This window comes from Oncorhynchus kisutch, linkage group LG8, assembly GCF_002021735.2.
Source record: "Oncorhynchus kisutch isolate 150728-3 linkage group LG8, Okis_V2, whole genome shotgun sequence".
In the NCBI taxonomy this organism is placed as follows: Eukaryota; Metazoa; Chordata; class Actinopteri; order Salmoniformes; family Salmonidae; genus Oncorhynchus; species Oncorhynchus kisutch.
In genome coordinates, this window is record NC_034181.2 from 31,589,043 (window position 1) to 31,707,686 (window position 118,644).

At 42.8% G+C, this 118,644-nt stretch overlaps 2 protein-coding genes, 1 long non-coding RNA gene and 1 pseudogene across 11 annotated transcripts; 1 reads left to right on the plus strand and 3 right to left on the minus strand.

Annotated features, from left to right (window-relative positions):
• Positions 1-654: 654 nt before the first annotated feature.
• On the minus strand, positions 655-76,451 carry LOC116374828 (calcineurin-binding protein cabin-1-like). 9 transcript variants are annotated; one of them, XM_031830122.1, is made up of 13 exons: positions 76,267-76,451; positions 75,729-76,075; positions 73,530-73,643; positions 65,575-65,675; positions 57,769-57,869; positions 29,057-29,220; positions 28,842-28,938; positions 28,018-28,731; positions 20,636-20,710; positions 5,631-5,901; positions 4,316-4,501; positions 2,570-2,772; positions 655-2,464 (listed from the first exon to the last, which is right to left on the minus strand). In XM_031830122.1, exons 5-13 carry the CDS (start codon positions 57,784-57,786, stop codon positions 2,315-2,317), a joined length of 1,878 nt encoding a protein of 625 aa, XP_031685982.1. In that variant the 5' UTR covers positions 57,787-57,869; positions 65,575-65,675; positions 73,530-73,643; positions 75,729-76,075; positions 76,267-76,451; the 3' UTR covers positions 655-2,314. The 9 variants fall into 9 exon arrangements, with proteins under 9 accessions (XP_031685982.1, XP_031685983.1, XP_031685981.1 ...); XM_031830123.1 differs by lacking the exons at positions 75,729-76,075; positions 76,267-76,451 and adding an exon at positions 74,960-75,246; XM_031830121.1 differs by lacking the exons at positions 75,729-76,075; positions 76,267-76,451 and adding an exon at positions 74,943-75,246.
• Positions 76,452-81,028: 4,577 nt separating this feature from the next.
• LOC116374829 (uncharacterized) lies at positions 81,029-84,057 on the minus strand. Its single transcript, XR_004210782.1, has 6 exons — positions 83,701-84,057; positions 83,268-83,498; positions 83,048-83,124; positions 82,711-82,787; positions 82,420-82,575; positions 81,029-82,280 (listed from the first exon to the last, which is right to left on the minus strand). It is a non-coding gene; the product is annotated as an uncharacterized LOC116374829 (long non-coding RNA).
• Positions 84,058-86,370: 2,313 nt separating this feature from the next.
• LOC109894900 (calcineurin-binding protein cabin-1-like) lies at positions 86,371-100,271 on the minus strand (annotated as a pseudogene).
• A 6,133-nt stretch (positions 100,272-106,404) lies between these two features.
• Positions 106,405-109,397, plus strand: LOC109895862 (neurofilament light polypeptide). The gene is made up of 4 exons (XM_020489905.2): positions 106,405-107,688; positions 107,974-108,098; positions 108,289-108,590; positions 108,704-109,397. Exons 1-4 carry the CDS (start codon positions 106,621-106,623, stop codon positions 108,901-108,903), a joined length of 1,695 nt encoding a protein of 564 aa, XP_020345494.1. The 5' UTR covers positions 106,405-106,620; the 3' UTR covers positions 108,904-109,397.
• The last annotated feature ends 9,247 nt before the right edge of the window (positions 109,398-118,644 follow it).

The window sequence follows — 118,644 nt, forward strand, 5'->3', positions numbered from 1 at the left end:
GGTGGCTAAGGTGTATGTAAACTTCCGACTTCAACTGTAGTTAACTTCTTCCTGTTGACAGACAGATAAAACTGAACAAATCACTTACCAACCCCCTCTGCCCTATCAAGGCTTGGAGAAGAGAGATCTCAAAACTACAACCTAGTGGATGGGGGATCACACATTTGGTCCACCTCATAAGAAAACAAACCTCAAATGTAGCTTTCCTGACAAAGGGGCAAATGACAAACTCACAGCACTTCATAAGAAACTTCTGGAAGTTGCTAATGAAGGCTAATGACTTCCCTCGTGTCAGAGACTTCACACTGAAGTGTACGAGCCCTTTGACTAAAATGTCAGAGAGACAGGGTGGTCTCAGCTAGAGGAGATTATGGAGATAGAAAACATGATTGATACACAGGGGACATGTTGGTGGAAAGAGTGACACTTTGCCACAGGTTGTTTTGTTTAGGTCAAACTTCACTGGAATTGTAGTCTGTAGAACTAAATGACATTGAGGTTGTCTTGCCAATTGGTCTAAACTACTGTATACATACAGCTTTTGCAACCAATACATAACCATTACAGCTGCCAGAGGTTGGAAGTTCAAACTAAATATGAAAACAAACAGAAAATGTAGGTAATTGAAATAAGAGTTAAAGAGCAAAGACCAGGTATGAGTGTATCAAGTATATTTTTGTTGTGACATCTTTAATGTGGCAAGTCAATATGTAGAGAACAACAACTCCCCAGCCTGAGCTAAGGTTGAAGAGCAGAAGAAAAGCCTTGAACCCAAAGTCACCTTTCAGCCATTCTATATTCCCATAAGAAGTTCAGCAGTAGAAATACAAAACAGTATTTTACACCAAAAAATACAAACATCCATTTACAGGTAGTCAAGCAAGACTTGTATGGGCGGTGTCCTTTACAATTATTAATTCATAATTCCCTCCTTTTTAAAAAGTCTTGTTTTTGACAATAAACATACAGTACATATCCTTTTTATAGAAAACAATCTGTAAAAAAACATTATATTGTCTTCTGTACAACTGACTAGCTATCCCCATTCCGAGTTTACTTTGAATTTAAACCTATTTACCAAAACTGATCCATCGGGAAAGGCATTTTGCCTGAATTAGGAACATCCACACCTTTCCTTACAATGCCAGTGAATTCAGGTAATAAACTGAAGCACAACTGATTAAGTTAAATTGAATTTGTTTCCTAAATTGACTAGAATGGAGATGTACTTGACCCCAATGCTAAATAAAAACACCCAAACCCTGTAAGAGTTGCCTCATTGGAAAATATGTTTTAAGTGTGATGTACAAAAGCTAATTCAGGCTAATCCAAAACATCTTTCTGTCTATTATCCTGAGCAATGCTGGTGACAAGACCTCTTCCTGGTAAAGACTCCTCCAAGCTACAAATCCACACAGAAACAAAGGACAAAATCAAACGAGACTTGAAATAATACAGTGGAGTACAAAAATAGAACAAACAAAAGACAAATCAAAGACATCACACGTGGAAGTGTAAACATATCCAATCTGCTACAGGTTATTAACTTTGGAGAAGTAGGTTCCTCAACATTGCGTTAGGAGGCCCATATAAAAGCCTGGTTTGCAGCTGATGGTCCTCAGTAAATCGTAGTGTCCATGAAAATACAGGTTACATACAACTGTGGGTTTTTTGCAGTTTAGGTTCTTATATCAATGTGTATGGACAAAAGTTGGCTGGCAACAGTTGTATGTTGCCATGGCACATATATTGAAGTACCTCAGTGTGGGATGTTGCATCCCACCAACAAGGATGTAGCTGCAGGTGAAATATAGTAAAAGCAGGCTGAATTTTTGACCCCATTACTTGTGAAAGATGCATAAATCACAGCCAAGGATGCCAATTGCATTGAAGGCTAAGAATTTGTCTGCATAGCAACAATCCACAAATTCTGACCATTTAACTTACAGTAAGTGTTGATCATCATTCTACACCCTTTCCCATTTTCATGTGAAAGACTATGGAGACCTTGGCTACCTGGCAGGTGTGATGAGTGTAAAATGGCACTTTTCTAAATTGTTGTTGAACTAAAAACATCCCCAGTCATCCAGTTTGACTTTCTAGAGCCTTTCCCCATTCAATACAAGATAGACCAACTGCATCAACACAGAGACACTAGCTGCAGTGACATGTACCATTCCATTGTTTCAAGACAAGGTGGAAGGGTTGGCGGTAGTCAGGTCTAGCTCAAATGAGTAGCCTGGGTTTGTTCACTCTTGTAGCTGTGAGAAGGGGACAATGGGGTGGGGGTGGGGGGGCACAGCTGGTCAGTAGCTCAGATGTCCATGTAATCATCCTCCTCATCCTCATCGTCTGATTCACTTTCCAGAGAGGACTCCTGGCTGGAGGTCTCCTGCACCTCCAGGGCTGGCTGGCTCAGCGTCTCCTTCACTGTGGCCGCCGACTGGGAGGACAGGATCACGTTCTGGACAGGAACAGGGGACAAAGAACAGGAGGGGTTTAGTCTGACTGAAAGACAGTTTGACAGGGTGAAAAGATAGAACGATAGAATGGGAAAGAGGGAAAGTACCTTGAGTCTCTGCTTGGTTTCCTCAGAGATACATCCTTTGGGGGAGAGCAGGGTGGGTGTAGGCGGGGTGACGGTAATTTCCGGGGGGAACTTGGTGACGGTGGAGGGGATGAAGAGCTTTGGCATGTTGGGGGGGATACGGGAGCGCACACGACTGGGGTCCAACATCTTAGACTGCTCACTGCTGCCATACAGCTGCTGGTCTGAACATTAGAGATATAGATGTTTTATTTATTTGACCTTTATTTAACCAGGTAGGCCAGTTGAGAACAAGTTCTCATTTCCAACTGCGACCTGGCCAAGATAAAGCATAGCAGTGTGAACAGACAACAACACAGAGTTACACATGGAGTAAACAATAAAGTCAATAACACAGTAGAGAAATAAAATAGTCTATATACAGTGTGCAAAAGGCATGTGGAGGTAGGCAATAAATAGGCCATAGGAGCGAATAATTAAAATTTAGCAGATTAACACTGGAGTGATAAATGATCAGATGATCATGTGCAAGTAGAGATACCGGTGTGCAAAAGAGCAGAAAAGTAAATAAATAAAAGCAGTATGGGGATGAGGTAGGTAAATTGGGTGGGCTATTTACAGATGGACTATGTACAGCTGCAGCAATCGGTTAGCTGCTCAGATAGCAGATGTTTAAAGTTGGTGAGGAAAATAAAAGTCTCCAACTCCAGCGATTTTTGCAATGCGTTCCAGTCACAGGCAGTAGAGAACTGGAAGGAAAGGCGGCCAAATGAGGTGTTGGCTTTAGGGATGATCAGTGAGATACACCTGCTGGAGCGTGTGCTAAGGGTGGGTGTTGCCATCGTGACCAGTGAACTGAGATAAGGCGGAGCTTTACCTAGCATGGACTTGTAGATGACCTGGAGCCAGTGGGTCTGGCGACAAATATGTAGTGAGGGCCAGCCGACTAGAGCATACAGGTCGCAGTGGTGGGTGGTATAAGGTGCTTTAGTAACAAAACGGATGGCACTGTGATAAACTGCATCTAGTTTGCTGAGTATTGGAAGCTATTTTGTAGATGACATCGCCGAAGTCGAGGATAGGTAGGATAGTCAGTTTTACTAGGGTAAGTTTGGCAGCGTGAGTGAAAGAGGTTTTGTTGCAAAATAGAATGCCGACTCTAGATTTGATTTTGGATTGGAGATGTTTGATATGAGTCTGGAAGGAGAATTTACAGTCTAGCCAGACACCTAGGTACTTATAGATGTCCACATATTCTAGGTAGGAACCATCCAGGGTGGTGATGCTGGTCGGGCGTGCGGGTGCAGACAGCGAACGGTTGAAAAGCAAGCATTTGGTTTTACTAGCGTTTAAGAGCAGTTGGAGGCCACGGAAGGAGTGTTGTATGGCATTGAAGCTCGTTTGGTTGGCCGAGGTTGAAGTAGCCAGGAGGAAGGCAAGGCCAGCTGTTGAGAAATGCTTGTTGAAGTTTCGATTATCATGGATTTATCGGTGGTGACCGTGTTACCTAGCCTCAGTGCAGTGGGCAGCTGGGAGGAGGTGCTCTTGTTCTCCATGGACTTTACAGTGTCCCAGAACTTTTTGGAGTTAGAGCTACAGGATGCAAATTTCTGCTTGAAGAAGCTGGCCTTTGCTTTCCTGACTGACTGCGTGTATTGGTTCCTGACTTCCCTGAACATTATGAGAACTTCTAACAAGGATCCTGTCCTCCACTTACTAGAATTCTTACTTTCCCTCTTGGTATTTCCTGGTTGTAAATGTTCTTACCTAAGCAGGTTTGTGTGGTACTACAGGAAGCAGGCTCGTCATGGGGCCAGCCTGCAGCCTCCTGCCCTGGGGACACAGTGGCCAGCTTCATCTGTTGGCACAGATGAGACTCCTGCTGTTTGTAGGACAGTCCTTCTGCAGGCTCCTCAAGTTCATCTGGAGAAACAACCACGTCACATGACCTGGCTGGGTCACAATCCGTACATCATCCAAACACACCAGCATAGAGAAGAAAGACAAGATGACAGGCTCTCACTCATACTTCTGAGGTTAGCAGAATAATCAATTTCAGACTGATTTAATATGCAGTGCACTATACTATAACAACAATGTTTGTAATGACCAACATTAACATGAGCTTACTGGAACATAAATGTAATTTCTATACACAGACACTGGTTTCAAATATTGTTCCAGGCTGCCATAACAGACCCCGCAATGAAAGCTTTAGGCAGATAGGATATATGAGGGAGGGTAATGCCTCAGCCTGCCTGCCTGTGAGAATAACATCCCCATGTAGCAACGTACAATAGCGCTAGCAGCACTGACAACAAATACAATAATCCCACTCCCTCTCTACCCAACCTCTTCATTCAGGTTGCCTGGGAAACCATTGGTAGATTGCAGTGCCAAGCTGCCCGATGCTGAGCACTGATCTCCTTAACCTCATGTATGTGTGTGCATGTGTGTGTGGATGATATCCTCCTTGAATCCTTAAAGATTTCATGTACTCAACAATCAGGATTGTAAACTAAATAGGCTTGACACAGTTGTGTCATACAGAAACAATGCATCATCAGGAGAACAGTGTTCCAAGTTAAAGACAGATCATTATTTTATACACTTCCATCTGTAAGTGTCAACAGATGTACTATTACCAGGGAGACATAAGTGACTTACTAAAACAGAAACCATTCAACCAGTTCATAGTGTACAGTAGTTACGTAACACAGCTCTGAGTGGGCAAGTGTGCCCCCTGCTGGCTGTCTATATAATTACAGCGAGAGAGCAGGTTTGACAGTCATTTATCCTTCTCCCCTAGAGCAGCAGGTACCACGCAGGGAATCAAACTGCAGATACAGCACAGTGAACACAACCAGTTTGCAGCGAAAATACTGCGGGTGTTACAAATCAATTCACATTACACTATATTCTCCAAAGAGGAACTACGCAATTGTAATTAAAATGTTTGATGACCATGTCCTCTTTGTAGCAGCATACTTTAAACTGCTTTAGAGTCTGTTTTCAAACAGAACAGACAGTTTCACTGCTGTGCATTGTGAAATGTACTGAGATGAGGAGGGATGAAACCGACCTGTTTGGGGGTTGAAGGCCATAGTTGAAGCAGGGTGGATGGGCAGGGGGGCTCTCCTGTGCTGGGGCTGCTCGTGGGAGCCGCTGGCTGGAGGTCTGGGCACCTTGCCCAGGGGCTCGTACTGGAGTTTGGCTTGGCTGTCCTGGATCTGGATGGACAGAGGGTGGCAGGCAGTGTGGCTGAGCAAGACCGGGGTTGGCAGAGAGGCAGGGAAGAAGATGTCGCGGTTATCCTTAGTGTACTTGGGTGTTGTCGGGGCATCACCGGCAGACTGAGAAAGATAAAGACAGAGTGTGGTAATAAGGAGGAGCGCCTGACCTTGAGTGCCCATCTGCAGTAGAATCTTCTTTCCTCTGTACAGATACTGTAGATAGAACACTGAGAACTGCATATCTGCATCCCTGGAGGGAAAAATGTCCCAGACAGAACCACCGTAGAAATCGGTTGAGTCAACATAGCTGATACAATCTCACTGTTTACAGAGTTAGATGATACTATTACGCTGGCTTTATGCTAGAGCAGTGTCCTGTGGAGGTCTTACTTCTCTGTGTTGCCAGAAGACACCGACCCTACCGGGTCTGAACACAATCATGGTTACTTTAAGACACAGTGGAGCCGGTGCGAGATATGGGTCTGAAAACGTACCTCAATGCAGGGATGGGATATGCCACTTTACTCCAAATTGTACCTTCGAGGCATCAATGTAGATCAAGGTAACATTTGGAGTACAGTGGCATATCCCATCCCTGCACTGAAGTACGTTTTCCGACCCATATCTCATGCCGGCTCTAAGGTGTCTTAAAGTAACCATGATTGCGTTCTGTCCCCAGTGCAGCTCAGTGTAAATGGTCGGTATCTTCTGGCATGTTTTGAGGACCAATCAAACACAAGAGCTGCACAAACAACTGCTGTCATGGCAACCAGGAAGAACACAGCCAATGGTAAACGGTATGAATACAGATTCTGTTCAGTTTCCCCTCTGAAAGAGGAGAGCATTGGACTGAATACCATCTCTTCTTTTAAAAGTACCCGAATAGGAGGGAGACATTGGATAACTGGGAAGGAGGAATTAGAGGCAGGGCACTGATAATGATATACAGAAGTATATAATAGTATCATGACTTATTTCCAAGTTATGGCAATGTGACTACCAAGCACGGCCATAGCTACATATCAAGTTGAAGGCCGACCGGACTAAATGATCCTTATCACTGCGATTTTAAAATAATCAGTTCAAGGACATACGAGTGTACAAAACATTAGGAACACCTGCACTTTCTATGACATACAGTTTCCCATGTGTATCAAGAATGGTCAATCACCCAAAGGACGTCCAGCCAATTTGACAACTGTGGGAAACATGGGAGTCAACATGGGCCAGCACCCTGTTGAGCGAGTCCATGCCCCAATGAATTGAGGCTGTTCTGAGGGAAAAATGGGGGTACAACAACGCAATATTAGGTGGGTGTTCCTAATGTTTTGTACAGTCAGTGTACATCCGGTGTATTTTTTAAAATTATTATATATACATATTTTTTTTACACATTGGTGTATTAAAAGCAAATAAATTGTTTATGACACAATACATACATACAAACGACAGCATCCAGACGCATTCAAACATCCACATCACCACCACTGCCCAGACCTGCCTGCTCCACACCCACATCTCCAGTGCCCGCATCACTCTCTGCCACATGGCCACAAACTGCACCATTTAGTGTCTCTCCATCGCCCACGCATTTTCAACATTTAGATAATAAAGCATTTGACGATGGCTGATTGGTTGATTTCCAGGTATCTACATGTTTTTTTCAAGATGATTGACGAGAAAAGTATCATCCAACCCATCGGGTATCTCACTGCACCCTCATATTACATGTCTTGAAATACACAGACAGACTGATTAAAAAGGTACATTTACATTGTAATACTTCTGACAGCCAACTTTCTAGCTCCGCCCATAACTTTTGGACTTTATAACATTCCCAGCAGACATGGATTATTGAGTCATTGCCAGTTTTACACTTAAGACATGGCTGCCATTGTGCTCTAGAATTTGTGAATTTGTATAATATAACTTGTATAATCAATTATATACATGAGTTTATACTGGATTAAGTGTGAATTTTCAATAACTGTAGTTTGTAAGTTATGTTCCAACATTCCCTCCATCTTGTGCCAATATCAGTTATTTTTTGTCTTAGTTCCAATAGTTTATCTTTTTTTTCGAAGAGATTGTCAGTTGGATAGGCTCTCTGCAAGGTTTTGTATATCTTTCCTATTACATGAATATCCTTTTTCTGACTCAAATATGATTCCCTTAAGATTGCTCTGATGTCGAAAAGATTTCACATCGAAGTTGTGATATAAAACGTTTAAGTTGCATGTACTTGAAAATATGTACATTGGTCAGTCCAAAATGGATTTTTAATTCTGTAATTGAAATAAATGTATTTCCTATTACCAAGTAATTTACTGTTTCTATGCCTTTAGTTTAATTTATCAGTCAATTCTGAAAAGCTATCCAAAGATTGTTCCATAGGGTTGTGCTTTTAGGGAGTAATATTGGTTCCTGTAGAATAATGTGTCATTTTCTTCCATATTGTTATAGTGTTGTTAACTTATTAAGCTGTTAATGTTTTTAGCTTTATCCTTTGAAAACCGACATGTGAAAAAATTCTGGGGATGAGCATTCACATGTTGCTGCTCTCTTTAGTGCAAGTAAAAGCCTGAGCGAGCTGATACAATTCCAAGTCTGGAAGGTTAAAACCACCCTCAGACTTAGGAAGATGTAAAACTTTCCTTTTTATTTTATGAGTTTTATTTGCCAATATTAAGTCTTATGACGAGTCAAATTTTTTAAGTCTTCGGTGAGGTAATTGGTAATACCAAGAACAAATATAAAAACTTTGCGATCCAAGCCATTCTGAAGAGCTTTATTTGTACCTCTAAGATTTATGGGAAGATTGTTCCATTTAATTAGATCTGCTTTCATATTGTTGAGTAATGGGATAAAATTATCTTTATATATTTGTTGTCACTTATTAAGCATCCAAAGTATTTAATATTTTTGTGGTCCATTTAAAGGATTGCTGTAGATGAGCTATTATTTTTCTTATTACCATTATTTAGTTTTATTCCACGTAAATGTAATATCTTTTTGTATTCAGATGTATGTTTTTAGCAAGGGGGGCATCGGGTTTTCAATATTGGTCAGGTATATCAGGAGATCATGTGCAAATAAGTTTAGTTAAAATTCATGTTTACCAATACCTGTTACATTTGGATCCTCTCTAATTCTTTCTGCAAGCGGTTAAATTGCCAGTGCAAACAGGAGGGGTCAGAGAGGACAACCCTGTCTCGTATCCCTTTTTCAGTTGTATTATTTGTGTATATTTCTTCTTTAGGACATGTATATAATATGTTTTATTTATTTATTATTTCAGCTGGAAAGTTGAAAGCTTCATAATTTTTGAATAGAAAAGGCCATTCAAGCCTTTTCGGCATCAACAGCCATTATTGATAAATCTATATCTCGTTTCTTAGCGTATTGTATTAAGCTGAAACATGTTCTTGTATTCATTTGGCTCCATTTTTAAAATACACTTTTTGAACTATATGCATCAGTTTTTTTTATTTATTTTAAATTTCTCCTTTATTTAACCAGGTTGGCCAGTTGAGAACAAGTTCTCATTTACAACTGCCACTTGGCCAAGATAAAGCAACGTGGTGCGACAAAAACAATACAGAGTTACACAAAAACAAACGTACAGTCAAAAACACAAAACAAAAGAAAAATAGAAACATCTATGTAGTGTGTGCAAATGTAGAAGAGGCAGGTTGCAGGAGAGTATGTTCAGTCCATAGATGGAAAATGAGATAAAAAATATATACGATGAAAATGATATATACGATGAAAATGATATATACAAGGGATGGACAAGACAATCAAATCAGACATCCCACTGCTACGCCATCTTGGAGGTCTGGTAAGACTTTTGCCATTGTATTGCTTATCAGCTTTTCATTGTGACAATTTATGAAACTGGGTCTGTAAGCAGCAGGGGACTCTCCAGATGTTCCTGGTTTTATTATAACTGAAATAACTGTTTGATACATGGAACTAGGAAGCACTGAACTGAGTGACATGTGTGCTGTCATTTGTGTAAATAGGGGCACTACTTTGTCCCAAAATATTAAATAGAATTCTATGAGAAAGCCGTCCAATTCCTGGGGCTTTTTTCCCACGCAAATCTTTTAATAGTGTCTAATATTTGTCTTTGGGTGATTTCCGTTATTCTTTTTTGTCAGCTGATCATTTCTTCAGGGTTGTTGAGTCTAAGGCGGCTGTAGGATCAGTCAAACGGTTGTTTAATTCTGATTTATATAGATTTTCATAGAACCTTTTAAAATGGTCAATACTCATGTATACTGTGTGAATAACTAATTACAGGTGCAAACTACTAGACGATGGAAACTGCATAAAGCAAGCTCAGCCTTATTTGTTCTATTGTCCAATTGCAGTTGTTCCCCCCTTTTAGTCTGAAATTCATATGAACAAGTACAGTACAGGGTTTCTGTAATTCGACGGGTCATTCATCCTCCATAGGGTCTCAGGTTGGAAAAACTCATAGCCCACTGAGTGTTTTACAATGTTATGGTTTGTCAACTGTCCAATAGACATCTAAATGTCCTTTCACTATTTACAGGAGATCAGCCATTTATCTTATTTTACCAGGTAAGTTGACTGAGAACATTCTCATTTACAGCAGGGGGATGAATGAGCCAATTGGAAGCTGGGGATGATTAGGTGGCCATGGTGGTATGAGGGCCAGATTGGGAATTTAGGTCGGACACCCCAACTCTTACGATAAGTGCCATGGGATCTGTAGTCACCAGAGACAGGACACCCATTTACCGTCCCATCCAAAAGACAACACCTTACACAGGGAAATGTCCCCAATCACCGCCCTGGGATATATATTTTTTGATCAGAGGAAAGAGTGCCTCCTACTGGCCCTCCAACAGCACTTCCATGCAGCATCTGGTCTCCCATCCAAGGACCAACCAGGAGCTACCCTGCTTCGCTTCATAGGCAAGCCAGCAGTGGGATGCAGGGTGAATCAGAACCATGCTACTATCCAGAATCAGAACCATGCTACGAGGCTGAACAAGAATTGTTCCACTACACCAGGGTACAGAGGGATGAGACACCTTCACTGAGTTTACACCGTCACAGTCATTCCCTATTTTCTTCACGCATTATATATCATCCTGTAAAATAAAAGTAAATTTTGTACATGCTCTCTTTTCTTTATCTTTACATTAGTAAATGTTGCATTAGATATACATTTTAGGTTGACTTGATGAAAGATAATTCATATCCCTTTTGGTTTTGTTGTTCATACTTGCTGTAGTCTGATATTTTGGGGCCAGACTATGATCTATTAATGTTTAGGGTACTTCATGTTCATGCATTGCCAAAAATTAGGGGGAAGGGAGGAAACTTATCAGAATTGAACATACAGTTCAATACAGTTTATTTTGCCTTCATTTAAGTAGACAAGTCAGTTAAGAACAAATTCTTATTTACAATGACGGCCTAGGAACAGTGGGTTAACTGCCTTGTTCTGGGAAGGACGACAGATTTTTACCTTATCAGCTCGGGGATTCGATCTTACAACCTTTCGGTTACTAGTCTAACCACTAGGCTACCTGCCGCCCCAGTTCACATCATTGCCCTACTATGTAAACAGAGGACATTCTGAAAATGAATAACTTAAGTGGGGTAAGGAAATGTTCAGCCTATAACTAGTTGGTTATAAATTAAACACATACATTTGATTAGCTAGATGATTTCGAGTTGATAGCAAGCTAGCTGGTAATTAGCTGGCTGGCTTTCTATGGGCTGAACAATGCTAGGTAACATTAGTTGCTACTTTTTTATTTTCTTTAGTTGCCACTTGCTAGCCGCAAGATCGTATTGTTTAACAGTATGCAGTTGTCTAATATGTCACTCGTTTTAGTATAGACAGGTTGTTATGTTTTGAAAATGTGTGTGATGATTTGTGTGCTCTATTCATGTTAGCAGCAAACGATGCCCAAACTCCGAAGGTTTGTGCTAGCTACTGTGTGTTTACTGCTAGCTACTGTGTGCTGGCTTGAAGCGGAAGGGCTGGAGCAGTCCTATGTAAAACAATAGATCCTGATTCATTCAGTCTTGAAGTCTGAGGACACAGTCTCTTCATTATCGTCACTTCGTGCCGACACATCAAAGCAGCCGTTCCAGAACTCAAGTCAAGGACGTAGAGAGGCTAGTGTTAACAAGACTATGCAGTACCGCGGTCGACCTTGAACTGCCGTGGCTTCAATGATAGGGGACAGGGGTCCTTTTATTTATTTCATTTCACCTTTATTTAAGGCCCTGACCTCAAGGGGGCCCCCATTGATTTTGTTAGTCACTCTCACTCAGATATCATATTAACATGGCATAAGTCATGGCAAAATGTGTAGAATTGCAGAAAATTAGCTGTAAAACTTCAACAAAAAGTTTTGTAAAGCAAACTTGTTTACCTTTTGTTAATAAAATGCCTTTTCTGCAAACAGATCCCTCTGTACTTATTAATAGTTTTTAATCCCAGTGCAGAGTTAATGTGTAGCAGATAATTGTAGAGCTAACAGGCTGTGTTTGTTGATCAACTGTGGTGAATGAAGCAACCAATGTGATAATGGCTGCAGTACTTATTGCTTTTTTCCCTGTTTTCCAAATAGAATTTTATAGATTTGAAACTGTTTAGAAATGCAGTAAATGAGCATTCAACTTTCCTAAAAGCCCAGAACTCAGTAAAACTCAGACCCTGGCTACAGGTTGCCACAAAACAACAGAAGGTTAGTCTGGATAAGTCAGCTGATCTACTGATAACATAGCTCACCACAATGGTATTTTCTTCTCAGGATCCCACCTCAGGGATTTCTAGTCAAATCCTGCTCTGAGTCATTAATAACGAGGCTCCCTGGGGGATTCACACAGGCTTCAACAAACAAACCAACCAACCCCCCCAAACTCCAACTGCAATAGACCCACCACACAGCACAGCTCAACACAGACCAACAGCAGCAGCTCCTACAGGTTTCCACCGCTAGCTGTGAAGCTTCTTATATCAGGAATTATACATAAAAGCATTGGTACACAATAAAGACCCTTTGCTCTGAGAAAAAGTACCTGAGAGCACTGCAGCAGACTCCGTGTAGCCTAGTTCGTATCCACCATTCGTTGTGTATCATATGAAGACTGCTTACAGCCAGACTGGTCTCAAAGTCAGATTCAGACCATGGATGGTCCCTTCTGCAATTACTGAGATGGGGTTTGAAAGCAGCTTATCAGTTCTGTGTAGGTCATCTCCTGTTCTGATCATCTTTTTATTATTATCACATTTTAATGAAATTGCCTCTAAATAAGTTCAAGGCTGTCATTGTTTCTTTGAGAGCCGAAGCTCCATATTGTTCCTTGACTTAGTCTGTGAATGCGGCAGGTGGCACTGAAGTGTTTGAGATGTGACCGGACTTTTTGGTAAGGAGGGCGTAACTCTGAGCAGAGTACCAATGAGACAATGGTCAGAGGTACAGGTGAGGGAAAACAATGGACGGACACAAAATAGCCCCTCACAAAATAGTGCAAATAAGTCTAAAGTAAATTAATGGGGGAAACAGCAAGATATTATGATGAATCCTCTCAAAACACGACTAGCAGATCCTCCCACCCACACGAGTAACGCCCAGGTCCCTGCAGAGGAGTTACTTAGCCTTATGCCAACCTCTCCCCAGGTGTGAACTCTGACTCAACAAAGAGCCTAGATGTACAATAACAACTTCTGTACTTTAAAGGTGCTATACATATATTATTTTTATTGTAATTTCATAAAATGTCAATATATCTGCAGTTAACTTGGGCTCTCGAGTGGCGCAGTGGTGTCAGACACTGCATCTCAGTGCAAGAGGTGTCACTTTAGTCCCTGGTTTGAATCCAGGCTGTATCGTATCTGGCCGTGATTGGGAGTCCCATAGGTGGGCGCACAACTGGTCCAGTGTTGGCCGGGATAGGCCATCATTGTAAATAATCATTTGTTCTCAACTGACTTGCCTAGTTAAATCAATGAAATAAAAATTGTGGAATGATTGTGTGTCACAGTATTACTTACCCGCCAGGGTTGTGATATTCGCCAGTTGATTTCTCTGGCCGGAGCGGCATTTGAAAAACCTATTCAGTGTAGGGAATCATTGAACCATCTAAATTGCTGTGAAATATTTAGCAATAGGTTGCATTCCAACCAAATCTTATCCTATTTCCCCGTATCATGTCGGAGACTGGCGCCCTTTATTTTCGGTTTTGGTCCATCAGCTTCATTTATTGGTTATTGAAAATATATTTCACAGAGATGTAGATGGTACAAGGATTCCCTACATTATTCAGCGCTTGTTTTCTCACAAACTAAAATTGAGCGAACAGCGTAGCATTTTAGCAACCAGGAAAAGACCAAGCGAATGCTTTTTGACAAGAGATGACACTCCAGCGGGAGAAATCAATAGGCAAATATCACAGCCAATCACAACACTGGGGGGTAAGTAATACTGTGAAATATCATTCCACTATTACTGCAGATAGATATTTTATGAAATTACAATGCAGAAATAAAAATAAATCCTGTGTAGCACCTTTAGAAATGACCAAATGAACACCCCCACCTGCCAAATGTGGGGAGATTTTGGCATTGGCGGGTAAAATATTTTACCAGCCACGTTGGCGGTTGGTCAGGGCTCCACACTTAGAGCATTTGTGAATAAAAATAGTCAAGTATGATCACATTTATAGTAAAATAAATGGAGAAGCTGTTCTCAAAAGTATGACGTTTTGTTTTATAGCTGGTGAATTAATCGCACAGTCAAAGAACTACGAATCCTATATAGCCCAGTATCCCCCTTTCCCTTCCCCCTTGCACTGCAACACTGCCTGGATGGGGTCTATACTCAGGTGAAGAAATAAGTGAAAGATACAATTTTAGAAGTGCACAAGCATAAAAGTTGGTCTAATTTACTTGAAACGGAAGTCTACTAAAGTGAGACTTTGTCCTTGTGTTTCTTGGCTATTTACACTGTTTTGTTTACCAGCTAGGTTGTTTTTCTATGTTTGAGTTTCAACTGCTAGGGAAGAGAAGACAACGCTTCTACCAGTCCTGTGGTCACCAACCTAGTCGATCACCAAACATTTATGTAAAAACGATAATGCCTTGTGTCCTATATTTTTTTATTCGTCTCGAGCTGTTGGCATTAGGTACACCCGATTCATGCGCCGGATAGCAAACTGTTGCCATTTTGAACCATTTCAAGTGTCTGAAGGTACAAACTCTGCCTTCCCTGCGTGCCCAGAGAGCAAATCAAGTGCACTATAGGTTTACCGCTGGCCAATCGGATGGTTCAGATCACAGTGTCTGCAGTAATTTAGAAGGCATAAAAGAAAGCAACAGAAAAATTGATACTGTGAGATTTCAAAACGTTTAAAACCATCACTAGAGAGAAATTGTCAAGGAATCCAGAAGATATCTGCTGTTTTTATTTATTTATTTAACAATGCATCTGCAGGGCAACTCAAGCAAAGCCAATATGCGGTGATAATGTATTGGATCTATTGCTTACTGGACAATCTTCATTGCTACAGTACTGTTTTTAAATGGTTAATGTTGCATAGTCTTGTGTTTAAAACAAATCTGAGTGGTAGATCTTGGCTTGCAATTTGACTCAGAAAAGGTTGGTGACAGGCACAAACATGACTAGTCACGCTACCACAGTAACTTCCCGCCCTTTTTTTTAATGTATTTTTTTATTTAACAAGGCAAGTCAGTTAAGAACAAATTCTTATTTACAATGACGGCCTAGGAACAGAGGGTTAACTGCCTTGTTCAGGGGCAGAACAACAGATTTTTACCTTGTCAGCTCGAGGATTCGCTCTAGCAACCTTAGGGTTAATAGTCCAAAGCTCTAATCTCGAGGCTACCTACCGCCCCTAAACAGGCAGGTGAACATTTTTGGCTCATCTGTGATATTTTGGACACTAGTTACTTCTTACTAGTAATACATTTAATTGTTTTAGAAACATGTTGATCAGTTTGTGTATTTTGGCTGGTACAAAATCTGTGTCTGGTAGATATTGAAATCTATTGGGTTTTCCTTTGAATTAAGACCTAGACAGCCAGGTGAGGGGAGTTATTTACTAATTCATTACTTAATTAATCAATCAAGTACAAGGGAGGAGCGAAAACCTGCAGACACTCGGCCCTCCGTGGAATGGGTTTGACACGTGATCTAGGGCAAGTTTTCCCAAACTCGGTCCTGGGGACCCCCCCTGGGTGCACGTTTTGTTTTTTGCCCTAGCACTACACAGCTGATTCAAATAGTCAAAGCTTGATACTGAGTTGGTTAATTGAATCAGCTGTGTAGTGCTAGGGAATAAGAAAAAAAGTACACCCAGCAGGGGCCCCCAGGACTGAGTTTGGGAAACCCTGACCTAGGGGATGCTAGGCTACGTTGTAGGAATCTTCCGTCTCAGGTGTGAACAGGTGACAGGGAGTAGGTTGCAGTGAGCAGAGGATCACCCAGAAGTCATCTTCTGCTCTTCTGTATTATCCCTTCCAAATCATAACCACTAGAATAGTGACTAGACCTTGAATACAAACGATAATGTCAATCAGGTCATAACATGGAGAAGTGAGAAGAAACCCATGGGTAACCTGGATGTGGTGTGATAAATGGGACAAACTGATTACAGCGGACCTCATGCACACTTATGAAACCCTCCTGCTTGGATCCAGCATCAAAATCTGATCTACATCATGACTTGTAATGCACACGCATACACTGAGCTTTTATAAGGCCATGAGTCATGACCACAATCCTCATCTGTATAAATTATGCTAAATAACTGTCAATTGCGAGCTATGGTAGCCTACCCATCGTTTTCTCCCTCCAGTATAGTGTACTGTGGTTTAAGTCACCACGACAACAGGATGAGATGCCGGATGCGGAGGCAGGGCTGTGGGGGGGCATAAATCAGTCACAGACAACAAAATAACTGATGATTTTATAAAGAATGTGAGAGATGAACACAAAGCTCAGCTGTGATGATTATAGGTTAGGGTAAGCATCACACTCACACAAAGCTATTATAATGGCCTTTTTTCTAGTTTCACGTTGGATATAACTTGCATTTTAATGAATTGAAAATCACTGTTGTGTCTAGAGTTTCTGCATCTGGCGACAGAAGAAACTTGTGTTAAACTTTCCCCATAGAATGTAGCATTGCCTTTCATGTGCAAATAAGCAATGCTGTGCATGCCAATGAAATACACAGTTCAAACCAATACAAAGTGTGAAGACGAAGAGGACAAAAGGGAATATTCCTAATGCACAGGTACAGAGAAGACTTCAAAAGCCCTGGGATCTACCCAGCTAGTCCTGTGGCTAAGAACACTGATCATCTTACTACAGACAGAGACTGCATGTTAATGGGCCACACGGTCTCACGTTGTGAAAAGGGAGAAGAATGTCAGTGAGTCCATTAGGAAACTCAATACTCTGATCTAGTTGACTTCTTCTGCAGTCAGTCACTGCTGCGCTGCTCACCCATGTAGCTCTGCAGGCATCAAAATCAAACAGCACAGCACCCAAATAATAAGGGCAAACAGAACTAGCACAACTCCCCAGCTAGGTATCTCCCTCAGTTAGGCTACAGTGGTAAACAAGGTTACAGTGAAAGGGTCCAAACAACTGTCGCCTTGTGTCATCAAATCATCTTTGTTATTACCAAGTCACTAGCAGTCAGACATTCCCAGGAGTGCATTATTAGGTTTGGCTAAAGTTTGGCTAAAGTAATTGAAACTCAACTGACACATATGCAAACGGGTGCTTTGAAAACAACGGAAAGTGGTCAAAAGATAAGTTACAGCAGGCTTAGGGGAAAAGAGTGAAATGGCATGGAATGTGCAATGCAAACAGAGGAGAGGAACATACATGTGTTAACATCTAGAAATAAACAAACATGCATCAAAATGATTAAGTATCTCTTTAAAAACGGTTTGTTTCCAGGTAGCAAAGAGGTGATAGAACAGAATATGTCATGATTAACAATCACTGAATCAATGCTGTTCCAATATTTATTGAGTAGCGTACTGTATCATTCCCCCAGGGCATCTATCCATGGCTGGCAATTAGAGCTGCACAATTCATCAAATTCACATCAAAATTGCAGTATTCACAACTGCAATATTTAAGGTTGAGTGGTATCCAGATGTTCATCTTAGACATGAGGCTGTAATCTCTGCCAAAGGTGCTTCAACAAAGTACTGAGTGAAGGGTCTGAATACTTGTGTAAAAGTTACATTTCAGTTTATGAGGTACTGTATGTAGATTGATGAGGAAAACCTTTTTTTTTTAAATCAATTTTAGAATAAGGCTGTAACATAACAAAATGTGGAAAAATTCAAGGGGTCTGAATACTTTCCGAACGCACCGTATATGCAGGTCAGGAAGAACTGGGACATTTTCAGCTTCCAGGAATTGTGTACAGATCCTTGCAACATGGGGCCGTGCATGATCACGCTGAAACATGAGTTGATGACGGCGGATAAATGGCACGACAATGGGCTTCAGGATCTATTCCAGGTATCTTTGTGGATTCAAATCACCATCGATAAAACTCAAATATGTTCGTTGTCCTTAGCTTGCGCCTGCACATACCATAACACCACCATAAGGAACTTTGTTCACAACGTTGACATCAGCAAACTACTCGCCCACAATACACCATACACACGGTCTGCGGTTGTGAGGCCGGTTGGATGTACTGCCAAATTCTCTTAAACGATTTGAGGCGGCTTATGGTAGAGAAATGAATATTACATTATTTGGCAACAGCTCTGGTGGAAGTTCCTGCAGTCAACATGCCAATTGCACGCTCCCTCAAAACTTGAGACATCTGTGGCAGTGTGTTGCGTGACAAAACTGCACATCCCTATTAGTGAGCATTTCTCCTTTGTCAAGAAAATCCATCCAACTGACAGGTTTTGGCATATCAATACGCTGATTGAACAGCATGAGTATCACACAGGTGCACCTTGTGCTGGGGACAACAAAATGCCACAGGATGTCTCATGTTTTGATGGAGCGTGCAACTGGCTGCAAGAATGTCAACCAGAGCTCTTGCCAGAGAATTGAATGTTCATTTCTCTCCAATAAGTCACCCCCTGGCTCCCCAGTTGGTGGGGCTAGCACCCAAGTGGGTAGGCTGCGTCCCTGCCCAGTCATGTGGAATCCATAGATTAGGGCCTAATGCATGCATTTCTATTGACTGATTTCCTTAAATGAACTGTAACTCAGTAAAATCTTAGAAAATTGTTGCATGTTGCGTATATTTTTGTTCAGTGTAGTTTTACAGACAAAAAATACCTTTGTGTGGTGTGGGCGTACCCCAACAACAGATAGGTGTGAGCGTATACTGGTCATAAAAAAATATGAATGCGAGTAGACCACTGAATGGCCAGATCATTTAGATCTTAACATCTCGTGGATGGGAAAGACAAGAGGCAATGAACCTGAAGTTTAATTTGAATTGTGTGACTTCTCCACACATCCCTCGAATAGCTTCAATCAAAGCCCAGATGTATAAATGAGAGGTCCTGGCTTTGGAAGACGTCTCCAGTCAGATGAACAGATGAGAATACGATATCTGGGGCAGATCTATTTGTGCAAAGTGCTTTGATTCAACTCCTGGGATGTGATATACACTCAGTGGCTAGTTTATTAGGTACACCCATCTAGTACCGGGTCGTACCCCTCTTTGCCTCCAGAACAGCCTGCATTCTTTGTAGCATGAATTCTACAATGTGTGGCGTTCAAATGCTGCTCAATTGGTATCAAGGGACCTAACGTGTGCCAGGAAAACACTCACCACAGCATTCCACTACAGCCACCAGCCTGTACCATTGACACCATGCAGGATGGGTCCATGGACTCTTGCTGCTTACACTAGATCTGGACTCTGCCATCAGCATGACGCAACAGGATCCGGGAATTTGTTGAACCAGGCAATGTTTTTCCACTCCTCAAATTGTCCAGTGTTTTTGTAATTGTGTGCCCACTAGAGCCGCTACTTCTTGTTTTTAGTTGATAGGAGTGGAACCTGTTGTGGTCGTCTGCTGCAATCACCCATCCGTGACAAGGACCGACGAGTTGTGTGTTCCGAAATGCTGTTCTGAACACCATTGTTGTACTGCTCAGTTTTTGGCCCGCCTATTAGCATGCACGATTCTTGCCATTCTCCTTCAACCTCTCTCATCATCAAACTGTTTTCACCCACAGGACTGCCACTGACTGGATTATTTTTGTCCGTCACACCATTCTCAGTAAACCCTAGACACTGTTGTGCGTGAAAAGCCCAGAAGGCCGGCTGTTCCTGAGATCCTAGAACTGGCGCGCCTGGCACTGACAATCATACCATGCTCAAAGTTGCTTAGGTCACTCGTTTTGTCCATTCTAATGTTCAATCGAACAGTAACTGAATGCCTCAATGCCTGTCTGCCTGCTTTATATAGCAAGCCACGGCCACACAGTCTGTTGGAGCAAACCATTTGTGTGAACGGGGTGGTATACCTAATAAACTGGCCACTGAGTGTATGTACCACAGGAGGTTGGTGGCACCTTAATTGGGGAGGACAGGCATCAAACACATAGTTTGCAAGTGTTTTGATGCCATTCCATTTGCTCCGTTCCAGCCAATATTATGAGCCGTGCTCCCCTCGGCAGTCTCCACTGGTATGTACATATTGAATGTTTACATTTGTGAGTGTTGTATTTGTATGGGGTCCATGTATGTGTAGGGTATATGCATGAAATGTAATCTACTTTGTGTTGATGTGTATGTGCACTGTGTTTGTGGACCAGGTCATCCCCCATACCTGTCGTTGTGTTGACGTGGCCATCTGTATCTGGCAGAACTTCACGGCTTGGTCCAGCGCCACGTCCTCATCCACCTGTCCACACCATGCGGGAAGAGAAGAGAACAGAGACAATCAGAGCAGAGCAACACACCGCTTACACAGCCACCTTAGCACCGCTGATGCTGCTCTGGGTAGCTAACAGATATGGAAAAAGGCCTTTCTCAGAGTGAATGTGGCCGTGGCAACAGGAGACGGCGGCCCTCATTAGGCCTCTCTCTGTGAAGGCTGGCTGCTCTCTATCTGCCAAACTGTAGATGTCTGTGTGAGAGTCAGGAAGCTGATGCTGCACAGGAGAAGCACACATGAAAGCTAGTCTCCATGTTCACCTCTCCCTCAGACACGCTACACTATTATGTGGTGGTGTGGTGGTAAACGCTGTTTGGTTCTGCATTGACCACACGCTGTAGGTGGAACCCTCTAGATTGTAACATGCTGCTGCCACAGGAAATGGCCTGTGGAATGAGTCTAGGGCTGTGACAGTCATGACATTTTGTCAGGCGGTAACTGTCATGCAAATAACTGCCAGTCTCACGGTCATTGACGTTAATTAACATAAACCAGTTTAGCGTTGCTGGGCGTCCACCCTTAGCCTACAAGCCACTGATGCAGACCTTTGGAACATCTACAATTTAAGAAGTCGAAAAAAATCTATAATTAATACAGCCTACAAAATCAATAAATCCATTGTTTCCTTTAGGCAGGTCTAAAGAAACAACCTATGACATGAAGAACATTTGACCTATTTCAGAAGAACAGAACAGCATATTCTGAGTAATCCTTACGTTAAGCCCTGATCTGGCTATGCCATATGGCTGTGGGCTACACTAGTTAATTTACACTAGTTAATTACAATATTTGCTTATAATTCCTGTGGCATTTTATAGTACGAAGACTACAATTGAAGATAGCTGAATAAAATAGAAAGGATATTTTTCCCAAAAATGATTTCTGAGGGACACATGCGGCAATTGTGTTGAGCAGTTAACAAATATATATGCTATATGCTTAATTTAGTTATTTATGCAACTTCAGTTGTGATACAAACCTTAGGATATATTAGAAATTAAAACATGTAGCCTAAGGCTGCATGATGTGACTAATGACAATTTGAAAAAAAGTTGCATGAAAGGAATGCGCTCGCTCTGCTCTGTTTCTTGCAGAGGCTGCATACACTTCATCAGTCTCTCATTCACAATTTGACAAGTACATCAGACTCATCTGAATTAATTCTGGCCTTTACATATAGCCTACTAATATGTGTGGAATTGTTTTTGATTGATGTCATCCATAGCCTCCACTTAAATAGTGAATGGAGGTTACGTTTTTTAATATGCCAGGCTACACCGGTTGTAAAGTGGATGAATGTGCTTCATTTTAAGAATTGAGAAATAAATATGGCAGCACGCGAAACCTGGAATCCTCTTTTAAATCATGTCCAGTCAAAACTCTTTTTTTTATAAGCCCAGCGCAATGGCTGGGCTTATAAGAACAGTGTCACTGGGCTCTGTGCTCTCCAACCCTGTTCCAGGGACCCTGGGCCTATAGGCTATGCTTAGAGTTATTTGGCCACTTTAGTTATCATAAGAAAAACCTATCAACATATATTAGGCCTTTGCTACATGATGCATGAGAGTTTTAAAAAATGCATTGATATAGTGATGATATTCTTACCCATCAGACTATTCTCGATTTAATCGTGTCTTTACAAACAGTGCATTAGGAAAGTTCTCAGACCTCAACTTTATCCACATTTTGTTACGTTACATTACAGCCTTATTCAGAAATGGATTAAATAGTTTATTATTCCCTTAATCTACACACAATACCCCATAATGACAATGTAAAACAGGTTTAGACATTTGTATTAAAAATAAACTTAAGTACTCAGACCCTTTACGCAGTACTTTGTTGAAGTATGTTTGGCAGCGATTTCAGCCTCGTGTCTTTTTGAGTATGATGCTACAAGCTTGGCACACCTGTATTTGGGGAGTTTCTTCAATTCTTCTCTCCAGATCCTCTCAAGCCCTGTCAGGTTGGATGGGGAGTATTGCTGCACAGCAATTTTCAGGTCTTTCCAGAGATGTTCAATTGGGTTCAAGTCCAGGCTCTGGCTGGGCCACTCAAGGGCATTCAGAAACTTGTCCAGAAGCCACTCCTGTGTTGTCTTGGCTGTGTGCTTAGGGTCGTTGTCCTGTTGGAAGGTGAACCTTCGCCCCAGTCTGAGGTCCTGAGCGCTCTGGAGCAGGTTTCCATCAAGGATCTCTGTACTTTGCTCTGTTCAGCTTTCCCTCAATCCTGACTAGCCTCCCAGTCCCTGCCGCCGAAAAACATCACAGGATGATGCTGCCACCACCATGCTTCACTGTAGAGATGGTGGCAGATTTCCTCCAGACGTGATGCTTGGCATTCAGGCCAAAGAGTTCAATCTTGGTTTCATCAGACCAGATAATATGGTGTTTGTTTGGAAATGTTTCTCATGGTCAGAGTCCTTTAGGTGCCTTTTGGGACACTCCAAGTGGGCTGTCATGTTCCTTTAACTGAGGAGTGGCTTCCGTCTGGCCACTCTACCATAAAGACATGATTTGGTGGAGTGCTGCAGAGACGGTTGTCCGACTGGAAGTTTCTCCCATCTCCACACAGGACCTCTGGAGCTCTGTCAGAGTGACCATCGGGTTCTTGGTCACCTCCCTGACCAAGGCCCTTCTTCCCCGATTGCTCAGTTTGGTCGGGCGGCCAACTCTAGAAAGAGTCTTGGTGGTTCAAGGGTTCTTCCATTTACGAATGATGGAGGCCACTGTGTTCTTGGGGATCTTCAATGCTGCAGAACTGTTTTGGTACCCTTCCCCAGATCTGTGCCACAACACAATCCTGTCTCAGAGCTCTAAGGACAATTCCTTGGAGCTCATGGCTTGGTTTTTGCTCTGACATGCACTGTCGACTGTGGGACCTTATATAGACAGATGTGTGACTTTCAAAATCATGTCCAATCAACTGAATTTACCACAGGTGGACTCCAATCAAGTTGTAGAAACATCAAGGATGATCAATGGAAACAGGATGCTCAATTTAAAGTATCATAGCCAAGGGTCTGAATACATACGTAAATAAGGTACAGTTGAAGTCTACATACACGTATGTTTTAGTCATTAAAACTAGTTTTTCAGCCACTCCACAAATTTCCTGTCAACAAAAACTATAGTTTTGGCAAGTCGGTTAGGACATTTATTTTGTGCAATGACACAAGTCATTTTTCCATAAATTGTTTACAGACAGATTATTTCACCACTCCAGTTGGTCAGAAGTTTGCATACACTAAGTTGACTGTGCCTTTAAACTGCTTGAAAAAATTATGTAATGGCTTCAGAAGCTTCTGTTAGGCTAATTGACATAATTTGAGTCAATCGGAGGTATACCTGTGGATGTATTTCAAGGCCTACCTTCAAATTCAGTGCCTCTTTGCTTGACATCATGTGAAAATCTAAAGAAATCAGCCAAGACCTCAGAAAAACAATTGTAGACCTCCACAAGTCTGGTTCATCCTTGGGAGCAATTTCCAAGCGCTTGAAGGTACCACGTTCATCTGTACAAGTATAAACACAATGGGAACACGCAGCCGTCATACCACTCAGGAAGGTGACACGTTCTGTCTCCTAGAGATTAACGTTCTTAGGTGCGAAAAGTGCAAATCAATCCCAGAACAACAGCAAAGGACCTTGTGAAGATACTGGAGGAAACTGGTACAAAAGTACCTATTTCCACAGTAAAACGAGTCCTATATCAACATAACCTGAAAGGCCGCTCAGCAAGGAAGAAGCCACTGCTCCAAAACCGCCATAAAAAAGCCAGACTACGGTTTGCAACTGCACATGGGGACAAAGATAGTACTTTGTGGAGAAATGTCCTCTGGTCTGATGAAACAAAAATAGAACTGTTGGCCATAATGACCATCATTATGTTTGGAGGAAAAAGGGGGAGTCTTGCAAGCCGAAGAACACCATCCCAACCGTGAAGCACGGGGGTGGCAGCATCATGTTGTGGGGGTGCTTTGCTGCAGAAGGGACTGGTGCACTTCACAAAATAGATGGCTTCATGAGTGAGGAAAATTATGTGGATATATTCTCAAGACATCAGTCAGGAAGTTGAAGCTTGGTTGCAAATGAGTCTTCCAAATGGACAATGACCCCAAGCATACTTCCAAAGTTGTGGAAAAATGGCTTAAGGACAACAAAGTCAAGGTATTGGAGTGTCCATCACAAAGCCCTGACCGCAATCCTATAGAAAAGCTGTGGGCAGAACTGAAAAAGTGTGTGCGAGCAAGGAGGCCTACAAACCTGACTCAGTTACACCAGCTCTGTCAGGAGGAATGGGCCAAAATTCCCCCAACTTACTGTGGGAAGCTTGTGGAAGACTACCCTTAAACGTTTGACCCAAGTTAAACAATTTAAAGTCAATGCTTCCAAATGCTAATTGAGTATGTAAAACCTTAGACCCACTGTGTACGTGATGAAATAAATAAATCATTCTCTACTATTTTGACATTTCACATTCTGAAAATAAATTGGTGATCCTAACTGACCTAAGACAGGGAATTTTTACTAGGATTTAATGTCAGGAATTGTTAAAAACTGAGTTTAAATGTATTTGGCGAAGGCGTATGTAAACGTCCAACTTCAGCTGTATCTGTAAAAAAAAAAAAAGTATAAATTAGCAACATTTAAAAAAGAAAAATGTTTTGCTTTGCCATTGTGGGGTACAGTGCATAGATTGACGAGGAAAAATGTATTTAATCCATTTTAGAATCGGCTGTAACGTAACAAAATTTTGAAAAATGTAGCACGCTATTCCCGCGGTTCATTTTCATGCCAGCCAAGTAGGCTACTCAGGTTGTGAACCAATGTTCTTAATATTAGGAAAGTTGAGAAATAAATATACTAGACCTAGCCTATAGAAAGCTCATGGGATCCTCTTTTTAATAGAGGCCATCAAAACTTGCGCAATTGCATAGGCTATAAAAATGTTACGCAATATGGGCTTATAGGAACACTTATTTAATTCCATGCATCAATGACTTGGCAGACCTGGGGGCCAAAGACTGGGAGGACTGCAAGAGGCAGCACTCTGAGACAGAGGTTGGTTACACTGGAGAGCTGTCATTTTGGATACGTTTTAGAGGAAGTCCCCCCCCCCCCAGCGTGGTAGAGTGGAGGAGTGGGCTATTCGAGAACTTTCCTTCTTCTGAAGTAGCATAACAGACCTATGAGGGCTTCGCAGTTTCACTGTACCGGCCGTGTGTACTTGGGCACAAACATGTCGGATTAAAGCTGAGCCAAAGCTAACTAAAACTTTTGACACAGCCTGCCAACTGCTCTTGCTCTGTACTTTATATTCATGGCTATTGGCTACATCACTGAACTGTAAAACAGATCCAATGGCATGAAACAAAACTGCTGTGCTGCGCAAAAGCCTTGTGGAAATGGGTTAGAAGCTAACTTTTAAGAGATGGCTTGTATTTGGAAAGTGAGAAGCAAGGTGAAGAATTTGGCACTAATACTGTAATTTCGCTTCACTAAAAACATGTTAGGGACAAGCATGTAGTGTCACTGACTCAACTGTACTAAGAAAGTTGTGTCAAGGCTTGCTCACTTTGTTCAGGAGATATGTAAGCCCTATTAGAGAGTGTGTCAGAACACTGTCATGTTACCCCTTTCCAGCCACAGGGGGAAAAAAGTAATTTCCCTTGATCGCAAAACATGGGAAGCAAATCTCAGCCAAAGTCTCAGCACACTTTCCAATGGTTTCAATATTATTAACTTGCAAAATAGCATCCGTCAGTGTGCGTGTGAGAGAGAAGAGAGAGAAGTGACACTGAAAGAAGCTAAACAGAGCGAGGGTTGTAGTAGCTAGCCATCTCCCTCTCGTCAGCTCAGTCGTAGCCCCTCCATCCTCTGTTGCCTCCCACAGCAGCTCCATCTCTGTGGCTTGACACATAGCCAATGTCATACCAGGTTCCCCATGGTCAGCATTGATCACTAGCTATGCGTCTAGAGGCTGATGAGAGCTGTGCTCAAACAACACCCTCAATGCCAGCCAACAGAAAAGGAGAAGTTGGCTCAGATGCAATACACAAAGTAACTAATCCCTCTATTATTTGATCAGTTCTGCTATGCAAGTGGAAGAAATTATTAAATTAAATCAACTCAACATTCCGGTTACAGTGCTGCAATAGAAATTTCCCTTTTTGCTCAGTCTATCAAACGGAATCTCAAGAACTAGTAGGGTACCTACTTAATACAACAGTGTCAGTTCTTGGTAACAGAAGTCCAAACTGAATCAGAAGTTTACGTTTAGCTTCAGAGTCAGTGAGCAGGCAAGACCAAGACTGGTTCTACACAAGCAGTGCCAGTGCATTAGAAAGGGTCCCAATCACAAAGCACAAAATAATTTTGCCAAAGTAAATAAAATGCACAACCTTCACCTTTCAAACAGGTAACGGTTGTCTCAGAAAAACAGGAAACCAGTCATTTAGTCAGTGAGCAATAAATCTGTGTTGTCTGCTTGTAAGACAGAAATAATAAATGGGTCATTCTCTCTGTCTGAATCTACAGAAGCCATTACTGGGCCTTGTAATACATAAGACCTTTCATCAGAAATGATCAATTCCATCACTGTTGGAAAATAAGACATTTAGAATAATTGACATTTAGAATAATAAACACTTTGTACAGTTCCCTATTAGCTAGGTCAGGATTTACAAAATGTAATGAAAACACCAATTCAATTTAGGGTGAGATGTCCTAATGCTTATAATGACTTATTTGACATTTTTTGTCACTTCGCAAACGAGAGAGCAAATACAGAGCAATTATGGTTAAGTGCCTTGCTCAAGGGCACAGGCAGATTCTTTCAACTAGTCGGCTTGGGGATTCAAACCAGCGACCTTTCAGTTGCAGGCCCAATGCTCTTAACCGCTAGGCTGCCTGCTGCCCTTTTATTATGAGCTGTAAATATTAATAGTGCTATTTCTGTTAATATCTTAGTTAATACATGTAGCACTGGGAAGATGATTGGGCTAAAAGTGGTCTCGTGTGCTATTTGGTTCCTTATGAAAGTATTTTATAGCAGTTGTATGAGTAGGGAAAGTCCCCTCTGTGTTTCAGGTCTCTTTGCAAAATCAATATCAAAAGGGATTTCCCAAACCCATTTCCCTTTTCAGTGAGTATATATTATGTGTGCATGACATGGCACAGTTATAAATCAATTGTTGATGGGAGAGAGAAATGTGGCTGTAAACGTGACGTAAACAGGGGAGTTTGCGACAATAACACAAAAGTACAGCATACCTGCTTGATGAGCATGTATGTCTCTGACATGATCTTCTCAATGCGCCCCAGGTCGTAGGTCATGACGTTCTGGCCCTGCTGCCACACCCGGTAGGCATCCAGCAGAAGAGTTTCGCCTGACTCCACGTCATCCAGGAGCTTCCTCTTCCTGCTGGGCCTGCATAGCGCCCCCTGGGCTAGTCCCTGCTCTGCTCCGCTGGCTAACACTGGGCCCTTAGCTACCGGGCACTGGAGCTGCTGCTGTTGCTGCTGTCTGGAGCTGATGCTCAGGTCCTCCAGAGAAAGCTCCGGTGTGCGGCTGCTCTCAACCACTTTCTCCCCAGGCACCAGGACAGTTCTGGGAGAATCAGTCTCTGGTTGTCTGCCCTGAGAGTCTGTGGTCTTGGGACGCCCCCAGTGGCCAGCATCCAGCTCCATGGGCTCCTCTGGCCCTGCTCTGGCCCACTCGCCCACAGCAGCCTCCACCTTCCCAGATGGAGTTCTCTGCTGCTGATCCCCCCTGTTTCTGTCTGTGGCCAGCAGGGCTGGCTGTGTCTGAGGGGTCTCCCGGGACCCAGAGTCAGGGCCTGGGGCAGTGACCTGGGGTTCCTCAGTGAGCTCAGGCTTCTTATGCAGTGCATGACTGCTGTCCTCTGCACTGGGCCTGTTGGACGTGTCCGTGGTTGTCATTTCCCCCATGGAGGGCGCAGGCACTTTGGAATGCTGCTCTGACACCTGAGAAAGAACAGAGCCCGTCACAACACAAGTAAGAGCATGCTGAAACTATAAACTACGGAGCTGCTTTCAGCTCCTCTCCAAGTGTGTAGAGTGCTTTGGTTGCAAACCCCTGTGAGTTTGTTCAGATTGTCCTCCAGGAATTTTACAGCTAGGAAAAATGCTTTCTGGGCCAAAACCTGACGATCCACATCCCGCAAATACTTCCTTTAAGACATGAGAGAGAGAAAGGAAAGAGAAGAGTAACAAATTCACACAAAAACACTAGAAAAAATGGTTGCCATGAAAAACAGAGAAACATGGTTGAGTCATGAGAGATCCTTACTTTCCCTGGTCAGGGGTTCTCTGGAGCATGAAAGAGAATTTTATCAGTGTGTCGTGGTCCTTCAGCTGAGACAGCACCTCCAGCAAGAGGACGATGGATCGGTTCATATGAGATGCAAAACTGCCAGGGCGATCAATCTCATCCACTGGAATATGCCAGATGCCCTGAAGCAGGAAGGAGGGGAAGAAGAGGGGGAGGAGGAAAAGGAGGAGTCGAAGAGGCAACAGTTCACTAACACTGTTTGGTAGCGTGTCATGGAGACCGGCTTATGTATGACCTCACCTGTCAGGCTAACTAGAGTTCTGTTTCAAAACATATTTTCCACTAACACACTCACAAGGCCAACAGATCCCTGACATGAGCTTTTCAATGTGCCCCACTGGTGGGTTTTCAGTTTAATTAAAAGCTCAACTGAAAAGTGGATGTACCTGATATTTATTTTTACATACATGGGGATTTATTTTACACAGACTGATAGTGAAGGAGGGCAAGAGAAAAGGAGAGAGGGAGAGAAGTGTGACAGTATATTGTTTTAGGAAATATATTAACCACCATACCTCTCCATGTATGAGCATATTACCCAAGATCTGCAGTGCCAGTTTCAAGATAATGATTTTATTTTATTTCACCTTTATTTAACCAGGTAGGCCAGTTGAGAACAAGTTCTCATTTACAACTGCGACCTGGCTAAGATAAAGCAAAGCGACACAAACAACAGAGTTACACAAACAAAGGTACAGTCAATAACACAATAGACAAATCTATGTACAGTGTGTGCAAATGTAGAAGAGTAGGGAGGTAAAGGCAATAAATAGGTCATAGAGGCGAAATAATTACAATTTAGCATTAACACTGGAGTGATACATGTGCAGATGAGGATGTGCAAGTAGAGATACTGGGGGTGCAAAAGAGCAAGAGGATAAATAACAATATGGGGATGAGGTAGTTGGGTGTGCTATTTACAGACTGGCTGTGTACAGGTACAGTGATCGGTAAGCTGCTCTGACAGCTGATGCTTAAAGTTAGAGAGGGAGATATACGACTTTTTGCAATTTGTTCCAGTCATTGACAGCAGTGAACTGTAAGGAAAGGTGGCCAAAGTAAGTGTTAGCTTTGGGGGTGACCAGTGAAATATACCTGCTGGAGTGCGTGCTACTGGTGGATGTTGCTATGGTGACCAGAGTTAATGCAGCTGAGATCAGACGGGGTTTTACCTAGCAGAGACTTATAGATGACCTGGAACCAGTGAGTTTGGTGACGAATATGTAGTGAGGGCCAGCCAACAAGAGCATACAGGTCGCAGTGGTGGGTAGTATATGAGGCTTTGGTGACAAAACGGACGGCACTTCTGGGAATTAGTGCTACAGGATGCAAATTTCTGTTTAAAAAAAGCTAGCCTTAGCTTTCCTAACTGACTGAGTATATTGGTTCCTGACTTCCCTGAAAAGTTGCATATCGCAGAGGCTATTTGATGCTAATGCAGAACACCACATGATGTTTTTGTGCTGGTCAAGGGCAGTCAGGTCTGGGGTGAACCAAGGGCTATATCTGTTCTTAGTTCTACATTTTTTGAATGGGGCATGCTTATTTAAGATTGCGAGGAAAGCACTTTTGAATTAGTGCTGGTGAGAGGAAAGTAATGGCAACAGCAAAATGCGTGCTCATTTTACTCACGCAACACAGAGAACACTGATCATGTGCATGGGTCCTTCAATAAACACATTTTTTAACATACAGAATTATGAAGCAAACATTCTGGTCAGCTGGTAGAGGACCATGTTTAAATATCCTTTAGGACCAGGGGTGAAAATAATGCGGTCTGGTGTCCCGGAAAAATAAATAGTGGGGGTACACAGTACTGGTAAAACATGAGCCTACTACAATAACGAAAACAGAATGTCAATAAAAATTAATAAAAATTAAACTCTAGGCTACTACACCACTATTTATAATTACCTCATGAAAAAAAGGTGGTATAGCCTACACCCCAAAATGCGATGTGGTTTGACAAGAACACGTACATTTTACCAAGGCAGAGCTGAGTGGCCGAGACGTTGTGGACTAATGACAATCGGCAAATGTCATTACACTTTTTGGTATGTTGTGTAACAGAGGTCTCTTTCCATTCATTACTGTTTGGAGGCTGGAAATGTTGTGAGCAGATGAACCTGCATGGGTAGCCTAGTAAAGGAGCCCTTTGAAATGACTGTTTGACAAGCATACATAGGAGGTCCCGTACCGGGAAGAAATTCATTCCACTTTCACCCCTGCTAAGATCTAGAGGTAACGGCATGCACAAACCTGAATAAACTCTGGGTTTAGGTGTTATTACAGAGAAACAACAGGTTCTTTCATGTATTCATTGGACACGGGCTGGAGGACAGGGTAAATGAAATATTTTGTGCTGCACATCGACCTGAGACGTACACCACACCAGTGTGTCGCCAGGGGTTTATGTTAATGTAAGCCCTAGTGTAATAATTATGTTTCCACGTCAGGAGTGCGACACTAGACTTGGAGCGAGCAGAATCTACAACCTCTGCATCATCAAGACAGTTGCTTCGTGAGAAGGTGTTAAAGATCACAGTTATCCATTGTTATGTAAATGAAAGCTGAAAAGTACCAAGTGCCTTGATCCGCCGGAGCCATGGCCCAGTGAGACACGGCTGCCAGCAGTGTAAATCTCAAATGGAAACTCGCCACAGTATTTCTTTGTGTGTATGTAGCATGTGTACAGCTTAATGCTACTGTAGACTCCTTCAGGCACTGGGCTGCTAATAGGGCTGACACCAGCAAACAATTAACAGGGGAAAAATGGGCAAACCCACAGGAAAGAAAGAGAAAAAGGAGGTGAAAAGGCAACTGTGGAATTGGAAGATGGGAGCCCTAATGAGAAAACGGAAAGAGTTGCTGTAGGGAGAGACAGTGCCTGAAGAGTGGAGGTGGGGGTGGACTGGGGACTGACCTCAGGCAGGCATAACAGATCCCGCCCCAGGCAAGCAGCCTCATTAGCGGTGTGTTCTGTCTGGGTTCAGGTTGGTTCAGGGAACCAGAGAGCAGCAGCACATCAAACACACATTGACTTTTTCATTTCAATATCTCTGAAGGATTGGTAAGTCTTCAGAGCACGAGGAGTATCACAGGTAACGATCAATCAGATCTGAACACACGTTATCATTTGACAGCATATGTGACGACCAAAAAACCCAGTGCACACGTCATCCCAGCAGGTGTGTACAGGCAAGGTTCGGTGCTCCACAGCAGAGCTAACTATGTGAGCTGAGCGCAGATTATGGTCTATGTGCATTTAAAAAAAAAAAACGTTGTAATGAGCAGCTTAGAGGTGTATACGAAAGGGAGGAGAAGCTGGGCATATCATGATGAAACAAAAACACATGACATGCCTCCACAGAAGCAACTGGCCCGCCCCTACACCTGGGAGCCTCTTCCTCATCCTACCAAACAGGTCCACATTGTCTGTTGACATTTTCACAGCCTTTGGTGAGAAGCCAGGCAGGAAAGAAATGCTAAACATAACAGACTTAAGATATTAAATTGCATTCCTGAGTCAGTCTGCCTCGTGCAGTCAAGAGACAAAAGCCATTTATCAATATTAATGAACATCCTTCAATAATGATCAGGACAATCTGGAAGAAATAGGACAGGCGATGTGATACTTTTGTAGATCAGAGCTCTGCTGGATGGATGTATGTGGACACCTCTTCAAATTAGCGGATTCGACTAATTCAGTCACACCCGTTGCTAACAGGTGCATGAAATTGAGCACAGACATAACATCTCCATTTACAAACATTGGCAGTAGAATGGCCCGTACGGAAAAGCTCAGTGACTTTCAACGTGGCACCGTCATAGGATGCTCCCGAGTGGCGCAGCAGTCTAAGGTACTGCATCTCGGTGCTAGAGGCGTCACTACAGACCCTGGTTCGATTTCAGGCTGTATCACAACCGGCCGTGATTGGGAGTCCCATAGGGCGACACACAATTGGCCCAGCATCGTCCGGGTTAGGGCTTGGCCTTCATTGTAAATAAGAATTTGTTCTTAATTGACTGGCCTAATTAAAGGTTAAATAAAAATAAAAATGACACCTTTCCAACAAGTCAGTTTGTAAAATTTCTGCCTGGCTAGAGCTTCCCCGGTCAACTGCAGGTGCTGTTATTGCGAAGTGGAAGCGTCTAGGAGCAACAATAGCTCAGCCGCAAAATGGTAGGCCACACAAGCTCACAGAACAGGTGCTGAAGTGCATAGCGCATAAAAATTGTCTGTCCTTGATTGCAACACTCACTACTGAGTTCCAAACTGTCTCTGGAAGCAACGTCAGCACAAGAACTGTTCGTCGGGAGCTTCATGAAATGAGTTTCCATTGCCAAGCAGCCATACACAAGCCTAAGATCACCGTGTGCAATATCAAGCATCGGCTAGAGTGGTGTAAAGCTCGCCGCCATTGGACTCTGTGGAGCAGTGGAAATGTGTTCTCTGGAGTGATAAATTATGCTTCACCATCTGGCAGTTCGATGAACGAATCTGGGTTTGGCGGATGCCAGGAGAACCCCACCTGCCCGAATGCATAGTGCCAACTATAAAGTTTGGTGGAGAAGGAATAATGGTCTGGTGCCATTTTTCATGGTTAGGGCTATGCCCCTTAGTTCCAGTGAAGGGAAATCTAAACGCTACAGCATACAATGACATTCTAGACAATTCTGTGCTTCCAACAGCTTGGGGAAGGCCCTTTCTTGTTTCAGCATGACAGTGCCCCCGTGCACAAAGCAAGGTTCATACACAAATGGTTTTGAGCCCGGTGTTGAAGAACTTAACTGGCCTGCACAGAGTCCTGACCTCAACCCCATCGAACACCATTGGGATGAATTGGAACGCCGACTGTGAGCCAGGCCTAATCTCCTGACATCCATGCACAACCTCATTAATGATTGTGGCTGAATAGAAGCAAGTCCCCGCAGCAATGTTCCAACATCTAGTGGAAATCCTCCCCAGAAGAATGGAGGCTGATCTAGCAGCAAAGGAGGGTAAGAACTCCATATTTTTGATTTTGGAATGAGACAAGTGTCCACATACACTACATGGCCAAAAGTATGTTATTTGGGCTGGGAATTGCCAGGGACCTCACGATACGATATCACAATACTTAGGTGGCGATACGATATGCATTGTGATTCTCACGATACCATATGTATTGCTATATACAAGAGACAATGGAAAATCAAGTTTTGATTAGTCAGGGGGAACAAAAGCACTGAAAACATGTTGGCTCACTATTTAAAAAGATGAGAATGAAAAATACCAGAGTTTTGGCGCAGGTACAGCCAACTAGCAGTAGCTAACGCTACAAAACGCTACAAATCGATACTTGGGAGTCAAATACCCATATAATACATGTTACTGTATTGATTTCCCCTCCATCACTATATGGTATGTAGTTCAATCATGTAGAGCTTTAAAAGGGGATGTTGCACAATATATTTCCACAAATCTAAAAACATATTAATGATATTCAATATAAATGGTCTTTATGCAAAAGTTTATATAAAACAATATATTCTACACTTCTATTTTCACAATTTGAATTACATTTATCAAAAACTCATACCAACAATACATTGCTGCTTTGATGTCAAAGAGGGAACGGCCTGGTGGTAGTGGGTGTGACTGCAATACTGTTTGCCGGCATGCATGTTTGGGAACCATGGCGTTTCAGTTATATGCAGGGTTCACTTTGTCCCAAACGATTAAGATGGCTACTAACAGTGGAAGTGGCTCCAACATGGCTATGGTCCAAACGTGAAGTAGACAGCCCTCTGCCCTCAACCCTTGAAGGACGTTTTACATCGTCACATCAGAGTGTACCTTAAATGTCCCTTGCCAAATTGAGGGAGAGTGATGATCGGAGAGGCAATGTCCTTGGTGGAAATCTTGAAGTTGAGCCTAAAAACAACCAACCTAAAACTATTGCTGTACCTAGCAAGCTAACGTAGTCATCACTCCTGTCAGGTATCTAGCTACAGCCATAGCTGCCTAGCTAGTTTCATAGTTCAGTCATTTATTCCAATACATTTTCCAAATCCCCCAAAATGTGTTTATGAAGCTACCTAGCTACGTTTTAGAGGCTCCTCACCATCAGTCTGAGCCACTGAGTGTCATATTCCCATTTGCCACTGCTAAAATCATTGTCATTTAAAAAAAGAATTGCTAGCATGTTGATAAAATGTTATACTTTGTGGCCACCGGAGTTGGACACGTGACTAGTTTGCATTGAATTGTGGGTCTTACCAAACCCGCAAGTGATCAAAGTTTCTCTTTCGCTCCCTTGAGCTAAATCAAGGGCAGAGGGGGCAAAATTTGTGAATTTGACTGCCAATTAAGATGGCAATCAAACTGCATCCGGTTTCGACTGGGATTCCCCCAAGGGAAAGTGGAGGGAGAGAGCTGATGGGGTAAAAATAACGAGATTGAATCACAGCCCATGAATCGGAGGTTAAAAACCTGTTCTGTTCCCACAGTCAATGTAGGCTCCAAGTCCAGTGACAGCACTGGTGTTACTACAGCACGAGGGCGGGCGGCTTCGGAGAATCAGGCAGGTAGGTACTAGTGCCCAAAGACTTTTGTCATGTTGCTAGTAGATGATAAAAACATTTTAAAAACATAGCCAGCTATCTAAGTTCACCTGGCCATGCAAATCCAACTGGCGCACTCACACAGAGCTAGCATGGTGTTTGGGGATGGAATAAGCTAGCTAGATGGCAAGCTACAAAAACTCCAACAGAATACTAAACCAAATAAAATGGTCAAATACCAATTATATTAAATGTCATTGTTTAATTCAAGTTACATTTTTATTTTGGCTGAACTGCCTGATCTTTATTGGCCGATATAACTTGCAGAATATCATAATAGCCCATGTTTGTGTTAACCATTATAACTGGATTTACTGCTGCAAGTAGTAGCACTAGCGGTTAGCATGTGGCTAGCTCTAAATACCATCGGCCAACAACAGAGTTTTAGCCAGTTTGGTTATAGACATTCAATTTCTTACTATGGATGGCAACGGTTTATCTTGATTTTGTTTAACAGTACGAGAAATGCTCATGTGCTGAACTGCTAATAAGTAATGTGTTCCAACGCTGATACACCTGCATTGCTTGCTGTTTGGGGTTTTAGGCTGGGTTTCTGTACAGCACTTTGAGATATCAGCTGATGTACGAAGGGCTATATAAGTAAATTTGATTTGATTTGATAAGGGTTAGCTAGTAGAGGTAAGCCAGGGGTGTGAAAGCGGCTATGCTAATACAGAATAAATAAATCACAGGATATGGTCAGATGATAGTTTTTTTTATTTTTACCAAAAAAAACTCGGACTTAATATGTGGGTTTTCACCATCTTGTAGACATTGTCTTCACTCCTGCTCGTGTAGTGCTCCTCTTTACATCACATTTACAAACACTTTTCAAAATTCAGATAAAATATACCTGACCACACATGACTTCCGGGGCCGACAGAGATGGCCGCTTCGCGTTCTTAGGAAACTATGAAGTATTTTGTTTTTTCCCCCGTGTTATTTCTTACATTGGTACCCCAGGTAATCTTAGGTATTATTACATACAGTCAGGAGGAACTACTGGATATAAGAGCAACGTCAACTCACCATCATTATGACCAGGAATACGACTTTCCCAAAGCGGATACTGTGTTTTGCACACCACCCAGGAAAACAACGACGCCGTAAAAGGGGCAGACGAAGCGGTCTTCTGGTCAGGCTCCGGAGATAGGCACATTGCAAACCGCTCCCGAGCATAGTACTCGCCAATGTCCAGTCTCTTGACAACAAGGTTGATGAAATCCGAGCAAGGGTTGCATTCCATTGAGACCTAAGAGACTAACGTTCTTTGCTTCACGGAAACATGGCTCACTCGAGACAAGCTATCGGAGTCGGTACAGCCAGCTGGTTTCTTCACGCACGCACCGACAGAAACAAGCATCTTTCCGGTAAGAAGAGGGGCGGGGGGTATGCCTTATGATTAACGAGACGTGGTGTGATCATAACAACATACAGGAATTCAAGTCCTTCTGTTCACCTGACTTAGAATTCCTCACAATCAAATGTCGACCGCATAATCTACCAAGAGAATTCTCTTTGATTATAATCACAGCCGCATATATTCCCCCCCAAGCAGACAAATCGATGACCCTGAACAAACTTTATTTGACTCTATGTAAACTGGAAACCACATATCCTAAGGCTGCTTTCATTGTAGCTGGGGATTTTAACAAGGCTAATCTGAAAACATGACTCCCTAAATTCTATCAGCATATCGATTGTGCTACCAGGGCTGGTAAAACCCTGGATCATTGTTATTCTAACTTCCACGACACATATAATTCCTCTCCAGCCCTCCTTTCGGAAAAGCTGACCACGACTCCATTTTGTTGCTCCCTGCCTATAGACAGAGACTAAAACAGGAAGCTCCCGCGCTCAGGTCTGTTCAACGCTGGTCCGACCAATCTGATTCCACGCTTCAAGATTGCTTCGATAACGTGGATTGGGATATGTTCCGCATTGCGTCAAACAACATTGATGAATACGCTGATTTGGTGAGCGAGTTTATTAGCAAGTGCATCGGTGATGTTGTACCCACAGCAACTATTAAAACATTCCCAAACCAGAAACCGTGGATTGATGGCAGCATTAGCGCGAACCACTGCTTTTTACCAGGGCAAGGTGACGGGAAACATGACCGAATACAAACAGTGTAGATATTCCCTCCGCAAGGCAATCAAACAAGCTAAGTGTCAGTATAGAGACAAAGTAGAGTCACAATTCAAAGGCTCAGACACAAGAGGTATGTGGCAGGGTCTACAGCCAATCACAGATTACAAAAAGAAAACCAACCCCGTCGTGGATGAGGATGTCTTGCTCCCAGACAGACTAAACAACTTCTTTGCTCGCTTTGAGGACAATACAGTGCCACTGACACGGCCCGCTACCAAAACCTGCGGACTCTCCTTCACTGCAGCAGATGTGAGTAAAACATTTAAACGTGTTAACCCTTGCAGGGCTGCAGGCCCAGACGGCATCCACAGCTGCGTCCTCAGAGCATGCGCAGACCAGCTGGCTGGTGTGTTTACGGACATAATCCATCCTTATCCCAGTCTGCTGTTCCCACATGCTTCAAGAGGGCCACCATTTTTCCTGTTCCCAAGAAAGCTAAGCTAAGGTAACTGAGCTAAACGACACCGCCACGTAGCACTCACGTCATCATGAAGTGCTTTGAGAGACTCGTCAAGGACCATTTCACCTCCACCCTACCTGACACCCTAGACCCACTCCAATTTGCTTACCGCCCCAATAGGTCCACAGACGACACAATCACAACCACATTGCCCTAACCCATCTGGACAAGAGGAATACCTGTGAGAATGCTGTTCATCGACTACAGCTCAGCATTTAACACCATAGTACCCTCCAAACTCGTCATCAAGCTCGAGACCCTGTAGAGCTGGGTACTGGACTTCCTGACGGGCCGCCCCCAGGTGGTGAGGGTAGGTAACAACATCTCCACCCCGCTGATCCTAAACACTGGGGCCCAACAAGGGTGCGTTCTGACCCCTCTCCTGTACTCCCTGTTCACCCACAACTGCGTGGCCATGCATGCCTCCAACTCAATCATCAAGTTTGCAGACGACACAACAGTGGTAGGCTTGATTACCAACAACGACGAGACGGCTTACAGGGAGGAGGTGAGGGCCCACGGAGAGTGGTGTCAGGAAAATAACCTCACACTCAACGTCAACAAAACAAAGGAGATGATCGTGGACTTCAGGAAACAGCAGAGGGAGCACCCCCCTATCCACATTGACGGGACAGTAGTGGAGAGGGTAGTAAGTTTTAAGTTCCTCGGCGTACACATCACGGACAAACTGAATTGGTACACCCACACAGACAACGTGGTGAAGGAGCAGCAGTGCCTCTTCAACCTCAGGAGGCTGAAGAAATTTGGCGGGCTGTATCACCGCCTGGTACGGCAACTGCTCCACCCACAACCGTAAGGCTATCCAGAGGGTAGTGAGGTCTGCACAGCGCATCACCGGGGGCAAACTACCTGCCCTCCAGGACACCTACACCACCCGATGTCACAGGAAGGCCATACAGATCATCAAGGACAACAACCACCCGAGCCACTGCCTGTTCACCCCGCTATCATCCAGAAGGCGAGGTCAGTAAAAGGTGCATCAAAGCAGGGGCCGAGACTGAAAAACAGCTTCTATCTCAAGGCCATCAGACTGTTAAACAGCCACCACTAACATTGAGTGGCTGCTGCCAACATACTGACTCAATCCCAGACACTTTAATATTGGAAAAATTGATGTAAAGAATGTATCACTAGCCACTTTAAACAATGCCACTTAATATAATGTTTACATACCCTACATTACTCATCTCATACAGTGCCTTGCGAAAGTATTCGGCCCCCTTGAACTTTGTGACCTTTTGCCACATTTCAGGCTTCAAACATAAAGATATAAAACTGTATTTTTTTGTGACGAATCCACAACAAGTGGGACACAATCATGAAGTGGAATGACATTTATTGGATATTTCAAACTTTTTTAACAAATCAAAAACGGAAAAATTGGTCGTGCAAAATTATTCAGCCCCCTTAAGTTAATACTTTGTAGCGCCATTCTAACACCTGGATATGTTTATTTTTGAACCATTCCATTGTAGATTCTGCTTTATGTTTTGGATCATTGTCTTGTTGGAAGACAAATCTCCGTCCCAGTCTCAGGTCTTTTGCAGACTCCATCAGGTTTTCTTCCAGAATGGTCCTGTATTTGGCTACATCCATCTTCCCAATTTGAACCATCTTCCCTGTCCCTGCTGAAGAAAAGCAGGCCCAAACCATGATGCTGCCACCACCATGTTTGACAGTGGGGATGGTGTGTTCAGGGTGATGAGCTGTGTTGCTTTTACGCCAAACATAACGTTTTGCATTGTTGCCAAAAAGTTCAATTTTGGTTTCATCTGACCAGAGCACCTTCTTCCACATGTTTGGTGTGTCTCCCAGGTGGCTTGTGGCAAACTTTAAATTACACTTTTTATGGATATCTTTAAGAAATGGCTTTCTTCTTGCCACTCTTCCATAAAGGCCAGATTTGTGCAATATACGACTGATTGTTGTCTTATGGACAGAGTCTCCCACCTCAGCTGTAGATCTCTGCAGTTCATCCAGAGTGATCATGGGCCTCTTGGCTGCATCTCTGATCAGTCTTCTCCTTGTATGAGCTGAAAGTTTAGAGGGACGGCCAGGTCTTGGTAGATTTGCAGTGGTCTGATACTCCTTCCATTTCAATATTATCGCTTGCACAGTGCTCCTTGGGATGTTTAAAGCTTGGGAAATATTTTTGTATCCAAATCCGGCTTTAAACTTCTTCACAACAGTATCTCAGACCTGCCTGGTGTGTTCCTTGTTCTTCATGATTCTCTCTGCGCTTTTAACGGACCTCTGAGACTATCACAGTGCAGGTGCATTTATACGGAGACTTGATTACACACAGGTGGATTGTATTTATCATCATTAGTCATTTAGGTCAACATTGGATCATTCAGAGATCCTCACTGAACTTCTGGAGAGAGTTTGCTGCACTGAAAGTAAAGGGGCTGAATAATTTTGCACGCCCAATTTTTCAGTTTTTGATTTGTTAAAAAGGTTTGAAATATCCAATAAATGTCGTTCCACTTCATGATTGTGTCCCACTTGTTGATTCTTCACAAAAAAATACAGTTTTATATCTTTATGTTTGAAGCCTGAAATGTGGCAAAAGGTCGCAAAGTTCAAGGGGGCCGAATACTTTCGCAAGGCACTGTATGTATATACTGTACTCGATACCATCTACTGCATCTTGCTTATGCCGTTCTGTACCATCACTCATTCATATATATTTATGTACATATTCTTCATCCCTTTACACTTGTGTGTATAAGGTAGTTGTGAAATTGGTAGGTTAGATTACTCGTTGGTTATTACTGCATTGTCGGAACTAGAAGCACAAGCATTTCGCTACACTCGCATTAACATCTGCTAACCATGTGTATGTGACAAAAATGTATTTGACATTTCTCCAAAAATACAAATGTAAAGTGATAAGTTGTATTGGGACTTTTAGTTAGAAAGATCAAACAAATCAGGATGTTTAACAGCAACCTAAGTCTGCCATCTTCCCTTTAAACTTTCAATGCACAGCTTACCAAATGCCTCCAAACAAGACTAGGAGTAGTATGGCTGGTGAGGGGGTGATCTGGGCTCAGCTCACTTCGATAAACAGATCTAAGGGAGGTGGGGGGGGGGGGGGGGGGGGGGGGGGGGGGGGAGTTCCCCCATGGGCATAATAAATCTGTTTAGGCAGATGTGAAGCCATGGCTTTGCACAGATTATGCTGTAGAACAACAGATATAGCAGATATACATGACTTTACCATCAATGATTTTGAATTTTAGCTTTGGCTTGGAACATAAAGTTAATGTGTCACTCAGGCATCAAGAGTGGGGTAGAATTTCAAGTTAGAGAAAAATACCCATCTTAAAATAATGTATTTCTCCTATAGACTTCTTAAAATGTGACGTTTCAGGAAGCATTTGATTTTTTATTATCAAAATGTGGCTTTGGGCAGAAATGCATTCTGGAACATGTGAACTTTCATGCGACTTAATAACAAACTTGTTTGCCATCTGTAAATACAAATAATATTGTGAAATGACGAGCCTATTTGGTTTAGCCATGGAAAAAGACAGGAACCTTCCCGCTAGCCATGACTGGCTGAGATAATGGATGGGCTGGACATGCCGAGAGAGGAGTTGGGATTGGTCTGCCATGTAGCGTGCATCTCAAATCAAATCACATTTTATTGGTCACATACACATGGTTAGCAGATGTTATTGCGAGTGTAGAGAAATGTTTCTGTTCAGCATGAGCTGCTCGGTATGTGTAGATAATACTTGCTACCGCAGCTTTTTTGAAAGATATAACGTTAGCCATGTAGAACTGCAAAAATTAGGCTACTGCTCACAACAACATTGCTGCCCTGAATTTAGCAGGCGCTATCGACAAATATCAGTGGGAAAAAGTTGTGATGGGACTACTTTCTGCACAAGGTCAGTGTCAACGCAAGTGACTTGACACAACGTGGGCCAAACAAGCTGTACAAGTAAAATGGAGTTAAAGGGGTTCCAGTCTGCCATGAAGCATTCATCCACATATCCAATATTTTCTTTGCCAAAAAACCCGATAACGATATTTACAATTTCAGCGGCCTTTTAAACACTCTAGTACAGTTATAGTTGAAACACACACCAAAAAGTTATTTTGTTGGCATTTACATATGTCCCCATTGCCAGTAAAACATAATCAAAACCTATTTCTTTCACTTACTTGCTGTGCAGTTTCGTTGTTCATTTGTTCAGTCGTTTCATTCTCAACCAGGATTTCATCATACATGTCAAACAGTGAAGTTTCAGCTCTGTCTATCCGTGGCCTCTTCTGTCGTGGGTCCTCTTCGGTGCGCACTGTCACTGTGTCCGTTTCCATCTTGTCCAGCTGTGTCTAACATTTCACGTAAACCCTGTTTCGTGTCTGCATCAAAGTAGCGGTCCTTGTACCTAGCACAGAGCATTGTGGCGACACAGTAAAGAGTCTCAAAGAGAATGCCATCGAATCGCTTGTTCACAGCCACAAGTAGAGTACTTTTGCAAGTTATTAACCCCACGGTCTGTGTCGGCAGTTTTGTTGAACAGGCGTTTCAATGTCACGACAGAGGGTATTATGTCTGCTGCAGACGCAGTTGATGAGCTTATTTCTCGAGTCAGTTATTCAAAAGGCGCTAGGAGTGTGTTCATGTTTCCAAGTTTCAAACATGTTCTCAAATGACATTGAAATGGCAGCAGCGGTATGAGAACCAGCACGAAATCCTCATCGACCCACTGTGCTGTCAGACTCAGCATGCTTATGGGGCTGACATTGTTGGTGCAAATGTCAGTCGTGAAGCTAATAGCAATGATGCCCATAGCAAGTAGCTCATGGATGTACATTTCAACAATACTGTGCAACTCCGGTAGGGCAACATCTGAAAAACAGCGCCTACTTGGTAGTGTGTACCGGGGCTCGAGGTGCTCAACCAGTCGGCGAAAGCCAACATCATCAACGACAAAGAACGGTTGATTGTCAAGAGCAATGAATGCCATTACCTCGCCGTTAATGGATTTCACTTCAGAGTTGTCTCTTGTTTTGCTGTTTTTTCTGCTTTTGTTTTAAGTAGTCGCTGAACGTCTGGGGGCGATTCACTTTCAAATGAGTAATTAGGTTTGTGCTATTGAAAGATTTCACTTTCTCCCCTCCTTGGGAAATAATAGCAGCACAAATGTTGCACATGGCCTTTTTGCTATCTTCAGTTGAAAGTTAATAATAGATTCACACCGCAGACATTGTGGGCTAGGTTAGGAATGCTGTGTTGCACGTGTAGCGCTGTATTTTGTTTTTCCGTTATTACGTCATCTAGCTACGTTATATAGATATGCACGCCAGCTTTGACATCAATTTTGCACATCGACTTTAAACTAGACACCTATGCCAGCATTTTTAGCTAATATCGGCAGATTCTGATATCCTTACCGAAATATCATGCTTCGCTAGTTTTAATAAAATCAACTATATACATTGAGCTTGTTTGATGCTTTAAATGTTACTGTTTGATGAAATAAGACAAATTACTCAAGAGGGAGCCAGAGATCAAGATAACCATAAGAGAAAAACCTGACCTAACCATTCTCCTTACATTACTCTCCTGAAGTTGCTGGTAATAGGCTACATGAGGAGTCTAACCTTTCTCATGTGGAATCTTACCATTTCTACCGATCTGCGTGCCAGTTATGGTTTTCATAAGCACATTTGTGGAATAGTTTCAATTCATTTATAATAATGTCTTCATATCATTGTCACATAGTTAATCAAAATTCTATCCAAATCGAAATCCTAAAAACTAACTTCTATTAACAATGTAAAAATAGCCTACATAAATCCAACAAATAAAAACCATTGCAGCCAGCAGGTAGAAAATATCCTGATAAAAATAAATATCCTATAAATCACATTGGCTACACATGGCCTGTCTGCAACGGACTTGAAATATTGTATCAACTCGGGTCCGGCCCAAAGCTCACGCTAGCGAACTTAATTGTATAAAAAAAAAATTCTGGGCCCTCAAGAGTTTCCCGTACCAGTGAGCTTGTGACAGATACAACTTTAGGCTATTTGCGCAAGGGATAAGAAGCAGTGCTTAAGATGGGCAGGAGCTCACTGGAGCTGAGTACCGGCACCTCAAATGTTCTACCGTTTGAGCTCCTGTTCCTCTTATAGAATATTAGCTCAAAAGTATTATGGACTCCTGCACCTAAATATAAATACTACCAGCACCCAAAATGAGTACCGGAACCTATTTCAGTCCAAGCCAAGCACTAATAAGAAATGAAATCAGGTAGGCCTATTTAATTATGTTTCCACTGGATCAGACCATGACATTTGTCCTTTTCAAGGTAAGTGGTTATCGAAAGATTTTACAAATACATTGAGGAACTGTCATTCTCAATGGATGTATAAACAGACCATTTGTTTGCCATTGGAGGTGAAGAAAACATTAATTTAGTGGTGGTGCATTAAGCCAATACAGAAATACTTTTTTTTTTGCCTATAGTCCTACTTCTATGTGTAATCAGGTGCGCAAGGAATAATTTTGCAACATGAGACATAATCGAGGTGGTCGGTCGCAAATGGTTAACAATTTTCCTAAAATGGTAACCAGTAACACTTGTTTGTGCGCCTGTTGATGTTGATGAATCCTCCTTGGTAGACGTGAAAACAAATATTTGACTCAAATGAATTACATCCAGTTTCAAAAATGACATGCCGCACCGCTGATTATCAACATTTAATTTTTCTTCTTCTAATGGAAGTCAAGATTTGCTACTTATTTGTTGCTCTCTGCAACAATTGGTTACAAGCTGTTCAGGGGTAAATGTTATTGTTCTCACGGTCTGTGTGAGAGAAGGAGATGCGTTTACACCCCTGGCCCACGCACAACACAAGCTCTATCACAGGGAATTTACAATGTATCATTTGATCAGGCATTAAACATTGCAACATAATAATGACTGCATCAATAATTCAGGCAGACATGAAAGAATTTGCCTTCTGCTTATGTTTTGTCCCTGGCAGCCAACCTTGGAGCTAGAATCCTTAGTTACTACATCATATATTAATATATATATATATATATATACACACATACTGTCATGACGTTGGCCTGGGGGTAGGTTTCATGACAGTCATAAATACCTCTTTCCCCCTTTTTCCTCGCTCTACCCTACTGATGTTACATTTGCAAAACCCTTGGTTAACATATAGATTCTGGGAACATCAGAAGGTGGGGGGAAATTAACTATATTCTGGTAATCCAATTGAACATATGCGGTGGTACTGAATGAATATGATGTCAGTTCGGTTGTCATCTGAGACATTCTCATCAATGATAAGATGACAAACTCTACAGTGGAAAGTCTACACAGCAGAGTTATCGTATTCACATGGAATTGTTGTTCAATTTAAATGTTTGAATATGAAATTATTCGTGATGGGATGAAATGTGTTTTTAGCTTGTGAAATTTGGGTTTTCAATAGATGGGGCTGTGCTCAATCAGTGGCCCGCCCCTGTGAAGGGACATGGGCTATAAAACTTTTCAAACACGCCCTCCTCTTCCTTCCTATAAAGCCTTGACAACAATATAACCTCCTGTTCCGAGGACGACAGTCCGATGTCAGAATGGTTCAGATAATAACTACAAAACGAAGCCAACATCAGCGTGAGCTTTGGTTGCAAATGGTATGAACTTTTAACTCTTATTCACTACAGAAGTGATACCTCCTAGCCGTTGAGTTAGCAACAGCAGATGCAAATGAGGGTTAGGAAGGAACAGACAGAGTATCCCGTCTACCACACAACGACGTTACTACAACGTATTCAATTTACCAGCAGAGACATTTCTTCAAAGGACAAAGGACTCGGTTTCGCAACACGGCCTTCCATCTACCACCAACCTACCGAAGCACAGCTCCGAGTAAATATTTATTGCATTTTCCTTTTCCAAATGGGCGGTAATTTAGAATGCATAAGATGCATAAGTCCTCCCGCTCTTTCACTCAAACCCAGCCCCTTTTCTTTTGTGTAACCAGCTGTCATATCTGTTCCGCCCTCTAGGGACATTTTCCTTTATGACGTAATTTGTAATCAAGTTATGATTTAATTGTGTATATGTGTAATTCTGTGTGATTAGTGAGGTATTTAGTAAATAAATAATTAAACCCAATTTTGTATTGCTGATTCAACTTGTTAGCCAGGGTTTGTGCAGATAACCAAGAATTTACAACTTTCAGATGAGACTGAATTAAGATGACGATTAATATTGACTGCTATTGATGTAAAATATTACTAGGTCTTTAAGAGTTTATTCGGAAGATAACAGCTCTATAAATATTATTTTGTGGTGCCCGACTCTCTAGTTAATTACAGTTACATGATTAGCTCAATCAGGTAATATTAATTATGGATCAATTATTTTATAGAATAGCATGTCATATCACTTAATCCGGCATAGCCAAAGACACACTAATTATTGAAGAATATAACTTATAAATGCCTCATGAGCTTAGTTCAACTGTTGTACCCCATCATAACCCAAAATATAAGCTTGTTATACTCCAATGTTTGCAAACAAAGTAAATGTAAACAAACACTGTATAGCCTCAAAACATGGTTAAAACTATAATTTTGCTATCGTGGATGGTCAGTCCTTGCATACATAGTCAGGCAGAGTGACTGCTTTGTTAGTGTGTCAATTCCAGATTTAAAATTCCAGATTTAAGAATATAGATAAAACAAGAAAAGTAAAAGACAGACCGTTAAAGGTCTATTCTCCCTTGATGCTAGGAGTCCTAGCATGCATAGATCAGCCTGGCCCACACCACCCCTCCTCTCAGATGGAACCGCTCTAACCCTCCATGCCTGGGACTCTCAATCCACAATACGTTATAGTGTAGCAGGTAGCCTATCAAATAACACCACCACTGTGATGCAAGAGACCATATTCATCTCCATAGTGGGATCATGCTTTTCAGAGTTGTCCGGGATTGATCATGTTTCCTGGGGAGGCTAGTTATCCCTCATGTGGGTTACATTACCATGGGTTACATTACCATGGGTTACACTACCAATCAATTTAGTCAGTAAAAGCCTAATAGTCTAATTCATAACACTCAATAAATATTACAACCAACTTCACCTACTGTTCAGTCATTTTTGCAATCATTGTCCGTCCCCCCCACGATAAAAATCGGGGAGGGGACTGTGGATCCATCTCCATACACTAGCACGTTCGTCACAAGCAATATCTAAGAATTTTACTTAATTTGGCATAGAGACCCGGCATTTACAAAATTACACTGATTGGCCAAATTGTGGCGCATTAAATGCCATAGAGACCCGGCATTTATAAAATTACACTGATTGGCCAGCTTGTGGTGCAATAACTAGCAATGGAGAATGCTAACTTTGAAAGGTCATGCCCCTAACACCGTTTGACCTAAAGACATGACATTATGTACATAGGTCCCTCTCTTCACAAGGAACACATTTGCCTCAAGGACCCATAATAAGGTGGATTTTCAGCCATTTAAAATGCTACTCTGGCAACGAATGACCGACCTGCACGAAATTTGCTACGTGGTCATCAATGGACAAAGGTCTCAATGCAATATTTTCCAGACTAGTACCTAAAACAACATGGCCGCTATTGACCAATAAACATTCACGTTGGAGCCTCCCGGGTGGCGCAGTGGTTAAGGGTGCTGTACTGCAGCGCCAGCTGCGCCACCAGAGACTCTGGGTTCGCGCCCAGGCTCTGTCGTAACCGGCCGCGACCGGGAGGTCTGTGGGGCGTTGACCACGCATATAAAACCAGTAAAGGATATTGTTATAGTAACACAATTTGGTATATGTTGCAAACACTGTCAAGACAACATGTGCAAGAACATTGACCACCTGGTGGCGCTATAACAGGCACATGATCTCTCTTGATCTGTTTGACTCAGAGTGATGAAATTTGGCACATGCTCAGGGATAGGAGTCTAGCTAACCTACACAATATCTCAGACCCACTGGCCTGATTTTGAGGGAAATTTGGGTGAATGAATGAGTCTTGCCATAGAGCGCCGCCATTTACAAAATTACACTGATTGACCTAAGGGGGGTGCTGCATTATACGTGGGGGACGACATGTTTGTTGCCTTGTTAGGCTTTTATTTTCTGCTTGTTGAGTACCTCCCCTCCACTCACTCCCTCCCTCCCCCCCAGCTCCCCTCACTCCCCCTAGCCAAGCCATAACCCATTAATCCCCTCCACATGCCTACTTTATGTCAGAACACATCACCTCAGGCTCAAACAAACATCTCACATCGTTAGCTCCTATCAAACCTTTACACCCTGCAGAACAGCAAAACCAACAGTTAAGGGGAAACACTGAAATAGCAACAGGAAATTACTTTTACTACGCACTTTCTTACAATGAGTTTTCCATATCACTCCAATATTATTTTTTTCACTCTCTCTCTGTACAACACCATGCTATTCTTGAGAAAAGACGTGCGTAGAGTAAGCAATCTCTGTTGCAAGCAGGGGGCTCAACACAACTCTTCCTCCTTCTCCATAGGCCAACTCAAATGACTCACCCCCCCCCCCCCATGCCTTGTAGAATTACTACACTAACTCTACAAATGGTGGAATTCCACTCACATAAACAAGATTATACAACCATGTGCGTTTTCCCCAGTAAACAGAGAGTGAGAAAGAAAAAGAGAGCGAGAGAAAGGCACGAAACGAGAGAGAGAGAGACACTCACCATCACCAACGAAAGCTACTCCACTCGTGTCTGTGTGTATTCTTTTGGATGGTTTCCTGCTGGCTGTAGCAGCACCAGAGCCCCTGGCAGCACCCCCCACCCCCCCCACCCACAGAGCAACTCACACTCAGATAGCGGGGGGTGGATTGCAGGCAGGCGCTGGGGCTGCGAAAGCTGCAGGAGAGAAGAGCTGCGCACGGCAGAGCTAGAGAAGGAGGAGAGGGGGGCAGCCGCCTGGACGAGGAGAGGAGAAACGGTGCTGGCGTCAGGGCCCAGAGACTCAGCATGCCAGTGACAGACGGGCTGACTCGCTCCTCTCTCTTTTTCAAACCATGCCATCTCAATACAAAAACACCCACGCACTCTCTCTCCCCTGACCCCAGCCTGCACGGGTTCTTTCCCTCCACTCGCACTCTATACACATCCTAGTGCCCACCCCTTTAGACTGTACCCATCCAATCAGAGACAGGTTGACTTACTCCCACCCATAAGCACACACCCACACAATACACAAACAGAAGGGAGAGAGAGCACCGAGGAAAGAGTGTAAGAGCAACAGGGAGAGGGAGGAAGAGCGCTAGTGAGAGCAGCAACAAGGAGGGGTAGGGCACGATCACGCAACAGCAAGAGAGCAACAGGAAAAGAGAGCGAGGAAGAGTGAGATGGAACTGTAGGCGGGAGGATAGAGAAGGAGTTGTAGGCGGGAGGATAGAGAAGGAGTCAGTAAAGAGAGGAATGAGTGTGTAGGCCAATATAAATGAATGTACACATCTGCAGGACTAAAAAGAAAGCATGCCTGCAGCAGGAGGGTACTAGTGGCCACAAGGCCAGTGTAACACAGTAGCACACGGACAACAAGCCTCGCCTCCTCCCCTTCCTCTCTTTATCTCCTGCTGGCCCACAAACATGCTATGCAAACTAGTGATGTGCCATTCATAGAGAACAAAAATGACATGTTTAAGAACTGATTATGGATGGAATGGTGCAAGAATGAACGCCTTTAATTGATTATTTAATGTTATGATATCATGGACACATATTTGTAGAACCAAAACATACACACAGACTTTGCTCAACAAACGAACTCGAGAACTAATTGTTTTGGGTGCTGCAGTTTGAACGATATTGTGCTCATCACCCTCACTGCAGTCAAGCAATGCATTCCGGCCAAAAGTTGTTAACAATCTAGTCCGGTTGCAGCCACAACTAGATGCCATTTCAACAAGTATCAAGAAATAGTCTTAGTTGTATGCCTAGAAATCAATAAAATGTACATTGTTTGAAGCACACTTCTACAAGTCAGTCACAAATGACAGCTCCATTAAGCCCCTTATGGTGACCAGCATGTGAACAAGAGGTTTGTAGAATCAAGACGTTTTCAGTTCAACCTTCGCTGGTAAGGGGTCCTGTGTGCTCTGGGCATTACGGAATCAACTGAACAAAATTTGTCAAAAGATTTGTTCTTTTGACTGAACGAGTCGAAAATATCAGAGTCAGTAAAAAGAGAGTCGAACTTTCATCACTAACGCAAACACCTTGTTTTTCCTGCTTCCTGTTGTTAGTGTTAAAAAAACCAACATAAAAATCTGCTGACATGAGCTCTCCAGCAGGGAGGGTAGACAGACGGTACTGCAGAGGAGTAACTGCTACAACGCCAGATAGGACCTCAGAGAAAGAACCACATCAAAATAGTCCATATATTACAACATATTCCCCGGCCTTCACACTCCTCCTCCCCTGCCTGCCTGCTCATACCAACTAGTTCTCCTAGGCTAACAAAACATACCCAATTAACACTATAGTTTATGAAAGTACTGGGCTCAAGAACACGTTGTTTTATAGCCACAAACACACTTAGCTAGCATCTCAGCGCAATGAAGACAACGGTTTAAAGTGAGGATAAAAGCCACAAGATTAATTTAAAAATGTTAAAGACTAGAAAACAATGTAATTCCTCTGAATTAGGATCCAGTAAGATGACATCCATTTTGTGTGGAGCTTGCAGTAGAGTGCATGTGTGGGCGGATGAATATGTAAGCACATACGTGTGGGGGCAACACCATGCCTTAGCAAGCACACTGTGACTCTGCAGGATCACAGAGCAAATCAGAGCAGTAAGCCCTGCACAGTACAGCAGAGCACAGCCTGAGGGAGCAGACCAGAGGACTGACACCTTTATTACTGAGCAATTCCACAATAACAGAGTGATGCTGAAACTCAGATTATTCCCTTTAAAATGCATGCCAAACAGTAACCAATGATGGCAAAGTTAAACAAACCATAAAATTCTACGCACAAGGAAAATTGTTATTAAGTAGTCCTTGTGCATAGAGTTGTATGGTTTAACTTTGCGATCATTGGATTTTGTTTGGCCTGCGTTTTAAAGGGAAGAATCTGAGTCGGGATTGTGTCTAGGGACAGATCTGGGGAAGGGTACCAAAAAAATGTGTGCAGCATTGAAGCGCCCCAAGAACACGTTACCCTACATCATTGTAAAATGGAAGAAGTTTGGAACCACCAAGACTTCCTAGAGCTGGCCGTCTCTGCAGCACTCCACCAATCAGGCCTTTACGGTAGAGTGGCCAGACGGAATCCAGTGGTGACAGGAAAATAACCTCACACTCAACGTCAACAAAACAAAAGGAGAGGATTGTGGACTTCAGGAAACAGCAGAGGGAGCACCCCCCTATCCACATCGACGGGACAGTAGTGGAGAGGGTAGTAAGTTTTATGTTCCTCGGCGTACACATCACGGACAAACTGAATTGGTCCACCCACACAGACAGCATTGTGAAGAAGGCGCAGCAGTGCCTCTTCAACCTCAGGAGGCTGAAGAAATTTGGCTTGTCACCAAAAGCACACAAACTTCTACAGATGCACAATCGAGAGCATCCCGTCGGGCTGTATAACCGCCTGGTACGGCAACTGCTCCACCCACAACCGTAAGGCTCTCCAGAGGGTAGTGAGGTCTGCACAACGCATCACCGGGGGCAAACTACCTGTTGTCCAGGACACCTACACCACCCGATGTCACAGGAAGGCCATAAAGATCATCAAGGACAATAACCACCCGGGCCACTGCCTGTTCACCCCGCTATCATCCAGAAGGCGATGTCAGTAAAGGTGCATCAAAGCAGGGACCAAGACTGAAAAACAGCTTCTATCTCAAGGCCATCAGACTGTTAAACAGCCACCACTAACAATGAGTGGCTGCTGCCAACACACTGACTCAACTCCAGCTCACTTTAATAATGAAAAATTATGGAAATTGATGTAAAAAATGTATCACTAGCCATTTTAAACAATGCCACTTAATATGTTTACATACCCTACATTACTCATCTCATATGTATATGTATATACTGTACTCTATATCATCTACTGCATCTTTATGTATATTTGTATCACTAGCCACTTTAAACTATGCCACTTTGTTTACATACCCTACATTACCCATCTCATATACTGTACTCGATACCATCTACTGCATCTTGCCTATACCGTTCTGTACCATCACTCATTCATATCTTTATGTACATATTCTTTATCCCTTTACACTTGTGTGTATAAGGTAGTAGTTGTGGAATTGTTAGGTTAGATGACTCCTTTGGTTATTACTGCATTGTCGGAACTAGAAGCACAAGCATTTTGCTACACTCACATTAACATCTGCTGACCATGTTTATGTGACAAATAACATTTGATTTGAGTCAAAAGGCACATGGGGCAAAGGGGTCACGTTCCAACAGGACAAAGACCCTAAGCACACAGCCAAGACAAGAGTGTCTTCGGGACAAGTCTGGGTGGCGATTTGATCCATTTTTATAATAAGGCTGTAACAAAATGTGGAAAAAGTCAAGGGGTCTGAATACTTTCAGAATGCACTGTAGGTTATATCTACAGGTACCTGACAAAATAAAGGAAACATCAACAGTGTCTTAATAGGGCGTTGGGCCACCACAAGCCAGAACATCTTCAATGCTCCTTGGCATAGATTCTACAAGTTTCTGGAACTCTATTGGAGAAATCAGACACCATTCTTCTACAAGAAATTCCATCATATGGTGTTTTGTTGATGGTGGTGGAAAACGCTGTCTCAGGCACCACTCCAGAATGTCCTATATGAGTTCTCAATTGGGTTGCGATCTGGTACCTGAGACGGACATTCATTGACCACTCGAGCCAAGTGGATGGGGCCATTATCATCCTATGAGGGCATAGACATGGTAGCCAAAATAATATCCTGCCAGAATTTTTATACTTGAACCTAAGCATGATGGTATGTTAAGTGCTTAATTACCTGTGTGGAAGCACCTGTTTTCAATACACTTTGTATTCCTCATTTACATTATTTTGGCAGTTACCTGTATATCTATGCCATATCTAATCCATCATATTATTGTCCATCTACAGCTGTGTTTCCACTGGGGATTCATTGTCATGGTTGATTTATTTGTAGCCTAATATGTTTCAATGTACAAAGAAGACATGGAAATTAGAGTGGAAATCACACAATCCAACACAAGTAGAAAAAATGTCACGATTGATTGAAACGCTCAACTAGAAACAAATTATTCTCTTCTATGTTGATATCCCTACAATTAAACTTGTTCAGTTATGGCATTAAAGCATTATTCGATTAACAACATTTGGAATTGGTGCAACAGGATTATTGTGCTGACATGATCAGTTATTAGAAGGCTTACCAGTCAAACAGAAACCTTGGCATTGATCAGCGCAATAAATTATGCAACAGTCACTCCCAACTGAGCTGGACCGTGTCAAAACAACAGATCATGGGTTAGGCGACACTTAATGGTGGCCCAGTTGATAACACACCAGCTGAACCCAGAGGAAAACTAGGCCAGTCAGACCTACATTACACTATAGGACAGAGTGACCTACAGAAAACTCATTTCAGGTGGCCTGGCCACCCACTGAAGACCAAGTCCCATCATGTAGCTTACCATCTCATGTCTGATCTAGCCACACTGTACTGTAGGCCTATGCTATCATTTCCCATCCAGTCATTTGGCCATTCTGTCACTGAGGGACCACAGAACAGCAATGACCGTCCCCTCTGTCTGCCATACAAAAGGCACAACACATATTACCGACAATGATTGATCTGTCGGTCAGGCTCGAGGTTCAGTGATACCACTGGGCAGGCCATGTCAGACAGCAGCTGTAGGGTAGCTCGCCTGCTTATTTTCATGATTGAGGAGTGTCTGGCAAATTGAGCACCCCGCCCACACAGTTCCCAAAGACAAGAGTGTGGCACCCTGAGCAGCGTGGCTTTCAGAATCTTATTTTGGCTACAATTAGTATTTCAGGGTGAGGTTTATTGTGCCCTTTAATAAAGAGTCTGACTGTCAGTGACTAACACTCAGTCTGTCAGGCAGGGTAGCTTGAAAAAGGATTTTAAAAAAGGATTCGGATCAAAATGTCTTCCTCTCCCATAATAAGGCTACGACGTGACAAAAATCTAACATGACGAAAACGTAGCTACCACATATCCATTTCATGATGCACACTTTAGAGAAGCACTAATAGCTGCTTCCATGGGACTTTCATTCAAGTCATTTTGAAAGGAGGTTCAGTGTCTTCAGAAAATATTCATACTCCTTGACTCATTCCACATCTTGTTGTGTGTTACAGCCTGAATTCAAATAGGATTAAAGATGTTTTTCCTCTCACCCATCTACACACAATGACAAAGTGAAAACATGTTTTTAGACATTTTAGCAAATGTATTGAAAATGAAATATAGACATATCTAATTTACATAAGTATTCACACCCCTGAGTCAATACTTTGGCAGTGATTACAGCTGTAAGTCTCTAAGAGCTTTTCACAACTGGATTGTGCAACATTTGCTCATTATTATTTTCAAAATTCTTAAAGTTCTGTCAAATTGCTTGTTGATCATTGCAATTGACTAGTTTCAAGCCTTGCAATAGCTTTTCAAGTACACTGAACACGACATGTAAAGTGTTGGTCCCATGTTTCATGAGCTGAAATACAACATCCCAGAAATGTTCCACACGCACAAAAAGCATATTTCTCTAAAATGTTGTGCACAAACTTGTTTTCATCCCTGGAAGTGAGCATTTTCCCTTATATTAAGAAGCTGATTAAAAAGCATGATCATTACACAGGTGCACCTTGTGCTGGGGACAATAAAAGGCCACTAAAATGTACAGTTTTGTCACACAACACAATGCCACAGAAGTCTCAAGTTGAGGGAGCGTGCAATTGGCATGCAGACTGCAGGAATGTCCACCAGAGCTGTTGCCAGAGAATTTAATGTTAATTTATATACCATAAGCCGCTTCCAACATCGTTTTAGAGAATTTGGCAGTATGTCCAACCGGCCTCACAACCGCAAACCATTTGTAACGACGCCAGCCCAGGACCTCCGCATCCAGCTTCTTCATCTGCGACTTCAGTGGGCAAATGCGCACTTTCGATGGCTTCTGGCATGCTGGAAAGGTGTGCTCTTTACAGATGAATCCCGGAATCAACTTTACTGAGCAGATGGCAGATGTGTGGGAGAGGAGTTTGCCGATGGCAACGCTGTGTAAAGAGTGCCCCATGGTGGCGGTAGGGTTATGGTATGGGCAGGCATAAGCTACGGACAACGAACACAATTGCATTTTATCAATGGCAATTTGAATGCACAGAGATACCATGATGAGATCATGAGGCCCACTGTCGTGCCATCACCTCATGTTTCTGAATGATAATGCACAGCCACATGTCACAATGACCTGCACACAATTCCTGGAAGATGAAAATGTCCCAGTTCTTCCATGGTCTGCATACTCACCAGATATGTCACCCATTGAGCATGTTTGGGATGCTCTGGGTCGACCTGTACGACAGCGTGTTCCAGTTCCCGCCAAAATCCAGCAACTTCGCACAGCCATTGAACAGGTGTGGGACAACATTCCACAGGCCACAATCAACAACCTTATCAACTCTATGCCAAGGAGATGTGTTGCGCTGCATGAGGGAAATGGTGGTCACTGGTTCAAAAATAATGTTAAACACTATTATTGCAACTTATGTGACTTGTTCAGCAAATGTTCACTGCTGAACTTAAGGCTTGCCATAACAAAGATGTCAAATACTTATTGACTCAAGACATTTTAGCTTTTCATTGTTAATTAATTTGTAAAAATGTCCAAAAACCTAATTCCACTTTGACAAAAACTCTCAATTTAAATCAATTCAGGCTGCAACAACAAAATGTGGAAAAAGGGGTGTGAATACTTTGAAGGCACTGTAAATTACTGGTGTGGGGAAGAGATGACCACAGTCATCTCTTCTACAGATCCTCCAGACCTAATCATCCTACCAGGCACACAATAGAGCAAGCCCTCCCTCCACATGGGCTTACATTCATGACAGTGCTACCTAGGATTCCACAATTAGGCTAAAAGCAACCATACCACAGCATGCTAAAAACATTTTTTTTTTTTTACTTGCTGCATGGATCACGGGGAATAAAAAGAGTTGCAGCATGGGGAATTATCTTACAGGACTACAACAAATGTAATGAGATGGTGGACACGGAGTATGTCTTTCCCAAAAGTACGCTTTTTATTTTCAAGATTTAAACAACTGATGCGATGTTAGAATGTCTCAGTTCTCTCTCCATTGTTTTAGCCATTAATAAGGGTCTCTTGGTGCAGTATGTTATTGCTATAAGTCGAGGAGGAAGTCTATTGGATGACATGCCAAATGAACTTGAACTCTAAACATTTCCTTCCAATCATTTACTTCTGATTTGATGTGAAATTGTTTGAAATTGCTGTTATTCACTTTTGAGTTCAATATTCAAAATAACTTTTCACTTTCCAAATGGTAAAATAAGGTCACAACTCAGGATGAATATTTTCCTGAAAATCTACCAAGTTTCAAAAGCGGGAATAATTCACATTTATCCCTAGAGTCCCGGGAAATAGTGCAAAAATCAGTAGTGGCCATTTAAAGCGTTTAAAACCAAGATATGGTCACTACGCCAGGGTTCTGCCAAAATAAGATTGTCGCTGCACCACATTGCCATCTTGGCAGCTCTCCACTATGTAAAAAGACTTCACAGCAAGTGAAACTGATATTTAGTAATGATAGCCAATGACATTGTTGTGAATTGAAAAACATGCAGTGTCACTCAGAGCGTTATCATGTTCCTCAATTAATTCAGCACATTTCAGCATTAGGCCATCTCAAAACACCCCGAGTAGGCCATAGCGTTGTCGAATCATACAGACTTTGCAACCAACGGCAATAAAACAAAAGTCAAATGACCAAAATTACTAAGCTTGCTAGATAACCTCCAACAAATGACAGAATCTCATATTTGGCTAAATTGAGTTGATTATACAGATAGCAGGTCAGCTCATGAATAACAGGGACATGGAGAGGTAATAGTTTAAATAGCAAGATATCTTAACGGGGGGCCGCACAATGTCCGGGTTTATTGGGGGCAGTCGCATTATAAATAAGAGCTGAACACTACAAGTCTTTAGCTTTAAGTGGAGCTGGCCATGATAAAACAGCTGGACAATCTTTTCCAACATCGTGAACAATTACGCCGCTGGGCGCTTCTATCCTTAAGACAGACCCAGGGTCTAAAGGCAAGACGTTCGATCTATCCAGGTAAAGAAAACATACTAAACCTGGAGTGTGCTGGACATCGTGAAGGGAAGAGACACTTTCTGGAAGATGGGGAATTAGACACGGACAGGTGTCTGGGTTAACCATATAGCCTCCCCCTTTTCTGTAAGAAAGGAATAGTACAATTGTTTAACTAATTATAACATGTTTAAAATGTCTGTACTAAATAATATAATTAAATAAAGGGTTTTAAAATTGTATCTCACCTTTAATATATATATATATATATATATATATATATATATATATATATATATATATATATATATATATATATATGTCTTTCCTACAACAGGCAGTTATAAATATAATCATTTAAAGGGTATTAAAGTCTAGTACTGTAATAATTATACACTACTCAAAAAAATAAAGGGAACACTAAAATAACACATCCTAGATCTGAATGAATGAAATATTCTTATTAAATACTTTTTTCTTTACATAGTTGAATGTGCTGACAACAAAATCACACAAAGATTATCAATGGAAATCAAATTTATCAACCCATGGAGGTCTGGATTTGGAGTCACACTCAAAATTAAAGTGGAGAACCACACTACAGGCTGATCAAACTTTGATATGTCCTTAAAACAAGTCAAAATGAGGCTCAGTAGTGTGTGTGGCCTCCACGTGCCTGTATGAACTCCCTACAACGCCTGGGCATTCTCCTGATGAGGTGGTCTCCTGAGGGATCTCCTCCCAGACCTGGACTAAAGCATCCGCCAACTCCTGGACAGTCTGTGGTGCAACGTGGCGTTGGTGGATGGAGCGAGACATGATGTCCCAGATGTGCTCAATTGGATTCAGGTCTGGGGAACGGGCGGGCCAGTCCATAGCATCAATGCCTTCCTCTTGCAGGAACTGCTGACACACTCCAGCCACATGAGATCTAGCATAGTCTTGCATTAGGAGGAACCCAGGGCCAACCACACCAACTTATATGGTCTCACAAGGGGTCTGAGGATCTCATCTCGGTACCTAATGGCAGTCAGGCTACCTCTGGCGAGCACATGGAGGGCTGTGCGGCCCCCCAAAGAAATGCCACCCCACACCATGACTGACCCACCGCCAAACCGGTCATGCTGGAGGATGTTGCAGGGCTGTAAGCCCAACCCCCACCTGTGGACGTCAGGCCCTCATACCACTCTCATGGAGTCTGTTTCTGACCGTTTGAGCAGACACATGCACATTTGTGGCCCGCTGGAGGTCATTTTGCAGGGTTCTGGCAGTGCTCCTCCTGCTCCTCCTTGCACAAAGGCGGAGGTAGTGGTCCTGCTGCTGGGTTGTTGCCCTCCTACGGCCTCCTCCACGTCTCCTGATGTACTGGCCTCTCTCCTGGTAGCGCCTCCATGCTCTGGACACTACGCTGACAGACACAGCTAACCTTCTTGCCACAGCTCGTAATGATGTGCCATCCTGGATGAGCTGCACTACCGGAGACACTTGTGTGGGTTATAGACTCCGTCTATCATTGGATCATTGGATTTTGTTTGGCCTGCGTTTTAAAGGGAAGAATCTGAGTCGGGATTGTGTCTAGGGACAGATCTGGGGAAGGGTACCAAAAAAATGTGTGCAGCATTGAAGCGCCCCAAGAACACGTTATCCTACATCATTGTAAAATGGAAGAAGTTTGGAACCACCAAGACTTCCTAGAGCTGGCCGTCTCTGCAGCACTCCACCAATCAGGCCTTTACGGTAGAGTGGCCAGACGGAATCCAGTGGTGACAGGAAAATAACCTCACACTCAACGTCAACAAAACAAAAGGAGAGGATTGTGGACTTCAGGAAACAGCAGAGGGAGCACCCCCCTATCCACATCGACGGGACAGTAGTGGAGAGGGTAGTAAGTTTTATGTTCCTCGGCGTACACATCACGGACAAACTGAATTGGTCCACCCACACAGACAGCATTGTGAAGAAGGCGCAGCAGTGCCTCTTCAACCTCAGGAGGCTGAAGAAATTTGGCTTGTCACCAAAAGCACACAAACTTCTACAGATGCACAATCGAGAGCATCCCGTCGGGCTGTATAACCGCCTGGTACGGCAACTGCTCCACCCACAACCGTAAGGCTCTCCAGAGGGTAGTGAGGTCTGCACAACGCATCACCGGGGGCAAACTACCTGTTGTCCAGGACACCTACACCACCCGATGTCACAGGAAGGCCATAAAGATCATCAAGGACAATAACCACCCGGGCCACTGCCTGTTCACCCCGCTATCATCCAGAAGGCGATGTCAGTAAAGGTGCATCAAAGCAGGGACCAAGACTGAAAAACAGCTTCTATCTCAAGGCCATCAGACTGTTAAACAGCCACCACTAACAATGAGTGGCTGCTGCCAACACACTGACTCAACTCCAGCTCACTTTAATAATGAAAAATAATGGAAATTGATGTAAAAAATGTATCACTAGCCATTTTAAACAATGCCACTTAATATGTTTACATACCCTACATTACTCATCTCATATGTATATGTATATACTGTACTCTATATCATCTACTGCATCTTTATGTATATTTGTATCACTAGCCACTTTAAACTATGCCACTTTGTTTACATACCCTACATTACCCATCTCATATACTGTACTCGATACCATCTACTGCATCTTGCCTATACCGTTCTGTACCATCACTCATTCATATCTTTATGTACATATTCTTTATCCCTTTACACTTGTGTGTATAAGGTAGTAGTTGTGGAATTGTTAGGTTAGATGACTCCTTTGGTTATTACTGCATTGTCGGAACTAGAAGCACAAGCATTTTGCTACACTCACATTAACATCTGCTGACCATGTTTATGTGACAAATAACATTTGATTTGAGTCAAAAGGCACATGGGGCAAAGGGGTCACGTTCCAACAGGACAAAGACCCTAAGCACACAGCCAAGACAAGAGTGTCTTCGGGACAAGTCTGGGTGGCGATTTGATCAATTTTTATAATAAGGCTGTAACAAAATGTGGAAAAAGTCAAGGGGTCTGAATACTTTCAGAATGCACTGTAGGTTATATCTACAGGTACCTGACAAAATAAAGGAAACATCAACAGTGTCTTAATAGGGCGTTGGGCCACCACAAGCCAGAACATCTTCAATGCTCCTTGGCATAGATTCTACAAGTTTCTGGAACTCTATTGGAGAAATCAGACACCATTCTTCTACAAGAAATTCCATCATATGGTGTTTTGTTGATGGTGGTGGAAAACGCTGTCTCAGGCACCACTCCAGAATGTCCTATATGAGTTCTCAATTGGGTTGCGATCTGGTACCTGAGACGGACATTCATTGACCACTCGAGCCAAGTGGATGGGGCCATTATCATCCTATGAGGGCATAGACATGGTAGCCAAAATAATATCCTGCCCAGAATTTTTATACTTGAACCTAAGCATGATGGTATGTTAAGTGCTTAATTACCTGTGTGGAAGCACCTGTTTTCAATACACTTTGTATTCCTCATTTACATTATTTTGGCAGTTACCTGTATATCTATGCCATATCTAATCCATCATATTATTGTCCATCTACAGCTGTGTTTCCACTGGGGATTCATTGTCATGGTTGATTTATTTGTAGCCTAATATGTTTCAATGTACAAAGAAGACATGGAAATTAGAGTGGAAATCACACAATCCAACACAAGTAGAAAAAATGTCACGATTGATTGAAACGCTCAACTAGAAACAAATTATTCTCTTCTATGTTGATATCCCTACAATTAAACTTGTTCAGTTATGGCATTAAAGCATTATTCGATTAACAACATTTGGAATTGGTGCAACAGGATTATTGTGCTGACATGATCAGTTATTAGAAGGCTTACCAGTCAAACAGAAACCTTGGCATTGATCAGCGCAATAAATTATGCAACAGTCACTCCCAACTGAGCTGGACCGTGTCAAAACAACAGATCATGGGTTAGGCGACACTTAATGGTGGCCCAGTTGATAACACACCAGCTGAACCCAGAGGAAAACTAGGCCAGTCAGACCTACATTACACTATAGGACAGAGTGACCTACAGAAAACTCATTTCAGGTGGCCTGGCCACCCACTGAAGACCAAGTCCCATCATGTAGCTTACCATCTCATGTCTGATCTAGCCACACTGTACTGTAGGCCTATGCTATCATTTCCCATCCAGTCATTTGGCCATTCTGTCACTGAGGGACCACAGAACAGCAATGACCGTCCCCTCTGTCTGCCATACAAAAGGCACAACACATATTACCGACAATGATTGATCTGTCGGTCAGGCTCGAGGTTCAGTGATACCACTGGGCAGGCCATGTCAGACAGCAGCTGTAGGGTAGCTCGCCTGCTTATTTTCATGATTGAGGAGTGTCTGGCAAATTGAGCACCCCGCCCACACAGTTCCCAAAGACAAGAGTGTGGCACCCTGAGCAGCGTGGCTTTCAGAATCTTATTTTGGCTACAATTAGTATTTCAGGGTGAGGTTTATTGTGCCCTTTAATAAAGAGTCTGACTGTCAGTGACTAACACTCAGTCTGTCAGGCAGGGTAGCTTGAAAAAGGATTTTAAAAAAGGATTCGGATCAAAATGTCTTCCTCTCCCATAATAAGGCTACGACGTGACAAAAATCTAACATGACGAAAACGTAGCTACCACATATCCATTTCATGATGCACACTTTAGAGAAGCACTAATAGCTGCTTCCATGGGACTTTCATTCAAGTCATTTTGAAAGGAGGTTCAGTGTCTTCAGAAAATATTCATACTCCTTGACTCATTCCACATCTTGTTGTGTGTTACAGCCTGAATTCAAATAGGATTAAAGATGTTTTTCCTCTCACCCATCTACACACAATGACAAAGTGAAAACATGTTTTTAGACATTTTAGCAAATGTATTGAAAATGAAATATAGACATATCTAATTTACATAAGTATTCACACCCCTGAGTCAATACTTTGGCAGTGATTACAGCTGTAAGTCTCTAAGAGCTTTTCACAACTGGATTGTGCAACATTTGCTCATTATTATTTTCAAAATTCTTAAAGTTCTGTCAAATTGCTTGTTGATCATTGCAATTGACTAGTTTCAAGCCTTGCAATAGCTTTTCAAGTACACTGAACACGACATGTAAAGTGTTGGTCCCATGTTTCATGAGCTGAAATACAACATCCCAGAAATGTTCCACACGCACAAAAAGCATATTTCTCTAAAATGTTGTGCACAAACTTGTTTTCATCCCTGGAAGTGAGCATTTTCCCTTATATTAAGAAGCTGATTAAAAAGCATGATCATTACACAGGTGCACCTTGTGCTGGGGACAATAAAAGGCCACTAAAATGTACAGTTTTGTCACACAACACAATGCCACAGAAGTCTCAAGTTGAGGGAGCGTGCAATTGGCATGCAGACTGCAGGAATGTCCACCAGAGCTGTTGCCAGAGAATTTAATGTTAATTTATATACCATAAGCCGCTTCCAACATCGTTTTAGAGAATTTGGCAGTATGTCCAACCGGCCTCACAACCGCAAACCATTTGTAACGACGCCAGCCCAGGACCTCCGCATCCAGCTTCTTCATCTGCGACTTCAGTGGGCAAATGCGCACTTTCGATGGCTTCTGGCATGCTGGAAAGGTGTGCTCTTTACAGATGAATCCCGGAATCAACTTTACTGAGCAGATGGCAGATGTGTGGGAGAGGAGTTTGCCGATGGCAACGCTGTGTAAAGAGTGCCCCATGGTGGCGGTAGGGTTATGGTATGGGCAGGCATAAGCTACGGACAACGAACACAATTGCATTTTATCAATGGCAATTTGAATGCACAGAGATACCATGATGAGATCATGAGGCCCACTGTCGTGCCATCACCTCATGTTTCTGAATGATAATGCACAGCCACATGTCACAATGACCTGCACACAATTCCTGGAAGATGAAAATGTCCCAGTTCTTCCATGGTCTGCATACTCACCAGATATGTCACCCATTGAGCATGTTTGGGATGCTCTGGGTCGACCTGTACGACAGCGTGTTCCAGTTCCCGCCAAAATCCAGCAACTTCGCACAGCCATTGAACAGGTGTGGGACAACATTCCACAGGCCACAATCAACAACCTTATCAACTCTATGCCAAGGAGATGTGTTGCGCTGCATGAGGGAAATGGTGGTCACTGGTTCAAAAATAATGTTAAACACTATTATTGCAACTTATGTGACTTGTTCAGCAAATGTTCACTGCTGAACTTAAGGCTTGCCATAACAAAGATGTCAAATACTTATTGACTCAAGACATTTTAGCTTTTCATTGTTAATTAATTTGTAAAAATGTCCAAAAACCTAATTCCACTTTGACAAAAACTCTCAATTTAAATCAATTCAGGCTGCAACAACAAAATGTGGAAAAAGGGGTGTGAATACTTTGAAGGCACTGTAAATTACTGGTGTGGGGAAGAGATGACCACAGTCATCTCTTCTACAGATCCTCCAGACCTAATCATCCTACCAGGCACACAATAGAGCAAGCCCTCCCTCCACATGGGCTTACATTCATGACAGTGCTACCTAGGATTCCACAATTAGGCTAAAAGCAACCATACCACAGCATGCTAAAAACATTTTTTTTTTTTACTTGCTGCATGGATCACGGGGAATAAAAAGAGTTGCAGCATGGGGAATTATCTTACAGGACTACAACAAATGTAATGAGATGGTGGACACGGAGTATGTCTTTCCCAAAAGTACGCTTTTTATTTTCAAGATTTAAACAACTGATGCGATGTTAGAATGTCTCAGTTCTCTCTCTCCATTGTTTTAGCCATTAATAAGGGTCTCTTGGTGCAGTATGTTATTGCTATAAGTCGAGGAGGAAGTCTATTGGATGACATGCCAAATGAACTTGAACTCTAAACATTTCCTTCCAATCATTTACTTCTGATTTGATGTGAAATTGTTTGAAATTGCTGTTATTCACTTTTGAGTTCAATATTCAAAATAACTTTTCACTTTCCAAATGGTAAAATAAGGTCACAACTCAGGATGAATATTTTCCTGAAAATCTACCAAGTTTCAAAAGCGGGAATAATTCACATTTATCCCTAGAGTCCCGGGAAATAGTGCAAAAATCTGTAGTGCCCATTTAAAGCGTTTAAAACCAAGATATGGTCACTACGCCAGGGTTCTGCCAAAATAAGATTGTCGCTGCACCACATTGCCATCTTGGCAGCTCTCCACTATGTAAAAAGACTTCACAGCAAGTGAAACTGATATTTAGTAATGATAGCCAATGACATTGTTGTGAATTGAAAAACATGCAGTGTCACTCAGAGCGTTATCATGTTCCTCAATTAATTCAGCACATTTCAGCATTAGGCCATCTCAAAACACCCCGAGTAGGCCATAGCGTTGTCGAATCATACAGACTTTGCAACCAACGGCAATAAAACAAAAGTCAAATGACCAAAATTACTAAGCTTGCTAGATAACCTCCAACAAATGACAGAATCTCATATTTGGCTAAATTGAGTTGATTATACAGATAGCAGGTCAGCTCATGAATAACAGGGACATGGAGAGGTAATAGTTTAAATAGCAAGATATCTTAACGGGGGGCCGCACAATGTCCGGGTTTATTGGGGGCAGTCGCATTATAAATAAGAGCTGAACACTACAAGTCTTTAGCTTTAAGTGGAGCTGGCCATGATAAAACAGCTGGACAATCTTTTCCAACATCGTGAACAATTACGCCGCTGGGCGCTTCTATCCTTAAGACAGACCCAGGGTCTAAAGGCAAGACGTTCGATCTATCCAGGTAAAGAAAACATACTAAACCTGGAGTGTGCTGGACATCGTGAAGGGAAGAGACACTTTCTGGAAGATGGGGAATTAGACACGGACAGGTGTCTGGGTTAACCATATAGCCTCCCCCTTTTCTGTAAGAAAGGAATAGTACAATTGTTTAACTAATTATAACATGTTTAAAATGTCTGTACTAAATAATATAATTAAATAAAGGGTTTTAAAATTGTATCTCACCTTTAATATATATATATATATATATATATATATATATATATATATATATATATATATATGTCTTTCCTACAACAGGCAGTTATAAATATAATCATTTAAAGGGTATTAAAGTCTAGTACTGTAATAATTATACACTACTCAAAAAAATAAAGGGAACACTAAAATAACACATCCTAGATCTGAATGAATGAAATATTCTTATTAAATACTTTTTTCTTTACATAGTTGAATGTGCTGACAACAAAATCACACAAAGATTATCAATGGAAATCAAATTTATCAACCCATGGAGGTCTGGATTTGGAGTCACACTCAAAATTAAAGTGGAGAACCACACTACAGGCTGATCAAACTTTGATATGTCCTTAAAACAAGTCAAAATGAGGCTCAGTAGTGTGTGTGGCCTCCACGTGCCTGTATGAACTCCCTACAACGCCTGGGCATTCTCCTGATGAGGTGGTCTCCTGAGGGATCTCCTCCCAGACCTGGACTAAAGCATCCGCCAACTCCTGGACAGTCTGTGGTGCAACGTGGCGTTGGTGGATGGAGCGAGACATGATGTCCCAGATGTGCTCAATTGGATTCAGGTCTGGGGAACGGGCGGGCCAGTCCATAGCATCAATGCCTTCCTCTTGCAGGAACTGCTGACACACTCCAGCCACATGAGATCTAGCATAGTCTTGCATTAGGAGGAACCCAGGGCCAACCACACCAACTTATATGGTCTCACAAGGGGTCTGAGGATCTCATCTCGGTACCTAATGGCAGTCAGGCTACCTCTGGCGAGCACATGGAGGGCTGTGCGGCCCCCCAAAGAAATGCCACCCCACACCATGACTGACCCACCGCCAAACCGGTCATGCTGGAGGATGTTGCAGGGCTGTAAGCCCAACCCCCACCTGTGGACGTCAGGCCCTCATACCACTCTCATGGAGTCTGTTTCTGACCGTTTGAGCAGACACATGCACATTTGTGGCCCGCTGGAGGTCATTTTGCAGGGTTCTGGCAGTGCTCCTCCTGCTCCTCCTTGCACAAAGGCGGAGGTAGTGGTCCTGCTGCTGGGTTGTTGCCCTCCTACGGCCTCCTCCACGTCTCCTGATGTACTGGCCTCTCTCCTGGTAGCGCCTCCATGCTCTGGACACTACGCTGACAGACACAGCTAACCTTCTTGCCACAGCTCGTAATGATGTGCCATCCTGGATGAGCTGCACTACCGGAGACACTTGTGTGGGTTATAGACTCCGTCTCATGCTACCACTAGAGTGAAAGCACCGCCAGCATTCAAAAGTGACCAAAACATCATCCAGGAAGCATAGGAACTGAGAAGTGGTCTGTGGTCACCACCTGCAGAACCCCTCCCTTATTCGGGGTGTCTTGCTAATTGCCTATAATTTCCACTTGTTGTCTATTCCATTTGCACAACAGCATGTGAAATGTATTGTCAAACAGTGTTGCTTCCTAAGTGGACAGTTTGATTTCACAGAAGTGTGATTGACTTCGAGTTAAACAACACAATGTAAGTGTTCCCTTTATTTTTTTGAGCAGTGTATATAGTTTGTATAAGTATATAAGTTATTTTGTATGTGTATTAAAAAATTCTGGCATGGTTAAATATTGCGCTGTCATTTAAAAAAAAACATTTTAACATGTTTAAAAAGGTCTGTACTAAATATGTAGTATTAAATAAAGGGTTAAATATAGGGTTTTAAAAATGTATCTCACCTTTTTTCTCTAAGTGTGTGTGTCTTAGAACGGCTTCAGGAAAGACGTGTGTGTGCGTGTTTCAAAACATTGGGGTTTTCGGGGTGTGTGTGTGTGTGGACAATTGTGCTTGAAACAATTCAAAATTAAAGGGGTCATTAGCACATAAGGCTTTCAAAACAGGCGTTTTACCCCAAGGATGGGGGTTACGTGTGTGGGGTGGGTCTGTGTGTGTGTGTGTCTCGACAAGTGTGCTTGAAACAATTCAAAATTAGGGGTCATTTGCACATAAGTCTCTCAAAAACAGACGTCGGTTGCGATGATGTTGGGGGATCAAAAGTCAATCCAACCAACCAGCAAAGAATAGGTCTAGACACCTCTAAGGTTTAAAAACAATGTGTTTTTCCCAAAACAATACCAACACTAGGGGGTCATTTGCACATAGGTTGTCTCCACACAACAACAAAAAACAGTCAACAAACAATCCCCCAGGTCTGTAAATTCATTCCATACATTTGCTCCGTTCGGACACAGCTGCTCATCTGAAAAGTATTTTCCAGCCTTTCTGCAAGCCTATACACATGGAGAATTATGAAGGTGAGGATTTGGAATTCATATATTAGATTTTGTGTGCGTTAGGTAGTTTGTGGGAAATGTTTGACATTACTGCACTGTTTGGAACTCTCTAATATTAAACCATTGTTATATGGTTTTTACAGATTTTCTAAAAGGGGTGGACATTGAATTTTCAGGTATGTTTTTAAGTTAAAATGTATATATTTCGTATAAATATATTTAAATATTATTTAAAAAACGTCTATAGGATACCCAACATTTATACAGCTGCTACCGGGAATAATTGATTTGGATCATCCAACATTAGATGAGGAAACAGAGGTGCAAACAGTGCCCGGTTCTTCTTTACGCAGCCCGTCACCATCAAGCTATTTTCGTCGTAAGTCCAAAAATAAAATGCGTAATAATATTTATACATGGAAACAAAAAAAGTGTGTACACTATTTTAAAAAGCTAATCTTGTGTTTACAGCGGACAGAACCCCAATAAGAATACCTGAAGCATTATTGACTACCTCTGAACGACTTCGGGGGCGCTGAAACAGATGATATTCTACCGTTCAATACAAACGGCTTTACCAGAACTCCAAACAACCCAAGAAGCGCCGTTTTAACACAGCTACACACCCCCTGGAACCTCCAGCCAATCGCTACATAATCTAGCATTTATGGCGCATCGCAATACTTTGGCACAAGTGCCAAGGCCTGAGAAGGGCGACTGGTCTGAAAACGATTGGATTCAAGAACATGTTCTCTACGGATACGGTATGACCCTATTATACATTTTCTTCTTAGTTATACATTTTTTGATAGAATATGTTAAAACAATGTCAAATAAATGTTTTTTTTCAGACTCCAACGATGGCTATACAAACCCTGCAGAATCTATAAAGCCAGAGGACTATATATTGTTAATATATTAATATATCTGAAATGTTTATATAATATATTTTATTTTTAATACCCTATTTTGTATATATTTTTCTTCCAGACTCCTCCCAGGCGTATACCAACACAGAAGGCCCAATATGTCAAGAGGACGAGGTCGAGGAGGAATTCGGCATACTATCTCTTGTTTTACCCAATGGTGCCGCAGATCTTGAACAATTTATAGCCCTGCTGGAACGACTTGCTCAATCTAATTTATCCATCATAGCTGATAGGACCCTAGAGCTCATTGTACAAATCGTACGTCAACCCCTAGGTGGAGGGGGTCAGAGAAGGAAACCGATGACAATTCAAGTCATACTCTAGCTGGTCCATTCAATGGTTGGAGTACTTGGCCCAGGATAAAAACATTTTTATTCAACATGCTTTGAATAGTGGGAAGAAGGCTGTTGGGCCGTATCACGTAGATGGATATACACAGATCGACGGTGTTCAGACAGTGTTTGAGTACAACGGTTGTTTCTTCCACGGTTGCTTTGTGCCCCGGGCCATGTGTGTCCTAACCCAAAATACTTTTGGGGATATGTACAAGGAGTTCCAAGACAAATTGGAATCTTTACAGGCTACTTATGGGTTGAAAGTGAATGTGATGTGGGAGCATGAGTGGACAGAACTCAAAAAGTCTGATCCTCATGTTCGAGTTTTCCTTTCCAGCTTTGACACACCAGAACCCTTGGAACCCCGACAGGCATTGTATGGAGGTCGTACCAATGCTTTGACATTACGGTATGTTGCGCAACCCTATGAGACAATAGGATGTAGATTTTACATCCCTTTATCCTCATGTAATGAGTTCCTCTTGCTATCCTATGGGTCATCCTGAAATTATTCAGTGACTGACTTACCCCAAAACTATTTGTCTGATTAAAAATCAGCGGTTTACCTCAGAGAGAATACAGTAGACCGCACACGTCAAACGTGTGATTTATGACCCTACTTGATGGGTCAGGTGTGTATGCCCATATATGGGCATCCTGGAGGACATCCTCCCTTCCATTCTCACGGTAGGGGGAGGGTGTTTATTTAACCTGATAGTGCATCTGTTCCTTTGAAGCTGTCATGATGATTGATGTGTAGGGACCTCGTTGAACTGGGGGATGTGTTTGAACATTTCAAAGAGAATGTCCCCCACCCTGTTGTAATGACCTTAGGGCTGTTGTCTATGAAACAGGAATGTCCAGAGTTATTGTGGGGGAAGATGCATTATAAATAAACCCCAGAACACCAAACAAGCGACCACGATAAACCACTAAAGAAATTAAACATGGATTTTGTGATCAGTGACACACACGTGATGACCGTAACAACGGAAGCAGGGCCTCGGTTGAAACATAGAGAAAGGTCCGATTATAAAGCATCAATATACGATGCGCCAAAAAAGAGGTTTCTAAACATGTATAGAACCCAAATACCACCCACAACTGCGCTGAAAGATCAAGTGATGACTAATGGACAGTTATGGGGTTCTGTTTGATTATCCGGCCTGTAGAGTGAAACTCTATACTGTAGCCGAAGGAGAAGAATATACAGACCAGACCTTAGGAGAGGACTACAGGCTTGAAGACTGGCAGGTGTTTCGCCAGGTGGTGTGTCCCGAACAGAGTTATCAAAGGGGTATAGCTTGTTCACGGGCTACGAGACCCGATGGGAAGGTGCCCCTGACTCCTCAGGAAGAATATTTCATAGGGTGAAAATACAAAGAAAGAATGGACTTCCATGTGGGTGCGTGGAGTTCTATATCAGCAACGAGGAAATCCGCAACGAGAACAGTGATGGTGGCCTGAGTGGGGATTTTAGGTTGCGTATGCTTATTCCTTTTAAAAGTTGGGTTATAATGGAATTGAAAATGTTAGTGGATGCTCTTTTTGTACAGAGCCAACAATGGCAAAGCATTGTTCGGCTAAGGAAGTGCATGATATATACGAATCCTAAGGATTATGATTCAAAGGAACCCCAAGAAGTTTCATCCTCAGAAGGGTCAGACCCCGAAGAAAACTAAGTAAGCGGCTGCTACGTTAACCACGCCCCGATACCAAAGGAATGGTTCAACAATAAAAGGGGTGACCATAAAGCCACCGGTTCATCATTTCAGCATATACCATGGATATTCATATACCATACCATCGATACGTCATGTGTACCAGACCCTAAGAACTCTATGCCTCACAGCCCTCCATTCTACTCCCCCTAGGCAAGCCCCCCCGACATGTACACCGCCTGAGGATGTGTTTGATGTGGTGGTCAGTACTATTTTTGGGGACACCATCAAGGCCTCTGTAGCTGTACTTTTAGATGTGGTTATTGGAGAGTATATAAGAGAACAATGCCACGGTTGTGAGATCAGTCATCCCAGCCAACGACGACCTCCGTGTTTATATGCCCCACCCCGGTACTACTTCTTCAACCACTTTGAGGAGCTGGTGAAAAGACTGTGGTCCAGCCGCTTTATACCATCGATGGTCAGAGCCCTGGAGTCTATGGGTCTTGTGCCATCTATTCCCCAGAGTTTACAGGGTAACCGAGGCTTTCCTACATGAACTACATCCACGAGAAACTCAAAGAAATCCTGCACAAACTGGTGGACGACAACAAATACAAGGACGCTTTGGTGGCTGATGTGGTGACTTTCTGTCTCAATAAACCAAGCAAATCATGAATCATGTAAGATACGGGCGAGAGTCTACAATGGACACAACTGAATGATTCTGAAGAACTAGAAACACCCATGTCTAAGATCTTACTTTGTTTGAAACACCATTTAATTGTAACATGTGTCATATTTGTTGTTTATATACTTATATTACAGATGTGTGTGTCTTAAAAATTCAGAGACACAAGCCTGTAAATGTAAACCAAGTACACAAGGTGTTGCATGCATGGGTCGTTGAGAAAACGGGCACTAATATCCTGCTACGTATCCTGACTTGTCTGCATATGTAATACTTGATGTTTGCAAAAATAAAATTCAAAATGAAATGTCGTTATTTGAAAGGGGCTCATTAATGTACATCAGAGAAGCAGGAAGGATGGCGGAGCAGATTTTGAAAAACATTTATTATACCTCCTCTAACCCAGGGTCTTATGGGGGGAAGGAGCGGTTCCATAGAGCTATAGACGAAGAAACAGGTAGCAGGTTAGGCGCTGCTCAAGTGAATGAATGGCTAGCAAAGCAGGATGCTCACACTCTGCATAAACCTGTGCGAAAACAATCTACCCAACAATTCTACCCATCCCTTGTCCCAGTTTCAGGTAGATCTGTGTGTCATGCAGGCCCTTGCAGATAAAAATGGAAATCGCTACATGCTAACGGTTATAGACATTTTCTCTAAAATAGCATTTGTAAGGGTCTTTAAAAAATGTATTGGGGCAGAGGTGACCCGGGCCTTTGACTATCTTAAAGGAAGGAGGAGCACCCAAGAAAGTGCAGACTGACTGAGTTTTTCCTTTTCAATAATACTTTCAGAAACTCGTGAAAAAGCACAATATCGTACATTTTACTACAGGTTCGGATTTGAAAGCTTCAGTTGTGGAACGCTTTTACATAACTTTGAAGGAGAGGATGTGGAAATACTTTACAGCTCACAACACGCATAGATATATCGATATAGTTCAAGATTTAGTAAAGGGTTACAGCTACCATAAGAGTATGCGGATGAAACCCACCGAGGTCTTTAAAAATCTGTATGGTTTGTTCCCCTTCATCGTAAGAAAATAATTGATTTTAAATTCATAGTGGGGGACTTTGTAGGTATATCCAAGTTGAGGGGTGTTTGACAAAAAATATGAGCAAGGTTACAGCGATGAGTTGTTCACAGTTACCGAATGTCTACCACATATACCCCCCCCCTGTCTACAAGTTAAAAGATTATGGAAGGGGAGCTTATAGCTTATGAGAAGGAACTACAGAAGGTACACTTGGGTAAAGACGTCTTTTACGTGAAGGAGATTCAGGAATCAAAAGATATTTAAAAAAATATGTTGTCCGTTGGAAAAACTGGCCCCAAAAGTTCAACAGTTGGGTATTAGAGGACGAGGTGGTGGAGGCATCGGGGGTTAACTTAAACCCTCATGCATGATAAAAACGCCATCATTCGAGTGTACACAGGAGTGCATCATGGAACACAATGGATTCTACCCGACTCTCTGCACACAAATATACATACATACATACATACATAAATACATACATACATACATACATACATACATACATACATACATGAATAACCAAAGTTCAAATTATACAAACAATTTTCCGTAGCCTATAGTTATCAGAGACCTGGAAAGTAGGTCTCAGCGAGATTACATGCCCCCATAGTTGATAAAATATCAAGGATAAGGACCATGATTGTTATTGCAAAAGGATATCGGAACCTCCGCCTGATTTTGCCAAGCTATCGGTCAAACAATATTAACAAACAAAGAAACTAACAACCAGGACTAGTGCATAGTAATGTTAGCCAGGTGAGCCAGCCAGGGTAGCAGAAACTTGATGGCGGAGCTGGCTTGGTGAACTGTGGAACTTACAATGAACAGGTTTGTCTTGTTCCCCTCATAGAAAAGTCCTCGTGCTGGCATATGCTTCAGCTGTTGCCATGGGACACTGCTTCCTAGCAACACATCACGTGGCCACCGCAGATTCTGCGAAAACACAAAAAAATTATCAGAAAACGTGGGGGATGCCCCTCAAGAGGAAGACCACAAACCACAAACACGAGACAAAGAAAAAGGTGAAAATGTTACATCATAACACAAGCTTCATTGAATCAATCATTCAGATGCATCATCCACTACAGTCCCTAACATCACTGCATTGTTACCTTGTTCTGTCATAGCAGCTCAAATGGCCATTAACTGTAGATTAACAGTACAAGGGGACTGTAGCTGAAGTCAATTTGTTGACATGCAAGGGGTACTCCTTTTAAATCAGCACTGATGTTTTTATTAGATAGTGGAGAGGTTGGGTGGTTAGGCAGAGGAATGGCCATTCAGATAGACATAGAACATATCGCTGACAAGACATTTCCACCACTGCCTTTTTGAAAAGCCAACTCTAGCCACTGAGCTGTAAAAACCCAGTGCCAAATGATCGGAGATTACAGGCCCTCCTGCCAATCCCTGACTTCCTTAATGAGTCTCACACTGACGGTCCCAGCCCATGCAGGTTTAGCCTAACTGTTTCTGGGAGCAAAAGACGTGCAGAGGCTTTAGTAGAAGGGTGCAGTTCACCCTCATACAACTATGATTCTCCCACAGTGTTGTTTTCTGTGTTTCAATAATCTATCATATCAATAAAGTTGGTCCAGGCATTTGGCATCTCTCCTGGACCAGCTATCAGGAAAGCTCAGCAGACATCTGTTTCAGCAGGGAAGGCCTTGTACATGAAGTTCCATACCAAAGTCAAGTGTTGTGGACATATGTAAATTATCATATTTAATGACAAATCTATGAAAGCCATCTGAATTTTTTTAAAGGTTCTGCATAAAGGAATCAGAGGTAGGCTATTTAACTTCTCAACTATCCATCCACCACACATTCCTGTTTCAATAGGGCAATTCAACGTAACAGGGTGATGCTGAGACTCAAACAAAAACCAATGATTGCAAAGTTTAAAAAAAATAAAATGACTCTGCATCACTTTGTTACCGTGGAATTTGCCCAATAATAACCCATAACATGAATTTAGTATTCGCTGAGAAACGTACGATTACATTAGCTTGTAATTCAAACCCCAGAAGAAGTAGGATTTGTAGTGAAGAACAAACAGGTTTGTCACTTATTAACCAAGAGGGCTATAGACCTGAACAGCCACAATGCTGCCTCTGGTCTGTAACGCTGAGACGTAGGTAGTTACTTGACAATTTAGCAGAACAGCTCAACTACTTGTTTTTCATTCAGCTCCAAAAGTAAATGTAATACAGAACCAATTATTTCACTTACCTTTAGGACATACTCACTTCTTAAAACAGGTGCAAGCTCTGTGATTGAGATTCTTAATCCATTTTTGTCAAGCCTAAAACACTGGGGCAGTAAACTACAGCCAGTCAGGGGCCCAGGTTAGTCTACCTAACTGAAAGAATCCTAATCTAAATATGAAAAGCATGCTCTGAGAACAGCTACATAATGGTCTCAATAGGTGAAAAAAAGAGAACAGCAACAGTTCACTAGTCTGTTATCAATGACCAAAACTCTGCCCTGGAAATTGGTTAACTCAACCTCATTGAATTGGGATCAGCAGTCCCACAAGAGAGTCTGACTGGCAAAGTGCTGACTGTAGGGCGTCACGACACTAAACAGTCTAGCTGTGCCAAACCTGGCTGAGAGAGCACTGTGCTGCTGCCACCCACGCACACCTCTGCACACAGAGCCTTGTGTCCAATGCACACTCTGCTGTTTCAGCACCTACTGTACTATACGGTCACATTAACCCCACAGTCCCACAGGCAAACTAGCACAATTGATAAGAGGAAGTCAGAGTCCAAGCCAAACAAACTACAGACATGCAATTCTTAGAAAAACACCATCTATTTGAATACCAATATACCATACCTGAGGAAATGGGGTAAACTAGATTAATGGTTTCAGATCTGAGGGTTTTAAATGTCAAAGTTAATTGCAGGAAATGCCACTGATGATAAGAGTAGGGGCGAATATTCCTGTCAAAACATACTGTGAATGAATGTTAGCGAACCATATATGATATGGAGGGAGGGTGGACAAACTAACCTGTTGGGTCTTGCTGTTGATGGAGAAGGCCAGACGGTAGAGGCTCTTGTCGTGCTGAGGGAAGCAGCTCAGGCAGAAGAAGACACTACGGACACACACGTCCAACAGCATGTGACAATGCTCAGTAAGGGAGGGCCTTGGGCACCTCAACCATCTCTGGGGGGTCCTGGTGAGTGGACGAGGCCTTTGGTCAGGTGGATGGAACAGGCAGTGGATGAGAGCAGGGATCCATGGTTGGCTTTAGCGCATCAGCCTCAGGTACTGTCACTGACATGGTGTCTACTACTTCTTGGTCTTCCAGCAAGATTTACGGTCCCGTCCTCGTTGCTTTTTTCCAACCACGTGAACTTGAGGAATTCAGGGTTTAAAGGAGGAGATTTTCAAACATTAACATGATCCAGTCTCAAAATGTCCTACCCTCTCTAAAACACAACATTTGACTTCCACAATATCACTAAAGAACATCCCATTTAGGAAATAATAAAGGGTAGAATGCATTTCAATTACTGCATTTCAGGATAAAACAAACAAAATCCACCTGTCTTCAACTGTAGGCTGGCCATCCTTGATGGGGGTGATGTTCTCAGATGAAGAGGCACTGCCCCTCCCAGACTGAAGCTTAACATGGCTACTGTCCTGGGAGCTGGCGGGGTCTGTGAAGGCCTCCTGGGTGGAGTTGGAGTCCGACAGCGTCACCACCACGCTGTCCTGACTGCGCTCTGCCAGGAGTCCCAAACACAGGTCATGTGGCCAACTCTGAGGAGGCCTGGGTGCCAGTCACACCCATGGACCATCCTCTGGGTTCTCAAGGGATCAATCACAAAGCTGTTAAGGTTACCATTCAGGAATAAAATAGGTATGTAGATCCCATGAAAGGGGGTAAGTGTGCATAGCAGTGTAAAATCTCTATACACATCAGGATCATCAGCAGGAGAGCAATTATAGTAATCGTACAAACATAAAAAGCACTAGACCTTAGTCAGCACCCAAGCCAATGGAAAACTAGGTGCCTGCCTTCTTCCTAAGCACATTGTGCAACCTCAGCAAGAAGCTGCAGTCCTCTGCAGACAATAATCAAATTAGCAGGAGGGAAACACAGTTCTATGAAAGGAGCTCTGGGGACTTGTTAAAGGCCTCCTGTAATTACAGCCCAAAAATGTAGCCGATAGAGGTGTTGCAAGAAGGATTGCCCCTTAAAAAGAAGTGTGGGGTAGTGACGAAGTTGTGAACATTGTGGAACTCATTCCGGGACACCTTTACATTGAATAATTGTTTCCCCTAAAATTGTGCATATCAATAAATGTCCTGAAGATGGATTTAAGAGCAGTTTGTGGGAGGGACTTAAGTTCAGTACAATTCAGGGATGCCAGCTACATTGGACACCTGGGAAGGCAGTAATCATGTCAAGTTCTGGGGTGACTTAAAAGATATCGGGAGTTTGTTTTAAAACACACAAAAAAAAGTAGTACTCCTCGTAGTTGCTGAAAGATTGCTTACTGTTAGCATGACGTGTTTCAGAAAGGCATTAAGCAAGAAGGGCTTGGCACCCACTGGCAAACTTGCCAACAATTTCAATGGAAAACACTAACTATGGCATAACTTTCAAATACAATCAAATAGGTTAAGATCTTTGTTGCAAACGTTAGCCAACACCAAAACACAAGTCAAATAGTAGCCCACGGTCCAAGTCACACCATTCAGTGGATTGTTTGAGAGAGGACTGAATTTGTCCAGTGACAGCATTATTCCTTGGGATCTACATGCATATAAACGACAAAGCAGGTGGCAGAAACAAGCAGGCAGGAAAGATGGGCAATATGGCTGCAGTATTCAGACATTCAAACTAGACAGGGCATAGGGGAAAAACAGCATGCTAAAGGCTGCAGTATTCAGACATTCAAGCTACAGGGCATAGGGGAAAACAACATGCTAAAGGCTGCAGTATTCAGACATTCAAGCTAGACAGGGCATAGGGGAAAAACAGCATGCTAAAGGCTGCAGTATTCAGACATTCAAACTAGACAGGGCATAGGGGAAAACAACATGCTAAAGGCTGCAGTATTCAGACATTCAAACTAGACAGGGCATAGGGGAAAACAACATGCTAAAGGCTGCAGTATTCAGACATTCAAGCTACAGGGCATAGGGGAAAACAACATGCTAAAGGCTGCAGTATTCAGACATTCAAACTACAGGGCATAGGGGAAAACAACATGCTAAATGCTGCAGTATTCAGACATTCAAACTAGACAGGGCATAGGGGAAAACAACATGCTAAAGGCTGCAGTATTCAGACATTCAAACTACAGGGCATAAGGGAAAACAACATGCTAAAGCCTGCAGTATTCAGACATTCAAACTAGACAGGGCATAGGGGAAAACAACATGCTAAAGGCTGCAGTATTCAGACATTCAAACTAGACAGGGCATAGGGGAAAACAACATGCTAAAGGCTGCAGTATTCAGACATTCAAACTACAGGGCATAGGGGAAAACAACATGCTAAAGGCTGCAGTATTCAGACATTCAAACTAGACAGGGCATAGGGGAAAACAACATGCTAAAGGCTGCAGTATTCAGACATTCAAACTAGACAGGGCATAGGGGAAAACAACATGCTAAAGGCTGCAGTATTCAGACATTCAAACTAGACAGGGCATAGGGGAAAACAACATGCTAAAGGCTGCAGTATTCAGACATTCAAACTAGACAGGGCATAGGGGAAAACAACATGCTAAAGGCTGCAGTATTCAGACATTCAAACTAGACAGGGCATAGGGGGAAAACAACATGCTAAAGGTTGTTTTTACAGTATAGTGCAAAGATATTTTGCAAAGCCATTTGTAATGAATGGTCAGTTTACATTCAATATACACAACCAACAGCATTTATTTAATGACATTGTTTCACTTGTGGCAAATATTTGTGTTTACCCTTGACATCTTTGCAACAATGTAAACAATACACAATGCTGATGTGAATATCATTTCAGTTATGGGACATGCTGGAGAAAAGGTAACCGGAGCCAATTGTACATTCCTGTATGTAGCCCTATGTTTCTATAAGGGAAAGCTACTAAGAATACTGCTTCATACATTGCATTTCAGCTTTTTTCAGGAACATATTAGGCAAATCTGGCCTCATTTCCTACTAAGTATGAACTGACACACAAACACTTTTTTTGTACAGTTTTTTTTGTATTTGTTTATTTTTCTCCCCTATTTCATGGAATCCAATTGTTTAGTAGCTACTACCTTGTCTCATCGCTACAACTCCTGTATGGGCTCGGGAGAGACGAAGGTTGAAAGTCATGCGTCCTCCGATACACAACCCAACCAAGCCGCACTGCTTCTTAACACAGCGCGCATCCAACCCGGAAGCCAGCCGCACCAATGTGGCAACCTTGGTTAGCGCGCACTGTGCCCGGCCCGCCACAGGAGTCGCTGGTGCGCGATGAGACAAGGACATCCCTACCGACCAAGCCCTCCCTAACCCGGACGACGCTAGGCCAATTGTGCGTCGCCCCACGTACCTCCAGGTCGCGGCCGGTTACGACAGAGCCTTGGCGCAAAACCCAGAGTCTCTGGTGGCACAGCTGGCACTGCAGTACAGCGCCCTTAACCACTGCGCCACCCGGGAGGCCCAGTGATGTTACATGATTGCTTCCCCTCTAAAATATGCTCTTAAAAATGGTTCATAAATTTAAACGTAGGTTTAGTGCACTCAGATGTGGCACATTTTTAAAAGATGCAGAATACACACTGTGGTGAAGGAGACAATCAGCTCACCAACAACAATTGGGAGTTAAGAGTAATCTGCTTGTGTTCGTCATCACACTACTGTCATGCAATGTTAAGTGTTAAAATGTAGAGCAAAGTTGCATCAGTGCATTAACTGATATCATATTGTGTCAGTAATTCATTTTGAAAAGCTACCTCTTTTATAGTGAAGGATTTTTAACCCTGCTCTTATATTGTCTGTCAATATCGTCTATATTTGGACAGTATAGGTCTAGTGAAGTAGAATCATTTAAATGACTCTTTACAAGGTGAGTGATTCACCTCACTCTAGCATTTTAAAACAGGACATTAATGTGTACTCTAAATGCAGCCCCTTCTCCACCCCTCCCTACTGTTCCAACTGACAGGTAACACTCAGCAGCACTAGACTTTGGTTTAGTAATGAATCTGCACACAGTGAGAGGCATATTACAGAAACCAGTTAAAAGTGTCAGAAGAGCTACCAAACGTTCCTTGACACATAATATTTATATCAAGACAAGCTTAGGACAAGTAAACTGCCTCCTTCTATAAGTGTCCTGTCACTGTGACAAAATCTTAAATTCAGCTCAGTCGTTTCAAGTGAACCTGTAGTGAGATGTCATTGCCAGGACAATGCAGCAACTGTTCACTGGGATCAGGTAAAACCTCTCAATGGAAGCCTGGCTGTGTCTTGCCTGTGGCTCTGTGTTGGTCATATGAGTCTAGAGTCAACACACTAAAAGCCTGCTGTGTCCAGAACAGAGCTCTCTTTTACTGGCCATTACCCCCTCTAAAAGACACCACACCTTACAGAGAACATATCGATATCCAAGTCTAAAGCGATAGCCAGCAAGCTTGCATTATTTTATAAAATAATTGCCCTGCTATGATTTGATTAGTAAGAAGTCATCAGAAAAACCAGATGAAATCAAAAGTTAAAGGTCCAGCGCATCCGGTTTTATCTCAATATCAAATCATTTCTGGGTAACAATTAAGTATCTTACTGTGATTGTTTTCAATTCAAATGAGAAACAAAAATAGCTTTGTAGCAAAGAGCAATTTCTCAATCAAGAATGCTGCTAGGACTGTCTGGGAGTGATCTGAAAAGGGAGGGGAAAATTGAAAGTGAACTATTATTGGCAGAGAGGTTTGGAAGTCTTTCTTATTGGCAGAGAGGTTTGGAAGTCTTTCTTATTGGCAGAGAGGTTTGGAATCTTTCTTATTGGCAGGCCACCAAAATAGGCTGAAATTGCAGGCTCTTTTTAAACAACTCTCACACTAAAAAGGAAATTATCACATTATTATTCCCACCTCATGGTGCAGCGGTCTAAGGCACTGCATCTCAGTGTTAGAGCCGTCACTACAGACCCTGGTTAGATTCCAGGCTGTACAACCAGCCGTGATTGGGAGTCCCATAGGGCGGCGCACAATTGGCCCAGCATCGTCCGGGTTATGCCGTCATTGTAAATAAGAATTTGTTCTTAACTGACTTGCCTAGTTAAATAAAGGTGAAATAAAATAAATTTTAAAAAGTGGAAATATATATATATAAAAAACAGGAAAATCAAGTTGACTGCATTGGTCTTTAAAATTAGAAGCTAAAATCAAAACTTAATCAAATCAAAAGCCAAGAAGATCTATTCTCAATCTAAATGGCTTCATAAGAGGTGATGAGAACAGTCACTCTCCTCACCCCAACCTGGGCTTGAACCAGGGGCCCCCCGCACACAGCAACAACAGTCAACATCTAAGCATTGTTACCTATCGCTCCACAGCCCTTGCAGAGCAAGGGAAACAATTACTTCAAGGTCTCAGAGCAAATGACATTACCGATTGAAATGCCACTAGCGCGCACTGCTAACTAGCTAATCATTTCACACTGGTTACACATGGATACAAGCTCTGCTGAAGTTACATTCGAAAACAACGTCATCAAAAGGCAAGGGAAATGGGAAAGAAAGGAAAAGAGGGTGACCAGCACAAACTTCTACATATTAACACACACAGGCCAGGACGCCCTCTGCCAAACTCTACCTTCACACCTCTGTTTGCCTAAACTAAATGCCATTGCATTTTTATAGAGCAGTAAAATAATATCCAAATAACCTGAGATACCATATTGCCCAATTCCCCAAGACATCCCAATCACCCAGTGCTAATTGAGTCATCACTGGAACCAGAGCCATTATCATCATAGTGATTATCCTCATAACAAACACTACTCCCCAGCTCGGTGAAGAATGGGCCCAACCCCAGAGAACCAGAGTCTAGGACTGGGACTGTACCATCAGCTCCTCCTCATACCGTTTCCTCGTCTGCTGCTGCCGGAGGGTGTTACGTTTGGTCTGCTGCTGCCGGAGGGTGTTACGTTTGGTCTGCTGCTGCCGGAGGGTGTTACGTTTGGTCTGCTGCTGCCGGAGGGTGTTACGTTTGGTCTGCTGCTGCCGGAGGGTGTTACGTTTGGTCTGCTGCTGCCGGAGGGTGTTACGTTTGGTCTGCTGCTGCCGGAGGGTGTTATGTTTGGTCTGGTGCTGCCGGAGGGTGTTACGTTTGGTCTGCTGCTGCCGGAGGGTGTTTCGTTTGGTCTGCTGCTGCCGGAGGGTGTTTCGTTTGGTCTGCTGCTGCCGGAGGGTGTTACGTTTGGTGTAATCGTGGTCGACCAGAGTGGCCATGTAAGGTGGGGACGTCAGACCTGCAGCGTTGGAGGGGAGGGAGGCCCCATGAACATCCATCACACACAGATGACACACAGCAGTGGGAGTCCTCGTCCATCATGGAGAGGGGCTTCTCCCTGAGGTGAGAGAGGGGGTGGGGACAAAACAAAAGGTTGGGCCAGAGGGGGAGAATTATGTTTTTCCTTTTGGTTTGTAGTCGAGTCACAGAATTAGTTTTAGAAGACAGAGCATAGATCCCAGGCTAAGGTCTCTCACTTTTCGTTGGACCTGGGCCTGCCCTTCTCTTCTCTTCCCCCCCTGGCAAAGGGTCCAGTGGCCACCTCAGCCAGGATGTTGAAGAAGATCATGCTCCAGGTCTGGTTCCTCAGACTCCAGCAGCTTGAGGAGAGTGGCACTCAGATGGAAGTACAGCTAGGGGGAGAGAGATGCCAGAGAGTCACACAGCTTTAATAACAGAGTTATACTCTCTCTCTCTATATATATATATATATCTATTATTGAACAAAAGACTAGACCTAGAAACCCTTGGGTTTAAAACAAGTGTACCTCCAGGGCCTCCATAGACAAGTCAGGGGAATTGTGGTAGTGTATCTGGCAGCTCCCTTGTGCAGATAATGTGCGGCCTGCATGGGAAGAGAAAGAGACGAGAGCATCAGATCTTCATCTGATGGCTGTTAATAACACAGGATGAAAAGCTGGTTGCCATGGTCAGTATCTTTCAATGGTCAAATGTCAGCCTTTAATGTACTGGAAAAACAAACAGATACATAGTGATTCTAGTGTAAGCTATAGAATGGAGCTATAGAATGGCAGTACTGGATCTGGAGAGGTGAATACGCAGTGAAGGTAACAGGGAAACACAGACAGAGCTGCTTCATCGGACCTCTGACTTCCTAGACGTCCCCTGACTTCCGAGACGTCCCCTGGAAACACGTCTCCAGCATGGTCTCTCTCCTCCATCTGAAATACACACACACAAACCGCTACTGTCAACAGTGATCAATTTACTGAACAATGAATTCACACACAGCATGACTAGAAGTGACGTCCATGAAGTTTAGAAAAGTAGAACACAAAACACAGTGCATATGAGTATTCTGTACACTGGTTGTCCACTGCACCGGTTTGATGACCTCGGAGGGAAGCTCAGTCCTCCACTGTTTGAGTTGGCGCGAGGTGAAGGAGTACACGGCGTAGGACATGGTGCTGTACTCGATCCACAGAGCCAGGTTGGTGCTGTCCATCTCCAGGACCCTCTTAAAGCAGTTGAACACAGCCATGGAGTGCTTCCACATGGGACCATCGCTCTTCAGTTCGTTGCAGTTTATCTTGTCCTGGATGGGGCCATCGCTCTTCAGTTCAATAGAGTTTAACTTGTCCAGGACACACACACACAGCATTGAGCATGCCAAGGAAATGTCATTATCATCATGACATGAAATTCACTTGTAAGGTAAAATACTTAAAGCAACTCAAGGTAATATGAATATCTTAAAAAGCACAACCACAATTACATTTGACTTGTTTTTTTCTGACCTGTTTGGACACACAGATGTCATGCATATAGAACTTAACAGCCTTGGACTGTTCTCAAAGAACTAGTCAACCAGGAGGGAGAAGATCTCGACAACAGGGGGTGCTGGAGCGCCCCTCTCAGGAAGGCAATGTACCGGCTCCTGGGTGGGAACACAAAGACTGGATGATCTACTATGCTGCTACTGTCAGGTCTGACAGCAGTCTTACAGATTCAACTAGAATCTGATACATGTAGAGATCCTCTCTAATCCTAATTTGAGATGATAGGTCCTGACATGTACTCCCAAGTCTCCCATTTAGATCAATGTGTGATTTATAAAAGGTTTCAGCTATTGTGCAGGTGCATTCAATTTGTAAATCAGACATGTAAATGGCAAAATAAAAAGGGATCCAAAGTATATTGAAAGCAGATGCTTCCAAACAGCTGTGGTTCCTGAGTTAATTAAGCAATTAACATCCCATAATGCTTAGGGCCATGTATAAAAAAATGCCCAGTTGCCCATTATTTTGGCTACCATGGATAGAAGAGATCTCAGTGCGGGGTCTCAAAAGCAGCATAGGGGGTTTAAAGTGTGTAGCTGTCAGTCAGTCACCAGATCTCAAACCAACTGAACACTGGAAGATTCTGGAGCGGCACCTGTGACAGTGTTTTCCACCACCATCAACAAAACACCAAATGATGTAATTTCTTGTGGAAGAATGGTGTCGCATCCCTCCCAATAGAGTTCCAGACACTAGTAGAATCTATGCCAAGGTGCATTGAAGCTGTTTTGGCGGCTTGTAGTGGCCCAACGCCTTATTAAGACACTGTTGGTATTTCCTTTATTTTGAAAGTTACCTATATATTTCAATGCATAATGACTTGTACAGTGTCATCACCTATAATGAATGGTCATGACGTGATGTATAGGCCTAAACAGCAGGGTTGTGGTCAATTCCAATAAATTCACTCATGAAGTGGAGAATTTACATTGAAATCAATTCAAATTTCAACAATCTTTAAGTTACAGAATTGGAATGAGACTTGTGTGTTTGAATTGGAATTGAAATAGTAAAAAAAAGTCCTCTTTGGAATTCAATATTTGTACAGTTCACAGTCAATGGAATTAATGTACAAAAACGGACCTCTGGATATGTTTAAAAATCATTTCAATTTATATTACTATATTTCTAGTATCTAAACAGTGACATAATCGGCCTGAAAGCCTGGGGGAATTTGGATTTGTGGATAATATTGAATTGGGAATTGAATTCTTGGAATTCAGAGTGACCTGGAATTTAAATTGAATTTACAGGTAGAGGGAATTTAATTCTAATAGAATTTACAGAATTAACCTCAACTCTGCTAAACTGTTCTACGTGACAACATGTAAAGTCAGGCTGTGGCTACGTCCAGTCAATTAGCATTTCTGACTCATAAATGCCCCACACTGACCTTTAAAGGTGGTGAGGGTAGGTAGCAACACATCTGCCACGCTGATTCTCAACACTGGAGCCCTCCAGGGGTGCGTGCTCAATCCCCTCCTGTACTCCCTGTTCAGCCACGACTGCATGGCCATGCACGACTCCAACACCATCATTATGTTTGCATAGGACACAACAGTGGAAGGCCTGATCACCGACAACGACGAGACAGCCTATAGGGAGGTCAGAGACCTAGCCGGGTGGTGCCAGAATAACAACCTATCCCTCAACGTAACCAAGACTAAGGAGATGATTGTGGACTACAGGAAAGGGGGACCGAGCACGCCCCCTTCTCATCGACAGGGCTGTAGTGGAGCAGGTTGAGAGCTTAAAGTTCCTTGGTGTCCACAACCACGAACTAGAATGGTCCAAACACACCAAGACGGTCGTGAAGAGGGCACGACAAAGCCTATTCCCCCTCAGAAAACTAAAAAGATTTGGCATGGGTCCAGAGACCCTCAAAAGGTTCTTCAGCTGCAACATCGAGAGCATCCTGACTGGTTGCGTCACTGCCTGGTACAGCAATTGCTCGGACTCCGACCGCAAGGCACTACAGAGTGTAGTGCGTACGGCCCAGTACATCACTGGGGCAAAGCTGCCTGCCATCCAGGACCTCCACACCAGGCGGTGTCAGAGGAAGGCCCTAAAAATTGTCAAAGACCGTTCTCTCTACTACCACATGGCAAGCGGTACCGGAGTGCCAAGTCTAGGACAAAAAGGCTTCAACAGTTTTTACCCCCAATAAGACTCCTGAACAGGTAATCAAATGGCTACCCAAACTATCTGCATTGTGTGCCCCCCCAACCCCTCTTTTACACTGCTGCTATTCTCTGTTTATCTTATATGCATAGTCACTTTAACTATACATTCCTGCACATACTACCTCAATTGGCCCGACCAACCAGTGCTAACATTGGCTAACCAGGGTATCTGCATTGTGTCCCACAACTCGCCAACCCCTCTTTATGCTACTGCTACTCTCTGTTCATCATATATGCATAGTCACTTTAACCATATATACACACATACATACTACCTCAATCAGCCGGACTAACCGGTGTCTGTATGTAGCCTCGCTACTTTTATAGCTTTGCTGTATACAGCCTCACAGCTGTTATTTTTAGCTGTCTTTTTACTGTTGTTTTTATTACTTTACCTACCCATTGTTCACCGAATACCTTTTTTGCACTATTGGTTACAGCCTGTAAGTAAGCATTTCACTGTAAGGTCCACACCTGTTGTATTCGGTGCATGTGACAAATAAACTTTGATTTGATTCCAGCCGTGCACTCGATGTAGGCTGACACCTCATCCATAGTGAGGATGGGAGTTTCACTGTAGGACAATGCCAGAGATCCTTTTCAGCAGGTTGGCCAGGTCAGAAGACACCGTGCTTATCTTGTAGCTGTCAAACTGAGGTACTCTTGGGCTTAAAGTACTGGAACATGAAGAGGGCGTGGCTCCAAAGTTCCACCTGCTCTCCTTAGAAAAACACAGTTAGTTATGATGATGAGCAAATCATTTTGCATGGGGGTGCCACAGGGTTCAATTCTTGGACCGACTCTCTTCTCTGTATACATCAATGAGGTCGCTCTTGCTGCTGGTGAGTCCCTGATCCACCTCTACGCAGACGACACCATTCTGTATACTTCCGGCCCTTCTTTGGACACTGTGTTAACAACCCTCCAGGCAAGCTTCAATGCCATACAACTCTCCTTCCGTGGCCTCCAATTGCTCTTAAATACAAGTAAAACTAAATGCATGCTCTTCAACCGATCGCTACCTGCACCTACCCGCCTGTGCAACATCACTACTCTGGACGGCTCTGACTTAGAATACGTGGACAACTACAAATACTTAGGTGTCTGGTTAGACTGTAAACTCTCCTTCCAGACCCATATCAAACATCTCCAATCCAAAGTTAAATCTAGAATTGGCTTCCTATTTCGCAACAAAGCATCCTTCACTCATGCTGCCAAACATACCCTTGTAAAACTGACCATCCTACCAATCCTCGACTTTGGCGATGTCATTTACAAAATAGCCTCCAATACCCTACTCAACAAATTGGATGCAGTCTATCACAGTGCAATCCGTTTTATCACCAAAGCCCCATATACTACCCACCATTGCGACCTGTACGCTCTCGTTGGCTGGCCCTCGCTTCATACTCGTCGCCAAACCCACTGGCTCCATGTCATCTACAAGACCCTGCTAGGTAAAGTCCCCCCTTATCTCAGCTCGCTGGTCACCATAGCATCTCCCACCTGTAGCACACGCTCCAGCAGGTATATCTCTCTAGTCACCCCCAAAACCAATTCTTTCTTTGGCCGCCTCTCCTTCCAGTTCTCTGCTGCCAATGACTGGAACGAACTACAAAAATCTCTGAAACTGGAAACACTTATCTCCCTCACTAGCTTTAAGCACCAACTGTCAGAGCAGCTCACAGATTACTGCACCTGTACATAGCCCACCTATAATTTAGCCCAAACAACTACCTCTTTCCCAACTGTATTTAATTTTAATTAATTAATTTATTTTGCTCCTTTGCACCCCATTATTTTTTATTTCTACTTTGCACATTCTTCCATTGCAAAACTACCATTCCAGTATTTTACTTGCTATATTGTATTTACTTTGCCATCATGGCCTTTTTTGCCTTTACCTCCCTTCTCACCTCATTTGCTCACATTGTATATAGACTTGTTTATACTGCATTATTGACTGTATGTTTGTTTTTACTCCATGTGTAACTCTGTGTCGTTTTATCTGTCGAACTGCTTTGCTTTATCTTGGCCAGGTCGCAATTGTAAATGAGAACTTGTTCTCAACTTGCCTACCTGGTTAAATAAAGGTAAAATAAATAAATAAATAAAAATGTATTGTACTGTTAAAAAAAATCCTAGTACTAACGCACGCATGCACACACATTTTTAAAACTCGCCACCAAACAGTTTGCCCAAAGATTCAACTCTTCCTAAGTGAAACCCTGGTGATTCCCTCTAGCATGATAAGGGACTAACAGCACAGGCTGGTACATTCTGATGCAGAGGCAGTCAGATAATTAATCTCATTCAAACTCCCTGAAAGTGAATCAATTGCTTTCTTCCTCCTGTATTGACCTGCTCGAGTTGAGTTCCTGGGTCGTATGACTCAGTGGACCAACCAGTAGTTAATTAGTCGGGGGACTGCATTCATTAACTAATGAACCTTGTCCCTTTGGAACAGAGTCTATTCATCATGCAATTACTGCGTATCACAGTTACACTACAAGCCAATCCCAGTGAGTAAACAACCTAATGTGGAATTGACCGCCACCTAGTGGCCAGTTGAACACATTACATGATCTGTTAGCTAATCCTCAGATATGTGAATGGCATTGAAAGATTGACAGTCAGTAATATAACATTAAGAGGGCTGGGTGTTTGACCTGTTGAGCAGAGTGCTCCTCCAGATAACGGGCCATGATCTTCTTGCTGGGGTAAGCATACAGGCAGTAGAAGCACTGCTCAACGCCCATCTCATCTTTGTAGGGATGAGTATCCTCCGCTTTAGAGGGAGACACCTCTTTCTCCAGAACACGAACCTGAACCATGAACATGAATACAACAATGAGGTTAGTTCTATCCTGATTTAAACTTTGACAAACACTTTGAAAGATATTAGAAACTAATTCAAACCATATCATAGGAAAACAAAAACAGAGAATGTCCACACAATCTCAGCTCTGTTGACCGACTCACATAGCACCTGCACAGAGCTCCATCTGAGTTGCAGCACCAGGAGCGACGGCCCAGGTACTCATGGGCCAGGTTGAGCAGCATCAGGGAGGAGGGCAGAATGGGGGTGTTAGAGCAATCTGAAGAGAGTCACAGGAAACAGCAAGACATTTTAGGGCTTCCAGCATAGATTTAAATAGGGCATTATAGCAGTTATGAACAGGATGGACTTCACCACCACACACACACACACACACACAGTGCCTTGCAAAAGTATTCGGCCCCCTTGAACTTTGCGATCTTTTGCCACATTTCAGGCTTCAAACATAAAGATATAAAACTGTATTTTTTTGTGAAGAATCAACAACAAGTGGGACACAATCATGAAGTGGAACGACATTTATTGGATATTTCAAACTTTTTTAACAAATCAAAAACTGAAAAATTGGGCGTGCAAAATTATTCAGCCCCTTTACTTTCAGTGCAGCAAACTCTCTACAGAATTTCAGTGAGGATCTCTGAATGATCCAATGCTGACCTAAATGACTAATGATGATAAATACAATCCACCTGTGTGTAATCAAGTCTCCGTATAAATGCACCTGCACTGTGATAGTCTCAGAGGTCCGTTAAAAGCGCAGAGAGCATCATGAAGAACAAGGAACACACCAGGCAGGTCCGAGATACTGTTGTGAAGAAGTTTAAAGCCGGATTTGGATACAAAAATATTTCCCAAGCTTTAAACATCCCAAGGAGCACTGTGCAAGCGATAATATTGAAATGGAAGGAGTATCAGACCACTGCAAATCTACCAAGACCTGGCCGTCCCTCTAAACTTTCAGCTCATACAAGGAGAAGACTGATCAGAGATGCAGCCAAGAGGCCCATGATCACTCTGGATGAACTGCAGAGATCTACAGCTGAGGTGGGAGACTCTGTCCATAGGACAACAATCAGTCGTATATTGCACAAATCTGGACTTTATGGAAGAGTGGCAAGAAGAAAGCCATTTCTTAAAGATATCCATAAAAAGTGTAATTTAAAGTTTGCCACAAGCCACCTGGGAGACACACCAAACATGTGGAAGAAGGTGCTCTGGTCAGATGAAACCAAAATTGAACTTTTTGGCAACAATGCAAAACGTTATGTTTGGCGTAAAAGCAACACAGCTCATCACCCTGAACACACCATCCCCACTGTCAAACATGGTGGTGGCAGCATCATGGTTTGGGCCTGCTTTTCTTCAGCAGGGACAGGGAAGATGGTTCAAATTGATGGGAAGATGGATGGAGCCAAATACAGGACCATTCTGGAAGAAAACCTGATGGAGTCTGCAAAAGACCGGAGATTTGTTTTCCAACAAGACAATGATCCAAAACATAAAGCTAAATCTACAATGGAATGGTTCAAAAATAAACATATACAGGTGTTAGAATGGCCAAGTCAAAGTCCAGACCTGAATCCAATCGAGAATCTGTGGAAAGAACTGAAAACTGCTGTTCACAAATGCTCTCCATCCAACCTCACTGAGCTCGAGCTGTTTTGCAAGGAGGAATGGGAAAAAAATTCAGTCTCTCGATGTGCAAAACTGATAGAGACATACTCCAAGCGACTTACAGCTGTAATCGCAGCAAAAGGTGGCGCTACAAAGTATTAACTTAAGGGGGCTGAATAATTTTGCACGCCCAATTTCAGTTTTTGATTTGTTAAAAAAGTTTGAAATATCCAATAAATGTCGTTCCACTTCATGATTGTGTCCCACTTGTTGTTGATTCTTCACAAAAAAATACAGTTTTATATCTTTATGTTTGAAGCCTGAAATGTGGCAAAAGGTCGCAAAGTTCAAGGGGGCCGAATACTTTCGCAAGGCACTGTATATACACAAAAGTATGTGGACACCCCTTCAAATTAGTTGATTCAGCTATTTAAGCCACACCCGTTACTGACAGATAAAAAATAAAAAAATAGAACACACAGCCATGCAATCTCCATAGACAAACATTTGCAGTAGAATGGCCTTACCGGAGAACTCAGTGACTTTCTAACAAGCCCCCTTTCCAACAAGTCAGTTTGTCAAATGTATGTCCTGCTAGAGCTGCACTGGTCCACTGTAAGTGCTGTTATTGTGAAGTGGAAACATCTAGGAGCAGCAATGGCTACCACAAAGTGGTAGGCCACACAAGCTCACAGAACGGGACCAGCGAGTGATGAAGCACGTAGCGCTTAAAAATCATCTGTCGTCAGGTTGCAACACTCACTACGAATTCCAAACTACCTCTTGAAGCAACATCAGCACAATAACTGTTCATCGGGAGCTTCATGAAATGAGTTTCTATGGCCGAGCAGCCGCACACAAGCCTAAGATCACCATACACAATGCCAAGCGTCAGCTGGAGTGGTGTAAAGCTTGCCGCCATTGGACTCTGGAGCAGTGGAAACGTGTTCTCTGGAGTGATAAAGTGCATTGGAGAGGTTGTACCAACTGTGAATATTAAAACCTACCCTGACCAGAAACCGTGGATAGACGGAATTTGCGCAAAACAAACTGCGAACCACCGCGTTTAACCATGGAAAGTTATTCCCTCCGGGAATAGGCAATCAAACAAGCAAAATGTCTGTAAAGGGACAAAGTGGAGTCGCAATTCAACGGCCCAGACACGAGACGCATGTGGCAAGGTCTACAGGCAATTAAGGACTACAAAAAGAAAACCAGCCACGTCAGACACAGACGTCTTGCTTCCAGACAAACTAAACACCTTCTTTGACCGTTTTGAGGATAATAGTTCCACCGACGCGGCCCACTACCAAGGACTGCGGGTCCCCCCTCTCCTGTCAACAAAACAAAGGAGATAATCGTGGACTTCAGGAAACAGCAGAAGGATCACCCCCCCACCCTATCCACATCGATGGGACAGCAGTGGAGAAAGTGGAAAGTTTTAAGTTCCTCGGCATACACATCACAGACAAACTGAAATGGTCCACCCACACAGACAGTGTGGAGAAGAAGGTGCAACATTGCCTATTCAACCTCAGGAGGTTGAAGAAATTTGGCTTGTCACCTAAAACCCTCAAACTTTTACAGCTTTTCTTCAGCAGGGACAGGGAAGATGGTTCAAATTGATGGGAAGATGGATGGAGCCAAATACAGGACCATTCTGGAAGAAAACCTGATGGAGTCTGCAAAAGACCGGAGATTTGTTTTCCAACAAGACAATGATCCAAAACATAAAGCTAAATCTACAATGGAATGGTTCAAAAATAAACATATACAGGTGTTAGAATGGCCAAGTCAAAGTCCAGACCTGAATCCAATCGAGAATCTGTGGAAAGAACTGAAAACTGCTGTTCACAAATGCTCTCCATCCAACCTCACTGAGCTCGAGCTGTTTTGCAAGGAGGAATGGGAAAAAAATTCAGTCTCTCGATGTGCAAAACTGATAGAGACATACTCCAAGCGACTTACAGCTGTAATCGCAGCAAAAGGTGGCGCTACAAAGTATTAACTTAAGGGGGCTGAATAATTTTGCACGCCCAATTTCAGTTTTTGATTTGTTAAAAAAGTTTGAAATATCCAATAAATGTCGTTCCACTTCATGATTGTGTCCCACTTGTTGTTGATTCTTCACAAAAAAATACAGTTTTATATCTTTATGTTTGAAGCCTGAAATGTGGCAAAAGGTCGCAAAGTTCAAGGGGGCCGAATACTTTCGCAAGGCACTGTATATACACAAAAGTATGTGGACACCCCTTCAAATTAGTTGATTCAGCTATTTAAGCCACACCCGTTACTGACAGATAAAAAATAAAAAAATAGAACACACAGCCATGCAATCTCCATAGACAAACATTTGCAGTAGAATGGCCTTACCGGAGAACTCAGTGACTTTCTAACAAGCCCCCTTTCCAACAAGTCAGTTTGTCAAATGTATGTCCTGCTAGAGCTGCACTGGTCCACTGTAAGTGCTGTTATTGTGAAGTGGAAACATCTAGGAGCAGCAATGGCTACCACAAAGTGGTAGGCCACACAAGCTCACAGAACGGGACCAGCGAGTGATGAAGCACGTAGCGCTTAAAAATCATCTGTCGTCAGGTTGCAACACTCACTACGAATTCCAAACTACCTCTTGAAGCAACATCAGCACAATAACTGTTCATCGGGAGCTTCATGAAATGAGTTTCTATGGCCGAGCAGCCGCACACAAGCCTAAGATCACCATACACAATGCCAAGCGTCAGCTGGAGTGGTGTAAAGCTTGCCGCCATTGGACTCTGGAGCAGTGGAAACGTGTTCTCTGGAGTGATAAAGTGCATTGGAGAGGTTGTACCAACTGTGAATATTAAAACCTACCCTGACCAGAAACCGTGGATAGACGGAATTTGCGCAAAACAAACTGCGAACCACCGCGTTTAACCATGGAAAGTTATTCCCTCCGGGAATAGGCAATCAAACAAGCAAAATGTCTGTAAAGGGACAAAGTGGAGTCGCAATTCAACGGCCCAGACACGAGACGCATGTGGCAAGGTCTACAGGCAATTAAGGACTACAAAAAGAAAACCAGCCACGTCAGACACAGACGTCTTGCTTCCAGACAAACTAAACACCTTCTTTGACCGTTTTGAGGATAATAGTTCCACCGACGCGGCCCACTACCAAGGACTGCGGGTCCCCCCTCTCCTGTCAACAAAACAAAGGAGATAATCGTGGACTTCAGGAAACAGCAGAAGGATCACCCCCCCACCCTATCCACATCGATGGGACAGCAGTGGAGAAAGTGGAAAGTTTTAAGTTCCTCGGCATACACATCACAGACAAACTGAAATGGTCCACCCACACAGACAGTGTGGAGAAGAAGGTGCAACATTGCCTATTCAACCTCAGGAGGTTGAAGAAATTTGGCTTGTCACCTAAAACCCTCAAACTTTTACAGATGCACAATTGAGAGCATTCTGTCGGGCTGCCTGGTATGGCAACTACACCACCCTCACCTGCAAGGCTCCTCAGAGGGTGGTGTGGTCTGCACAACAAATCACCGGGGGCAAACTACCTGCCCTCCAGGACACCTACAGCACCCGATGTCACAGGAAGGCTAAAAAGATCATCAAGGACAACAATCACCCAAGCCACTGCCTGTTCACCCCGCTACCATCCAGAAGGCGAGGTCAGTACAGGTGCATCAAAGCTGGGACCAAGAGACTGAAAAACAGCTTCTATCTCAAGGCCATCAGACTGTTAAACAGCCACCACTAACACAGAGATGCTGCTGCCTACATACTGACTCAAATCATTGGCCACTTTAGTAAATGGATCACTAGTCACTTTATACAATGCACTCTAAATAATTCCACTTCAATACTGTTTACACATCTTACATTACTCATCTCATATGTATATACTGTATTTTATACCATCTATTGCATCTTGCCTATGCCGCTCGGTCATCCATATATTTCTATGTACATATTCTTATTCCATCCCTTTAGATGTGTGTATTAGGTAGTTGTGGAATTGTTAGATTACTTGTTAGATATTACTGCACTGTGAGAATTAGAAGCACAAGCATTTTGCTACACTCGCATTAACATCTGCTAACCATGTTTATGTGACCAATATCATTTATCATTTGATTTGATTATTTTTAATCACGCTTCACCATCTGGCAGTTCGATCGACGAATCTGGGTTTGGCGGATGCCAGAAGTACACTACCTGCCCCAATAAATAGTGCCACCTGTAAAAGGTTTATAATGGTCTGGGGCTGTTTTTCATGGTTCGGACTAGGCCCCTTAGTTCCAGTGAAGGGAAATCTTAACCCGACAGCATACAATGACATTGTAGACGATTCTGTGCTTCCAACTTTGTGGCAACAATTTGGGGAAGGCCTTTCCTGTTTCAGCATGACAATGCCCCTGTGCACAAAGCGAGGTTCATACAGAAATGGTTTGTGGAGATCGGTGAAGAACAACTTGACTAGCCTGCACAGAGCTTAACCTCAACCCCAAAGAACACCTTTGGGAAGAATTGGAATTCCGACTGTGAGCCAGGCTAATCGCTCAACATCAGTGCCCGAACTCACTAATGCTCGTGGCTGAATGGAAGTCCCTGTAGCAATGTTCAAACATCTAGTGGAAAGCCTCCCCAGAAGAGTGGAGGCTGTTATATCAGCAAAGGCAGGACCAACTCCATATTAATGCCCATGATTTTGGAATGAGATGTTCGATGAGCAGTGTCCACATACTTTTGGTCATGTAATGTACCTTCATCATCCCCTACGAATATATGTGCTGGTGAAGCAGGCAGTTGAAGGCAGCCTCCTCGTGCTTGATGATGTGGTGCAGGAGAATCCAGGGCAGGGCTGAGCTGGACACAGCACACATTTATATATCATTTTCTGTTTCCAAACACACTGTCTCTACCAGGTATATTAGTGTGAGTGTTGACCCGGATGAGGTTGTTGGCCAGCCGGGCCATGCTGGTGTAGTGGTTGACGTTGCTCAGGAGCTGAGGGTCCTCTGTGAAGCCTCCCAGCAGCGTTGTGATGGTAGAGAACCACTCCTCCTTTGCTGTGTGAGAGCTGACTGGGACAGAGTTGAGCTGCTGCAGGGCTTCATTCAGGGCAACTTCGGTGCACTCCAGACCTTCAGTTTCAACAGGGAGTTCTGGGGCAGAGACGCCAGGAAAAGAGGAAAAATGTCATCATGGTACATATTATACATTTAATACTGCTTTCCTACGTCGGTACTACACTGATTAGTAGTGACAACCATGACTCAAAGAGAAAGACTTGTTGAAACTAAAATAACCATATAAAGACAAATACATCTACAAAATGATCTATTGCTGTATTAATCCAGAAGGTAAACTGCAGCAGCAGCAGCTGGACAAACTCCAGAGCCTTGACCCGCCCAGAGCCATAGCTGAGGGTGGGCTGCAGCAGCCACACCACAGACTCATAGTCCCTAGACTCAGATGCTGGATCTCCGCCAGGGACTGACAATGCTCCAGAGACACCATCTTCTTATCAATCTGTCCATGCAATGGGGAGAAGGGAACACTTTCTGATGAACCAGACAACTCAAAACCACAGGGGAACTACATGCTCTCATGGGATGGTTGAGGGCCAAGTGCATGTTATTCAAATAGACTATTTGTGCTATAGTTTTACTGTTCAGCTCTTCCACTGACCTCCTCCACCGAGATGGCTGCATCTGCACGCAGGTTGGGCAGGTAGATGGTGTACCTTTCCTCCTCTGTGGTGCGTTCGTGAATCTCTGCAGCATGCCTGCACACACACATCATAGCTCACCAGGGCCTGGTCCAGGTCTCCCTGTGAGATGACAAAAGCACACAAAGCACGTCTTAGATTATGGATTACACATGTCAATAGCAAATGTAGATCAGATTGATTTGTCTTAATCATTGAAACTAATATGTGAGATGTATGAGGAAAGAGGTCAACTCAGTATCATACTAGAAACAAATATTCAAGTGTAATGGTAAATAGTCAAGGAAACATGGGTAAATTATGTTGCAGGATGAATGTGAAGGTTACTTGCAGGGCCAAGAAGCATGCCTTGAGCAAGGAAACACGCACCACCACAGCCACCCAGTTCTCCTCAAACGGGTTCCCCAGCTATAACAGGTGTCCCTCAGAGTGCTGCCCTGGGAACTCTGCATCACACCCAACACTGCTCTGGCCCCCACTGCACTTTCTTGGGGACCCTTCACAATAAAAACACAGAAAGGAATATATGAATATGGTTCATGCAAAAGAAAGAAACCAACAGAAAACTGTATTTCATAAAGAATACCAAAGTACACCAATGTGTTTGACACGTACCACTCTTGCCTTTGCTGTGAGACCACTGTTCCAGCTGAAGCTCCAGACATGATAGGCTCATCAGCTACATTTCCTGCATAAAACACCAATCACAAGTCTTTTACAGACAGCTTGACATTCGCATTAGGTGGAATGTAAAAAACACAGGCAGAGATGTAAGTTTCTCAATTAAAAACGCTGTCAATAAAGTAATATATCAAAAGAGTCAGAATAGATGTCCTATACCCATTTGTGTTGATTACTGCAGTTGCGAAGTAGAGGGTTGGGCAGGCCACTACTGTGATTCCTCCAACTATGATACACCTCCTGCACCACTGCAGTCAGCCCACGAGGCCACTCCTCCATGAACCTCTGACCCACCGCTTTCAGATAGCACATCGTCATCTCTAATATCCCACCGTTGCTCATATTATTGAGCAGGAAGTTGTGGATATCCTGTTGTTCTGGGGATGAGGAAAGAGTAAGACAATGTAAATCCCATGAGATGTTTGACATCCGACTCTGCATTTCAGTCAGGGAATTGTGTAAATGCTGCAGATGGGGATCTGTGAAACTCACTCCACCTGCGCTGCTGAATAGCTATCTTTTCAGAGGGATGAATGTGTAAGACGCCTCAGGAGGGCGAGTACATGATGCAGTTTGTGAGGCAGAGGTCCTGGGTTCAAGCCTCAGTATAAACCGAATCAGGAGGAAGCTGTACTCACTAAGCAAGCAGCGTGACGTCATTTACATAAGACATGTACCTGATTCCATGTATTCAGTAGTCTGAAAGGCATGCAGCTTGTGCCATGGAGCAGCTGGAAGTCCTGCTTGATTTCCCGCTGGGCCTCCAGGTTACTCAGGCTCTCTTCATTTTCCTCAAGGTCAAACTTCTTCAGTCTGAGTGGAACGGAAGAGCCTAGTTATCATCCAATAAGAATATATACTTGCAATGTGTTGATAGTTTTCCCCTTGAGGTTTCATGACAATACCTGGATGGTAGGTATTTGAACAGCAGCTCCTGGAAGTCGATCTTCTCCTCCTTGCACTTGGTGTTTATGACCCGAACTGAGCGGCGCTTGGCAGTGTCTCCTCTCAGGGGCCTTCTCACCTTCTCCTTTTCAGTGAGGGAGGTTTCCATAGCTGTGAGGGTACAAATGGATCCTTAAACAATAAAACACATTATCAGAGTATACAATAAACCAGTCAATTTGACGTTGTATAAATGGTTTCATGCTTGCAAATCAATGGAATTGACATGCTAAATTAGATGAAAAGAAGCTACTGACCAACAGAGGGGGCTGTAGTCTGTGTGATCTGAACCAGAGGTCTGGGCTGGGACAGTGGTGATGGCTCAGGGAGTGGAGGCAGGGAGATGCTGGGGCTGAAGCTGGGGATGGTCTGGAAATCACTGACAGGAGGAGGGCAGGGCTCAGGAGGCAAGGCCTGGAGGCAGTTGGGGTTGCGGTACTGGGACAGGTTGATCCTGCGGCCCAGGCTTGGAAATTGTGGCTCGCAGGGTTGTCTGATGTCTGTACATGGCAAGGAGGCTCTCTCCCATATGAGAATAAGTCCAAAATGCTTTTCGGAATTAAAACAATGCATTCTTACCCTTAATCACAATGAACAGCAAGCGAGTCAACTGCAAAAAAACAAATACATGTATGAATATTAACAGCAACGGTCTCCCCTGACAGTAGAAGTAGGGCCGTACCACTTCAGTAACATTTGCACGGAGTCCCTCTTCAAAGCTTTGCTGATGAAATACAAACAGCCTGGAAAATATTATGATAGATAATTAGGTAACACTTTACTTGGATAGTCCGGAAAGTCCATCTATAGATGCTCTACAGATAGTATGACCATCTGTTTATAAGCAACTACTTTCCTAAGGTTAAGTTTAGATTAAGGGTTAGGGGAAAGGCGTCCACATGCTTCCCAGACTAAACAGTTCAGAAGAGTTTGTGCATATATTATGAGGTGACGTTTTTTTGCTCGTTTTGGACATTGGTAAGGGTTGTTCGGCCAAGCCGTTTTTTCTTGAGGCGAACTGAAGTCGGTAGCAGAAGTCTACGCCCCTTCGTCAGTGATTTGTCGAGAGACGACTCATTTTCATACACATTTTTTCATTAAGAAATACTGCTCCAAACATATTTGTTAGATATAAAATTGCATGACTAAGATCTCCTCGGCAAAAACGTGAGTTCTCTGTAATTATGACAATTACAACAACACTGAATGAACAATAAACACTTATTTTAACTAAATATAATACATAAATCAATTCTATTTGGTTTCAAATAAATAATGAAACATGTTCAATTTGGTCTAAATAATGCAAAAAAAGAGTTTGAGAAGAAAGTAAAAGTGCAATATGTGCCATGAAAAAAGCTGACGTTTAAATTCCTTGCTCAGAACATATAAAAGCTGGTGGTTCAATATTACCAGTTCTTCAATATTCCCAGTTAAGAAGTTTTAGGCTGTAGTTATTATAGGAATTATGACTGGGACTATTTCTCTCTATACCATTTGTATTTCATATACCTTTGACTATTGGATGTTCTTATAGGCACTTTAGTATTTATTGCCAGCCTAATCTCGGGAGTTGATAGGCTTGAAGTCAAACAGCAATGTGCTTCAAGCATTGCGAAGAGCTGCTGGCAAAGTGCTGTTTGAATGAATGCTTACGCGCCTGCTTCTGCCTACCACCGCTCAGTCAGACTGCTCTATCAAATCATTGACTGTATTATAATATAATAAACACACAGAAATACGAGCTTTTGGTCATTAATATGGTCAAATCCAGAAACGATCATTTCGAAAACAAAACGTTTATTCTTTCAGTGAAATACGGAACCGTTCCGTATTTTATCAAATGGGTGGCACCCTAAGTCTAAATATTTCTGTTACATTGAACAACCTTCAATGTTATGTCATAATTATGTAAAATTCTGGCAAATGAATAACGGCCTTTGTTAGGAAGAAATGGTCGCATATACCCTGACTCAGAGCTTGCACTGAACGCAAGAGAAGTGACACAATTTTCCTAGTTAAAATATTGCCTGCTAACTTTCATTTCTTTTAACTAAATATGCAGGTTTAAAAATAAATACTTTGTGTATTGCTTTTAAGAAAGGCATTGATGTTTATGGTTCGGGACATTTGTGCAACGATTGTGCTTTTTTCACGAATGCGCTTTTGTTAAATCATCACCCTTTTAGCGAAGTTGAAGTAGGCTGTGATTCGATGATAAATTAACAGGCACTACATTGATTATGCAACACAGGACAAGCTAGTTAAACTAGTAATATCATCAACCATGTGTAGTTAACTAGTGATTATGTGAAGATTGATAGTTTTTTATAAAGATAGGTTTAATGCTAGCAATTTACCTTGGCTCCTTGCAGCCACAAGGTCCTTTTGAAGCCGCACTCGCCTGCCACGCAGTCTCCTCGTGGATTGCAACGTAATTGGCCAAAATCTGCGTCCAAAAAGGCCGGTGACGATTGTTATGAAAACTTGAAATCGTCCCTAATTAATCGTCATGGTACAAGATGAATTGGTCGACCTCTAATAGAGAGTTAGTTGAAATATTACTGATAGTCTGTAGAGCAAATAAAGTGTTACCGATAATTATTTCCCCCCTCATTTTTGCACACCTGGACCACCCATTAACATCATTAGTTAATCCTTGGGCTCCCGAGTGGCGCAGCGGTCTAAGGCACTGTATCTCAGTGCTAGAGGTTTCACTACAGACCCTGGTTCGATTCCAGGCTGTATCACCACCGGACGTGATTGGGAGTCCCACAGGGCGGTTCACCATTGGCCCAGCGTCGTCCAGGTTAGGCCGTCATTGTAAATAATATGTTCTTAACTGACTTGTGTCGTTAAATAAATAAAACCTTTACATAGTGACAGAGGACAGATATACAGAGGAACGACTCTGTAGTCACTGAGTATGCGGACAACAGTAATGACGTTGTCCAGACAGGGCCAGTGGTCGGGGTTACATTGCAGACCCTCCTCAAAGGCATGCCGCGCCAATGGAATGCGCAGCAGTCGCACAGCCACCTGGCCAATCTTGTACCATATAAATCGGAGCTCTAGGAAGATGGCCGAGTTTCCAACTTGGAATTCCGAGTTGAATGACCTTTCAAAGCAATTTTTCCCAGTCAGAGCTCGTTTTTCCAAGTTCCCAGTTGTCTTGAACACACTGAAGTCGGTTGCCGCAATTCCAAGTTGTCTTGAATGTGGCACAAGTCTACATAAATCTCCCATTAGATGCCATCTTAACCAACTTCCTGGGCTTCAAATGCGCTATTGATGTCGCATTCACCTCATGTTGGAAACTGTGTGCGAGTTCAAATTAATGTAAGTTATTTGCGTAGAGCTTCCTATTGGCTGATTCTGGTACCTCCCAAGTGGGAAACTCGGGATCCAACTCTTCCAACTTGGTTAACAATTCTAACATTTCAGAGTTTCCGACACGACGGGAACGCAGCATTATTATTAATATACCGTAGGAGTGAATGGTGTCACGTGATCGATGGCTTTGTCCATTCATTTATACAGTCATTGTGATAACCCTATGAATCATAGTAGCTAGCGATACCCTGAACGAATTGCTGCGTTCAAATCTCAAACTTCTGACTTCAGTGCATTCAAGACCACGGTGAACTGAAGAAAAATAAACAGCTCATCCAACTTGGAATTCCAAGTCGGAAACTCTGGTATCTTTCTAGAGCTCCGACTTGAAGATCACTGATGTCATGATTTGACCCCAAAAAAATGTGTGCTTACAAGACATCTGGGAACTCTGAAAAAACAAGGGCAAATCATGACGTCAGTGATCTTCAGGTCGGAAAGTCTGAGCTCTAGAAACAGGGCCGAGTTCCCGAGTTGGAATTCCAAGTTTGGTGACCATTCAAAACGATTTTTCCCGGTCGGACCTCATTTTCTTCAGAGTTCACAGTTGTCTTGAACGCACTGAAGTCAGGAAATTCAGAGTTCCCAGTTGTTTTGAACACGGCATTTCCAGACAAATGGGAATTCAGGAAAACCTTTGGTCATATCATTATGTCAGTGATCTTCAGGTCAGAAAGTAGGAGCTCTAAAAAGGAAGTGTGCGTTTCCAACTTGGAATTCCGAATAGGATGACCATTAAAAAAAATTAAAAGCACCCAAACATAATATATGATATACCGTTGATTGCACACCGTGGGTGCACGCTCTCTGCTCTCTTTCCGTCATTTCGTTCAGACCCCGCTGCACGTTGGCTTGCAAAACAAGTTTACCCCTAACAGAGACGGGTATCTCTGCCCCATCGTTACCAGCTAGTTAACACAGCCACAAAGTACAAACCTAATTGTACAATTTCTCTTCAACATCTATGTGTACGTGCGTGTCTTATCGTGCGTAGTCTGTGCCGGTGTGGGTGTCTCTTCACAGTCCCCGTTGTTCCATAAGGTGTATTTTTATCTGTTTGAAATATATATATATATATACTTCTACTGCTTGCACCTGATGTGGAATATAGTTCCATGTAGCCATGGCTCTATGTAGTACTGTGCGCCTCCCTTAGTCTGTTCTTGACCTGGGGATTGTGAAGAGACCTTTGGTGGCATGTCTTGTGGGGTATGCATGGGTGTCTGAGCTGTGTGCTAGTAGTTTAAACAGACACCTTGGTACATTCAGCTTGTCAACACTTCTTTCAAAAACAAGTAGTGATGAAGTCAATATCTCCTCCACTTTAAGCCATGAGAGATTTACATGCATAGTATTAATGTTAGCTCTCCGTGTACATTTAAGGGCAGGCCGTGCTGCCCTGTTCTGAGCCAATTGCAATTTTTTTGATGTCCCTCTTTGTGGCACCTGACCACATGACTGAACAATAGTCCAGATGTGACAAAACTAGGGCCTGTAGGACCTGCCTTGTTGATAGTGTTGTTAAGAAGGCAGAGCAGCACTTTATTATGGACAGACTTCTCCCAATCTTAGCTACTGTAGTATGTGTTCACCATGACAGTTTACAATCCTGGCATTATTACCAGTGGTGTAAAGTTTTTTTGGTCATCTGTACTATACACTACTATTTATATTGTACTTTTTACTCCATACATTTTCCCTGACACCCAAAGTACTTGTTACAGTTCGAATGCTTAGCAGGTTAGGAAAATGGTCCAATTCACAAACATATCAAGAGAGCATCAATGGTCATTCCTACTGCCTCTGATCTGGTGGACTCACTAAACACAAATGTTTAATTTGTAAATGATGGCTGAGTGTTGGACTGTGCCCCTGGCTATCCATAACTTAAAATAGCAAGAAAACCTTGCCGTCTGATTTGCTCAATATAAGGAATGTGAAATGATTTATACTTTTAATTTTGATACTTATGTAAGCTATATTTACTCAAGTAGTATTTTACTGTGTGACTATCACTTTTACTTGAGTAATTTTCTATTAAGGTATCTTTTACTTTACTCAAGTATGACAATTGGGTACTTTTCCCACCACTGGTTATAATTTAGGTAGTGTGAAGTGTAGCACAGATAATTTTCTACTAACCTTTACTTCACTATACAAAGTATGTCTTCTAATCTTTCATGGCTAGTTGCAGGTGGTTCGTTTGAATTTAGAACATTTTCTGTTATTAAATTAAAATCACATTTTTGCTCTATGAAGTAGTCAAACAATGTGTAAGCCGCCATCTTGTCTATTTCAAATCTTCTCATAGATTGAGAACGGTGAATGTCATTCAACGTGACGCTTGATTTTCGAGTTGCACTCATGACATGCAGCATTTTGGGGTGGACACCCTCCTGTCTCAATCAATAAGATATTAAGATTTGGAAAAGACAAGATGGCGGCGTACACATTGTTGGGTTACTTCATGGAGCAAAACGTGTATTTAATTACATTGAGCTGAGCCCAGCTCAATGCTGATTGGTTAATTGTTTATAATTTTTTTTATCAAGGGTGGCCAAAAACTTGCTGGCATCAATCAACCAAATGCTACGGCCTCAAGATGTTATACTCTTTTGGTTCAGACAGCATCAGATACACGGGCTACACATACTAGGACAGAGGTGTGCTGTTTCCCCCACTCAGATGATTTCTCAGGTGAGATTCAGCCACTTGCTAATTGGCGTAAAATTACGAAAACAAAGAGAGACGAAAGAGAAATTCATGTTTTGTATTTTTTTATTGGTCAAATATTTGGGGAGGCCTGGCTTCCCTTGGCACCCATGAATACACGCCACTGTTGGTCAGCTTGTTAGTCTTGAATGATGCATGCCAAGATATACCAGAGATAAGGGCTGTTTGTGGTTGATTTGCATCAACACAAGTCAAACGGGGTTCACCAAGATGAACAAAATCGCAAACCGTTTTTTTTGTTCAAGCCCTAAATAACTGTTGTCCGCTAATGTAAGGCGTGAGTACTGGCGGTAGAGAAGTCAGGCGCAGGAGAGCAAAGACTGTGTTACAACGGCGCAGTTTAATGATAAAAATCACCATGAACAAAAACAATATATAAAATTGGACAAAAACCCCAGACATAACGTGCCCCAGGTCGCAATTGTAAATGAGAACTTGTTCTCAACTTGCCTACCTGGTTAAATAAAGGTGAAATAAAAAAATAAAAAACAAGCACTTACAATAAACAATACCGGACAAGGACATGTGGGGAACAGAGGGTTAAATACAGAACATGTAATTGATGGAATTGAAACCAGGTGTGTGGGAAGACAAGACAAAACAAATGGAAAATGAAAGGTGGATTGGCGATAGCTAGAAGACAGGTGACGTCGACTGCCAAACTTTTCCCGAACAAGGAGAGGGACCGACTTCGGAGGAAGTCGTGACAGCTAATCGTGATAACCTCTTTGCATCTGCCAATTTATTGGCTGTCCAGTATCCAGATGACCTTTCCCCAGAGCTTCCTATACAGTTAATTTATTTCCGTAATGTGTTGAGGAAGGCAAAAGAACTGCTGTATTTGAAGCACCACTCCGTTCTGCCCAGTTTTCCTTATGTTGCTATGGCAATCGAGTCATTTTTACCATCCCTGTAACTGTCGCTTCTGCGGGAAAATCATTTTCTACACTAAAACTCATAAAGAACTATAGAAGCATTAAAGCCGATTCATGGTCAATCTGGCATCTGTATTGGCCGTACAGCATTTACTGCGATGTGGCCTCTGCAGAAGTAAGAGCATTCATACTAATTGCGTGTTGCAGAGCTGTTGTGAAAGAAGTGAGTTTGTGCTTATACAGGACATACTGCCCCCAACTACAGTCAACCAATTATGTCAATGCGTAGCTATACAGAGCATTTGTAACAGAATTTGGGAGGGGCACGGCGATGTGGTACAGAGCTTGATTTGGCCAACACAAGCCTCTGGAGGCTCCGTAATTGGGCCACACCCTCCTATGGAGCCTCTGGACCACATTTCCGGATCAAGCATACATCGGTTTTTAGGCTCTTGGTCTAATATGTGCTTTTAAATACCTGAGTAAGCTCAACTCATTGCACTGGCGCCATCGTAGCCTTGACCACGGCAATTGTTCACCGATATCCCCTTATCCCAATCAGTACATTTTTTTATTTTTCAAGGCCTGAGGCACTTTTTCAGTCAAGAAACAAACACCTAACTTCCTAGTACATATGGAAATGAATCAGCTTTATGAAAGAGTTTTCAGGGTGTTACTGTCAAAATGATTTATAAAAAATAAAATATCATTGCATTCACAACTCTAGCCTGCCTTCATTAAACTTCCCCAAGCTGTGACCACTGTGTGTGGAGATTGTTTGGCGTGTTTGAGAGGTGACATGGTATATCTTGTGCCTATTCTGAGTACCCAGAGACAGGAAAATCCATGTTGTTTTTATAAATAACACATTTTCACAAAAATATAATTACATTCACAACTTTAAATTGTCTTCATAAAGCTTCCTCAATACATTAACTTTAAATAGATATTAGTAAGAAAGAAGTCTGTGAAAGCTGGTATGATACAGTATATCTAGTCTAGTCTGAGTAGCCAAAATTCATGTTTTTAGATGATTCAACCATTTGCACACGAATACTATTGCTTTCACAACTTTACATTTTGTTCAAAAGACTTCCCCAACCTGTGACCATCATGTAGAGATTGTTTTGGAGTCTGTGAGAGGTGTTATATCTAGACTAGAGTCTGAGTAGCCAGACAAGTGGGAATTTCCTATGTGACACCAGTGTAGCAAATTCAGGCGAGCCCAAATAGCCCAAATAGGTTTGAACCCAGAAACGTGCACCTGTGAGTCCAGTAGTGCTGTCATTATAAAGCCTGCACTAAGGACTACATTTTATGACAAAGGTTTTTAATACTGATACAAATGTTGAGCAAAATATACATTGATACAAGAATGAGGTTTTCTGCAATGCTCTGGACTCTTAGCCAGCTATATGGGAGTGGCAAAATGGTGCAGTGCTGAGTCATTGTTGGCAAAAGTACTTGCTCCCTCAATTGCCAGCGCTGTAGTTTCAAGCCTCTGCACTGCAGTCACCTGATGCACTGCTATAGTTTGTTTTTAGGGCTAAAAGTAACATTCCCTACTCATCCTGTTTCAGAAAGACAGACATGCTTCACAGCAAAATGTATGTTTTGTCGTTACAGACTGACCTCATTGCCTTCCCTCTCTCTCCACTGGTTATCCCCGCCCCTTACATATGTCTCTTTTCCTCTCACCCTATCTCTCAATCCCTTTCTTAACAGCTCAGACTTGGCTGGCTGGCGCTGTCATTAATCCCTGCTGTCAGTGCTTTAAAAGGTTTGCGTCACACTCATTACAGCCCTATAAAAGCCACGGTGATGCAGATCCCACTGTGCAGTCGACCCAGCAACTCCATCAAACATAGAGCTGCCTGTTTCACGAGTCATGAGTTCCATTGGTTACGACCCTTACTTTCCTTCCTCTTCCCACAAGAGGAGGGTGACGCTGCGCAGTGGAGGGTATGGAGGCAGTGCAGGAGGGATGGCATCCAGGTCGGTGTATTCCAGCCTCTCTGCCCCCCTCTCATCCCATGGGTCATCCCGGCTGCATTACCCAACATACAGCCGTAGCTCCTCCATGCTGCTATCTGCCTCTGGCTCTGCTGCCACTGCTGAACTGGACATAAGCCAGGCGGTGCAGGTCAGCACTGAGTTCAAGGCCGTGCGGACGCAGGAGAAAGCCCAGCTGCAGGAGCTGAACGACCGCTTTGCCAGTTTTATCGAGCGTGTCCACGAGCTGGAACAGCAGAACAGGCTGCTGGATGCTGAACTGCTGATCCTCAGGCAGAAGCATGGCGAGCCCTCCCACCTCAGGTCCCTGTATGAGCATGAGATCCGCCAGCTCCGTGCTGCTGTGGAGGAGGCCCGCGATGAGAAACAGGCTGCTCAAAACCACAGGGACCAGATGGAGGAGGTTCTGCAGAGTCTACAGGGCCGTTATGAAGAGGAGGTAGTCAGCAGAGAAGAGGTAGAAGGCCGTCTGATGGATGCAAGGAAGAGGGCGGATGAGGCTGCTTTGGGCCGTGTTGAGCTGGAGAAGAGGACAGAGACACTACTGGATGAGTTGGCCTTCCTGAAACGTCTCCATGAGGGGGAGATAGCGGAGCTGCAGGCCCAGGTGCAGTACAATGCCCAGGTGTCAGTGGAGATGGAAGTGGCCAAGCCAGACCTGTCCGCAGCCCTCCGAGACATCCGTGTCCAGTATGAGAAACTGGCACACCGCAACCTCCAGTCAGCCGAGGAATGGTTCCGCAGCAAGGTGAGTGTGATGACAGAAGGCACCACCCGCAACACAGACAACGTTCGCAGTGCCAAAGACGAGGCCGGGGAGTACCGACGCCTGATCAAAACACGGAACCTGGAGATTGAAGCATGCCGTGGGATGAACCAGTCCCTGGAGAATCAGCTACAAGAGATGGAGGAGAAACAGAGTGCTGAGATCGCAGCCCTACAGGTCAGTGTCAGTGCCAGAGCAGCATGAATGAAAAATGTAACCTGTCTAAATATCTGCATCAGCATAAGTAGTGTAGCAGACTCTGCTGAGCCTAATCCTTCAGACAAATGCGCACAATGAATATTCTACAGAAATGCTGCGTAATGCATCCTTTACATCAACAAAGTAAGTTTTGGCCTATAGAATACGTTGTTTGGTCATGATGTTTGGAAAAACCTTTACATACATCAGATATATTCCACAATCAACACCTAATTAATCATATTAATGATATCTCCAAAATAGGAATCAATTGGCCAGCTGGAGGACGAGTTGAGGACAACTAAGAATGAAATGGCCAGGTACCTGAAGGACTATCAAGACCTCTTGAACGTTAAGATGGCTCTGGACATCGAGATAGCAGCTTACAGGTCTGTAACTCATAACATTAGACCTGCATGTTGTGTCTACTTCGCAGAGAGGAACTTCCTGCAGAAGTTTATAATTGTACCATTACTATATGATCATAGATTGGATTATATGTGTTTTACAGTACAACTAATTTAACTGAGTGCCAACCAGGGCCATCTCTTGTGATCTATGTATCTATTCTGTTTCCAGGAAGCTGCTTGAAGGGGAGGAGAATCGCTTCAGTGCTGGAGGACCAGGGGAAATGTCCAGTGTCTACTCCCAAAGCCTGAGTGTTGCCCCATCCTACAACCGCCCCATGTTCTTCATGCAGTCCAGCCTGAGCTCTGCTGCCCCCTACCTACGCATGTACAGCTCATCATTCTCCTCTGCGGATGAGATTATAGCTGCCAGTCAAGCACAGCCTGCTGAGTCAAGTCCTCAGGAAGAAGAGGGGGAAGAAGAGGAGAAGGGAGTCGAGGAAGCAGAGGAAGAGGAAGAAGAGCAAAAAGCAGGTCAGTGTTGTCTAGAGTTTGAATTCATGTGATTTCACTTCTTTTTTTTAAGGTTTTGAATTGTCAAGTTCATTGCCTACAGCGCTTAACAACAAATCACATTGTCTCTACAGGTGATAATGGAGATATGGAGAAAGAGGAAGCAGGGGAGCCTAAAGAAAATGGAGAAGATGAAAGCCAAGAAGGAGGAGATGGAGTGGAGGATGGAGCCACTGAAACAGAAGAAGTGGATGATAAGGGAGAAGAGGAAGAAAGCAAACAGGAAGTAGAAGTGGCAGAAGAAAAAGAGAAGCCAAAAGACCAAAATATTTAAATCAAGAATGAATGACACATTGATTGTTCCCTATCGAGGTGCTCTATAAATAGATCAGTTCAGTACAATCAATCAGGAAACCACTGTATATACAGCAGAGGCCTTTATGTTTGAGTTCAAATAAACAGTATGGCTGTACACTGAGTGAAGCAGAGCATGAGAGTGTATGCATGTGTGTGCCTGCAAGGTGCTCTTCAGAACAATAAAAAGCAAATACCTGTATATGAAATATTTCAAAATAAATTCAATATGATTGCTTAATTATTGGGTGCGAGAAACAAGAGAGAGCATGTATGGAGTTTTGTGAGCAAATACTGTATTGTATTAGCCTGTGAAATATTTGTTTGAAAAACCTATGTGCTTTTCTGTCACCACAATATGCCTATAAGAACACCATTGTGTTCAATACTTGATTTGAAATGCCTTAGACCAAATCTTCTTCGTGGGATCCATGATGTACAGTACTGAACACAAATAAAGACATGAAACATGAATTATTGCACGACTCATATCACTACACTTATGAAGTTACTACTAATTTTCATGACTGGCCAGATGAGTCAGCAATAAGTGTATGGAGTGTATAGATAATAGCATTGGCGAATCAGGATGTTCTTTTAGAATAAAAGGGACGTGTATTAGAACAACTGTTTCAATTATAGGTTGGTTGACAGATGATGTAATTTCTCCACAATGTACCTACGACCTGTATGTGTCATCTGAGAGATGCCCTCTTAGATGGCCCTTTGACAGACAATGAACACACTTTGGAAATTGCTGGTAGTTTCCCACCTTGGTAGATTGTAAAACAATAAAGAACAGCTGGCAAAGGTAGAATTAAAGACATTTCGGTATTTATTTTTTCAAATTGACGGATAGTAAGTAGAGAGCAGGAGCCTTTGTGTGTGTGTGTGTCCTCATAAGGTCCTGTGTTTTTCCTGCTGGCTCACTCTCCTTCACATCACTGGCCATAATTCAGAAGTTTTATGACTCAGCTAAGTTGGTGCTGCACCAAAGAATCTGGCCAAATGTCTACTGATGGAGGATGCCAGCAAAAAGCAATTCCATTAGAGAAACAAGAGAGGAAAATCCTACTGCATTAAATCTTGACAGAGGAAGGTCCTGTTTTATTCCAGACACTCTTTTTGCACCACACTGGTGGCGGAAATGCACAGCCATTCATACACATACAGGAACACAGTATGAATGCTAAATGATTACATACATACTATGGGCTATATCTGACTTGTTGCTATTCATATCAAGTTGCATTTTGTGGCTGTGTATCCCCAAGAAGGAGAACACTTGTTCTTTCAAGGATATCAGTTTTACTTGACAGGGACACAGAGAGGGTCTTCATTTCTGCAGTGGCTATAAATCTTCTGACTGTTTGGCTAAAGTTCCCTCTCTTTAGTGGCACTGTTATGCTGAGATGACATATGGTTTGTCTGCCATCATCACTCTCTCTTCACATTTTTATTCATTTTATTCTCCAAAACAGTCACAGAGACTTTTATTCCTTTGTAATATATGGCATAACCCACACTATGCTATTTACACCAACAATTGGACTACAATGCTACAGAGCTCTCAAAAGTTAAACTTAACAGCAGAACTGAGGGGAAAAAAACAAACATGCAGTCCTCTATGTTTGACCTTTGGCCCTGTTACATACAGTATTAGAAAGCCATCTCCCCAAAATCTGCAGCTGCCACCTCCCTCTTTTCCCCTCTGTAGTTTCTTTGTCCTCAGCTCACCCTATCCTCTGCAGCTCCTCCCTCCCTCCAACCTTCCCTTTCTTCCTGAAACAAAAGAGTGAATGAGGAGGCAGCATGCGTAACAAATTGATACCAGCACATATTCTCTGTATAAAAAAAGACAACAAAAAAGGGAAGTTAACAAGTTGGACTTAATGTGTATGTCATATAGCCACAAGGGTAATGTCCCAAAGCAAACATAACAACTCAAATCATCACCTGATTTGCTGTTGGGAAAACAATGTAAATATCAAAGTGTTGTACTGTGTATATAGTGTACTACTCATAAGTATTTTAGCGTCCTTGGTTCACTGGAGAAATGCAGAAACATCCATGGGAGAAGGGATCATATAAGGGATCCCTGGTGAACTCATGATCTCATCTTTGAATAGATGGTTGGAGGACAAGAGTTGTTTATGATCGTCCTCTGATGCAGACGCTCTACTCACCGCCACCTTGTTGACGAGGAAGGAGCACACCAAACAGATCAAATCAAAGTTTATTGGTCACGTGCGCCGAATACAACAGTGAAATGCTTACTTACAGGCTCTAACCAATAGTGCGAAAAAAAGGTGTGTGTGTGTGTGTGTGTGTAAAGAAAGTAAAGAAAGTAAAGAAATAAAACAACAGTAAAAAGACACTTGAAAATAACAGTAGCAGGGTTATATACAGACACAGGTTAGTCAGGCTTATTGAGGTAGTATGTACATGTAGGTATGGTGAAAGTGACTATGCATACATGATGAACAAAGAGTAGCAGTAGCGTAAAGAGGGGTTGGCGGGTTGCGGGACACAATGCAGATAGCCTGGTTAGCGAATGTGCGGGAGCACTGGTTGGTCAGACCAATTGAGGTAGTATATACATGAATGTATAGTTAAAGTGACTATGCATATAAGATAAACAGAGAGTAGCAGCAGCATAAAAGAGGGGTTGGGGGGGCACATAATGAAAATAGTCCGGGTAACCATTTGGTTACATGTTCAGGAGTCTTATGGCTTGGGGGTGAAAACGGTTGAGAAGCCTTTTGGTTCTAGACTTGGCACTCTGGTACCGCTTGCCATGTGGTAGTAGAGAGAACAGTCTATGACTGGGGTGGCTGGGATCTTTGACAATGTTTAGGGCCTTCTTCTGACACCGCCTGGTGTAGAGGTCCTGGATGGCAGGCAGCCTATCCCCAGTGATGTACTGGGCCGTACACCCCACCCTCTGAAGTGCCTTATGGTCGGAGGCCGAGCAATTGGCATACCAGGCAGTGATGCAACCACTGCTCTCAATGTTGCAGCTGTAGAACCTTTTGAGGATCTCAGGACCCATGTCAAATCTTTTTAGTTTCCTGAGGGGAAATAGGCTTTGTCGTGCCCTCTTCACAACTGTCTTGGTGTGTTTGGACCATTCTAGTTTGTTGTTGATGTGGACATCAAGGAACTTGAAGCTCTCAACCTGCTCCGCTACAGCCCTGTCGATGAGAATGGGGGCGTGCTCGGTGCTCCTTTTCTTGTAGTCCACAATCATCTCCTTAGTTATGGTTACGTTGAGGGAGAAGTTGTTATTCTGGCACCAGAGGTCTCTTACCTCCTCCCTATAGGCTGTCTTGTCGTTGTCGGTGATCAGGCCTACCACTGTTGTGTCGTATGCAAACTTAATGATGGTGTTGGAGTCATGCCTGGCCATGCAATCATGGGTGAACAGGGAGTACAAGAGGGGACTGAGCACGCACCCCTGGGGAGCTCCAGTGTCGAGGATCAGCGTGGCAGATGTGTTGCTACCTACCCTCACCACCTGGGGGCGGCCCGTCAGGAAGTCCAGGATCCAGTTGCAGAGGGAGGTTTTTAGTCCCAGGTTCCTTAGCTTAGTGATGAGCTTTGAGGGTACTATGGTGTTGAATGCTGAGCTGTAGTCAATGAATAGCATTCTCACAAAGGTGTTCCTTTTGTCCAGGTGGGAAAGGGCAGTGTGGAGTGCAATAGAGATTGCATCATCGTGGATCTGTTCGGGCGGTATGCAAATTGAAGTGGGTCTAGGGTTTCTGGGATCATGGTGTTGATGTGAGCCCTTACCAGCCTTTCAAAGCACTTTATGGCTACGGATGTGAGTGCTACGGGTCTGTAGTCATTTAGGCATGTTGCCTTTGTGTTCTTGGGCACAGGGACTATGGTGGTCTGCTTGAAACATGTTGGTATTACAGACTCAATCAGGGACATGTTGAAAATGTCAGTGAAGGCACCTGCCAGTTGGTCAGCACATGCCCGGAGCACACGTCCTGGTAATCTATCTGGCCCCGCAGCCTTGTGTATGTTGACCTGTTTAAAGGTCTTACTCACGTGGGCTATGGAGAGCATGATCACACAGTCATCCGGAACAGCTGATGCTCTCATGCATGCTTCAGTGTTGCTAGCCTCGAAGCGTACATAGAAGTGATTTAGCTCAGTGTTTGTAGCTCAGACAGCCTTTACATCCCAGCACATCTTGCGGTTGGGCCTCTGACATGGAAAGAGAAGGGAAAACATGCTGCTTAAGACATACTGTAGTAGGACAACAGTTGACTTTTTCTCAAAATAACCATAAATCCATTTGGTAGACTGAATATGAAAACACCAGTATTTGAGTACTATTTATCTCTGCTCATAGTCATGCTTTCTCTCTAGGAGTGTATGATGCAATCTCATCTAACTAGAGCATTAGGTGAGAACAGGATGAAGAGGTTACAGGCAGTTCTGAAGGGAGGACAAGACACACATGCCAGTCTGCTTGACTGATTCATCGACCCTATCGACACCAAACTGAGATGTTATGTTTATATAATGCTTACATAAAGCTTGCACCTGAGGTGGTAGACTGTTCATGAAACAATCCTACACAATGGTCTCTTGAGCCTAAATCTGTCTCTCATCAGCATTATTGAGATTTTAGGAATATCCCCTAATAATACCATGACTCAAGCACAGGAATGTTCTCTAAATAGAAGGTGTTTGACATAGAGATTGATAGAGGACTCTAGTGCCCATGTTTCAGCATGGGCAACGCCATTGTGGACTTTCCCCTTTTGAAGTAGTCAACTGGGTGGGACTTCCTAAAGGTTAAGGAAGAATCACATAATTCCATCCAGGTCATCAGGAGGGATCAGCCAATGAATTATACTTGTGAGTAAACATTCCATAACTGCAGGTGGCAGAAAATCGCCAAACTTGGCTTTATACCTTTTCAAACAGTACACTGCAGGTGGCAGTATTCACCCTTTCAGTTTGTTTATCAACTCATCAACCGTTGCCGCTTGCTATAGACCACCCTCTGCCCTCAGCTGTGCCCTGGACACCATATGTGAATTGATTGCCCCCCATCTATCTTCTGAGCTTGTGCTGCTAGGTGACCTAAACTGGGACATGCTTAACACCCCGGCCATCCTACAATCTGAGCTTGATGCCCTCAATCTCACACAAATTATCAATGAACCTACCAGGTACAACCCCAAATCAGTAAACACGGGCACCCTCATAGATTTCATCCTAACTAACTCGCCCTCCAAATACACCTCTGCTGTTTTCAACCAAGATCTCAGCGATCACTGCCTCATTGCCTGCATCCGTAATGGGTCTGCGGTCAAACGACCACCCCTGATCACTGTCAAACGATCCCTAAAACACTTCAGCGAGCAGGCCTTTCTAATCGACCTGGCCCGGGTATCCTGGAATGACATTGACCTCATCCCGTCAGTAGAGGATGCCTGGTTATTCTTTAAAGGTGCCTTCCTCACCATCTTAAATAAGAATGCTCTATTCAAAAATGTTTTTAACCAGGAATAGATATAGCCCTTGGTTCACTCCAGACCTGTCTGCCCTTGACCAGCACAAAAACATCCTGTGGCGTTCTGCATTAACATCGAATAGCCCCCGTGATATGCAACTTTTCAGGGAAGTTAGGAACAAATATACACAGGCAGTTAGGAAAGCTAAGGCTAGCTTTTTCAAACAGAAATTTGCATCCTGTAGCACAAACTCAAAAAAGTTCTGGGATAATGCAAAGTCCATGGAGAATAAGAGCACCTCTTCCCCGCTGCCCACTGCACTGAGGCTAGGAAACACTGACACTACCGATAAATCCACAATAATTGAGAATATCAACAATTTCTCTATGGCTGGCCATGCTTTCCACCTGGCTAACCCTACCCAACTTTTCCTTCACCCAAATCCAGATAGCTGATGTTCTGAAAGAGCTGCAAAATCTGGGCTCCTACAAATCAGCCGGGCTAGACAATCTGGACCCTCTCTTTCTAAAATTATCTGATGAAATTGTTGGTACCCCTATTACTAGCCTGTTCAACCTCTCTTTCGTATCGTCTGAGATTCACATAGATTGGAAAGCTGCCGCAGTCATCCCCCTCTTCAAAGGGAGAGACACTCTAGAACAAAACTGCTACAGACCTATATCTATTCTACCCTGCCTATCTAAGGTCTTTGAAAGCCAAGTTAACAAACAGATTACCAACCATTTTGAATCTCACCGTACCTTCTCCGCTATGCAATCTGGTTTCAGAGCTGGTCATGGGTGCACCTCAGCCACGCTCAAGGTTCTAAAAGATATCATAACCGCCATCGACAAAAGACATAACTGTGCAGTCGTATTTATCAAACTGGCTAAGGCTTTCAACTCTGTCAATCACAGCATTCTTATTGGCAGATTCAATAGCCTTGGTTTCTCAAATGATTGCCTCGCTTGGTTCACCAACTACTTCTCTGATAGAGTTCAGTATGTCAAATCAGAGGGCCTGTTGTCCGGACCTCTGGCAGTCTCTATGGGCGTGCCACAGGGTTCAATTCTTGGGCCGACTCTCATCTCTGTATACATCAATGATGTTGCTCTTGCTGCTGGTGATTCTTTGATCCACCTCTATGCAGACGACACCATTCTGTATACCTCTGGCCCTTCGTTGGACACTGTGTTAACTAACCTCCAGATGAGCTTCAATGCCATACAACTCTCCTTCCGTGGCCTCTGAAGCTGGAGACTCTTACCTCCCTCACTAGCTTTAAGCACTAGCTGTCAGAGCAGCTCACAGATCACTGCACCTGTAAATAGCCCACCCAATCTACCTCATCCCCACACTGTATTTATTTATTTATTTTGCTCCTTTGCACCCCAGTATCTCAACTTGTACATAAATCTTCTGCACATCCTACCATTTCAGTGTTTAATTGCTATATTGGAATTACTTTGTCACCATGGCCTATTTATTGCCTTACCTCTCTTATCCTACCTCATTTGCACATGCTGTACATTCTACTGTATTATTGATTGTATGTTTGTTTATTCCATGTGTAACTGTGTTGTTGTATGTGTCGAACTGCTTTGCTTTATCTTGGCCAGGTCGCAGTTGCAAATGAGAACTTGTTTTCAACTAGCCTACCAGGTTAAATAAAGGTGAAATAAATCAAATACAAAATAGAAGTTGTAGTAGAAGAAAATTGACTACTTAAAAATAGAAATGGCTTCAATGGCGCTGTCAGTGCGCTCACATATGCCATAGCAGAACCGATACAATGAAGAGTCCTTTATGATTCTCTATGGTGTTTGATAGTAGTTGTATACCACTTCCTGAGTTGTTGTTTTGCCATTCAAGAAAAGTTATGTTGTAATAACAAAAGTCTGTCACATGATGGCAATATTGTGTTCCTTATTCACAGCTAGCAGAATTCCTTTTCATTTGACTGGTCTCTATGTCAAAGGATTTAAAAAACAATATTAATACATTAAAGTAATCCATTTGTGGTTGAGATTATATTTGTGGAAAGTTATAACATGGCAAAAGTGTAAACCTGAATATGACTAGAGATCTTTACTCCATGCAAAGTAAGGCCTACACTGAATCATAAACCTAAGAATACACAAATCACAAAAATGCTCGGATCAAACAAAACCGTGTCAAATTATTCAAAAGTATTTAAGTACATAAACCGCTCAATATATACCCAAGTAAGTGGTCCAATCTTTTAATCACTTACAGGTGTAGGATCCTAATTTGACCAGTTTCTCAAAACAGGGAAATAATCCTTCAGTAACTGGAAATGTGAATTATTGTGTGGATTAGAATTCATAGTAATTTTTTGTAGGGGTTGATACATGTTTAGTTAGGGCAAATCAAGTCTGAAATTTTAAAGAGAAAATTACACATTTTAGAAGCCTTTTTAAACCTTGAATGCAGTACGAGTTTGCATTTTCCCGCTGTGCAGAACATTTCCTGCAACAATGAGGTGATTAAATTATGATCCTGCATCTGTAGATGAAGCAGACAATGAGCAAGTCATTCAAAGAGAACAACATTCCCCAACATAAATAAACCTAAATGCTGTACTAATATACAATAACTGTCCCTAATACCTATATATTTACATGGTAGACGGTACAGTGTGTACAGTGTAATTACATTGTAGGTACCTTATCTGTATCTGATTTGTGTAGTTACATGTTAAAATGTTTATATGCATTAGATTTGTAAAACTAACTTAAATTAATTGTAGCTACAGTAAACCTTCTCTTAACACCCAATTATTATTGATTCTTTTTCTTTTGTTGTGACTTATTTTTGCTAATTCTTTGTATTGTGCATGCCACAAACATGGATAGCAGTTGTAAGTGCTATGCAAATGTATACCAAAACTGTACCAATAATTTCTCTACCACCAATTAGTTTTGGGAGAATCTACTTTTGAGGGCTGACTACTAAAGCCCTCTGCAGTTACCCTACTGTTTCGATGGGGGATATGACATTTTGCAGAATCAAATCAAGATATATTTTGTGATGGTTAGCAGAAACCAAATACTGTATAATGCAAAAAATATTAATACATTAAAGTAATCAATTTGTGGTTGAGATTATATTTGTGGAAGGTTATAACATGGCAAAAGTGTTGTGCATGCCACAAACATGGATAGCAGTTGTAAGTGCTATGCAAATGTATACCAAAACTGTACCAATCATTTCTCTACCACCAATCAGTTTTGGGAGAATCTACTTTTGAGGGCTGACTACTAAAGCCCTCTGCAGTTACCCTACTGTTTCGATGGGGGATATTTTTTTATTTATTTTACCTTTATTTAACCAGGTAGGCAAGTTGAGAACAAGTTCTCATTTACAATTGCGACCTGGCCAAGATAAAGCAAAGCAGTTCGACAGATAAAACGACACAGAGTTACACATGGAGTAAAAACAAACATACAGTCAATAATGCAGTATAAACAAGTCTATATACAATGTGAGCAAATGAGGTGAGAAGGGAGGTAAAGGCAAAAAAAGGCCATGATGGCAAAGTAAATACAATATAGCAAGTAAAATACTGGAATGGTAGTTTTGCAATGGAAGAATGTGCAAAGTAGAAATAAAAAATAATGGGGTGCAAAGGAGCAAAATAAATAAATAAATAAAAATTAAATACAGTTGGGAAAGAGGTAGTTGTTTGGGCTAAATTATAGGTGGGCTATGTACAGGTGCAGTAATCTGTGAGCTGCTCTGACAGTTGGTGCTTAAAGCTGGTGAGGGAGATAAGTGTTTCCAGTTTCAGAGATTTTTGTAGTTCGTTCCAGTCATTGGCAGCAGAGAACTGGAAGGAGAGGCGGCCAAAGAAAGAATTGGTCTTGGGGGTGACTAGAGAGATATACCTGCTGGAGCGTGTGCTACAGGTGGGAGATGCTATGGTGACCAGCGAGCTGAGATAAGGGGGGACTTTACCTAGCAGGGTCTTGTAGATGACATTTTGCAGAATCAAATCAAGATATATTTTGTGATGGTTAGCAGAAACCAAATACTGTATAATGCAAAAAATGTCATAGCAATTGTCCTGGCCGAACCCGTGTGAAATTTACATGAGAACAATGACAGTGCAAAACGCACAGAGAAATCACCATAAAAATAGTGAGAGCTAAATCAAGCTGTCAAGGGGAAAAACTATGCAAATGGATGGCTAATGGTTATTGACAGCAACATTTGGTTGT

Excerpts from the sequence above, each read along its gene's own strand:
- LOC116374828 (XM_031830122.1), bottom strand. Across the intron at positions 5,902-20,635 it reads CCACGTCAACACAACGACAG|TCTGCCGGTGATGCCCCGAC; the intron begins GTATGGGGGATG and ends TATCTTTCTCAG. Across the intron at positions 2,465-2,569 it reads AAACCAAGCAGAGACTCAAG|AACGTGATCCTGTCCTCCCA; the intron begins GTACTTTCCCTC and ends GTTCCTGTCCAG.
- LOC109895862 (XM_020489905.2), top strand. The coding sequence starts at position 106,621 with ATGAGTTCCATTGGTTACGACCCTTACTTTCCTTCCTCTTCCCACAAG. Across the intron at positions 107,689-107,973 it reads CTGAGATCGCAGCCCTACAG|GAATCAATTGGCCAGCTGGA; the intron begins GTCAGTGTCAGT and ends TCTCCAAAATAG. Across the intron at positions 108,591-108,703 it reads GGAAGAAGAGCAAAAAGCAG|GTGATAATGGAGATATGGAG; the intron begins GTCAGTGTTGTC and ends TTGTCTCTACAG.